The sequence below is a fragment of the Sceloporus occidentalis genome, unplaced genomic scaffold, assembly GCF_023333645.1.
Source record: "Sceloporus occidentalis isolate IW3139 unplaced genomic scaffold, rSceOcc1.0.p SCAF_4, whole genome shotgun sequence".
Classification (NCBI taxonomy): domain Eukaryota; kingdom Metazoa; phylum Chordata; class Lepidosauria; order Squamata; family Phrynosomatidae; genus Sceloporus; species Sceloporus occidentalis.
Window position 1 is genome coordinate 69739221 of NW_028316984.1, and position 144179 is coordinate 69883399.

The 144179-nt window shown below is 41.4% G+C and overlaps 2 protein-coding genes across 3 annotated transcripts; both read right to left on the bottom strand.

Moving 5' to 3' along the window:
• Positions 1-511: 511 nt before the first annotated feature.
• On the bottom strand, positions 512-89077 carry LOC149313970 (solute carrier family 15 member 2-like). Of its 2 annotated transcripts, XM_089523342.1 has the most exons (22): positions 88824-89077; positions 83571-83658; positions 82542-82683; positions 80909-81001; positions 77185-77284; positions 57405-57495; positions 53493-53570; positions 49261-49343; positions 43435-43521; positions 42158-42247; positions 38938-38982; positions 37045-37077; positions 34582-34670; positions 33650-33731; positions 33285-33410; positions 29705-29869; positions 24439-24485; positions 20545-20655; positions 18558-18654; positions 13211-13357; positions 9117-9221; positions 512-2126 (listed from the first exon to the last, which is right to left on the bottom strand). In XM_089523342.1, exons 1-22 carry the CDS (start codon positions 88926-88928, stop codon positions 1950-1952), a joined length of 2181 nt encoding a protein of 726 aa, XP_089379468.1. In that variant the 5' UTR covers positions 88929-89077; the 3' UTR covers positions 512-1949. The 2 variants fall into 2 exon arrangements, with proteins under 2 accessions (XP_089379468.1, XP_089379469.1); XM_089523343.1 differs by lacking the exon at positions 43435-43521.
• Positions 89078-109150: 20073 nt separating this feature from the next.
• On the bottom strand, positions 109151-121543 carry LOC149313971 (uncharacterized). Its single transcript, XM_089523048.1, has 7 exons — positions 121470-121543; positions 119524-119633; positions 117336-117389; positions 116605-116688; positions 115925-116018; positions 112469-112539; positions 109151-110679 (listed from the first exon to the last, which is right to left on the bottom strand). The coding sequence occupies exons 1-7, from the start codon at positions 121541-121543 to the stop codon at positions 109151-109153; spliced, it is 2016 nt and encodes a 671-aa protein (XP_089379174.1).
• Positions 121544-144179: the final 22636 nt, after the last annotated feature.

Below are 144179 nucleotides of genomic sequence, written 5' to 3' on the forward strand. Positions count from 1 at the left end.
TTATGAGAGCCAACATGAGAAAATTAAGTGAAATAGACAGATGTAAAATCACATGAAGTTTGCACTTCCTTATATGTAATGTTTGCTTTCTGGGGAATCTGTCATGTTTTATAGCAAGTCTGGGAAACTTTGAGAGTCCAGATGTCTTTGGATTACAACTCCTATGAACCTCAACCGGCCTAGTCAATTATCACGGATGGGAGATGTAGTCCAACACCATCTGGAGAATCAAGGCATTTATACTCTTGGAACTGCAACATGTGTCAGCATAGACTGTCTGATTCATGCTACAGTGAGACAATATGAAATCAAAGTACCCCTGAGATCAGTTTACTCACTAATGTTATATTGAGGATATAACAAATGTCTTGGACTAAGTGTGTAAACATCCTCTGAAGTCACTGTTCTAGACCAGCTGGAAAGTCTTCAGTCAGAGGTAACTGTAGTTGTGCATATATATATATATATATATATATATATATATATATGTATGTATGTATATTGCCTATACATTACTCATTACTCTTAGCCAGCAAAGCTAAGGGAGAGATTTCAGGAGGTGAAGTATAAAAACATTTAGGCCACAATTGCCCATCTATCTTCATTGCTTCTGTCCTAGTTGCTCATTATTCCTGTGGAACAATTTGCTTTGCAAAAAGATGGGTTCATTTTTACTCATGCAGAAACAGCATGAGGTATAGCCTCCCCAGAATTCTCTGAGCTCAGAGATCTGCAGGTAGGGCAGGGCTGAGCAATGTGAGGCTCTCCAGGTCTTGTAGAATTGCAACTCCCACCATCCCTCACCACTGCTTTTCTTGGCTAGAGCAAACAGGAAAGGCAATCCAACAAAATTTTGGTGACCACCTGTCCCTTACCTCTGAGAGCCCCCTGCTTTTGAAAAGTGAACCTATAAGCTTATCTAGTGTGTTTGACATCACAATTAGAAAGCACAGGGGATCTCTGAATGGGGTGATATTAAAACATTTAGCTTTTCTGTCTGGATTCTAAAATGATGTTCTCTAAGAAGGAGGGAGTTTTGTCCTTGTTTTGAATATTTGTCTCAGGCCACAAACCAGGGTGTGTGTGTTCATTTTCCTTGAACATGGCACAGAAACAATTTAGAGGAAATATTGGACTGTGTAAATATTGCTACAGAGGTACAAGTGGTAGCTGCCTAGTTTGAGAACTTTTGGGTAGTTTTTTTCTTCTTTCAAAATCAGTTTTGAGTTTCCATGAGGAAATTCTTTTCTGAAAGAGACAAATTCTGGACCCATGTGTGAAGAAAGTATGCAAGGTATCATCTACCCCTCTGGATTATGGCCTGTGTCTTTTGTCTGTCTGTAACAGTGTGGAGATATGGTAGAGATGGCCAGAATCACAGAAGTGGAAGTGAGCTCCAACATCATGGAAGAAAAATCAAAAATATATCCTAGACTCCAACAGGTTTTGCAACACTTGTTATAAATTCTCTCTCTTTTTTTAGTTTGTGGTTTTATTTATATTGAGTTAAATCCAATGTTAGTTCTATAGTGAACCCAATGAAATGAATGAGACTGATTTGTCACAGTGTAACCCATTCATTTCAACAGATTTACTCTAAGTAGGATTAACATTGGCTTTAGCTCATGCTCTTCAGTATTTTTTTCATTTCTTTAAAGCATTCTAAATAAATCTGCCATTGTTGACAAAACCTTAATATATGGTTACCTCTCACTTTACCCATGTCTGAGTACTGCAAACTTACTTTTTACAAAGACATTGCGTACATTGTTAATGCTGCCATCCTCAGGAACTTGTGCACTTTTTTATTCAGCTGACTTTCTGGGGGAAGGAGTTTACCCTCAATATGGTAGATTTTTCAGAATGCTAGTCTGAAAACAAAACCATTTTCTCAACATCTTCTCAAAACAAAAAGGCCAGAAAACCCCATTTCAGTGTCCACAGCCACCTTAAAGTTCGCTTTTCTTGATAACAAGGTCTATCATATTGTTACTGCTTGATAACTCTTCTTTCTCCTCTTTGGGAATGAGTTCTTCTGGGTCCACACTAGTGTAAAAAAATCCCATGATGGAGAAAATGATGAACACAATGAAGAGGAGAGCAGCAAAGAGGACAAACTCGACCCACTGGAAAAAGAAAAGTATGTTAGAAACATGTTTGTTTTTTTAATCCATTTACTTATAAGGCCCTTACTTCTTCTTATAGTGTAGAAAACTATGCTGTAAAAATATATAACCTCTGGATATTTGCTCCATATTCCAGGTGGATATATTTTATAGGTGTAGAAATTAGCAAGTCACCTGAAAGACACTCTGCCATAATATTCCAATATTCCATAGATCACTCTCAAAATGCCCCTGAAATGTGAATATGAAAGGCCTCCAAGAAATTATAGAGCCAAAATACTGCTATTTGAGGTATCTATTTGATAATGAACATCCAATACAGTCCCCCAAATGGGGGAGAGAAGGGAAGACATATTGTGTTATTAGGCAAAACCCAGGGAGATCAGGGCATCTTTATCCTGCAGAATAGTATTTTGAATCTATGGCTTCCTGCAGGCCTTTCCACACTCCCATTCTTGGTCTGATTTGAACCACCACAGTTTCCAGCTACAATATGCAACTGATGACCACATTTAATAATGGTGTGTGAAATATTTTGGCCCTATGGATGCTGGACCTGTGCATTATGAGGTGTGAAGTATAGCTTACACTTAGTTTCCAGTCAGTACCCCCTCTAAGTAGTATACACATCCTGGTCTGCTTTGGCTTCAGCATTAGAACTGCATCATGTACCTACAGCAAATTCTCTTGACCAAGAAGATGTTGCATCTTAGATCAAGAAACTCCAGATCTCTATTTTTCCAGTGTTGACTGCGTAAGAACACAGGTGGTGGCTTTAATTTGACAATTTTTTCTAGCACAAAGGTTCCATAGGGTTTAGGTCCTTTTGTCATATTTAATTAAAACAAATTTGTTGGTCATAATTATAGCATTAGTGCTTATGAATATGTTTCACTAGTAGTTGAGATAAAGATGCATTCCACTGATTCTTTGGCACTGATTCTCTGGTGTAGCTTTGTGCCTATTCATGTGATTGTTGAGCACATAGCAGCTATTTGGAGATTCTGCTTAAGCTGGTTTCCTAGGATGCTTAGCTAATTTGTAGTTGCTAGTCAGCCTGTTCTGTGTCTATTACCACTCACAGGATTCAACATTTGACCTGCCAAAAAAGATGCTGAGCACATTTTTAGGCACAGTCCTTTACAGTGCAGACATATGAATCTTCTAGCCTGGCTAACTAGGGTTTTCAAAGAATTTTCTTCTACTATGATCCCAATGGGTTGCTAGAAGCCATGTAGTGGTCAGTTCTGCAAGCCCTCTTCCCAGGGCCCTGGTAGACTCCAGTACAAAGGCTGCTACTGTGGCTCAAGGTGCTTAAAAAGGGATTGTTTAGGGATTGCTGCTGGGACAATATTTAGCTTTGTGTAATATGTATTTTTGTTGGGATGTGGAGTATATTATTGTATTTTTGTTTTTAGGTCCTGCTATGAATTGTGAGTGGACCATTTAAACCTAGTATAGAATTACTAATGTAAACAGTAAGTTCTGCTATAATACATGTTTTTACAGTATGGATTGGCAATAACACAATTATAGTCATCCCTCCATATTTGCGGCTTTGGCACTCACAGTTTTGATCATTCAAGAAGTCAAGGCCACCATGTGCACACACACGTGCACTCCTCCTCCTCTCCAACTCCTTCCTGCCACTCTATAACTGGGTGGAGGGGTTATTTGTGAAATTTATACATTCACGAGGGCCCTTCACCCCAACCCCTGCGAATACAGAGGGATGACTGTAGTTGATAGAGGAATACTATATGCATAACACAGACTTTTAATTGTCTATAGTGCAATTCCATCTTGAGCATTCAAAATCACCTTGGGCACAGAATTATCTGTACATCAGAAAGCACACAGAGGCTAGGGGATGAATGCACATGAACGTATTACTATACCCTGTAACATTTCACAGATGAAAACTGGAACACATATGGCCAAGCAGCATCAAAGTGTGGTCAAAACAGCAAAGGTTCTTAATGAGGAAGAATAGATAAGCTAGGACAGACTGTAGCAATTTGGTTTGGCCTATAGGGAAGGCCATGATTGTGCCCCTCATCTTCCGCCAGTGTGTCAACTGAGTGCATACTACTTTTGTATTTGAATTTCAGCTTGCAGTGATTGAAGTAAAATGAGGACAAAACAGAAAGAAGTAGGAGGAGAGAAAAACTGGCTTATTTTAAAAGCAGCTGAAAAAGCAGGATGATAGAGGGTTAATTGGGGCTGTCCCTGCCAAATCAGGACAGTTGAAGGGTATATGATACAGTCCCTGTGGGAGTAATTCTGTGGCACAGTGACACATACAAACTGGCCTTTACAGTCAGATGAATTTTGTTTACTTAGGGGCTGTGCAGACCACCCCTAAGGGGCAACCTGTAGCCACCTCCATTTTTGCCAGATCGGGGCCACGGCCACCACACACCATGGCTCTGATCTGGCCTTTGCAGGGCGCAAAAAGGAGCCCTATGCCCTGCAAAGGACGCAATAGCCATGGCACCATGGCTTTATGGTGTTCCTTCGGTGCTGCATCATGTAGATGCAGTGCCAGAAGAGCGCTGTGGTGCCGCACGCCATGTGGAGCGTCATGCGGCATCACACCACCCTAGAGGTGGAATTGGGATGTGCGTCATGTGGACGTCATGCTCTGACTCCACTCCGAGGGCAGCCTTAATGGCCAGTGTGCACAGCCCCTTAGTTCTCTTATTCATTTTTGTGCATTTTTCTGCAGACATTTTTCAGAAATAGTCATGTATTGTTATTGGTACATAATGTATCAGCACATAAGTTCAGCTAAATGCCCTGGCATTAATGGGTTATTTTTTTTAATTTTTATTTTCCCTATTAATTTGTGAGAGGGGGCACTAAATTGGAAGGGTCACTAATTGCATTCTATCCTGTTTGTTGCATCAGCTCTTCCACTTAATTAGTTAATTGCTCATTTGCTCGGTGGCCTCTTTCTCTATTATGGAGGTTAATCTGTTACTTTTGAGATGTATGCTTTCCCCTCTGTGCAAGTTACTTACAAAGGTACTTCAGCATTCATTAGTCAAAGAAAATATACATAAGAACCATCAGTAGTTAGGGTTCTCAATTATACTTTAGAGCATGGATGGGAACTTTTTGCTCTCCCTAGCTGTTTTGGACTACAAATCCCACTTTCCCTTACTATTCATCTAGATTGCCTTATGCCTTTTTCTAGTCATTTCAATTTAGCTGCAATATATTTGAAATGACTCAGTTTCTACTTTTTTATCTTCATTCCTGTTTAGAGATAATGTTCTGGAATACAGGTCTGTACCTGAAGACAATTTGGGGGTATTCTACATTTAATTCTGTTCCCAGGAATAAGTTTGTAACAACAATAGCAATAGTAAGAACAGTGAGCCCAACACGGCTTTCAGCATATTCTGAAAGCCATGCTGGAAGAAGCCTCAGCACGCCCCAGAAGGGGTAATGATGCGTGTGCCCATGGCACGCATGCTGCGCCGCACCGCACCGCAGACTTGAACCCCATTATTTTTAATGGGGCTTGAGCATAAGTGGGATCCCCCTTATGCAGGGTGTGTGTGTGTCAGGAACATATCTCTCGCATAAGGGAAAGGTCCACTGTACATTTTTGTACCACTTATCAGTGCACTTAAGCACTTCCTAGGCGGTTTACAATGTGTATGCTAATTGCCCCTAACAAACTGGGTACTCATTTTAGCAACCTTGGAAGGATGCCAGGCTGAGTCAGTCATGAGCCCCTGACTGGTACTGAACTCACAACCTTGTGGTTTATGAGTGAGTGGCTGCAGTACAGGCATTTAACTGTTGCACCACCAGTTCTAAGGCAAAGAGTTATGATTACAAGAATCAAAATGAGTGCTAGAAATCATAGCTCAGGGGAAAAATGGCCATTTTTTTTGGCAGCTCTGCTAAATTCTAAATGTAGCTAGGAGAATTTGGGTGGCTTTGGATAGGCTCAGCCAGGGAGTACACACCCCTTGATAACAGGGTGACTTGGAGATTTCTCATCCATAGGGTTGCCACAAGTCACCTTGGCAGTAATTGACAACCATAACAAAAAGAAAACTTTTCCATGGTCTCAAGCACAATTATATGACAAGGATGTACATAAATTTCATCTACTTTACACAGGTTCGAGGGGTGGGGTGGGGAGGTTAAACCACCATTTTTTTAAAAGGAGTTTTTTTGGTGGAAGCTGAGTGTTTTTTGGGTTTTTTAGGGGGGGGAGGTTTGGTTTAAACCAGTTTCCCCCCCCATTAATGCTCTAAATCAAAAAATTAAGAAGCAAAATGCAGTTCAGATGTTTATGGCCACTAGCTTAAATAATAATTGTTCTTTTCAAAGGGTTCTTTTAAAGCAAGTTGTTTTGGGTTGAACCTATGTAAATTGAAGGATTTGTGTCTAAAGGGGCATTTGTTGCACTATAAAATAAAGTGATTAAAAAGAAGTAACTGACTGGACACTGGTCTAACAATGAACAACTGCCAATAAACTGTTAATGTTAAAATTATAAATTCAAACAGGCATTGTTGTTCCAGTAAGAGTGCTGGAAAATAGTAATAATAGCCATAGTTAAAAAAGAAAAGAAAAGTAGAATCAATTTAAAAAGGAGGGTGGTGTTTTGGGTTTTTTGGGTTTTATTTTTTTTGAAGTTATTTGGTTAAACCAACCTAATTTAAACCAGCCAACCCTGACTATACATCTCACAATGATGAGAGAACCTTATTGCTGTAAAGCTGGTGGTTTCACAGTAATTAGAGCAATGTAAAAACAAAGCAAAACACAACAACCTTGAGATAAAATCAAGTTACAAGTTTGAGAAAGTCTGATAGTTTGATAAAGCAGAGTAAGGCAAGGAAACGGCTTGATGAAGGAGGTAGTATATGACAGGCCAAAGTGCAGGAGGCAACACAAAGTGGAAACTAACTTCTCAAAAGCTCAGGAAGAAAATAATTTGGTCTCCTCCTCAGAGAGGTATCATGGGTGGCTGCAGCATAACATTACACTCTACAAAGTAACTCTGGCTTTAACAGTGAAGTTGAATCAGTCTGTTTCTGGCCTGTGTCAGTTTCACATCATTTACAAATTTGTTTTGTTCCCCTGCATGCATCTTAATGCAGACAATGGACATTCACACTTCACATTTAAATTGTGTGCATACATACACATACCATTCATGGTTTGAAAATTTTACAAAAAAAATATAAATTTCAAGTATCAAACCTTGATTTTTCATTTTTTTTATAAGGGACACCATTTTGCCATGTCATTATATTTAATGGGACTTGAGCATACATGGATTTTGTTATAAACAGGGAATTTTGGAACCAAACCCCACTGTATGTTGCTTTCAACTGAGAAAATTTAAAGAAGTGAATTGTCCAAAGTGTAATTGGTTCTGTACTTTATATTAATTCAGGAAGTGTGGGCAGGTAAAGATCCTATTACTCAGGCAGGCTTTTGGCAACTGACTGGCTGCTGAGCATGTCTTTTAGCAGGTGAGTGCACTCCTCTTTAAAACTGAAATGCTTTTAAATGAATTTTAATTCAATTGGGTTTTGATATTCTACATTATATAACTGTATTTTTACTTTCTGGTTGTTGTTTTTTTTTTAAAAATCTATTTTAATATCTTGTTATGAAATGTCTTGAGCTCCAGTACTGGGTGAAAGGGGAGATAGAAAATAAATAAATAAATAAGGCCAATTCAATTTAAGGGGGTAAACTGAATGACATTTTGCAATGTCATTTGTGGACAGAGCCTGGCTGTTCCAAATGACCCTGGGATGATACCTAATAGATATGAGGTTAAGTTACAAGCAGAAGTTCCCATCAAGCCACACAGAAAATAGACTGATCCACAGTTTGTCTTTCTCTTTACCCTGAGAAGGGAGATAAAAAACTAAACCCCTGAAGCTTCAAACCATCTTTATACTACCCAGTTATAACACTATCATTCCACTTTAATTGCCATGGCAACTTCCAATGAAATCGTGGGACTGGCAGTTGAAGGAAGAGTTTTTAGTAATCTTGACCAGAGATCCCTTTTGGTGCCTTTAACTAAACTACAAAACCCCAAATTCTATAGGATTCAGCCATGACAATTAAATCGAATCATAGTGCTATAACTTTGTATGAAAGATTCCTGGTTAGATCCCGAGAACTAGAAATCCTGCTGCTATATCACTACCAGTTGATTTTCATGTACTTAAGGTATAAATGTTTAAATGATGTATAAAAATGAAATATAAAAGTATAAATAATGTATTTTATTTCCTCTCAGGGCATGTATAGCACTTGTCAGTAGCGAATTATTATGCCCGTGTTTTCATGTGCATAGTGGGGGAATAAAGATGAGAGAGGAATGAGAAAGAAATGCATGGGGTATAAATGTGACCTATGTATGTATTCTACTCTATGCATATGTATATACAGTTGCCCCTACACATTTGCGGCTTTGAGTTTTGTGGATTTGATCATTCACAGAGTTGATTAATATGTTCTGTCTTGGAATCTCTTGATCCTCCAGCATGACTCTGTAGTCAGTTTCTGCCAAAAGTCATGCTGGAAACCTAGATATTCCTAGTCATTTGTAGGCCCTCCAGCATAATTTCATAGTCAACGTCTGGCAGATCTTGACCAGAGAATTGCGCTGGAGGATCTAAAGATTCCTCAGGTTTTAAAAAAGTGTTTTTTTATTTGTGGTTTTTCCACTTTCATGGGGGTCCTGTGCTTCTAACCCCAGCAAATGAGGAGGGTCCACTGTATATATGCATATGTAGGTGTGTGTACACACACACACACACTATGTATATTACTCTATCAAACTCCACGCATTAAGCAAAGGGTTAATTCTCACGATGAAACTTACCCTGGCTGTTCTCTTGACAAGCATGGACACCTAAAGTAATAAAAGTAGAGCGGACTCTCCTGCACGTAACTACAGCATTAGAGCTGTGGGTAATAAAGTTTATTCCATACCTGGTCCAGAGGTGCAGCCTGAGCAACAATGAGCACAATAGCATTTCCAAAGGCCACTGTTAACAGCCAACCTGCCTGTAGCACCGACTTCATGCTAGCAGGAGACTGGGGGAAAATAAATAGAAGAAACCTGATAAGTACATTGACTTCCAAACATTTTTTATTATTACCATCCCCACTGAATGCCATGCTGGGACTGAGCACAATCATTATCCTACTTTGCGTGAAAGGATGTAAAATCTCCTCATAGCTCCAAGGGCTAGTCCATTCATGAATGCATATCACTTACTTGTTCATCTCTGTGCTTGATGACTTGCGCAGCCAAATGGGAGAAATAATTCCATTGAAAAACACATCATTCTGAGGTAATGCAGCATGATCTGGAGGTTCTGGAGGAGGTGATTGTTATCTAATGGCTCATTCACATAGGAATAACTTGATGCTTCAGACAACAAATGATTCTACAGCTGAATCATGGCAGAAAATGATAACCAGAAAGCAAGGAGAGCTTAAGAATGCTTTCACACTACACAATTATATCACTATGATTCCACTTTAACTGTCACAGCTACATTCCATGGAATCCTGGGACTGGCAGTTGAGGGAAGGAAGCTCTCCTGGTGTCTCTGATCAAACTATAAATCTCAGGACTCCACAAGATGCAAATATAGTACTAAAGTGGAACCATAGCAGTGTAGTTCAATAGTATGAAAAAAGGCCCCAGTACCTACTGTCAGCAGCATTCCTAGTAAGCGTGATTTCCCACATCCAGTTTATGTCTCCGTCACCCCGCAAGTTCCAAAACAATAGATTTCTGGAATCTGGGAGACAGGAGAAATTCCCTGTGGCCTATGACACTAGTTTGGTTATTGCCATACCCTGTTGGGTTTTTTCAATCTAGAGCTGAATCTCTGAGTGATGCTTTTTTAATGTTTTATGGATTCTTTGCCCTGTCTACAGCAGCATGGTTTGGCCCAGAGTTTCCTGCCTCTGGAGCTGTGCTGACTCTTCCCTGTTGCAAAGCCCTCCATTCTGACATTGGGTGGCTGATGACTTATGTGTCCCACTGAGCCACCTGTTGTCCATTGTTTCATTCTGAGGTCAGAACAAGGTGCCCAGAGATGGCCACATGGCTGGGCACCTTGTTCTGACCTCAGAGAAAATGACTAGTGGCAGCAGCAAATGCACTGGGCAGCTCAGCAGGACTGAATGCAGTCAGCTGCCCAGCATCAGGATGGACGGCTCGGGATTTTCTGGGAAGATCTGGTGCAAACAGAGAATTTTCAAAATCTGGATAAAGCTCAGTTCATGTGCTAAACAAGTCATCACCCAGTCTTCTTGTACTGGAACTGGACTTTGGGCTGCATGTCATCCAGTCTCCTTGCTGGAGGCTGTTGTATTTGGCCCATGCAGATAGGGCCTTAGTTTAATTTATTCCTGGTTTTAAAATATTTGCCTTATTGTTCTTTAAAAATATTATTATTATATTTTAAAAGTATAAAATAAGAGAAAAGGGGGGAAAGTTTAAAAAAGAGGGGAAAGGGAGAGCAATGCATGAGATATAAATGTGACCTAGTTATGTATATTGCTATAAGCTGGCCATATGTCCCAAAAACATTGAGTTGCAATCTATAGAATACAATACTACTGCTTTAACAAAAGATGTTGTCTGTCTTAGGCTGACTCAGAAAAGGCAGGGCATATATACTTCCGATAATTAAAATAAACATAGGCAGCTGCCTTATACCTGATCAAGCTATTTAGATTAGGAATGAGTAAAATGCATCAGTCAGATATTAGTCTACAATCCTCAGCATCCCTAATAAGCCTAGCTACTGGAATGCTGGGAACTGCAGTCCAAGAATATATGGAGTGCTACACAATCCCCACTTCTGATTTATATGATCTAGCCAAATTAGTTTTTTCTCTCTCCGATGTGCAGCATCTTGTCAGGGTATTATGCAGAGACTTTTCTCATGGCTGAGCGATGCTCCTCCCCATAAGATAGAAGAAGGAGTTGATCCATGGTTCTGTTGGCCCAATAAAAAGTCTGTTTCAGGGTACTATGGAAAACGTTTGAAAAAGAGCACATGGCCCAGGCTAAACCTGCTCCCAATTATATTTTCTCCCACATCAGTATATGCCTGCTATGTTTGTAAGTGTTAAGCCGTTATTCAGTGTTCCTTTTATACAACAGATCCATTTTTATAATTACATAATAAATTGTAGGGGATGTAAATTACTGTGTGATATTCAAAGTAAATAGTTTCATTTACTCCTGGAATGTTTGATACTGCCCCAGAGGTTAAGAGCTTCCATTGTATTTGGGCAGAGCATGTTTTTTATCCATTTGACCTAGTTCAGACTTAAAACTATTTTTTCCAATATACTTTAACTTCCATTCCTGTAACTGACAGCAGTGCCTATAAACTTTCATATAAAGATTTTCCCCACTATATGCTTTCCTGCACTGTGTGCTTTCAGATTAAATCACCTTTCATGTATGTGTCGGAGGATGATGATCTTAAGCCAAAACCTTGAAATATTGCACTTGGAAGAGAAATTTTTCTCTCCCCTCCATTAAAAAATGAAAAACAAAATAAAAACTATTGGACAGCAGTGTTTTTGCTTGGGTTCCTCTTATTAATCAATATTGCTGCAGAAGGTTCATCTTACTGTTTTATATAAGGAACAGGCAATATGCAGCCTATGGGCTAGATCTAGGAATCCATACCTGATTTTGAAGGTCCCAGACACCCCAAGAGCCTCCCTATACCCCCCAATAAATATTTTTCATTTTTTAAAAAGAGATAATTGTGTTCTGGAAACCTCTGTGAAGCATGATTCTCCTTTAAAACAAAGGACCTACATACTTACTATTGGACAACTACAGGCAACTGTTTTCAGGCTTTAGTGTGGCCCACAGCAATTCCTAAGGTGGGTGGGTGGAAATTGGAACTGACAGACTCAACCACTCCACTGTATATAGAGGACAGAAAGGATCATGAAAGAAGTGGGGACAACTGCATGGGCCTTAGGAAAATAGCAAGGATGGAGACATGTTGAAATCCCATGTGCAAGGAAGAGTGGGGCTAAAGGAGAACATAAGGAGGAAATAATCACTATTAAAAGTGGGGAGGAACATAGAATTGTTGAGGAGTAGCCAGTGATGATCCCAGCTATAGGCTTCATGTAATGGTGTGCTGGATACCATGTGAGGGATGAGCATGATATGGCCTCATCCCCTTTGTTATATAGCTTATGCTTCCTTCCTGCTGGAGAATCCTTGCTATCCTCTCCATAGAACATCCGGACTCATGATTCCAGGTAAGTGGTTAAGACTCTGACTTTGTTGATTGCAAGATTGGCAAGTTGGCAGTTCAAGGCCCAAGTGCTGCATGATGGGGTGAGCTCCCATCACTAGTCCCAGCTTCTGCCAACCTAGCAGTTCAAAAGCATGCAAATGCAAGTACATAAATAGGTACCACCTCAGTGGGAAGGTAACAGCGTTCTGTGCAGTCATGCTAGTCACATGATGACAGAGTTGTCTATGGACAACTCTGGCTGTATGACTTAGTAACGAAAATGAGCACCACCTCATAGTCAGTTATGACTAGATATCCATGTCAAGGGAAAACTTTTACTTTTACCTCCTTCCTGCAGGAAATCCTTTATTCTAGAGGAGAGTTCCTCCTATCATCACCAAAGAGCAGTATCAAGAACAAGACTCTTCATCAAATATATAAATTTAATTTAACTTATATTTGTTTTTGTTTGAATGAGCTTAAGGTCAAAAAGCTGCATTTAGGCTGTACAGCACTGGTTGCTTCCTGAAAATGATTGGCAGAATCATCAAAAGGCTGGACAGCTCTTCTGCACCATCCTTCCATAGGAAGGTGAGCATTTCAGTCCTTTGATCATTTCAGTTATGTATACACAGAGGGACAGAAAGAAAGACCATCAGGATAGGCACTGGACTGGCCATTTGCTCCATCTGCTTTCAGCTTTGGAAGATCTGGTGAAGAGCAAATTTCTCACTCACCAAGCCCAGACGTGTACATTTATTCTTCATGTGCAAGTTTTAAGTACCCTACCTGGGAGTAAGAGAAAGCAAGGCCTGTAATGGAGAACATCACTTCTCCAGCTGATATTAACAGGTATTGAGGGATCTGCCATGAAATATGGACATTGTTGGCTGCAATGTCTTCTGTCTTCCATGTCTGTAAGGTCTTTGAAGAAATCTGAGTTAGAAGAGAAAGAAGACATGTTCATTAAGTAAGGCAGATGTATATTGCATTCATGTTTCATCCAGTCAGAATAAATAGACAGACACACAAAATGTATGGATATGCCAAGGGCTACTTTATTAACTGTTTAATTCTGATCTGAATCAGGACTGCATAGTGTGGTATACACTGAAGCTAATCTAACTTTTCCCTGAACATGTTCCCCCACACTAGCCCCGAGCCCTAAAGGAAAATGCCAGTTCCTTTCATATTTCAGAGTTCAATTTCTGAACGGGGAAGAGCAGAGAAAACTCTTTCACAACACATACTTTAGGATGTGTTTGCAAACTATTGATCAAGATTTCACTTTCCCACATTAACCTGCTAAAAGTGACCAAATATTAATTATTGACAAATATTAATTAGTTTACAATTCAATACTAATTTAAATAAATAAACATTTCAATATAGCCTACTTAAATGATATTCAAGCCAACATCTCATTTTAAAGTACCACCCAAAGCCAATTTCCCCATAGTAACTTGGTGAATCAGTACAGAGTAAGCAAAACACCCCCACCCCCATGAAAGTCAAAGGAGAAGCAAACCTTCTTCCTGGCCACAAAAAGGCAACCAGTCAAAACCTGTACTAACTTCCAAGGTGGGTGAGTGAGTGGGGTGGAAAATTGAAAGACAGCAAAAGAAGCCCAGAGCAGGGATTATAACCTCTCATGCACCTTCCTCCTTCCATCTCGTGCATCAACACAAATCTTTGATTGTATTTTTTAATCTTGCCCTTCCTCTGGCAGGGCAAATTATATCCCCTCAAACGTTCACCTTCAAGACAACAGAAGGTAAGAGGCCTAGATAATCCAGTATTTGCAATAGGGAAGAAATGGGTTTTCTTCTGAAGACTGAATCGGTATTTTCCATGTGGACCTGCTAAGCAACTGTGAACTCTGCTGGTGGACTGAAATAAAGTCACATTAGAGACATCAGCAAACTCTGCTTTAACTGAGAAAGTGCTAGAATTGTTTATGAGATGCAGTTAATCACTATGCAGGGAAAAACGCAACATGGAAGCTTTTTCAGAAGGCTAAAAGGGGTGAGTAGTAATTGTTTGCATTACTCACTGGACTATAGGGAAATGTCACAAACACCTTCAAAAGAAGTTGAGAGGTGAGAAAAGATAGGGTATAGGAGATAATGATCCTAGTGATTTACAAACTGCAATTCATCCATACTTCCATGGTGCCATGTGCATCATTTAGTTTCTTTATGCATATGTCACAAAACACAATAGATCTGTAAACTAAACAAACCATGCAATGAATTACAATAGCCAGATTGGAGAAGATCAGTCACTCGGTCAATAGAAAGAAGAACAGGTACATACTGGAAAGAGATACTGCCAACAGATCTATCTGATTCCTGATTGTTCATACCATGGTAATCTAGCTTCTCCCTTATTCTGAATATAATATGCATTCCTGTATTGTCTGAATATAATACACACTGTGATGTTGCTGTAGTCCCCCAACCAACCCATTCTAGAACAAAGTTATTTGGAGGTAAAGACTGCTTCACATGCTGTTTTTCTATCTGATATGGGGAAACTTCAGCTTTTCTTATCTTGTTGGACTCCAAATCCATAATCCCTTGTCATTGCCATGCTGTCTGGAGGTGATAGAAATTAGATTCCAATATCTGCATGGCTAAAATATCACTTCTACTGGAGTATACTGAGTGTACACATTGCCTATAATGTGTGAGAAACCTATTGTCTTCTTTTGTAGACAAAGCTATGATTTGCAAGGCAATGGTCTCTGCAGCATTTATTTGTTTATTTGCTGAATCCATCCTGCCTTTCTTCCACAAAATGGGATTCAAGATAGCTAACAATAAAACTTTGAATAAACAATTCAAATACAGATTGAAACAGGAAAACTTAAACTAAAAATTGGGAAGAAAATCCTGATGGTAAGAGCTATTTGTTAATGGAGCCTTTGTTGGACTATTTTATAAAGAGAGTTTGGGTGGTTATCTGTCAGGTATGCTCTGTCACTGGATTCCTGCACTTGTAGAGGGTTGAACTAATAACTGACCCTTAGGATTTCTTCTAACTCTACTGTGACAGTTGAATTTTGCTTCTGCACTGGCAATGAGATGGCATTCTCCATCACAACACCAGGCAAGCTATACAGCACAAAATCCCGGTTTCTCGCATCTCTCATCTGCCACTTGGGCAGCCACCTTGCTGTGCCTAATGGTAGGACAACGCCCCATGTATATTCTTAGAGATCAGCTCCATCAATTTTGAATGGGACTGAGGGGCTATCCAGACCATCCCTTTGGGGTGGTCTGCAGCTGCCCCTTTACTGGCTGGATCAGTGCCATGGCAAACACATGCTGCAGCACCAATCCGGCCTTTTTGTGCACTTGAAGGGGTGCCATAGCTGCCACTGCATGGCGTGATAATGCCCCTTTTGGTATTGTGCTGTTTAGGCGCTGTGCCAGAGGTGCGTCATCATGGCGCACGCGGTATAGACTGTGCACGCCACAATGGCACCCTGCTGGCAGCAGTAGGCCTTGGAGTATGCAGACGCTCAGCCCTTCCCTTGTCCATAGGCTGGCGCTTTTCACTGGTCTGTACAGGGTCTGATTTGCCAGTAAGTAAGTACTTAGAACAAGAATCTAACGCTGCAAGGAAATGCATACTTTATTCAAAGAATTCATGGGACATGCCTCCAAATACACACACACCGTCACCACCACCATCACCACCAAGATGCCCAAGTCCTGGCAAGTAGAAGGAATGTCCATTTTGCTCCACAACTGCTACTGCCACCAAATAGTACAGTGATGTTTCATGATAGTTAAGTTCTGCACAGTGATTCCTTCCAGGCTCTTAGCAAATATTTATTGAAATATAGAGGCTTCATTTTATCACCAGATGCTCCAGTTTGCCAACCGTCTAGAATGAATTTTATCAATAATGAATTAATATCTGAATAAAGTGTAATAAAGCAGCAGAACTAATTTTCCTGCTACATAGAACAAAATGTCCAGATTGGCCAGGCTCAAATTTTGTCCTGAGAAGCTGGGCATAGTTTATAAAGCAGTTTGTACAGCAAAGCAAGAGAAAAGTATTACATATTCAGGAAAAAGGAAAGGGAAAAAAGAGGGGGTATCATTTTGTCAGACCCACAGGATTTATGGATGAAAATTTAATTTTTGGCAGGTGGCCTTTGTTCTTCTCCTCCTCTATTATCTGTTAAAGTCAGAATTGAGTTTTCCCCATAAAAAGACTCTGTTATCATATCTATCTGCCCATGAATCTATCCATTCATCTGTTCATCAGTCTGTTTACTTTTCACACATACTGATAGCTTTGCAACTCAACCTGATGCATATTTATTTAGAGACATCCTGTTGTGTTCAGTAGGGCTTGCTCCTGTGTATGCATAGGATTATAGACTGAACATGCCATACCTTAAATATTTCAGTGCTACAAAAAGGGAACCAAAACAAGCAAATGAGTGCAGAGGAAAAATAAAATGAAGTATGTTGCCATTTCTGTTAATTGCAGCACAAAGCCTGGGCACAATGTGACCAAAGCTGCATTCTTAAAGGATCAATCTTTTGGGGCTGTGCCAGGTCTGAGAAGACCTCCAGGCAAAGTGACTTCTGGACATCTCTGTCAAAGCTGCCCAGGAGCCTCCACTGCTGCAAACATACTGTCAGGGGCAGTGGAAGTGGTAGAACCACTGAGCTCAGCAGCAGGGATAGACAACACTGAGCAGTCAAATAATGGAAAACAGAAATGCCAGTTGTGATGATGGGCTTCTCCCATTATCTAGGCAACACAGCTGTGGGACAGTCTCCTTTCCAGGTAACCAAAGGTTTAAGGATGTGATAGTGTCAAGTTGCAATTATTCGGGTCAATGTCACTGGAGCATCATCAAAATCATGAGAGACAGTTGGCTGAGACACAAAGCTTCAAGAGGCTTCCCAGTCAAAATTACACAAAGCCTGAAATGACCACAAGGACAAAAGCGAACAAAAAGAGCCATGAAGCTAGGTGCCTGATGTACCCAGACCAGCTGGTTGAAACTAGGCCATGTGACCTAGAATCCTTGCTGCCCTCCCCATAGAACATCCAGACTCATGATTCCAGGTAAGTGGTTAAGATGCTGACTCTGTTGATTGAAAGATTGGCAGGTTGGCAGTTCGAGGCCTGAGTGCTGCATGATGGGGTGAGCTCCCATCACTAGTCCCAGCTTCTGCTAACCTAGCAGTTAGAAAGCATGCAAATGCAACTAGATAAATAGGCATCACTTGGGTGGGAAGGTAAATAGTGCTCTGTTCAATCATGCTGGCCGCATGATCACAGAGTGGTCTCTGACAACGCTGGCTCTTCGGGCTTAGTAACAGAAATAACACCACCCCCTGTGGTCGGACACAACTTGACAAGCATGTCAGTGGGGAATACCTTTACCTTCACCTTTGTGAGTAAAATAAGAAAATGTATACATATCTAGTCACATCAGAGGAATTATGTTAATGTTGGTGACCTTGGCTGAATATGATCTAGACTACTGGTTCTCAAGCTTTGGTCCTCCAAGCAACACCTACTGGACTACCATTGAAGGTACAGGAGGCCTCTCCAGTTTTCACTTGGGCCCAGATAAATTCGCTTAAGATACTGGCTACAGTTGGTTCACTTGGAATTTATCTTCAGAGCTTTGGAACGTTAAAAAAAGGGTGATTTTAAGAAACTGTGGTCAGTATTGCTCCCCCAAGTCAGGTTCTAATACAAGGCCTGCAACCAATGCATCTGTAGTCCAAAATAATTTCCATGGAGCTCAGTGGGGCCTACTCTCAAGTCAGCATCCCAGTGATGACAATGAGACAGTTAAGTTTGTGATGTAATTCTTTCTCATTGACTTAATAGGACTGAAAAGGGCTTAACTTTGGCTGGGTCATGGCCTGTGTTTATATCATTTTAAAGCAAAATGACTGTAATGTGTACATATTATCCTGTTGGTAGCCATCTTTTTATAATTGTAGCTTTTTTTTTTTTACTTTCAGTAAACAAAATTGTTTCGCTTCAGTGGCTGGCTATTGAACACAAGCACCTACACTGCATTTGTAAGAGCCACAATATCAGAACTGAAATTGAAACTTCATGATGCAAAAGTGAAAGGGCAACTTACATTTGTTATAACAACTGTGTAGGATGCTCCAAAATCAAGGAGGCCTAGCTCTAGGATGGATTCTTCGGCTCCCACTTGACATTTCACATTGTTGTATCTTTATATGAAAAAAGAATACAATAATTCCTGGTTAACCTTTTAGGGCTAAAGCACACAGAGTGCAGCTCTCTGCAGACTTCTTCAAGCTGATTAGGGGCGATGAGTAACTCATGCTTTCCAGCCCTGTTTCAAGGACAGTGTGTTACTAGCATTTTAAGTGCCAGTGCTGTCCTTTGAGGGGCAATCGTAGGACAACAGATCATCATTTATTTTGCACTATTCAGTAAACGGGCAGCATTATTGAATGTTTTGTTTGTCTCCCCCTGACATATATCTTCTCTTTTTGTAGCTCTGTATTTCTTTCAGATTAAATCATTTGTATTGGGCTGCCTCCCTTACAGAGCCTAATGGGAAATTTAAATCTGGTTTTAAAATATATTTATGTTATTTATTTAATACATTAGCAGGCTTTCAAGATGCCCCTGTTCGCGTGCATATACACAAGTCTATAAAAAGTACTCTGGCATTGCTTGGTTTAACTGATTGCAAAGGTACTGTATAGATTTAGAATATTAGTGGTTTAGTTTTACTAATGTTAGTCCAAAAGAACTGGGCAAAAATGAAATGTTTTGAGCTAACCCAGGAGTTAGCTTCCACTTCATGTTGAACTGCATGTCCTATCATTTGTGACTATTGGCCATGTCAGTTGGGACTTAGAAGAATTGTAGACCAACAACCTCTGCAAATGCTCCTTATTCCCCCATTTCCCCCCAATATACAAGAATAATAGGCAGCAAAATGAGTGCCTACACCTCTCTTAACAAAGGAAGAAAGTCAAAGGTTCAGTCTTGAGAGCCTCCAATTAAAAGTTCTCTGAGAGAAAACCAATAAAACACTGCTTTTGTGAAGGAATGGTGCTGCTGCAGTAAACAATGTTGAGCCATGAGGACCAGTGGGCAAATTCTTTACAAGACAGTTTCACCCATCCTTCATGCACTTGCTTCCAGTTCAATCTAAGTCATTGGTGCCCCTTAGCAAAAAGGGAATGGTTGTAATGAGAAGAGAAAGAGCTGGGGAAAGGGCAAGAAGCTATACTTGAACCATCTGCACCTTTTCCCTTTCTCTACCTGCATAGATCTTAATTTCAGATACAAGAAGGGGTAACACCTACTCTGCATTAATATTTTTTTGTGGGGTCAGGCACATAGAGGGAAATAGTGGTGAGGTACTCTGGTTGTTGCTCACTGGTATCCATCTGTTTCTTCTCCAATGAAAAAGGGATAGCACTAAGAACTTTCACCCCAATGAACACGATGACATCAAACTAGAAATATCTGAATATTTACTGTGGTTACGCATAGGATCACAGGATACTGTCTTACGCTTCAGTATATCATTTTTTTTTTAGCTAGCTAGTTTAGTGGCAGTGTCTTTCCAATATTTTGGGCAGAGGTCATTCACACCATTTTGCTTTTACCTAGAGATACCAAGCACTGAACATCAGTACCATCTGCTTCTCTGCTACTTGTCCTTCATCTCTATCAGAGGAGAAAAGTACAATTTAATCAACAGCACTGATTTTCTCTTCTGGAATATGTGGGAAAGAAGGGTTTGGGCTGCTTGTGTTTAGTCCCAGCATGCTTCTGCATAGTCAGTTATGGATGCTCCTTGTATTTTCTTCTGTTTGTGAAAACTCTACCTGGGTTCCAGTCTTTAAGGCAGTGGCAATCTGGCTTCTTGTGACAGAAGCTAACTATTGGCCTTCCTATCCTAGCCTATTCCCAGTAAACAGTATCTCCTTTTGCTGACTTAAACTGGAAGGGCTTTGAATAGGGGCATGTATGGACAAGCAAGCAAGGCCTAGGTTTCTTGGGAACAAAGGGATGTTGTCATAGAGAAAGGAAATGCAAGTGAGCTCAGAGCAGGGAAACTGGTCATAGAATCTCACCTTCCTCTCGTCAGGATGCTGTACCTTGAAACACCATAACTTTTGTTAATGCTGACAAAGTCCTCATTGCCAAGAGTGATGTTGACATCCAACTCCAGAGTATTAATGAATCTGGAAGGAAACTTGATTTCATCATGACAGAAAATGAATAAAGCAAAATAAAGCATCAAATATTTTACTGGAGGGATGTAATCTATTTAAAGAGGCCTCCATCTATCTTTTAATTGTAAAGGTGAGCTTGCTGGACAAAACACTACTAATTAATCATTCCTGTATCCATATACATTTAAACTCCTCAAAATGCAATCCTTCTTCTTTTAGGAAGAAGAAAATTATTGTTATGCATAACTCATCTAAGAAACTTAGTGAAATGAGATGACTGAGGGGAAAATATCTTGGAGGAAAAAGAGGAACTCATCTTCATGGTTCTATTTCAAAAACAGCTATTTCTGAATTGCCATGTTTGGGTGACCATTTTAGAAGGCAGATACTGCCATGCCCCCTGATTCTAGGACTGACTGACTGATTTATTTATGTTTTGTACCATTTATCCTTGAATAAGACAAAGCAGTGTACACAGTTGACATCCATTTGGTCCTTGCAACAACTTTGTGAGGTGGTTTTGGTTTAAGAGAGAGTAGGGACATAGCCAGGGGGGGGGGTTCTTGGGGTCCGGACCCCCCCTTCCATTAGAAAAATGAATGGTGCGTGCTGCTGCGCCGCCGCGCCCAAGCCCCCTTATAATGGTGGCACTTAGTCTGGACCCCCCCTTCCTAAAATCCTGGCTACGTCCCTGGAGAGAGCCACTCTCAAGCTTATCCAATGGTTTTGGTAGCCCATTGGGAACTAGAATGAGGCTCTCCAAAGCCCCACTCCAGACCTATTGCATCATACTAACAATTGAACCAACTCCTCCACAGAGGTGAGGACAACTTTATGACAGACTGTGTCACCATACTCACAGCTCTTGTATATGATGTGGCAACATCTCCAAGTAGTTCCCAGTTAGAAGCACACACAGAATATCATATAACAATAGCAAGTACATTTGTATACTACTTATCAGTGCACTTAAGCACTCTCTAAGTGGTTTACAATGTGTAAGCTAATTGCCCCCAACAAGCTGGGTACTCATTTTAGCGACCTTGGAAGAATGCAAACCTGAGTCAAGCCTGAGCCCCTGTCTGATACTGAACTCACAACCTTGTGGTTTATGAGTGAGCGACTGCAGTACAGGCATTTAACCACTGCACCACTGTAACATATAATTACAATAATTAGCCAATATTTTTAAAATGGAGCGGCAACTGTAGCCATGTGATGGGGAATGCCTGTATGTGTTTCAGGAAGTGTTTGAAGCTGGGTGCCTTTTCTGCCTCTCATGGAGAAGTGTTACTGAGACCAGGTGCCACTACTGAGAAGGCTTAACATTCATAATGTCATCTGATGATTACAGAACAGTCAGCAAGACCTCTGTTGAAGACCTCAGTTGTCAACTAGGCACATATAAGGAAAGGCAATCTGCTTGGTATCATGGCCCAAAGGTGCTTAGAGCATTGTATGTCAAGAACAAAATGTTGAAATTGCTCCGTAGCTGACAGGCGGCCAGTGCAGTTCTTTCATCATGGGTGTAATATGTTCACGGCTTTGTGGATATGCTTAGTTGCTATATCCTGCACCAGCTTCAGCTTCTGAACCAGGTGCAAAGTCAACCTTACACAGAGAACACCACAACAGTGACACTGTAATATAGTGGGCTTCATGTCCTTGTTGACACACCATCTTCCTATAGCTACCTTAGCAGTAGTAAGGTTCAGCCAGCGGGGCTCACTTGGAGCTGTCCAAGGTCCTGTTTCCATTTGCCCTCTGTGTGAGAGAGCTTTCGATTTGACTGCAGAAATATTAGGGTAAAGGCTGCAGAACTGAATCGTTACTTCTGACTATCAGGCACTGTTTTACTTTGTAGCACAGTGGAGACTCTGATCTTCTCAAGGTAGGTGGCAGATTTTAGCACAACAATTAGGATAGAAAAAATAATGGATTAATCATTACAATTGACCCACTCATTAATCACAGGCTTTTACATGAGCTGTAATTTCAGTTAGATTTACTCTACCAAAGCGGTTTCAGTAGAAGCAACATTTGTAATAAATACACTGTGTGCCTGTCTCCATTCAGGCAAGGTATTTAAGATGGCTTTCCAGATAAATTATCTGTGTTGTTATGCAAACAAAGGCGTGGGGAGGTGCTGTTTCCTTCATTAATACCCTCAGAATGATTGCCTGCACTTACATTGTTTCAGTTAATCAATTTAAAAGCATAACTGATGGCACAGACATAAGAATAACAAAGTTTATTCATCAATGCAGTGTCAAGCTTGTATCTCCTTCCATAGGAATGACAAGTAAGGAGATATTTTTGATAGAATATAGTTGTCATTTTTTAAAAAATCGACTCCTCAAATTCTTAACTCTGTCGGCAGTAAAACTGAGGATGTTGCCAAACATTCTGATTTTTTTCCCCTCAGAAAACTCTCTTCTAAGAAATTTTGATTCCGTTTTTGTTGAATGAAACTCAAGTGTTAGTTTATACCATGGATGAAAGAAGCAATGGGATGAGAAAGAAAATTGATAAGAGGCCCAAGCCACTGTTACTAAAAATATTCAATATTGAACAATATTAATTATGAATTCACAGTTGCACTCATGGGAGGCATGGGTGGAATTTGAAGTGATAAACATGGGAGGAAACACTTCAAGAAAACATTCTCCAGGGAGGACTGGGATTCTTCAACAGTACAGGCAGTCAAAAGAAAAAGTAAATGTTACAAAATTGGTCAGAAATTTGTCAGACATTTTGAGGCCATCCTAAGGATCCCCCTCCCCTTCTAGATCTTGGACCACTCTAAAAGCAAACAAACCTGGATGGTGCTTCCCTAATACATATGACTGTTTATATAAGACTGAACAGGAATGAAGCACACTGCTCTTCACTTTTTTGTGGCAATCAGGTTTGCTGTAGCTACATGAAAGCAGGACTCAAAATGAACTGCTAACCACAACTAGAGTAGAGCTATAGAAACAATTGGATTTGCTTGTCATTCAGAAATTGATTCAGTGGGTCTGCTTTCATTGGGACTACAAGAAATATGGAAAATCTGATAGGCAAGATACACACCCCTAGGAATATACCTAGGAGAGCAAACATATTGGTATCAAGTGTCCACCCTTGGAAATATACATACAGTCTGACCTCTGTATCTATAAGATCAGTAACCATGGTTTCAGATAACCATGCCTGGTGGGAAAAGGGTCTCTAGGCATCTGGAAGTCTTCCACAGCAATCCTTTTGTCAACTTCTGCTGGAAATATGGTGATCATTGTTAACGGCAGTTTCAACTTATTCATGGTAACCATGGGAATGGATCCCCCGCGGATATGAGTATCGGACTGTATATTGTTCTTTACCCTCTTCTTGTTAGCTACAGAAACTCTGGTGTTGACAGTCGTGCCTGACAACACAGTGCAATGGGCAGAGATGGAGGAATCTCTCACTTTTGTTTCCCCAATTTGAATTATCTGAATCCCCAGTTCTTCCCATCCCAGTTATGAAGACACTGATGAATTTTAGTAACCCTCCACCACACTCATACATAGTGGCCATTCCACGTCTTTGGTTTCTGCCTCAGCCATGACTCCTTCTCCATGCCTTTGTGCTACCTCACTGGCTGCCAATGGGAGAAACCAAAGCAAACATCGTTGCCAAACAATGCACAATCTACTCAAAACACAGAGGTTGTCCAAACTCTGGCTAAGTCTGGGTTAATAGTTTCTTGTCAAATCTTGGAATTACAAGTACAAAGAAACAGAAGAACCACCCAAAGCCTATTCACACCTCACAGCTGACATTCCTTCCGTCGGCTTTTGTTCCATGTCTTTAATCTAAAACCAAAGGAAAACAAAATCAATACATAATTTCGGCTTACATGAGGCTATCAAACAAGCAAAGAGTCTGCAAACAAAAACATGCATTCTGAATGTGAAACAATTGAACAAAGGGAGGTAGTGGCAAGGTGCTTTTTGTCGGTTACTGGTGAATGGCTTGAGCTGTGCTTGGGATATATTTTTAAAAATTCATATCTGACCATGCTGTCATTTATACAAGTGGTGAGTGGAGTAAGGTTCTCATCTCCCAGGCCTCCTGCTATCTCAGCTGCAATGGGACCCCTAGAGTAGTTGAAACATCTTTCTTTCACCTATCAGTTGCAAACAACAAATGCACATTTTCTGGACCTTCTGCAACCTTGATTTCCAGTAGGCATTTTATCATCATAGTCTAGCTGCTTGTGTTGTTTCAGAAATGGAATGTCAAAAAGAAGAGAGATGTTTGGCAAAGGCAGAAATGCTGAAGGTTGGTGGAGACAAAGATTGTAAGAGGGAATTTGGAGGAAACCTCACACAGGACTTAAGAACAAAAGGTGCTGTCACTTCTTGTTCTGAAGGGTGAGAAAATCTGGATTTCATAAGTGTCCAACAATTTTAAGTTTCAGGTCTCTTCTTGTTGCTATCATAGTATGCCTTCAAGTAATTTCTGACTAACAATAATCCTAAAGTGAACCTTTTTTTTTTTTTTTTTTTTTGCAAGATTTGTTCAGAGATGGTTTTGCCTTTGCCTTCCTCTGGGGCTGAAAGAGTGTGGATTTTCATGGCCAGGCAGGGATTCAGATTCTAGGGTCACTACACCTTGCTGGAAGATTCTACTCATTAATTATCAATAGTGGGCCCTTTAATAATCTCTATATTATTAAAGTGGATGTGCAGCATGGAAAATGTAATGACACAGAAACAAGGCTAGTCATCACCATCACCATCATCTTGGCATCCTACAGTAGGGCAGATCATTACATGTTTGCTTCCTGTAAGTATAATGCCTTTTCCTTTTTGAGTAAGAAACATTGCCCATCCCCCACATTACATTCTTTTCATTCCAAACCTATAAAAAGCCTTTGGAAGTTGTGCTGGCCATATATTGGTAAAAAGGCAATACCTTGTAAAACAAATAGTAGATAAACATGATTAATAATGAACAAATTGCTTGCAAAGCGTCGACAGCAGTATTCCCTTGATAACGAATTCAGGCTGATTAGCATCCCACTAGTGGATGCAGCCGGTTATCAGTGCTGCCGACTGACAGTGATAAATTTTTCATTGGTGGCTGTGATGCCATCAAATATACGGTGATGTTATTGAAACCATTCTCTTCCTGAATGCTACAGGAAAAATAAACAAGTCCTGAAAAAGCAATCATACTGTAAAAGAAAAAAAGGCTGTGATGTTTTAGAAGTGAGCAAAGGATGAAGACGAGAGGCATGACAAAGTGAGATGAGTGAATAATATAACATTATTTCATACAACCTGGTATTTAGAGATGGGTCTACACTGGTCAGAATACTCCAGGCTGCCCTTGGAGTCCTGAATTATCTCTAAATTCATCCCTTATCTGCTCTGTCTTATTGTGGGTTTTCAGCTCTTGCAGTGAACGACAGGCAGCTGCCTTCCCACACTGACCCCGTTTGTTGCTTGCTGAGATCAGAACATGGTGCCCATACATGCTATCGACATTGGGTACCCCACAATAGCAGTGCCAGACAGCTACCAGGGATCATGAGTGAAGGCAGCTACTGCCATTGCTGCAAACAGAGCTGAAAACTTGCAACCAAAGATGAGTTCTTAATATGTGGTTTATGGGAGGAAGCCTTAATCAGGTGCAAACATCATGAAGCCAGTCCATACTCAATTTGGGCTTTTGGCCCTGTGCTGTGTAAACAGGATGCAGCGAGTCTGGGGGGAATTTCAGGGGAATTTGTCCATATAGACAAAATCTAGGTGTGGGTCATGCAGGATTCAGAGCATGTAAAAAATGAAAGGGCAAATGTCTGCTTCATATACAGAAATGGGTCCAGAGCAGCAATAGTCATCTGGATGAAGTCCAAAGGCACAAACAGAGGAAATGAAGTATAGTTTACCACTGACTATAAACTCTTGGATGTTCGTCTAGGAATGGATGGGGCATAAAATGATTGAAGTCTTCAGTTTTGTGCTGTTGATAAGCAAGTCATACAAAACTCAGTTAAAACAAAGAATAACATATCGTCATAATAATCTATTACAGAACAGCTGGGCTGAAGCTTAAGGTCTTCAAGCATCATATACTGTAAAGTTGGGAACCTATGGCTCTCTACATATTGGATTACAGCACCTATCAGCCCCAGTAAAGATAACCAATGAAAGATGGTACAATCAGACCTCCGTATCCATGGATTCTACTTCCATGGATTCAACCATCCACAGCTTGAAAATGTTTTTTTTAAAAAAAATAAGTAATTTCAAAAAGCAAACCTTGATTTTGCCATTTTATGTAAGGGAGATCATTTGAGTACGCAATTGTATTTAATGGGACTTGAGCATCCATGGATTTTGGTATCCATGAGGATGGGGTTCCTGGAACCAAACCCCAGCAGATATGAGAGGCCCAAGCAAATTTACATCTTTTGACATCTGCTAGGCCACTAGCCCCCTGCCCTTTGATGATATAGGCCAATTTTTTTTTTTTTGGGGGGGGGGGTCAGATTTCTTGACCCAGCATCTCCAATGGGTAAAATAGGCATAGAGATTGCACCTTCTGTTTTGTGAGAACAGGAAAGAATAAAAATGGAAGATTTGCCCCAGCATTAATACTTTGGATCTCATCTTGCTGCTTCTGTGTAGCAGGAGAAGGGCTTGCTTAATCATCCTGTCTGTTCTGTCAGCTTAATGGCTGGTCTGTTCATTTGCAAAGAATCTTAGTTCAGCTGAAATAAAACTAGAAAAGTTACTTCATCTGCTGTCTGCGATGAAAATGGGGAGCACTTTTAATAAAAGAAATATGGGTTGTTGTCAGAATGACAACTCATTACAGAATTTGAAAAGCACTTTGCTGTATGTTACTATTCCGAGATGGCCAAATCTCTGTCTAAAAAAATTTAATAGCCTTTGGTATGGTAGTTTTGGAGATTTCTATTCTGAATTGCCGTGTTGTCATACTAAAGCAGCCTTCCCCAAACTGGCACCCTACAGATGTTTTGCTGTATAGCTCCTTTCATTAATACCTACAGATGGCCAGGGATGATGGGAGTTGTAATCCACAGCACTTGGAGAACACCAGCTGAGGGCAGCCTGTGCTAAAGCAAGCCACCATTTATTGTCTTATTCAAGCAGTTTTTCTTGTAACCAGGCTAAAACCAATTTTCAGAGTTTGATTTATGAGAAGGCCTTCAGGAGAAAATTTGTTCTCATCTTCTACTATTTTTCCTTTTCCAGGCTGGTCTGCCCAAGATATTTTGCTTCTTGAGACAGAAGATAAAACGGCAGCCCCCAGAGGACAAAATTCTGAATCTTCAGGGTATGCAGCCTCAACTAATGGTAAAGCCAGCACTGTTTCTATTAACTAATTATCAGGGTTCGATACCCCACTCAGCCATGAAAACCACTGGGTGACCTTGGGCAAGTCACATGCTCTCAGCCTCAGGGGAAGGCAATGGCAATCTACCTCTAAACAAATCTTGCCAAATAAATAAATAAATATCCCACGATAGGTTCACCTTAGGGTTACCATAAGTCAGAAATTACTTGAAGCCATACAACTCCAATGACAACAACAATCCCACCTTTCTCCTAGGACAGAACCCAAGACAGCACAGAACAAATTAAAACCAAGTATATAGCTTCAAAACTATTAGTAGAAAAGTTTTAAAAAACATTTTAAACATAGGCCTGTTACAGACAGGCCAAAATAAAGCTGCTTCGAGTCACTTTGGAGGTATGGTATTTCAATGATGCATGCGCCCTAAGAGTCCAAAAGCCACACCAAAGCCACGCGCCAGTTCTAAGGACTGGAGTGCAGCTTTGGTGCAGCTTTTGGACTCTTAGGACTCATGCATCATTGAAATACCATTCCTCCAAAGTGACTCGAAGCAGCTTTATTTTGGCCTGTCTGTAACAGGCCATAGTAAGATAAAAGCATAGCACACCCTATTAAAATCTCCTTCGGCCACAAGATCTTAAGATCACAGAAAGAGAACAAAAACAAAGTCAATCTAAACACAGACAGGTTTGGGTAGGAGAGAGCCTTCTAGGTGGCTTCTCCCATGTTATGGAACATGGGAAGGAATCCCACAATCTGGGAGCAGCCACTGAGAAGGCTCTCCCCCATGTCCACACCAAAACCTGCCTGTGATGAACTTTAAAGACCTTAAAGTTCAGGTAGTCTCATAGAGGGAGACCTGGTTTTCCCACAGCACCATTTGGCAGTTCCTGTTAGGCCCCAATGCAGTAAAGTCCCCCCGCCACCTGATATAGAATTGTATGCCCACCTTGGCTGGGAATTTAATCTGTTTACCTCTTATTGCTCATGCTGTGGCAATTGCTATATACAGTATATGTACTACAGTACACTTACACTTTTTAATCTGGAGGATATCCCTTTTTATCAAAATCAAAGAATGGTTTGGGATTTCAGGGAGTGTGGATAGAATTTCAGTATGCGATGAGGTAGATTTAGAGCAGTACTTCTCAAATAGTGGGGCGGGCCCCCCAGGGGGGGCGCAAGGCTCCGTAAAGGGGGGCACGAGGCTCAGGATACAGTGTTATGCAGAGGTGTACTTATAACAATTTTATAGACAAATGATACTATTTACAGTCGTGCGGGGGGCGCGAAATGTTTTCTTCTTCCTAGGGGGGGGCATGACAGAAAATAATTGAGAAGCACTGATTTAGAGGGTAAAAAATCTACAATTGGAGAAGCTGAACAGGCAGGACCAGCTAACTTATGTCATCAAATATCTCCCAGATTGTCATTCAACGTGGTTACCCCTGGATGTCTCCCAGATTGTTGCCATTAATTCTATATTGGTAATTTACTTTTCTCTTTGACATTCTTGTGCAGGATACTGTAGGTTAGCCTTCTCCAACAGCCAGTGTGGCCAATGATCTTATGTTATAGTCTAATATATCTCGAGGGCACCCATGTTTTGGGAGGAGAAGCAGCTCTTGGATGGTCTCAAATAATATGATTTTGCCCTTTAATTAACTGAACTTTAATTAACTTTGATTTCCACACTTACGAAACGGCTTGCTAAGCTTCCTTCCATCTTGTAGACAATTAAACTGTTCACAGTCTTTTCCTGGATAATATGATTAAATGTGGAAGATGATCCTTGGAACTGGATTTGAAAATGGAGGTTTTGTTGTTTACTGCTCAGAATTAATCGGGAGTATTCATCAGGGTCCTAAGCAAAAGGAAAGGGGGAAAATATGTTTAAATAAGAACAACAATATTCTGCTTCTGTAATGAAGAAATAAATATCTAACAGTTTATTCATTTGGGGTGTTCCACTGCTGTTTAATAAATTGTGACTTTACTCCTGGCATCTGTGGATTCATAACATGTCCCAGAAATTTGATGAAGTTTGCTAGAAAAGAAAGAAATAATGAAGTAGCCTAAAGTTTTTATTTATTGTTGTATTTATAAAGCTACTCTAATAATGAAAATGATCTGAGTGGCTCACAAACAAATGTAAAACTGAAAGGTAGTATAAAACAATAAAAACCATTACAATGAAAAACACACAATTAAAAATTCAGAATTTTAAACCAAGAGGCTCAGGCTGATAACCATTAATTATTTAAAAGAATTATAACAGCATTTATATAACACTGGGGCGTTCAAAGCAATTAGTATGTGTTATCTCAGTAATCCAGTGCTCAACATTTCCACTGAAAAGATCAATACTTTAAACCCCCAGATTGCAAAGTATTTTCTAGAAAACAATTGTGACAGGAATGGGTAATCCCTGTCCCAGATACACCGGAACAGGAACAGACAATAGAAATCAAAAGAAGCTATTAAAGGGGCAATTCATCAATTAAACTCCATCTCCATTTGAGAGAAAGCCATAAAAGAGCAGAAACTACAAGGAAGGAAATTTTAATTAAAAGTACGGTTTCCCTTAAAAGTTTCAGGAGAAGCTAGTACTGTACTGTCCACACATTGTAGGAATTTTTCACACAGCAAAAAACCCTGGCTTAACTTTCCTGGTTTGAATCTTCTTCCGGGATGCAGCCGGGTATCATCAAACCAAAGGACACAAAATTATAAAAAATAATAAACAACTCGGCATCAGGCACATGTACAAAGGTTCATTTGTTTACATTTTACAAAATTCATCACGGATGCCACTAACCAAGTGCAGCCTGGCTGCAGCCCAGCTCCTAAGTGCCCTTTTTCAAAGCTGGAAAGCTCTTGGCTTTAAAAAAATGGCTGCCAAAGCGAGCCTGGGAGACAGGGTGTAGCTGGGTTGCACTCAGCCAGTGAATTTGGAGTTCCATTGGTGTGATAATACCCAGCTGCATCCTGGAAGAGGATTCAAACCGGGAAAGGTAAGCTGGGGTTTTTTTGCTGTGTGAAAAACTCCTTAGAGTCAAACAATATCATCATAGAGCACCATAGAATCACATTCCCTGCTTATGAGGGAACTGTGTTTGCACCAGTGGGGTTAGGGTATGGGCAAAAACTTACATCCAAAGCCCTCTTCATTCTAAAACCCAAGTGCTACCTGGCTGCACTACAGAGTAGGTAAACCAATGGACCATGGATGGGAACAAGGTACCAGAAGGAACAGTCTCCTTTGCCTCCTAGATACAGTCTTAGGCTTTGCATGCTGTTTTAACATTTTCACCTTCTGGTTTCCCCACCCAACCTCTCTTTATGCCCATATGTCTCCAGATGTAGACAGGCCTTGGCCATTGATTTGGCAAAGTGAAGAAGGAACTTTGTGACTCATCTGTGAGCACTGGGTTTTTACTTTTCTCACAGCAAGTTAATATTGTCATCATTTCTTGATCTGCTTCTCTTATTTGATATTGCACGTTTTTGCAAATGCAAAAACAATTAACCCAGCGTGCGCCATCCCTCCAAATTAGGCTCCCCATAATAAATCCAGGAGTTTGGCTTCAAACCACCAGTTTAGCTTGACAAGTGGCAGGCTTCCTCCCAAGTCATAGGAATGAGCATGACTCACTGGGTGGCCCACCATGGGTGGACCATTTTGAGCGTATCCAAGAGCTCTCAGCATTTGGGCTGGGAGAGAAAACTGGCCAGCACCCAGGCTGCTGGATGTTGTAATCCTGAACTGATGGTCATCTTCATCATGATCATGAAGAGGATGATGATCACAATTGCACCTTTTTGCCCAGGACACAAGGTGACTTACAAAAGTTTAAACAAAATCAGCTAAAATGTTTATGTTATGCAAATGTTAAACATATAATGAAATTATCAAAAAATAAAAACAAATAAAAAACAAAGCATTAAAGATAAGAACAGCAAACAGAAACACACATAACACATCACATGAAAGTCCTTTCCTCTGAGCAGTCAAGCCAAGGCCTGCCAAAACAAATACATTTTCGTGTGCCTGCACAGAGAAAAGAGGGCATGAGTTTAACCTCTCTAAGAAGGGAGTTCCAGCATGTGGGGCAACTACCAAGAAGACTGTCTCCCATGTCCCCACTAGATGTATTTGTAAGGGTGGTGGGACAGACAGTGAGGGCTCTCCGGAAGATCTTAAGACACAGGCAGGCTCATATAATGGCATGTGGTCCCTCAGATAACCTTGAGATAGCCTATGTCAAATTTGCTAAGCTGGAGCCAATAAAGATAGAGCTAGTGTTTAACCCATTTCTGTTTCTATACTTTGTTCACCTGACTTCTCACCACCCCAACTAGCACTGCTGGTATAATACAATCAAGATTACCAAAAATGGAATGCAACACATGTTTATGATGTCAGTTGGGATCTCAATAACAACAACAACAATAATAATGGCAATTCCAGACATGGGATGGAAACTGTTTTGGCTTGGAGTCGACATTCACAATGAAAATACCCATTTCACACCTCCTGTCAGGAAAAGCAAAGCAATCCAGCAACCAAGCAGGGAGTCAAAGACTAGGGGATGTAAGCTGTCAAACTGCATGCCCTTCTAAAATGGATATCAGCAGCATATCATATGAAATATGATTACTGTGGGGGGGGGGGGAAGGAGGATTCACCTTTTCAAGCAAGGTTTATAATTAATTGCCACATTCTTGATATTCTTTTTGTGAGGTTCTTTTTATTTTATTTCTCCAAGCATGTTCTTTTCAGGTCTAAATTGAAATGCCACTTGAGCCTGAACAACAGGAAATATAGATCGCATAAAGAGCCACTTTTTTTTTTGCATGTTTTCATCCCAGAAGAAATCTCCCACCCCCCATTATAAATAAATATAGTCCACCATCTGTGGCTTTTCTGTTGAAATTCACAGGGGGTGAGGGGGTTGCTGTCAAAGGCACAGTACCCTGTAGGTATGCACCACTGCTCCATATGGCACAACAGACACAGGGGAAAAAAGGTCAGATCTTCTTGTTCCTCTGATTATATGAGGGAGCACATGTTACTCTTGTCACACAGAAGCTTTAGCAACAATGCCTGAAAATGGACAAAAGCAGCCATGCAGGAAGTACATAGCCCAATAGAGAATGAACAAATGTGCTTTACAACAGCTGTTATGGTTATTTTGGAGAGTCACCTATTGACTTAAATGGGAGCAGTTTTCTGTGGCCATAAATAAAACCGGAAGGAAATATCTAAAGAAACTCACCTGAAAAGGTTTGATTGGATGCCGAAACAGGTCATAATCTTGGATTGCCACTTCAATATCATCGTCTGCCAAATTCAGGACCTGAATGTAACTTTCTTTTGGAATTGGTACTGGCATAGCATTTTCCTAATTAAAACAAGGAATATGCCAACAAACACGATCATAATGATTTAATTAACTGCAGCTATTATTGATCCAGCCTGCCCCAGACCAGTTCCCAACAACATACAGATTTATTTTTGTAGCAATAGCAGAGCCTGCAATATTGATGTCTTTTGAAACATGTATTTGGCACCCAGTAGCATGAAACAAATCCAGCAAAGTATGTTATCTCAACCTCTTCCATGCAGCTAATCAGCGCTTACCTCTATCTTGAGTTCTACAATAGCAGCAGCTGCAAATGCCACGGCTGCAAGGATCATCCCAGTTGCCATCTTTTTAATAGGCCTGAGAGTAAATAAATTACAAACGTAATTCCAAGACAATGTAATTTAAAATGAATCACACCCGTTCTTACAAGTTGAATATCACTGCATATTAAGCCATATGAACAGGTATCATTTCAGTTACAAACTGCTAAATCCAACAGTCCTTTAACTTAAAGCCTCCATGTGATGTTATTATGAGGATATAACCAAAGCCCTTTCAAAGTGATATGCCTTTTTAAACAAAAAAAAGATTCAATGCTTGCAAGTTTCATATTATCTTCCTCTTGGCTCTTTTAAGAGGGAATATTGTTTGGCATTTAGTTAATGTGTGAGGTGGAGGAAAGGACCACTGATGATCTATCTCCAACTCCCTTCTGGGGAGACAGAAAAATTGCCTCAGGGTTATTAAACTACAAGAGCTGAAGGGATGTAAAAAATAAATTGCACATTTTCCAAAGCTCCTATCATGACTGATATTTTCAATTAGGATGCCTGTTCGTGAATATCCTAAATGAGGTGAAAAGAAGGTTAGGAGTTTTTCAATTGGTGAATTCACCCTACCCTTGACGAAAAATACTCAGGGGAGTTGAAATACTGGGGCCTTCCCAACAAAGTTGGTAGAGACTGGAAACTACAGACACATGCAGGCCCCTTAAGAAAATATATGAGAGGTACAAGACAATATTCCTCATGTTTTTTACTGCCTGAGAGCTTAAAAGAGACTCAAACTACCAAAGTTTGAATTGATATTTATTAAGACTTATATATTTTAGGCCGACAAGAGTGTGCATGTTTCTGCCTAAATTTGCATTCTCTTTTAAAAACTTGATCTGCATTTTTGTGCAAGGTTTTGTTGTTCAGATACTTACGTGAAATTAAATTTGCACAGATTTATCAGGGGATACAGCCCAAAGTCAAACACTGGGATGAAGACAAGGATCAAGAGAGGATTTAAGAACTGTAAGGCCAAAGAAGTCATGAGATTAGCAATTAATGATCATTAAAGCTTTGCTTCTAAACAGTTAGCAGGGAATAAGGCTGTTGAGGACAGAAGCCACTTTAGGATAGAAAGGCAATTGCACTGTGCATTCAATCAGAACTGCTAGTGATAAACAAAAAGGAAGGACACCGGTGAATGCTTGCTTTTAAAACCCTTGAGGTACTTCATGCTTGAAGAGTTTGTCTTGCTTTTGGATATATGTTGGAGACATACATTCATTTAATCACAAATGACTAATTGAACCATGGGACTCATTCAATGCAACTTTTATTTCCTATGGAACTAAAGCCATAAGTAATGAATGGTACAAATGGGTCAGCACTTATTATCCCCATCGGTAGGTATTTGTCACTCATTTGGGTTTGGGAAGGCTGCAGTTGATGGGGGGGGGGCATTAATCCAGGGATTCTGGGGCAGGGAGGATGCACCCCCCCCCCAGATGGGAAATGGTGACTTTTATGTGTGTAGAAGTCACCATTTCCCCATTCCATCTCCCAATGGTCCAGAATGATGTAATCTCCAGACTGTTCTGAAAAACAAAATGCCAGTTACCACGAGACAGCCATCATTGCTGCCAGTAGATGAAGCAGCAGCAGTAAACAACAAACAAATGGGGAAGAAAATGCATGAGAAATGAAGATGCATGGCCTTTGACTGATAGGCTATCTGAATAAAACAACAAATGTAATTTAGGCCCGGGACAGATGGTCCTGAAGCGGCGTGCGACCAGCAATACTAGGGTTAGGGACTGTGCACCAACCCATGTGGAAGGGGCACCGCCATCTTGTACGTATAGGATACGTACTAGGGTTAGGGGGGTGCGGAAGCACCGCCCCTTTCTAACCCTAGTACGTATCCTATACGTACTATATGGCGGTTTGTATCCCGCCTAGGCTTGCCATATCCCGCCTGGGGGCGGGACTTTCCCGGTTTGGGGTGGGTCCACACGGTCCCGCCCCGGTTTGGCCCCGCCCCCGGGACACCCCCCTCCCAGCGAGGGCCTGGAGGCTTTGGAAGCCTTGGAAGTGGCTCCGCGATCGCGGAGCGCTCCTCCAAGGCCTCTGGGGCCTGGGAGAAGCTCTCCCCAGGCCCCTTTGGAGGCCCTGGAAGAGGCTCCGCGATCGCGGAGCGCTCCTCCAAGGCCTCTGGGGCCTGGGAGAAGCTCTCCCCAGGCCCCTTTGGAGGCCCTGGAAGAGGCTCCGCGATCGCGGAGCGCTCCTCCAAGGCCTCTGGGGTCTGGGAGAAGCTCTCCCCAGGCCCCTTTGGAGGCCCTGGAAGAGGCTCCGCGATCGCGGAGCGCTCCTCCAAGGCCTCTGGGGCCTGGGAGAAGCTCTCCCCAGGCCCCTTTGGAGGCCTTGGAAGCGGCTCCGCGGTCGGAGCTCCGGCTGTGGGGTCCTCCAAGGCCTCTGCGAGGCCGAGGAGGAGGCCGCTTGCCACCGCGGCGATGGCCATGATGACAAGCGGCCCCCACGCTCCTTCCCGGCCTGGGAGCAGCCCCAGGCTTCCTCCCAAGCCGGGAAGGAGAAGGAGGACAAGGTTCAAAAATGTGGGACCTTTTTTTTTTTTTAATTTCCTGGCCAGGAAATTTAAAAAAAAAAAAGGTCCTACATTTTTGAACCTTGTCCTACATTTGTCCCGGTTTGGAGGTCCTCAGCTATGGCAACCCTAATCCCGCCTATATCTGTAGGTCATGCTGATGATCAGTGGGGCATATTTGCAGGTCACTATGTATATGGTTGCAGTCTAAAAAATCTGCTTCTGCCAATCAATGGGTATAGAGTGTTGATGTACTGAAGGTAAAAATGTTCAAATGTTCAAACGCTGTTCTGGTGGATTGTGGGAGTTTGAAGATAGTGTGGTGTGACAGTAAGAGTTTTTGTATAGTAGTGACTAGCTCGTGTTTATTTGGAACAAAGTAATAAAGCCCTCTAAGGAGTGAACTGCTGGAGAGTGATTCTTTGATTTAGCAGCTGTTTCTCCAGGCATTGTTCCAGCAAGCTGAAAGCCTGTTTTGGAGTTTTGCTCTGTTCCTGTGTTGGAGAGATAACCGGCATCTTCATCCATTTGGCACTGGACTGGAATCACGGCCAAGGTTCATCACCCAAATATCAACATAGAGATGGCCATGAAACCCACTGGTGATCTTGGGCAAGTCACAGGCTCTCAGCCTCAGGGGAAGGCAATGGCAAATCTCCTCTGAACAAATCCTGCCAAGAAAACCCTATGATAGGGTTGCCTTAGGGTTGCCATAAACCGGAAACGTTTTGAGGACACACAGCACAGCAACAGAGACAGAACAGAAAGAGGTACAAGCTGGTAGTCATTGGCCTACCTGCATTTGGTCAGGCTGAAGGACAAATCCTCCCTGAAATACAGTGACATTGAAACCAGTTAGCAAACAAATGAAGCAACTGTGGCAGAACTGACATCAGTGAAGCAGACAGCAAACACATTGGCTGCAGGTTGGGGGTGGGGAAAAATTATGAACAGCTGAAGTAACTTCCCAGTGGTTCAGTGTTTCTTTTTTAAATGCTTGAATCCATATACTGTCCATATAGACAGAAAAGGAGCAACGTTTGAAAAGCAAGCCATCTGCAGAACATAACAACAAAATCTGTAGCAGGAAATGTTATCATATTCCTAGTCCCTACTCTCCTTGGATAGCAGCACCACTGGGAACACACGCAGAGAAAGAAAGTTTGTTTAAAAACTAGACTGTATTCACGTATAAATCATGTAATGTATAATGAGCCTTTATCTAATGTTTCAATAATGTTCTACTGGAAAGGTGCCCTCAGTCCTGTTCTGGCCAATATTCTGATCATCTCAGAGATGGAATTAATCTGAGGTGGGTTTATTGTGTACACTCAGTATAGGTTAGTGAATGGAAAATTGCCTTCTGGCAGAAGGACTTGAATGAGATCTTTATGCTCTTTCCAGAGCCAATTAAGTTTCTTATCACCATTCTGTTTTGTTACACATTCTCCTTCTCCTCTCGCTCGAAAGCTGTTATGGGGCAAATAATAACACAACAGGATTCGGAGCTGTTCCATGTATTCCCTCATGTAAAGAAACATCCATTCATGCATGGGTCCTCCACAAACAGATAATACCACAGTTCCAACACAGTTTTTTGAGTATCAGGGAAGACAGTGAAGTATTGAAAAGGGAATATTGGATCTGGCTTTGATTTCAAACTATTACTTGGCTACGAAACTCACTGGGTGGCCTTGGACAAGTTGTCCTCTCTCAGACTAATGCACCTTGTGGAAATGTTGGGAGTATGGCAAGAATTGCGCCTCCATGAGGAAAGGGAAGGATACAAGTAAATATGAACCTAATACTGAATCAGATGTTTGGTCAATCTCTCCTTCCCTGAAAGTGGTTTTACAACTTATGCCTTTTCCATCTCTGTTAACCTGAAGCTCATTTTTAAGAGGTACTGTCAAGCACCAAGCCTGGTGCCTTACACATGAAAAGCAGATGTACTTTAAAAAACCCAAAAAACCTAGTGCCATTACTAATGCTATTAGAACTTGGAAATGTTACCTTTTGGAGTATAGTTCCCAGAATGCTCCAATCAACATGGCTGTGCTGGTTGGAGGATTCTGGGAGTTGTAGTCTACAACATAACTTTGCCAAGCTTTGCAGCTCCTAATACTGGTGCTACTTTTACTACTGTGGCTGCATCTACTGTACACTGCAGAAATAGTCCGGCTTGACACCACTTTACTTGCCATGGCTCAATGCCATGGAATTCTGGGGATTGTAGTTTTGTGAGACATTTGGTCTTCTCTGTCAGAGAGCTCTGATGCCACAACAAAAAACAATTCCCAGAATTCCATAGTATTGAGCTACGGTAGTTAAAATGGTGTGAAACTGGATTATTTCTACAGTGTGGCTGCAGCATGTTATTACTATAAAGCAGGACTGAAGGCCAAGTGGAAAGTTATTAGGAACTCTTGGAACCTCACTGAGCCAATACATATTAGATGTTTGGGGATGCTCTCAGTTTCTGTCCATTTTTATATTTTATTGCTCTCACCTCCTGCAATTATGCTTCACAGGCATTATGACTGTAATTATTGTCTCTTTAAAGATTTACTTATTTTTAAATCAATAGAAGGGTGACCTCTTATTACACTGCAAACCCATCTTTTAAACCATTTACTTCAATTTTCAAAAGAAGACATATCACTATCATTAATAAACCACATCTACTTACAAAAGCAGCATTCATTTTAGTGGCTTGTACTGTCCACCTAGAACCCTAAGGGGAAGAGAACAGATAATAATGAAGCCCAAAGTCTACCATATAGGAGAGATACATGGATCATATAAGGATTGTCTGAAAAAATGGATAATTCTGTGTTATGTCCCCCAAAAACATAAAAAGAAGGATAAATTGTGGATAAGTGCATAGGAGAATGTATTTTATTACTTTTCAAACAGATAGTCATATTAATTTGTTTCAGCTTCAGAAGGAAGGTATAAGGAAAGAACTGAGCAACTGATCAGTCTTATAGATAGTGCTATATTACATTCCTCCATTCTCTTTTTAGATTTTATTAATGATTAAAACAATAATCGTGAAAATCGCCACACATTCACTTTATTTTTTATTTTTTTTAATTGTAAGTAATATTTTACTGAATTAATTTGTAAGACAATACACTTTTTGTGATAACAAGTAAAAATTATATGTATGTGTGTCTATCTATCTATCTATCTGCTTTTTGTATTAATGAATCACAAAGGAGTAAGATAACTGAGGAGGGATGAGAAAGATTTTGTTAAGTTACTCCTTTTGTCTGTTGATTCAATTCATACCACAAAATTTACTGTTTTCTTCCATAATATTGTATATTTTAAATGCATTTCTGTCAAAAACTAGTCAACATTGATAAAAGCTATTAAAATTATGAAACTGCTTATATACTAACTGTTAGAATTCTGAACATGAACATGCACACTAAACTTATTTCTTTACACATAAACAATAACTGCAACCAACTAGAAGCCTATGCACGCTTTCCTTATCTCTTACCAGACACAGAACTTTGCCAACTCTTTCCTTAAAACCTACCCTTAATGGGAAAGAATTAGCAATCTGTGATGTATAATACACTTAATTCATTTATGCAATGCTATGCAGAGCTTAGACCATTCCTCTTGAAAAGTAACTCATTTCCTCCAACATTTCACAGATGAATGAATACTGGAATACATGTGGCAAAGAGATATCAGAGTGTGGTCACGATAGCAACAGTTATTAATAAGGAAAAACACACAAGTTACGAAAGGCTGCAGCAGTTTGCTTCTGTTTGATCCTAAAGGTAAAGGTAGTCCCTTGACATGAATGTCTAGTCATAACTGACATCTCTGTTACTAAGCCAAAAAGCCAGCATTGTGGCCAGCATGATTGCACCAAATGCTGTTACCTTCCCACCGAAGGGATACCTATTTATCTACTTGCATTTGCATGCTTTTGAACTGCTAGGTTGGCAGAAGCTGTGTCTAGTGATGGAGGCTCACCTCATCATGCAGGCTCAGGCTTCCAACTGCCAACTTTCCAACCTTATGATTGTGAGAATTAGTGTCTTAACCACTAAGCCACTGCATCCCTCTGTCTAATCTTACCTATTATTATATTCACATTTGTTTAGCTTTACTGTTTGGAGTCCCCGCCCCCATCCTGTTTTCTAGTTGGCATTTTGCTTGTTTCGACATCCTCCTTTGTGTTTTGTGTTGGGGTTAAAGCCCCGTCGTCCATCACCATTAGCTATTTTAGCAAGGGTCGTTGGGAGCTGCAGTAGTCCAACAACCTCTGGGGAGCTACACATTGGCTTAAATCTTGTTGTGAGTCCTGCCTAGAGTACACCTATTCAAACTTTTGATTTACAAAAGTGTTGGCTCACCATTCAGTAACTGAGTCAATGGGGTCTAATCAACAGGATGATCATATGAGCCATTTTCTCTCCTGCCTTAACATGGATGGGAATTGTGTAGCCCTCCACAAGTTGTCAGACTGCAGCTCCTATCAGCCCTCATATAGTTAATGATGAAGACTGCAGGAAGCTGCAGTTCCACAACATCTGGAGAACTGCATGATTCCCATTCCTTCTTAAGTAAAGCAGGAACAAAATATGTTCATTACATCATTCAACTTGGATAGCCACAAAATGATAACATAAATTTTCTGTGGTTCACCAATTCAGCCCTTAATCTTGATGGTATTGACTAAAATATGGCCTTAGACAGCTTCTACAATGCAAAATTAATAATTTGATACTGCTTTAAACTGTCATGGTTCGATGCTATGGAATTCTGGGATTTGTAGCTTGTGAGATATTTAGCCTTCTCTGTCAGAGTGCTCTGGTGCTACGACATACTACAAATCCCAGGACTTTATAGTACAGTGATGGCAAACCTTTTTAGGTCACCGTGCCAAGGGTGGAGATTCTGCCCTCCGGGGGCGGGGGCCCGTGCCAGAGGCGGGGCTTCCACCCTCCGAGGGCGGGACTTTCCCCGTGCCCTTTCCCAGCCTTCAGCTGTCTCTGAGAGACACCTGGAAGTCGGGGAAAATTGGGGGAGGAGTGACAGGCGCACGCCTGCTCCTCCTGCCCTTTCCTTGGCCTCCAGCTGTCTCTCAGAGAAAGCTGGGGACCAGTAAGGGCCTGTGGGGGGCAGGAGCAAAGGGTCCGCAGGCCCTGTTCCTGTCCCCGGGGCTTCCCCAGGCCGGAGGTGTCCTCCGAAGGACACCTCCGGCCTGGCGAAGCCCCGCGGGCAGGAGGAAGAGGAAGCCAGCTTCTCCCCCCCACCCTTTCCACGGGCCATTTCTCCTTCCCTCCTCGCCTTCCCAAACCCATGGCAGTGCAGCCGTGGGTCTGGGAGGGCGAGCGGGGGAAGGAGAAGCCGAGGAGGAGGAGGAGGCTGGGCACACGTCCCAGCCCCCTTCTCTTTGGCCCTTTCCTCCACGTGAAAGGGCTCCATGGAGCCCTTTCACGCGGAGGAATGGGAAGACAGCTGGGAGGAGGAGACAGATGCACGCACGCCTCTGTCTCCTCCTCCCAGGCGCCATTTTCTGGCTTCCCGCTCTCTCAGAGAGACAGCAGGAGGCCCAAAAACGGCAGGGAGGAGGCGGAACGGGCACACGTGTGCCCATTCCTCCTTCTCCGTCGCCCCGTGCCTGGCGAAATGGCATCGAGTGCCACCCGTGGCACGCGTGCCATAGGTTCGCCATCACGGTTATAGTATGATGCCATCACAGCTAAAAGCGGTGTCAAATGTCATTAATTCTGCAATGTGGTAGCAACTTGACACTTTCTTCACCTCTCTCACTTTCCTCACTTAAGAGGAAAGTGACTCTCTCTGAGTCTAATCCAAATCCCAAAATCAGAGCTGTAATGTGCAACAAAACCATACTTGGTGCTGGGACAAATTACCTGCTGATCAAAGAGAGCCCAGAACATTGGCAATGGGATAAAGAGGAAGAGGACACGAGTCACCATTTTAACCTCAGTGATCAGCTGCTTCTGAGAAGAGGAATGCAGAAGCAAAAGTTAGAAGGAGCAGGAATAAATAACAGGAAATACTAGCAGGCAATAATCTTAGACAAACATCAGGGTCAGCATAGGAACTGTGTTTTTCATAAGGTTGATTTTCATGCTTTAACACATGGGTGGGAATCAAACTCTGTTCCAAATGTTGTTTGGCTGCATTTCCCAGCATTCTCACCTTAATGGTAGCTAGTGCTACGTGGAAGTGTGCATGATTCTTACCTCACATGATTCCCACCCAGTTCTATATTCCATGCATTCAGATACTACCCAATTCTTGTACTATTGTTTTTAGATTTTATTGTCTGTAATTTTAATGGATAGAATTGTTTAATCCTTTTTTTAAGGGGGGTGGAAATTGCATATATTGTTCTATTTTTTAAAGGTTGCAAGCCACTTTGATTGTGGTAGCAAAAAGCGGGATATAAATAAAAGTTTTATTATTTATTATTCATATATATATATATATATATATATATATATATCAGAGCATTAAAATGCAAAGACACACTTCCCTAGCCCCAGCCCTCCATTGCTTACTTGACACATGGCCCTGCTATGCTAAATTTATTTGACTGGGAAGGACTGAGATAGGGAAATTGCTGTCCTGATATAAATAAATGAAGTAATCTCCATTCCATCAAACTTCTTGGGCCACTTGGTGCCAAAGAAATCAATCACCTGGATTTCTATTGTGGCTATCATCAGTTCTTTTTGACGTTACAGTACTTCCACAGGGAAATCCATGCTGATAACTCTACTCACAGGAAAGCCATAACAATGTGTAAAAATATTCAGGGGTAGCCATGCTGGCCATAGAGCAAAGTACAATAACATTCAAAATCCACAAAATAGTGATACTGTTATTGAACCAACAAAAATGCACAAAATACATGATGCAAGCTTTCAAAGTTTCACTGGCTTCTTCGTCAGGCAAAGGTGTTAAAAATCATACTGGTGGGTGGGTGGGGGGATAGTGTTAGAATAACAGGCCTACATTTTGTCAGGATGTTGTTCAGATGAAGATGCCAGTGGAGCTTTGAAAGCTTGCATCATGTATTTTGTGCATTTTTGTTGGACAGCGAAGGTATAATTATTTTGTGGATTTTGGATGTTATTATACTAAGGTGTAGAAATATTTCAGATACAACTATTTTACTTACTGAATATTTTTCTGAAGCCCAGTCTAACCAGTGCTCCCTTTTAGGAATGTGTCGGGAGCGATTTTTGATCCGGTTTGTTAATGCAAACTAGATGGTAAGAGAAGCAGAAGAGAGTTGTGTGGGTTGTATGGTTTATCCAATATGGTTGACTTGCATTAGTCTACTAAAGAATTGGACCAGCATCCATATTAATCTCAGCACCAGGAAGATCTAGAGTGAATTTACACTATGCAGTTATAGCTGTTTAATAGCAATAGCAAAAGCAAGTACATTTCTATGCTGCTTCTCAGTGCACTTAAGCACTCCCTAAGTGGTATACAATGTGTAAGCCAATTGCCCCAACAAGCTGCATACTCATTTTAATGACTTACAAAAGAATGCAAGGCTGAGTCAAACTGGAGCCCTGCCTGGGATCGAATTCACAACTTGGTGGCTGTGAATGGCTGCAGTACCCGCATTTAACCACTGCATCACCAGGGCTCCTTCAATACCACTTTTATTGTTATTGCGTCATGCTATGGAACACTGGAATTTGTAGTTTGCTATGAGGTGGGAAAAGTATCTGTCATTCCTTTCCTGGCCCAAAAAAGAAAAATGATCTCCCGACACTCAAGAAACTGAGTTGGAAAGAATAATATAGTGGTGAGAATTTTATCACACTTTCATCTGGTATTGGCACATCTCGTAGCTTTTCAGGAAATTATTCTGCACCCATGGATTCTTTGCATGACAGTTGTGAAATTTGGTGTACAAACGACATATGGTTATCTGGTAGCAATGTTTTCTGTACAAAAAGCCATGATTCTTACTCAAACAATCCTTGTGCATTTCTGTGCAGAATAATTTTCTGAAACATTTCAGAATGTGAGGTCACCAGGCAGGAACTGTGCAGAAATAATTGTTTTCTCTACATAGGGGAGAAACCTGCAGAAATTATTCATCCTCACTTGCAAGGACAAAAGAGTCAAATATTTACATCCCAGCTTTGGGGAGGTACTTGGCATTCGATCCTTGCCCATCATGGCCCAGGGAGGTGATGCAGTAAAAATATTATTACAATCTATAATCAACGCATCCTTCAGAAAAATTGGAACATGCAGTGGTTAAACCGCTCTTGTAAAAAACCCTCCCTAGATCCCCTGGTAATAAATAACTATAAGCTGCTCTCCCTTTTACCATTCTTGGGCAAAGTGATCGAGAGGGCAGTCGCCTTCTAACTCCAAGCTGTCTTGGAAGAAGCCAATTGTCTGGATCCATTTCAAACCGGTTTCAGGGCAGGATACGGAGTTGAGACGGCCATGGTCACCTTAGCCAATGACCTTCATCTGGGCATCAGTGGGGGAAGTGTGACCCTGTTGGTGCTCTTGGACATCTCAGCGGCCTTCTATACCATTGACCATGGTATCCTTCTGGAACGCCTGAGGGAGCTGGGAATTGGGGACATTGCACTCCAGTGGTTCCAGTCCTACCTCTCGGGCAGATTCCAGATGGTGAGGCTGGAGGATAGCTGCTCCTCTAAGAGAGAGCTGACATCTGGTGTCCCTCAGGGCACCCTTCTGTCTCCCATGCTGTTTAACATTTACATGAAGCCGCTGGGTGAGATCATCCAGAGACATGGGGCGCAGTGTTATCAGTATGCTGATGACACCCAAATATGGTTCTCTATGTCTCTGACTGCTGCAGTGACTAAGGATGGCATCTCTCCTCTGAATTCCTGTCGTGGGTCGGTAATGGGCTGGATGAGGGAAAACAAACTCAGGCTGAATCCAGAGAAAACGGAGGTACTTGCGATAGGAACTCCAAGTCCAGGGAGGGAAATTTGTCAGCCAATCCTGGATGGGGTCACACTTCCCTAAAGGACAAAGTTCGCAGTTTGGGAATACTTCTGGACTCATCCCTACAGCTATCATCTCAAGTAGATGCAATGGCCAGGAGTGCCTGGTATCAGCTTCAGCTGATACGCCAACTGCGCCCCTGTCTGGACCGAAAGGACCTTGAAACAGTAGTACACGCACTGGTAACCTCTCGCTTAGATTTCTGCAATGCGCTCTACATGGGGCTACCCTTGTGCCAAGTTCAGAAGCTTCAGTTGGTTCAAAATATGGCAGCCAGGTTGGTCACCCTTTCATCTAGGTCTGACCACATAACACCTGTCCTAAAATCTCTTCACTGGCTGCCGATCAGCTTCCGGGCACCGTACAAGTTGTTGGTTATTACCTTTAAAGCCCCACATGGCTTGAGCCCGAGTTATTTGCAGGAATGCCTCTCCCTACACAATCCACCCCACACTCTCAGAACATCTGAGAAGAACTTATTAGAATACCAAAAAACTATATTAACAACGATCTCCCAAAGAGCTTTTAGTGTTGCCGCTCCAAAACTATGGAATAGCCTACTGGAAGAGATCCATCTAATCACCACCCTCTATGCCTTCAAGAAGGCAGTTAAGACGGATCTCTTCCAGCAGGCTTACCCATCCGACCCTGTAAAGGAAATTTGTTATGTTAATGCTCCACTCCTTGATTATAATTCCTGTACAACCTTATTGCTGTTGCTATTATGGTATCATGATATAGTTAATCTTTATTTGCAATTATTATTGTTGTTAATATTTTATTGATTGCATTTTACTGGATGTAATCCCGCTTTGATCTGCAGGGAGAGGTGGGAAAAATAAATAAATAAATAAATAAATAAATTATTATTATTATTATTATTATTCACTCATCCAGAGACCCACTCCCTAAACCTCCAGCATTGCAGAAACATAACACTTTAGTTGAATATTAGAAATACAGTTCAGGCATCCAAAGAAAAGGAGCAGGCAGAGATACCAAGGTGAACACAGCAAATATAAGACTTATAGGTGTAAATGATTTTCAGTGTCTCACTCCCTGCAAAGCAAGAAATTTGGGGAATAAAGGAAAATTTCATTAGGAGGCAGTATTCCTGTTTGGAGGAGAAATGCCTTCATTTTGCCCACCACTTTGCAGCTGCACCATTGAATGCAGAAACGGTCTTGAGTCTAGCATGCTGTCAGTGGCGAACCATACGCTAAGGAAAAGAACATAATGCATGTGCTAGTCCTCTACATCTGGCCTCTTTTGGACATCCATGTAGCTGTGCTGCCTTAGGGCAACTGACAACAGGATCCTGAGCATGTCTACTCAAGAGTAATTCCCACGCAGTCAGTAAACCAGATTCCTGTGTAAGAGGACTGCAGCCTGAGGGGCCTGCCCCCTATCTATTAAGTTCTCTCAATCCATTTTTTGAAAAGCCATCTTGAGCTAGTGGCTAGCACTACATCTTCTGTTAATGAATTCCCTAAGATAATTACACGTTAATGACTGTGCAAGAAAGCACTTCTTTTTGTCTGTAATGAATATAGTACCAATCAATTTTACCGGGTGACCCTGAATTTTAATATGCTGGTTGGGGGAGGAAAATATCATCTCTCCCTCTGCACAATTCATAACTTTGTAACTGTCCAACATACAGCATCACTAAGTCATCCCCCCCCCCCTTCCCCTGAATTTAAAAAGCCTTAAAGGGTATACTGGCTAAATTGTCACAATGACCTCAATGCTGGTGTAAAATAAGATTAAACAGGGTGATGAACGGGTAGGAGCCAAGTGGGAATTACGAAGCCAATAAAATTGTTCGGGCTCAAAGTTCTCTAGTTTAGTTCAAGTGAGCACTTGCGCTTGTTTGAAAGAACAAATGGTATATCCATACTGCAGAATTAAAGCAATTTGATACTGCTTTAACTATCATGACTGTAACCTACAGAATCTTGGGATTTGTAGTTTGATGAGGAACCAGAGTTCTCTGACAGACCAGGCTGAATACCTCACCAAACTACAAATGATTTTACGTGTAATATGGTACTTTCCCTGTGAGTAACAAGGGACCATTACTGCTGAAATGTCATGATCTAAACTGCTATTACCTCCCAGCCGACATAATCAGTAACATTTACTTCTTAGTTTAAAACAGGGATGGGCAGAATCTGTGAGTCTGTGGGCCAGTTTTCTTGCCCCTAGTACTCTCTGGAGGACATAGAGATGGCCACAAATGATTTTTGAAAATGGAGGAACACCTGCAAAGAGATTGGAAGTTCATGATCAATTTTGAAGTTCATTACTGGCTGGAGGTCCACTACTGGGTATTTTAAAATGTTAAACACTGGAGCCCTCTCCAAAACCTATTTTAAAAAGTGAATCACTGCTCCTGGTGGCTTCTAGAAGAGGGAATTCACCCTTTTTGCCAGACAAAAAAGGTAGTTTGGGGGGAGTCTGGCAGGTCAGGGTCAAAAACAGCCTTGGAGGACCCTATACAACTTCAAGGCCACACGTTGCCTACCCCTGCTTTAAACATTGCAGACAACATTTTCAGTCATTCTGGAACTCCCCTCCCCCCAAAAAATATATAAAGGGTTTTTAGAGTAACTAAAATTTAATAGGCTGCATTAACAATTAGACCAAAAAAAAAAAAAAAAAAAAAAAACCACCAACAACCCCAAACCAGAAACAAACAAATAAAAAACCAACCCTAAATAGGTTAACGAGCAATACTAATAAAAAAAAAAATTAAAGCCTCAAACAATGGGTAACAAATAGAGAGAGAATGTTTCAAGCTTAGCATCTAGAGCGCCACTTTCTCAATTGCTTGATCCAGCTGGACCTATCTGGCAGTGGTGATGGCAAGCAGCAGCAGCAGCAACAGGCCAAAAATGCACTGTGCGACTGTGGGCTGCCATTTTGATTGCCCAAAATTTCCTCAAAAATGATGCTATGCTGGAAGCATTGCATGAAATGAAAACAGTAGATAGATACAACTGGCAGATGCTACTCAAAGGCTGCCAGACCTCTCCTCCCCTTTTAAAGGAAAACCAGAACAGATGTCGGCAAGGCTGTGAAATGGCCCTCACAGCTGTCTAACTATGTCAGGTACACAAAGCCTGTCTCTGCCACACTGGGTTCATGACTGGCTTGAGATGAGGCAGTTTCTTGCACACATGCATGCTAAAGAGTACTGAAACATTTCACAGCTTTATCAGATAAATTAATCAATCCAAAAGCTTTTAATCGACTAAAACAGTGCCCCCAATTTAAACAGGCAGGGTGTGTATGTGTGTAGAACTATGGAGAGCAGTAAAGTGTTACTGGATTTTTCAAAGTGTTTGCTATAACAGACAACATCTACAATCCATCTCACCCATCTCCCTCGAGATGCATTCATTGCCCTTAACAATAAACACTAAATAAATGTTAACACAAGTTCTTATAAAAACTGTGAATGGCAAGCAGAGTTTGAAAAGATGCATCCTCCTGTTCTCCCTTAAACAATAAATATGTGTTCTCTGTACATTTTCTAAAAACAAAGATTATGGCTTCAAACATAATGTGTTTTTTATACGTAAATTTATGCAAACAGATCCTTTGCCTAAGGTTGCAACCCTATATGTACTTAGCTGGAGTTAAATGCAGTTGAACTAACTGTGTGTATCTCTGTGTATTTTATTGTATTTTACTATTGTATTTTAATATTTTAGATTATTCGAATAGTTATAAATACTTTATTCTGTAACTGTTTGTAAAGTGTCATGTACATAGATGGCGCTATATAAATAGACAATAATAATAAATGATATTGAGACTGATTTTTGAGTAAACATATAGGATAGTGGAGTAAGATGTATATTACCGACTGATATTAATATTTCATAATCCCTAGTATTAGCACACACAGTCATGCATGTCTATATGGAAATTTTTCAAAATCTTAGAACCATACATGAAAAGGATATCTAAGGAAGACACTTACCCAAATGCACCTCCAAACATCAAGTAAGACATTTCCTTGTGGTGGTGTCTTTTTGTACATTCCATTCCCAGCAATAAACACAACTATGAAAGAATTGTACAGTTAAGTGTATAAATAAGGGTTTATAGCCCTTGGCATTCCATTGGCATAGAGGAGATGGCCTTTTTGTGCAAGACAGTGGTTTTTTTCAGGTACCCCTTAAAAAGATGGTTCTGAGGTTCAGGCAGTACGTTATTACAAGGGATCTGCAGTAGCAACAAGAACAACAAATCCATTTTTGCTTGATTTCTTTAAAAGGAACCATAGCATTTTGCTAGTGTATTTCCCCCCGAATGCTTCTGTGATGATACTTTTCAAAGAGAAACTTTCAAAACAAATACAAAGAAACAACGTGGTAGACATCAAGCTTCTGGGCAAGTCATTTTAAGGAAGGACAGGTACTATGATTCCTGTAACATTATCTCCTGGCTACAAGACCTTATCATAGAATAAGTGATAACAAAGCATTATATGGCAGCTAAGATCATGAGTCTATAGAATGAAGCCTTTTTCAGATGCCATTGGCCCATCTAGCTCTATACTGTCAACACTGACAGGCAGTGGTTCTGCAGAGCTTCAGACATGACACTTCCCATGCCCGCCTGGAGTTGCCTCAGATGTGCTTTAGATGTTTGTATCAGCTTGCACAGAACAAGACTTTTCTTATACAAACATAAGATATCTGAATCAGCTTATAGAAAGGAAGGTTTTTCTCTGCTTGACTTGGAAAAATTGCTTTTTTGAAAAACACTTCTCCAAATTCCCAGCCACCATAGCCACTGGCTACCCTGTCTGAGCTGTAGTCCAAAAAAGTAACTTTCCCAAGTTAGTTTTCTGGAACAATTGTCTGTGACAACCTCTTATCCAAGATACCCATAAAATGTAGCTTAGTGCCTTAAAAAAAAAAGACAAGACAAATTGTGTAGAAGACATTAGATCTCTCAAGAGTGATTAATGATAGAAACCCTAGCCCTGAGGTGTTATAGATCTGAACGCCAAAAACAAAACAAAAACCAGATGCTAATAATAAACAAATGGAGAAGGCTTTTGCCTCTGCGCTTTGCTTTGCAGAGCTAGTGTGGTATACTGGTTTGAGTGCTGGATTATGACTCTGGAAACCAGGGTTCAAATCACCATTCAGCCATGGAACTTCACTGGGTGAGCTTGGGCAAGTCATATTTTTTCAGCCTCAGAGGAAGGCAAAGGCAAACCCCCTCTGAATAAATCTTGCCAAGAAAACCCTCAGATAAGCTCACTTTAGGGTTGCCATAAATCGGAAATGACTTGAAGGCACACAACATCAACAACTTGTTTTGAGGTTTCTTGTTGGCTGTTCACAGTTCATTGCTGACTTTATCACTAAGCAGACTGGGGTGACCATCTGAGGCATCCCAAATTAACAATGCTGGCTGGGTACTATGCCCATTAATTTGCCACCAGGTGTCATTTGCTCTTCTTCCCCAAGCAATCAACCGCCTTAGGCCTCTCTCACTGTTTTAAATAGAATTCTGCTCTAGTTGGACACTTGGATCTGATGCAATAAGGCCTGCAGCTCACCCAAGAGAAGTGGCAATGCAGACATGGCTTGAAAAGGAAGTTATTTTTCCCCTCTGTTTTCCCCTCTGTTTTCCCCTCCTCAGCTATTCCTGGGTTCACCCAGGGTTTATGTGGCTATGATTCACCTGTCTCTCTTTGGCCACAGACTTAGCAGAGGTGAGTCACAGAAGAGAAAACTGCATTTCCTGGCAGCAGTGGCTGCAGGATGGTACTCAGGAGACAGGATCAACATCTTGGATAGATCTTTTAAAGTTCAGACTGAAATTTTGCATGGATTCAACATCCTACTGATATGGAAGCTACCAACCAACTGTCTGCTTTCCTACAGCTTCAAGTAGACCAACAGGCACTTCTCCTCCCTCTTTCTCTCTTATCTATATGGGAGACTATTACACATAGAAAGTCAGTGTGATGTAGTAGTTTGAGTGCTGGACTACAATTCTGAAGATCAGGGCTCAACTCTCTGCTCAACCATGAAAACCCACTGGATGACCTTGGATGAATCCCATACTCTCCATCCTGGAAAACCCTGTGATAGGTTTACCTTAGGGTTGCTATGAGTCGGAAACAACTTGAAGGCACACATCAACTACACATAGAAGTCTTCAACTAGCTTTATTTGCTTAAAATCTCCTCAAACACAAACCAAAATTAAAGGATCAAATAGGCCTATTATTGCCATGGCCTCTAAGGAGGTGATGTCTTCAATTGCTCCTCCTAGTTCCTGTCCCAAACTGAGCATGTTCCCTTCTGTTCTCCCCACATGGCCTGCCAGCACTGAGGAGTGGCAGAATGGAACATTGTCCCTCCTGAGCATCCAATACCCATCACTGTTTGGTAGATTACATGCAGTTTTATAGCACTGAGTGACATTCCCAAGCTGGGGCTTGTGTACTGGTTGTTTAGGCCATCAATGTTCACAGCACCTCCTCTCTCTTATCATGATACACTGGCATCCAGTAAATGTGTGTATATCAAGAGATCCCACTTTAAACCATTGCCAGGCTATCTCTCCAGTCAGTGATGGGCTGCTAAGAGGAGTTAAGGAAGTAACGTACTGGCAGGATTGAGTGGCATCTCAGCCTACACACATGTACTGGCTGGTGTGACCATATTAACTACACTCAGTAAATAGTAAATCAACTCTGTGTGAACAAAGAACTTCACTGGTTGTGCAAGGTTCTGCAGGCCCCCATCATTTGCCCCACCATGCTGACACAGGGTCCAGTTTGGGATACAGCGAGGGTCCTGTGTGAACCTGTTCACTTGTGCACAAATGCACTGGGCTCCAAATGCAGGTATTATCTGAGGTCAGATTGGTGGCTACAATGATAGGGGGTATTTCAATAGTTATGTCCTCACTGAGCCCTAACTTTCTGGAGTCTGCTTTCCTTTAAGCATCAACAGCTAGTTAGTTCTTTTTATTTCAGTGACTTCTGGGGCTGGGTAGCTCAAATTTTATGGAAAGGTAATGCACTGGTTTGTTTCTGTGCCACATTTTTGTATCAACTAGGTGAGGTTTTTTTTAAAATCAATTGATTTATGTGGTTTTAATACTTTATTGTGGCATTTGCTGTTTACTGGCCAGAGGTCCTTTCTTAGACCAGGATAAACATGCCAAAATAATTAATGAAATGCCAAATCAAGTCTGGATAAGCATGCAGATTGTGCCTGTCAACCAAGATTGGGGTGGGTGGGTGAAGGCTGAGATGAATGTGCTGCTTGCAAGTGAATGTGCCAAGAGATGGTGGGGAAAGCAGTTTCTTTAAACATGGGGAAAGAAAGGCTGTAGTCTGGGGGCAAAGCACATGTTCAGCAGCTAAAAGGTCCAGTTTCAGTCCTGGACTTTGGTTGGGGTTCAGAAAGATCTCTAACTGAAACCCTGGAGAGCTGCTGAAAGTCAATATAGACCAGGGATGGGCATCTGTGGCAAGTCTGGGGGGGGGGGGAACCTGGTGCCCTCCAGGGGCCACATAGGCTTCTAAAAAATATGAAAAAACCCAAAGTGCCTGTTGGTCTACTTGAAGCTGTAGGTCTGCTTGAGGCTGTAGATCTCAAAACTTGTGCTCTCTCTCTCTCTCTCTCTCTCTCTCTCTCTCTCTCGTATACACACACACACACACACATATATAAGTTTTTGGAGGCACTGCAGGAGCACTCTGTCAGAAAGTTCTAAATGCTCCTCCCTAAACTGCACATTCCATGATTCCATAAGATATAATGATGGTGGACAAGGTGGAATCATGGTGCTATAATTCTCTAATATGAAAGGGCCTCAGGTCTCAGAACTGATTGGGAACCACATTCCCTGACTGGAAACCTTATCTGCTAACCTCATATGCATGGAGGCAACTTCAGGCTTCACTGGTAAGGAAAACACACTTTGAATATGCTAGGAAATAGTTATGCTTTCATTATTAGTTGAAAGATTCAGAGCCACCAGATTCAAACAGGTTCTGTAGACCCATGTTAGAGATCAGTCCCGTCAATTATAGGAATCTTGTACAGAGGCATTAAACCTGAGAGTGGCTCATGATTTTTGCTGTGGCTGCTACGGTTTGTTTCCTATCCTTCAAGTAATGTAAAGGGGTTGATGGTACTATCATCAGTGCTTTGTTATTTCACATAATACTTACTGAGAGCTATGACCATTAGAGCGGCAGGAACACCGAAAGCCAGAGCATAACAGTCTCCTCCAAAGCACTCCACATCCCCTATGGTAATGAAAAACAGGAGTCCATTTCATCAAGTTTCAGTTCTGAATTTCATACTTTCCCTCCACTGCTCTAAAATAAAGAGGAAGGATTCACATAATTTCTAGTTGCAAGCTGTGTACATGCTCATTTCACAGTGCTGAATCTATGTATTGAATCAGTTGCGTGAATGACTTGAGACATAATGCAAATCTAGAAAAAAGCATGCCGGGCTCCATCCGCTTTCTAAGATTTTTCAAGATGTCTTATTCTGAGGATGTGCTGAACCATTCACCTTGCCTTAGTGCAAATCCATGGTAGTCCAACTTTTTCATATTTCACCCTTAAACAAATACAAGTGGTGGTCTGTGTTTCATTGATAACAACAGTGGTTTGAGGGTCCTGGCTGTTGGGTCTCTGGTGAACCAATGTTATAGTTACATCACAACATACTGTTTAACATTATTGTGATTATTTATCACTATGCTAGACTACAATTTAAAAATACTAGCCTGGTTACATGAATCAATCCTTTGTGTCAGGACTACCAGTCTGGAAGTGGAATAGGCAGTCTCTAGGGGTCCTTTCACCCTACAGAATTATTGCACAATGATTCCACTTTAAGTGCCACTGCAATATCAGATGGAGTCCTGGGGTTTCTAGTTTGGTCAGAATCACCAGAAGACCTCTCTGGTTGAAGATTCTAAAGGCTCCTCCCTAAACTACCAATCCCAAAATTCCATAGGACAGAACCACGGCAGATAAAGTAGAATCATAGCACTAAATTTGCATAGAGTGAAAGGGCTGCCTATGGGCAGTGAAGTAACATCTAAGAGCAGCAAAAAGTTAATTAGACTACTGAGTGAGTCTAGAACAGTGATTCCCAAACTTTGGTCATCTAGGTTCTTCAGCTTCAACTTCCAGAAGCCCCAGCCAGCTTGGCCAACAGTCAGGAATTCTGGGAGCTGAAGTCCAAAACATTTGGAGGACCAAAGTTTGGGAAATAATGGGTGGCAATTATTGCTGGTGTAAGGTCCAATTTTCACTCCAGTCGATCTGCGTTAGGCTACTGGGCCTTGTAAATGGGCTGATAATTCAACCCTGGAGGGACTGGAAGTTACCCCCAGTTTGAATTTCCAGAGTTTTCTGATGATTTCAGGGTTTGGGGGGCATTAGAAGGCAGGCTCCAGGAGCAGCAAACAGAGCATTTCCCCCTGATTGGTGTGGTGATCTGGGGGAAATTTCAAATGTGTGGATTTGAGGTGCTGGGCCAAGCCTTTGGCCCACAGAAAGTCCCTGGGGGCTGAATGTAGCCCACAGATTACACTTTCCCCATCCCCATTTATAAGAATAATTGAAATTTCATAGGTTCTTGCTGCTGCTGACTTGGAAATAGCAAAGCTGCACTGTAGTGGTGGTGCTAAAATGCAGCCAGAAAACTTTCCTGTTTTCCTTTGGCCTCTACAAAATAAAGTGCATGAGCTCTTCTGTAAGATTCCCTGTTCTGAATCTTCCTTGTGCTAAGGAGAATCTTTACTAAGTGACACTCAAACAACAATTGTTAAAATGCAATCAAGTTCTGTAAGTACTGAAGCAATAAACGGAGAAAGGGATTAGGTGTACAAGGTTGTTTATACAGCTGAAGATAACAAAATCTGGAACAAAGCAATTAAATGCTTGAACTAGTGCCTTCAGCATTCTGGCCTTCATAAAACAAAATATTGCATTTCCCCCCAAGAATGTTACTGTTTATAGTAACACATGACCAACACCAATTTTGCATTGGGTAACTGTATGGTGAGTGTGTGTGTATGAGGGGTGGTAGAGAAACAGTTGACTGGCATCCTGTTAGTGACATATATCACTATGGTGGAGGAACTCAGCACTCTATTCTGCTATGATGCCCTCCTTAAACCACCTATCTGTTTTTTGGCTGGGTGCCATTCAGTGCCCAGGAAAGGACAAAGGGATGCCAAGGAACAGATAGACAGATAGGAAGATGTCTTTGGCTGCCTTTAAATCATCTCCCCCTCCTCTCTTGGCCACTGAATTGCCTGGGAGGAGTGCTCACCCTCCAAAATAGGCAGGTCAATCATGCAGAGAGAGAAGAAAAACATGAAGCAGCACCTGGCAGAACTTAATGATCCACTGGTGTGATGCAAGATTTCAGCCAGTTGTGTTTGCATCTACAAATATTTGTAACCCTAGGCTTGTATTGGTAGGGTCAGAACAAAGACAGTAAGCAGCCTCTAGTTGTTTAGATACATGCCTTCCTCCAGACACCAGCACATATGTGTGTGCATGTATGTGTTGTGCAAACAGCAAGTAGGCCTAGAAGTGTGTGCACAGGAAATGAACTCCAGCAGGTATTCCACACTGCATGAGCAAATGAAAACAAAATTCTTACACAGCTGAATATTCCACAGAATAAACATTTCTAATAAAATGTTGCTGAGGATTACAACTTCATCTGAAGTTCACAATATTGCCTTTGTACGTGTGTCTGATGCTGAGTTGTTTATTATTTTTCTTTCAGATGCATTAGAAGTAATTTGACCATCTAGGAAGCGTTCTGCTCCATGCCCATATTATTTCTGATTTGTGGTAGGAGTGGGGGAGTTTGCCCAATTTAGACAGCAACAGCTACTTACCAGACTTGATGCTGATAAATAGCTTTGCACTCTGTCTTGTACTTTGAAGCATGTATAGCAAACAAGAAAGTGTGTGTTCCCAGCCATAACAATTAAATAGATTTTTCCCTAAAAATGTGCACATCATTCTTTTTTAAAAAACACACAAACAACTCTTGATTATGAAAAAAGAACACACAGAGACAGAAAGGTCTTGGCTTTCAGAGAACTTTGTGGCATGTGAAATGTAAGCTCTAGTTTTGCTTCTCTGTTCTATCTAGGCTAAACTAGAGCTTAGTTTCAGGACATAGGATACCTTTGGTTCAGCTAACCACATCTGGACTTGGGCACTGTATTCGTAATGAATACATTTTCTAATATACAGACTTGGACAGTCTTGCTCAGTTAAAGCCAGTGAATATTATTATTATTATTATTATTATTATTATTATTATTATTATTATCCCACCTCTGTGTGCAATTTACATAAGGCTCTTTCACCAAGTGTTGCTGATCAAGCTGCATTCAACTTCCTGTTTAGCTTCATGGAAAAATCACAGAACACTCTTGCTCACCTTTGGCTGCATCACAGTTTCAGAGACTCCATAATGCTTGTGAGCTGACTCTAATGAAATTGCAGGTGTTTTCAACACATTACCAGGCTGTACCTCCTACTACATAAAAGGTTCAAAACACATAAGGCATATGCAAGCAGAAGAAGGTATTTGGCCAAATGTAGACATATTGGAAGATAGAACATGGGTGACTGAAATGGATCCTTGGCAGGGGAGTAAAACCTCAGACTCAACTGGCTTTACTAAACTGCTGTGCACATCTACTACAATGTTCCTGAGAGCCAGCACAGTGTAAAAAAGAAAGTAATATTCTGGTGTTGTTTTCCTGGATACATTCCAGAATACATAATCCTGAATCCAATTGCTATTTTCAACTAGAGTGGGTCCACAACAGCAACAGCAAGTTGACTTTTATGTGAGTTCCTTCCAATGATTCAGTGGCTGGACTCTGGTTGGACTAGCAAACGGATTTAGGTCATAATGCCCTCTGCTCTCACAGCAAAATCCACAAGGCATAATTACAATGGTTTGGTAAAGTCACTCTAAAAGGATCTAATGGTTTCTTTTCATTCAAACGTGGAAGTCAGGGGACCAAGGCTGTGGCATTCTCAATGGTTCATCTAATACAGTAACTCTAAATCAATACTGACCTCTCAGCACAGGAGTAATGAAAGTGGAGATCAAACTTCCTGCATTAATAGACAGATAGAAGACAGAGAAGAACTTGCTCCTTTCCTGGGCCTAAAATGAAGCAATATCACATTAATATCACATTTTAAAAAAAAACATATCTTTGAAACACAGCACTGGATTTGTATAAGGGATTCTATTCAAATCCTATTCCATTATGTATTATATGTTCATATTGACATAAAATAGAAGAGAAGGTTAAAATTAAAGAAGGATGTAGTGTCTTTCTGTTTTCCCTTATGTATGTACACACATACATAACTAGAAAGAAAAGTGCTCTTCTTTTTGCCTGGTGAAGGGAGGAAGGATGTGTAAAGAGAGTACTATTTACTTATTCAGAACAGGCATTTGAATTGCGTCCCAATATAGTTTTACACAGTCCAACTTGGCACTGTGTGACAACTCATCATGTCTAGACAATATTCTTCAAAAGCATAAATATAAAAAGAAACATATACTTTTAAAAAGCCACACAGTGTCAGCTCACATAAGGAATACTATGGAAGACACTGGTATTTGGGAAGATAAAATTAGGAGGATAGAAATTACACTTCAGCCTTAAGTTGTTTCCCCTGGTGGGGTTAGCCAATTTATTTCGGTAAGGGCTAAAAATATCCTTGCTGGACAAATTAGACAGGCAGCTTGTTTTTTGTTTATGATGCTGACCAGGAAGAAAGAGAAAAAATTGATTGTTGTTGTGTGCCTTCAAGTCATTTCAGACATGGAGACTCTAAGGCCATAATGGTGTTTTCTTGGCAGAATTTGTTCAGAGTGGGTCTGCCCTTGCCTTCCCTGAGGCTGAGAGAATGTGACTTCCTTAAGGTCATCCCATGGGTTTCCACAGCAGAGCAGGTGGTCCAACCCTAGTCTTCCTCTATCCTAGTCCTACACTCAAACAGCTACATCATGCTGGTTGCAGAAAGATGGCTATTGCTATGCATTATTTCAAGAGTGGGAAGAATGCATTTGTTGAAGGGTGAGTCCCAGCAACACCAGCCAATATAGTCTATTGTGAGGAATTCTGGGAGCTGTAGTTTGATAAATCCTAGAAACCCACACAATTCCAACTCTTGCATTATACTGCACTGATATAAATGTTGCAATGTGGGCTTTTCCTGTTAAGAGTTCAAGATAACCAGTCTTGTCTTCATCCAAAACATCTCTCCCTCTCTATTTATGCTTTCCCTCTTCCTCTTGATCTATTTGTTTTTGTCCATTTGGAGTTTTCTCCCTAAAAATGTATGCGTGAAGAAAATAAGTTTTCGCAGAAGAAAATGAAACCTTCAGTGAATAAGTCCACATGGTTTGTGTGTGTGTATTTGTGTGCAGAAACCTCTTGAATTGCAAACAGTCTTTGAAAACTACACGGCTTCAAAGGCTTTCTCACCACAGGGGGGAAAAAAGCTAAAATTACATATTGCTTCCTTTGAAAATGAAATTAGAAATGATTTACATCCCTATGTGGACAGTACCATTTTATCCAAACCAAGATTCACACATGAAGAATGACTTGGCTGATACAGGCTGTTAACAAATGCTTGGGACCAAAAGTGTTTTGAATTTTGGATTGTTTTATTTATTTTTGAATACTTATATTTCTATATACATACACAATGATATTTTGAAGATGGGACCAAGTCTAAACATAAAATTCATTTATGTTTCATATACAACTTACACAGATAGTCTGAAGGTAATTTTATATATTTTTAATAATTTTGTGCCAGAAACAAAGTCTGTGTACACTGTTCTATCAGAAGCAAAGGTATCACTATCTCACACACCAATGAAAAAAGTTTTGATTTTTAAAATATTTTGGATTTCAGAATTCCAGGCAAGCAAGACTCAAGCCATAATATGCATCAAATATGGGGGACATCTTGGAGTCCCAATCTAGCTTTCTAGGATTGCCTTAATGGTCACCTCCCTTCCTCCAATATCAGCATTTAGTGCTTCCCAGCTTTTGTACAGTTTTCCTTCATGACATAAGAATGAAATGCCTTTCTCTGAAGGCTTGGTTACTACTGGTAAGCATATACTGTATGGGCTCGAATATGCTGGTATTTTTGCTCCTATCCTTTTGCCTTTTGCATGGAATACAACCAGAAACACACACACCTCTCTGATACTGAATTCAACCCTCAGGCTAAAAGTTGTCCATCAGGCTTGATATTTAGGATTCCATGGGCAGCTGTCTTCCAATTCTTGACTGTGTTCAGGATCATAAATAAACGTCAAGATGGTATGGATGCAAAGGATTTACAGAGAAAAAGAGATAACATAATGATAAAAAATCTAGATTTTGATGAGGAAGCCTGGGAGCATTCACTGAGTCACTGGCCAAATTACACAGCACACAGACATGTGCCTCAGGTTGGCATGCCAGGCTCTTGGGCATCCACTGTTTTGGAATGTCTTTGGGCATTCCAAAACAAGTTGGAAAAGCCATTCAACATTTTCTGGCTGCTCCTTTTCATTAACTGAGGTAGAACTCAAAACTGAATTAACCACAAATATACCCTTTTGGTTTTCACATCCACCCAAGCCCTAAAAATGTCAGAAAACCTCTCTCTTTCCCCTCTGCTGCAGTTTCAGGGCATTCTGTTGAGACATCTTCTGAGTCTCTTAAATGCAGACATCTTAAGGTTGGTCCCTCCCTTCCCCCAAATGTTATAATGTTGCAACTCATCCAACTTGAACCTTAACAATATTGGCTCCTCTACAAATTTTAAGAGTCTGCCTTTTTATGTTCCGTGGGTATATATAATTAATTAGAAGGGACAGAACTGCTATACAACAACATAACAATTCCCCAAATGGATCCTTTAAATCAGTGAGCCTTTTACCCTTGGGATGCTGGAGAATTACTACTTTCCCACTTACTATACTACGTAGTTGGCTAAACTTTACCCAGCTTCTAGATGTGCCTCTCAATGCCTATTTGGACCATCATCTGGCCTATATTTCAAGATTTCATTTTTGGACACAATTCAAAGTGTTGCTTGTGACCTAGAAAGGTCTATACAGTTCAGGCTCAGGTTATCTTATCCCATGCCATCTACCTAACATTTTGAGATGTTTGGGGAAGGCCCTTCTTTGTCCAGCCTTCTCCCAGGAACAGGCAAAGCCTCTGGGGACTGGCTGTTCATGTGAAAAGAGCTTTTATTAATGTCTTGTCTGTATTTGTTGTTTTTTAATGGGCATGCTTTTAAATTGCTTTTAATTCTACTGATAGTTTAATTATGCTTTAACTCTCGTACAATGTGAAAAATTATTTATATCTATTTTAAGTTTGCTAAGTCACCTTCAGTGCGAGGGCTGGGGGAAAGGCCGGGCACAAATAAATAGAAGAAGAAGAGGAAGAGCAGAAGCAGAAGTGAGGAAGGCAGGCAGGCATGGTGAAGGTGTGAAGTGAGGCAAAGGAGAAGAAAGAAAAAGAAAAGAAGGGAAAGTGAGAGGTATAATGGCAGAATGCAAGGAGCAAGAGAAGGTGGCATGAGGTGAAAGAAGACACAAAAGGGACGTACAAATGGCAGAGTGCAAAGCAAAAAAAAGGGAACATGGTGAAGGTGCACAGTAAAGCAAAGAAGAAAGAAAGGTGCAACTGCAGAACATGGGAGGGAGGCAATGTGAAGGCATAAGGTATGCCAAGAGAGAAGAAAGGAGAGAACTGAAGGTCAGAGATGCACTGGGAGACATCAGGGAGCAGGAGGGGAAGGCAAAGAGGCAAGACTTTTGTCCGAGGGAAAAAAATGTGGTTTGTACGTTTTTCCTTATTTTCTTGTGCCTTTCACCTTCTCAGGGTTTCCTGCAATATTTCTATTGATTTGCATCCTTCTGCCTTCAGTTTAAAATGCTGCATTTTTTATTACAGTGATCTGATGGGAATAGAATTAGAAGTGCCTGTGTATGATAAAATGCTGTTGCTGTTGTTCTTATTGGCAAAACCACCACCACCACCACAACATAACAGGAATGTACAAAACTACTTTACAGGGTCCCTGCCTTGTTTTTAAGCCCCACAGCAACTTTATTAAAATAGGTTAGCTGAGAGTTAGCAATGGCTCAGGGACACATGACAAATTCCATGAACAACCAAGGATTTGAACTTGAGTCTTTCCATTTCAAGTCCAGCACTTTATCAGTTCTCTATATTGTTTCTCTTAGAGTAGTTACACACAAATGATACTGAGGCTGAAATGTAGTGGTAGGAAAAATGCAACTATTATTGTGCTGAATTTGCATAGCTTGAATGCAAATTAATAATATGCATAATTATAACATACAAATTAAGGCCTGAATATAAAGACTTGGAATATGGCAGCTCAGCCATTGAGTTTCATATTGGCCAGGTAGGCTAAAACTAATAGGACCTGGAATTCAGATGGAGAACGATGAATCCCCAGTGCTGTTTTAAATGCAGGGTTGAGGAGAGGGATGGTGGGAGAGCTCTGGTGGAGGTAAATCCTCTGGGGCCTGAATCTCAGAGGGCTCAGGCGTCTTGGGACCCAGACAATGAAAACATGAACAATACATTGCAAAACCCTTTGCGGTAGCAGAAGAAAGGAGAGAGTCGCTATAATGTCTGTTGCTAACTTTAAGGAGGGGAAGCCCAATCATGCATCTTGCCTCAAGGTCTGTGCCAACAGTGGTTGTATTTTAAATGGATTGTGGTGCCTATGATCATAAGCAAATCAGGCTAATGAAAGGACGGAATGGAATACTATTAAAAGTGAATTCTGGCAATAGTAAACGTTTAAAGATATTTTTGCACACAGCATTTTTGGAGGCCAGGAAGCAATGAATCTAGTCCTTTCAAATCTCAAAGCACTGTTGTTTCTCTGCCTAATACTATCTTCACTACTGATGGGTAGAATCTGTAGCAACAGAATATCAAGGGACTTACATAGCCAGAATGAAGCATGCCTGGCTTCTCTGAAAGGCTATGTAGTGCACCTTTAATGCATCCAGAGATAGTACATGAATAAATGTAATGTGAGCCTCACTTGAGACAATCTGCAGCTTAAATAAGCAAATATTATTGTGCCATTAGGGAAAATAGAAAGAGTGACAGTCTCAGTGATTTACATAGTAAATTGAGATATCAAAAAAAGCCAAGATATAATTGCTAATTCTTCTGCTTCCAGATGGGAACTAGGCCTTACACATATGAAGATGGACAGAGCGGGAAAATTCATTGCTGCAGCATAAAGAAATGCACAATGCCTAACAGGCAAATAAATGAAAAGCCAGCTGTAATTTTAAAACAGTTTTGTTCTATTACAGCATGTTGATTTGATACAACTCTTTTTTTACAACAATTCTATTGGTTGCCAGACTGTTTCTGGGCATGATTCAGAGTGTTGGTTATGACCAATAAAGCTCTGTACAGCTTAAGTCCAGGCTCTCTGACCATGGCTTCCATGTATAAGCCTGCCTAGGCCCTGAAATCCATAGGAGAGGCACTTCTGTTGGGCACATCCCACCACCTTCCCAGGCACATCTGCTGGAGATGCAAGACAGGGCCTTCTTGGTAGCTGTTCCTTGGCTCTGGCACTTCAGCCTGGGGAGGCTATATGGCCCCCCACTGCACAAAAGGATTTTTTAAAAAATGCCAACAGGTTTTTGAGAACAAAGTGTTTTTCAAAAAAAGGTTGTTAACAGGGAGCAGTATAGTTTTTAATTGTATTTTAAGTTCCTTTTAAATGTTTGAATAGGATAAATTGTTTTTAATTTTATTGACAGTTAATCTTTTGTATGTTTGAAATTGTATTCTGTTTGTTTAATCTGCAAACTGCCTTGTGTCCTGTTCTGCGCGAGGTCGAAGTGGGTTACAAAACAGATATGATGATGATGATGATGATGATGATGATGATGATGATGATGAAGAGAACTACATGTGTAAGGCTGTATCCACACTGCATAAATAATCCAGTTTCACACTACTTTAACTGCCATGGCTCCATGGTATGAAATAATAAATAATAAATAATATATTTTTATTTATATTCCACCTCTTCCCGTAGGAGCAAGTCAGCTTACAATCACAGTAAAATACAATACAATAATAAAACCTAATACACAAATAAAATACAATACATCTCTAATAAATTTGTACACTATAAGTATATCCACCCTGCCCTCCCTCCTCACATATAGAACATAAATTCTAAATATAACAATGATAAAATATAAAATAAATCATTAAAACCATTTGTTAAAACATCCACGATAAGAAGATAGGGAGAATCTGGAATTTGTACTTTGTTGTGGCACCAGAGCTCTCTGACAGATAAAGCTAAGGACCATTTCACACACACTTTTGCCCCTGATCTGGGCACAAGAAGGGACACACGTGGCCCAATGAAAATGCTGAAAAGCTTCCACCTTTCAAAATTCACATGCCTGAGCCCTGATCGGGGATGGCTTAGCGCCGGGCAATGACATGGGGCCACCTTGAGGACATATGCGGCATGTGATAAAATGCATTTTCACTCAGCCATGTGCATCCCCTGCCCGTGCCCAGATCAAGGACAAAAGTGTGTGCGATAAGATCCTAAATGTCTCACAAAACTACAAACCCCAGAATTTTATAACATGAAGCCATGGCAGTTAAAGTGGTGTCAAACTGGATTTTTTCTGCAGTGTGGATGAAGCCTAAGGAGCATTTAGAAATGAGATGTATTGAGTTGCTATGCTCAATTCCTTCATTAAAAGAAAACCATCTTCAATCAAGCAGTCAATCAGCAATGTGCTTTCTCTCACCATGATCTGAATCAGAAAAGATTCTACACACATTAATCTTGATCTCTCTATCAATGACAAATGAAGTACCAATCAATGGATCAATCAGTCAGAGAATGGGCTATCAGGAATAGGGAATATGAGGCCCATGAGCCAGACCCAGCTTGCAAGTGCTCCTAGCCTTTGAGTTTCTTCCATACACCCCAATTCCCCTCTCTCCAGCACTGCACTTATCTCCAATTATTGATTTAGAGATAAGAGCTGCTGAGGAGCATAGCTGCTACAGTACTGGGATACCAATACTAATATAATCATGCACTAATTAATACATACAAGGTGAAGCAAATTGAAGGAATTGTACTACTGTCCTATTTCTTAGAAACTTTACTTTTATTAAAGACTCCCATTACAGATGAATACCAACCCTGGACAAAGACATGCCTTAAAAGAAAAGCCTACTGAGATGTACTAACAGGCAATATATAATTCTTGAACAGGACCTGTGGACAGTTAACCTTATGGATAGCATAACCATGCAGGATTAAATGAAACTATCATATCTATAAACTAACAGTGAAAAATCATATAGAAGGAGCACTTTGAAAGGAAATCAATACAGCACCATCAAGTTGCATACGCACCAGTGAATCCATACAGAAATCAATTGTCTCACATTAGCTCATAGTAAGTAAAGATTGCTTTATATTGAGGAGAGAGTTGGAAAGAAAAACTGAAATTTCAAGGAGACTGGAAACTGAGGTCATGCTGTAGGAAATATTAAAAACTACCCTGATTTGGGGGCAGATGTGAGTTATCTCTTCCACCCCTTGTTTTAAGGGTGGGAGGTTGATGGTGGTATTAATTTATGTCCCACATGCTAATTGATCAAAGCTTAGAGGCTACTAGTTACTAACAACTATACAGTTACTTGTTTTTAGCCCCTTTCTCTAATAACTAAAATGCAATTGCATTACATTGTGACAATAACATGACAAGGACTTATGCTATTTCTTTTCTGGAATAACTAGCTTTTTAATTTGGATTTACAAATTACAAAAAAAATAACTTTTTAATTTATTTGGATGTGGAGGTGGATTAAATGGTGGCGGAGGGAGATCACATGCAGTTGCTTTTGAAAAATGGGAAAATAAAGAATTGCTTATTAAAACTTTTAAAAATATAAAGTGATCACTAACTATTGGGATCTGGTATTAGGTATGTGTATGTCCCTTTAGGTCACTTACTGACTTACAATGATACAGTGAATTTCATAGGGTTTTCTTAGGCAAGGAATACTCAAGAGGTGGTTTTGCCAGTTTCTTCCTCTGAAATATAACCTACAGCATCTGGTATTCATTGGCAGTCTCCCATCCAAAAACTAACCAGAGCTCATCCTGCTCTAGTTCTTCTTTTATTGCTATCTGCCAAGGGAAATGAGGTTCAGTGTTTAAAAGTCTTCAGTCTACCACATTAGCTATTCAAAATTCAAAAAAGCAAACCTTGATTCTACCATGTTATATAAGGGATACCATTTTACTATGGCATTGCATTTAATGGGACGTAAGCATCCATGGATTTTGGTATCCACGGTGGGTCCTGGAAACAAAGCCCAGCAGATACCAAGGGCTCACTGTATATAATATACACTTTTGTGGACTACAATCCACTTCATCGGATGCATCAAGTGAAGCCTCTTCTGTCTAGCTGTCTGTCTCTCTCTTTCTAGATGCATCTGATGAAATGGACTGTAGTCTCCAAAAGTTTACAGTATAAATTTCTTTTTCTCAGTCTCAAAGGGGCTGCACAATTCTTTCAATTTCCTGGTGAAATAAGCTTCTTTTCTGTGAATAATATTTCAGAAGTACAACAATACGTTATTAACAATCATCACATGATTGCCTCTTCTGGTCCCATATGATCCTGTTCCCATCTTTAAGATCTTTCTTAAGAACATTTTCATTTTTTATTAATTGAAACTCTTTTGTATTGATGATGATTTTGTATTCTAACTAGCTCCCCCTGGAATCCACGTGGTTAACATAATATGAATATTTTAAAATAGCAGAAGAAAGAATATAATGGTAATAGGCTTTCCCCTTTCAACATTCTCAAGAGAAATAGAAAATAGTCACTCTAGCAGTGCAAGCCTAATTGCTAGAGTTAGAGTGGAAAGGGGTAGGATGGATAGAGGTACCCTCATGCTGACAGAGGAAAACTTTACTGCAGAATTGGGGAGATGTGCCACCATTTGGCAACCCTGTTTATACCATAAAAGGTCCTGGAGATGAGAGCAGTCAGATCCAAGGTTCACAAATTCCCCTAAGAGGCTGTAGAATTTGCTCTCCCAAGTAAATCAGCCTTATAGTTTATTTAACTCTCTCACACACATTCTTTCTCTCACTTCCTCTCCATCTCTCTCTCTCTCTTTTTCCAGAAGAAATTAACAAAAAGAATTTAAAAATGTTTTTGCTTCTGCCTTCTTCAGTTTCCAATTTCCAAAGATAAAATTAATCTTTGATAAAACTCATCATATAGAAAGGTAGATATAGATATATGCCTTACAAGTGGCAGGGTGTGTGTGTGTGTGTGTGTGTGTGTGTCTCTGTGTGTGTGTTACCTGCCACTTGCAAGGCTTTGCCAGCTTATTCTGGTCAGGGTTGATGGGAAGACATTTCCAGACTTTTTACAATATAACCTCAAGGAAAATAAGCATCTTCAAACAAGCCCAAGAATCCCAACTGGCTTGATAATACAGAAATCTGCTTTGGGAATAGCTAAGTGTCAGACGGCTAGCAGTACATAATTAAAAACAGATAACACAGAACCAATATTAAATCCCACTGCTTCCATCAGTCGGCTTGGTTGGAGCCTCCAAAGGAGAGCTGCAGAAAAAGATCTAACAGATATTGCTCAGATTTGGACTTTGGTGATTAGAAACATAAGCAGCCATTGGTGGCTTAAAATCCAACTGGGTTTTCAGGCCCCTGTAGGCTGGATGCTGAGGCTCCAGGAGTGGATGCTGGGAATCATGGTTGCCCACATCTATATGACTAGAACCTGGGTAAGAGGGTGAGACTAATGGACAGTTTCTATAAAAGGTAAAGTAAACCACCAGTAGCACCATGAGTTCCTTCACTTAAGAAGCTAATGAATCATGGCTTAAAAACATTTCACAGATTGGTTCAGTTTAATAATAATAATATATTTATATTCTGCTTTTCCACAGGGAATCAAAGCGGATCACAACAGTAAAATGGCACAGCATACAATTAAAATTACAATGAAAAAGAAAGATCCCAAAACCCAAGCCCTTCCCACAATCATAAAAGCATAAGTCCAAGACATAAAATAGGATTAAACAGTAGATAGTATAAAACATGCCAATACAAGGATAATGAAATAAAATAAAATAAAATAAAATAAAATAAAATAAAAACTTGTGGGTGACTTGTGCAGGAAAAGTTATCCTATAGGAGAGAGGGGGCAGGGATGGTGATATCGGTATCAATGTCAATATCAATGTTAGGAGCAGTAGAAATAACAACCACAGTAATAGTAGTAACAGGGGGAGACAGGTCAAGGAGGCTGATCTGGGAAAGCCTGCCGGAAGAAATCCGTCTTGATTGCCTTTTTAAAGGCTTCCAAGATGGTAAGATGATGGATGTCGTCCGGTAGGACATTCCAGAGCCTGGGAGCGGCAGATGAAAAGGTCCTTTGGGTGACCACAGACAACCTAGTCTTCTTAGGTTCTAGCAGATTCTTCCCAGAGGACCGAAGTGTGCGTGGTGGATTATAAGGAAGCAGGCACTCCAGCATGTAGTTTAATTTTGTTCTATATATTTCCCTTTCTTCTTCTTTGTGCTTGTGTCTGTAAAATTAGTAAACCAGAAGCCAAGCCTATCTGAACAAAATAACATTTAATATATTTACTGTGAGCACTAAAGTTTTGGAATGTACTAATTATAGTCCTATCTCTGACAGCAGTTAATTTTTGTCGCTAAATAACAGGATAAGTATGGGCTTTCACAAAAAACAGTGCCTTAGCCACAGTTCCCTCTCAAGATAATTACATGCTTTAACTATAAATTATGCTACATACGTTAGATGACACTCTGCTCCCCAAACTGGCACCATCAGTGTTCCAGTTGACCTATCATCCACAGTTGGGTATAGAAAGTGTATGGTGGGGTACAGAACGCCAGAAAGAGGCGGCCAGGAGCTGCTTCTCTTTTCCGCGGAGCTGCACTGCAGCAACCAAATTGTGCGGTGCAGCTACACGGAAAACAAAGGAGTGCTGCTGCAAACTTCTGGCGGCGGCGCAAGCACGTCGCTGCTGCGCAGGTCCATCTGGATGGCACACAGCAGTGACATCACAGCTGTGCACGCCATGTATACGGCACCGTGCATCGATGACATCCTGGTGATGTCTGGAAACGGTGCCCCAAGGCAACCCTAGCATGTCGCCAGGACATGCTAAAGGGCCCGTCTGGACCAGGCCTATGTAATCAAGAAGTTCAGGAGTTCAGGTCTTGTTTGCTTGTTGTCACTGCTTACAACCTTAAAGCTATGTAAATAGTTTTTCTTCAGAATGCAAGAGTGTAATGGACCACTACTAAGTCCTAAAAGGGATAAAATCATAGAATCATAGGAGATTATCGTATTGCTTTTTTTTCACGATCTGGGCTGAGACAGGGCTCGGAAATCACACAACTCTGTGCCCAGATCGTTACCATCCCATCCCTGATCGGAATGGCTCCTGTGATGGAAAAGAAGCATTTTTAGCCAGAGAAAGGAGAAGGGTGGAATGGTAATGGTCTGGGCATGGAGCTATATGGTAGCACACATTCCCAACCTGGTCTCAGCCCATGCCTCTCTTTAAAAATGCCCAAAGAAGGAAACCACTACATTCCAAGGCAGCATATTCCATTGTCAAATAGCTCTTACAATCAGGAAGTTCTTTCTAATGTTTAGGTGGAATCTCTTTTCCTGTAGTTTCAATCCACTGCTCCATGTCCTTGTCTCTGGAGCAGCAGAAAACAAGCTTGCTTCATCCTCAATAGGACATCTCTTCAAATATTTAAACATGACTATTATGCCACCCCTTAACCTTCTCTTCTCCAGGCTAAATAGATCCAGCACCTTAAAGCATTCTTCATAGGGCATGATTTCCAGACTTTTCATCATTTTGGTCACCCTTCTCTGGGCACGCTCCAGTTGGTCCACATTCTTTTTTAATTGTGGTGCCCAGAACTAAACACAATAATCCAGATGAGGTCTGACCAAAGCAGAATAGAGTGGATACTATTACTTCCCTCAGTCTAGGCACTATACTCCTGTTGATGCATGCTAGAATTCCATTGGCTTTCTTAGCTGCTGCTTCACATTGCTGACAAATGTTCAGCCTGTGGTCCACTAAGGCTCCTAGATCCCTTTTGCATGTACTGCCACTAAGCCATCTATGCATTTCCTTTTTACTGTCCAAGTGTAGTATCCTACATTTCTCCGTGCAGATTTCAATTCCCTACTTGCAATGGGTGGTGATTCTGAAGGCGTCACAGGGATCTCTCTTTCACTTCTCTCATCCTGGAGAGCAATGAACTGGAAACAGTGCACACAGTTTTGACATGAAAATTGATATGATATGTTTGGAGAAGACATGATGTGACATAGAAGTGTTAAAATAGCTCAAGAATACAGTATAATGTAAAAGCACAATATTTGTAGATGTAAGTTGGAAGGAAAAATATCTCAGACTGAATGTGTGGTAGATTGCTCAAATATGCCCCCAAAGGACTGGAAAGTGACTGCCAAAGACTGTGGAGGAGGATTCCAAATAACTAGAATGGCAATATTCAACATGATTTCCATTTTGTGTAAATTTGGAGTGTGAGTGGGTTGCAACTGCTTTCAGTTGCCTCTGTTGAGCTGCGTAGGCTAAGAAGGCAGTGGAAGATGGTCTGCAAATATTTTCATTATGACTCCACGCCCTTTGAATGGTCTGCTCAGGGTAATCAGAAGCATATAAATGAATAGATTTAACATTATAAGCAAGGGTGAAACCTTGTCTTGTTAAGTATGCTGACATTGCAGTTATAGTGGCTACACTTTAGTACACACAGTGAATTCTTCTTACATTATACAAGTTATTTGGTAAAGTTAGAACAGCTGTACAACTTATGATTCCTAAGTGACACATAGGTGTTACACAGGTTATTTTCCATGGGAAACCTAAAGTGTTGACTTTTGAAAAATTGCATGTACTTATATATAATATGCATCTTTGCAAAATCAAAGTTCATTAATTTGGGACTCACCCTAATCCCACTAAGGTTATGTGTTGCATGTGAGGTGTGTCATACATAACCTCATGCCTTAAATGTTTGGGCATTTGATACAAACCACACACAGAGAGACTAGTGTCACACTGATGTTGCCAACAGGAATTACAACTAGAATCCTGTAGGTGGCCTATTGTGGCATTTAAAGATGTTATAGAAGGAGGTAACATGCATCTCCTTGCATAACTTCATTACACCCCAGTATGTACGGGTAGCATGCACTCAGATGCAGCTCCATCCCTCCTCCAGCCACTGGTTGACTGCCATCCTGGGCCCAGGAGGTATCTGTTCTTGTGCACCTAGAGGGAGAAGAAGAAGTCATTGTGCCTAGACCACCAGAAGAGCTACATTATTATTGGCAGAGAATTATGCTTCTCAGACATAATGGATATGTTAGCCCTTAATTATGTATAAGGATGTATAATATGTCTCAATTACATGTCTATATAAAGCCCTACCAGTGTTGCCAGAGAATGCATATCCCAACTTGCTGTAAGGTATTTATGAATTTAAAACACAAGCAATAGCCAGAAGACAGAAGGAACCTTGATTCTCAAGACTGAAATCCACTTAACTTGACAGAAGAAAGCACAAAATGTGGCACACAGCACACATCAGAAACTAAGCCCCAAATGGGCCTGGAAACTAACTGAGATCTTAGGCAGGCCATCATATTGAGAGTTCTATCAAGTTCTAGTTTAAGAACTGGGCTACAAGGAAAATAGCCCCACACCAGCAAACACTTATCTTCATAGCACAAGATGCAAGTAGTTAATTTGATCCTAGTTATAAAAGCTTCCAGTTCACCTTGCTCAGCAGGCTAAACAACATGATTCTTGTTTCTGGTCTTTGTGATAGCCTACTTCTGTCCCTATTCTAGTTTCCTAATCCTCAAATGTGTTGGATTTCTATTCTCTTGCTGGATGAGGATGGAAGACCAATATAATTAGGATTAGGAAAGGCTGTATCCTGAAAAGTATCACACACACATACACACATTGCATCTGAAACATATACATCTCTGCATGATAGCAGATGCACACATTGATTCATTGATCGATCGATCGATCATTTGATTGATTCATTGATTGCAGAATAGGAAAAAAGACATAAAACATGAGTGCACTGGTATACATGCTGCTACATAATCTTGACACTTGAGAATAAGACCACAGAATTTCTTAAACCACGTTGCTTGGGTTGAGGCTGTATGATAATGATCTTTAGAGGAATAGGGGAAAAAAGCTGTTTATTTCATTTGGAGTTTGAAATTTTTGGTAGAGTCATTCAGACTTCTTCTAGCTATGTTAACCATTATCCTTCAACAAGGAACAGAAATCTGCCTAACCCAGGAAGGTAATGTTTAACCCTGCAGACAAAAGAGCAGTGATTAATTTAGAGGAAATGTGTAAATCATTTTGAAAACATGTGCTGCATGTGGTCTCGTTATTAAAATCACGTCCTAATTATCTGTTAATTAAAACATGATTGCAAAATGCTACTAATTATTATTATTCATAAATGGTACACATGTGGGAATTACAGAACCACCAAGAGCTGCTTCTGTATGATAACTGATAGGAGGTCCCTAATTTCTCTATTAATATTTCTCTCTTTTTTAAAAGGAAGACTTGTCTGGAGGGTTGGAGAGAGTCTCACTGAATTACATGACTTAGGTAAGATGAATTTTGTTGGCAATCAGCTTAACAAAAATCTTGGTGTACTTTCAGTCTATTCTTTTGCATACATTGATATTGTTTTCCAGACATGGATGAAGATCCAAAATTCAAGGCAAAGATCTTGGGTCATATCAACAGCCAAAGTATTGCCCTCTTGGTTGTTAATAAAGAAGTATTGTGGTTTTGAAAGGATTTCCAATATCCTGAAGGCACACTATTGTGTGTTTCCATCTGATTATTTTCATATCTAAATCAAATAAAAATGATTTTATTATCAAATGGAAGATCTTACAGAAGAACTGCAATGTGCTAAAACCTTAAAATGCTAGTTATATACTAGGTCACATTCCTCACTCTTTGATTTCTGGGTGATTTTTTAAAAAGACATGCACACACCTTTATGCTAATAAGCTATCTTCCTGTGTATAGTAGGGAGAGATTCCTATGCTTTGGGCATGAGGTAACAACACAGATGTAACTCTTTCCTTAGCTCATTCTTGCACACAAGAACAGAAAATTGCAATAGTTTTCTCCACAGTGCACAAAATTACAATATTTTTTATAAATGTTTTTCTTATACATTGAGATTTTACTCCAAACATTTTATTTGCACACACACACGCACACATTTTTTTTTTGCAGATAAGTAAGTATTTTTGGTTTAAAACATGATTTTCTGTGCAGCCCTCCCCTGCATGTTTAAGTACAAACATTTCTGCACAAAATCACAAAATTTGAAAATATCTTACAGTTCTCAGCCCCTTCTTAAGCAAGATATCCTGGTATGCCTTGTGATAGCAATAAAAAAATTGCAAGGGTTTTTTACCGCTCCAGGAAACATAACAGGGACAAGAAGTAAGATTGGGGAAAGGGGATGAAGGAAGAGCAATTATGGAATGAAGTTTCATGTAATGGAGGCTTCCAATGGCCAGCTTTGTATATGATTGTTTTTTGTGGGGTTTTTGGGCTATGAGGCCATGTTCTAGAAGAGTTTATTCCTGATGTTTCACCAGAAGCTGTGACTGGTATCTTCAGCAAAGATATCAGCCACAACTACTGGTGGAACGTCAGGAATAAACTCTTCTAGAACATGGTCTCATATCCCAAAAACCCACAAAAAAATATGGATGCTGGCCATGAAAGCCAGCTTCACTTTGTGCATTATTTTTATTTGAAACTTCATTAATGTTCCAATCACTCCCTTTAAAAGCAGACTCAAGTAGCAAGTGTTGACTGAAATGCAGTCAAACTGAAGTCAGTAAGAAGCAAAAAATAATGTATCAGCATGCTCAGCTCAAGGTCTGCAAATTCCATTTAAAAAAAACTCGGGGGACCAAATCTCCCCTCTTAGCCATGGCATGTTGAATGGCAACTGGAAAAGAAAAATGGTGTGACCTGAATTTCTCCTGTAAAGAGTATGAATATTGCAATCTTTTAATGTGTATTTCACTTGCCATCTGTGCTTTTAAGGCTGGTTTTCTCCCAATAGTCTGTTTGGGCCAAAACCACTGTTAATATATACACACAGAAGATATGTCCATAGGTGCAGGGGTCTAGCACAACCAACAAGGTCACAGTCCCTCTTGTCAAGTTCCCTGCGTAGGTCATCCACCAAGGTGACCAAGGCTGTCTCTGTTCCATAGTCAAATCTGAAACCAGATTGAAATGGATCTTGGTAATCTGTTTTATTTAGAAACTCCTGGATTTGGGAAACCACCACATGTTCCAATACACTGCCCAAAAATGGAAGGCTGGCTCCACTGCATAAGAGGGAATGCTCAGGAGTAATTGTGTCCACTGCCCTGGCCATTTCCCAGTTTCAAAGGTTGGTCAGCACTTTGACAGAATTGCCTGTTGAGGTGACAGGAAACTCCCCAAGAGCCATCAGGAATCCATATGTATCCATCAAACCCCTGGGGCAAACTATCCTAATCAGTCCCCCATCCCTGAAGAGGTTTTTCTCAGTCCCAATGAGTTTAAACCTTACCAGATTATGATCTGTCCATGACAATGGAATTGCAGCAAGTTCCTCCACCCCAAGATCACTATCACCCCATCCAGCACAGAAAACAAGGTTCAGAGAGTGTCCAGCAACATATATAGGGCCAGATATAGCTTGGGACAGACCCATGGTTGTCATGGAGGTCATGAAATCCTGAGCCACTCCTAACAGGGCAGTTTCAGCATGGATGTTGAAGACCACCAATACTAATAGCCATGCGAACTCCAACACCAACCCTAAGGCCACCCTGGCTAACTTAGAAAGGGAGGCTGTTGAGCAGCAGGGTGGGCGATACACCAACAGAATTCCTATTCTGTCCCGGCTAACCACCTTTAGGTATACACACTCAAAACCAATAGACTGTGTGGTCAGGGGGATGGAATCACTATACACCACTGCAGTTCCACCTCCTCACCCTGGTTGAGACAATCCTGGTTGGCAACGCTGAAAGCAATTAATGCCACTCCCCCCAGCCTCATCCAACCAGATTTCTGTAATACAGGCCAGATTGGCACGCTCATCCAGAATCAGATCCTAAATGGCACTTGTTTTTCCATTAACTGATCTTGCATTCGGCAGCAGCATTTTTAACCCAGGGGAACTGTCACCAAGGCTATCCATTTGAGCTGGGAGACATAATGACATAATGACTACAGGTGATTTACATAACTTCAAAGCAGAGGATGAAGACATCAAAATAGTTAAAGATTTTCCATACCTTGGTTAAATAAATAATTAGAGTCGAGACTACAGCCCAGAAATCAAAAGAAGACTAAGACTTGGAAGGGCAGCTATGAAGGAACTAGACAAGATCATGATGTGTCAAGTTAAGTAATTGAATACTAAAGTTAGGATGTACTATGCCATCACACTTCCCATTGCTATGTATGGCTGGGAAAGCTGGAGAGTGAAGAAAGCTGACAAGAAGAAAATTAACTCATTTGAAATATGGTTCTGGAGAAGAGCTCTCTGGATGCTATGGACTGCTAAAAAGACAAATAAATGAGTTCTGGAGCAAATCAGGTCTGAACTCTCCCTGGAAACCAAGATGACTAAACTGAGGCTGTTGTACTTTGACCATATCATGAGAAGACACTAGAAAAGATTATAACACTTGGTAAAGTGGAGGACAGTAGGAAAAGAGGATGACTGCATTCCAGGTAGATACACTCAATCAAGGAACAGGGAAAGAGGGAGACTGTACTACAGGTGGATGGCCTCAATCAAGGAAGTCACAATGCCATGGTTGCAAGATCTGAACAGGTCTTTTGATGACAGGGTGACTTGGAGGCCTCTGATTTATGGAGTCTCCATAAGTTGAAGCTGACTTGACAAAAAACAAAATTTTAGAACAAAAACAATATTTGAGAACTGTCCAATGACATCTCCCAGTGATTCCACCCCAGCTTTTATTATACATCAAGGAATATTTAGTCCCAGAATGCCAATGCTGTTTTTTTCCTTTGAAGCTATAACTCTCTGGGAAGCCTCAGTTGTTACTGTGTAGTGACAGAAAGAATTATAGGTCTGTACATGGGGAGAAGCTACCTTTTTGTACCACAGTTCCCTAAGTTTGAATATTATTTCCAAGTTCCAAGTGTCCTAACAGAACACTTGCTTTGGTCCCAGGTTCTATCTCTTGTATTTTGAACTGGAAATCAGTAGATGATGAGGAAGTCCCTATTCCACCTAAGAGCAGAGAGAGCTCCCAGTCGTCATAGATCATAGTGGGCTAGACAGTCTGGCCTGGTATTAGGCAGCTTCTTGTGTTCTCCAGGTATGGAAAGACATTTTTTGCTGCAGTTTGTAACTTTCAAAGCCATCATTTATACAGGTAATTGATAAATAAGGAGAATGTGTGTTTGTAATATTAAACTGAATTGCAGTATGGCTAATAAGCTAGAGGTGGTTCTGTGTTCAGCTTGAAGCAGTTATTCATACTTTTGTTCTAGATTGTTCCTCAATTTAATAAAACTATTATTCATTGAATACACATTGGTCTGGTCTCTGTCTGTGACATTGTGTAAGAAGTCTAACCTCACACTTTGGAGGAACAGCTTGCCATGGCATAGTTGTCAGCCTCAGAAGCCTTCAGCTTCTACAGATCCTGAGGCTCAAAGGAAAGATTGGTTTGTTTCTATATATTTACAAAAATGCATAAGAAGACTGGAAAGGTTCAGGCTAGTTCTCTCATCTATGTATGGGGAAAGGTGCTGACCATATTTTCAAATCCTTTACCTTTACCCACAGAACAGAACAACCACATGAAAGAAATCAATCCATCCCTCTGGATCCATCAGCAGATTTACCCACTGTAATCCAGCCAAAGAGAAACATACCCAAAGACAGCCAAGTAATTACTCAGTAGGGTCAAGGTTGTCAAGAAACCAAATTGCTTTGAAGACTATCATTAACAGGATATATTCTCTTGTAAAAAGGTTAAAAGTGGCTGGAAGGGGAGCTGTGATGAAGACTTTAATTGCAGCATTTCTGACATTATGTCCTGCATGAAGCAGTTGCAGATCAAGTCTACCTTATCCAAAATGCCTGGGACCAGAAGTATTTTGGTTTTGGATTTTTTTGGATTTCAGAATACCTGCATTTGCATATACATACAATAAAGGCATATCTTGGAGATGGGACCCAAGTCTAAACACAAAATTTATTTATGTTTCATACACAATTCATACACTTAGCCAGAAGGTAATTTTATACAATATTTTAAAATAATTTTGGGTATGAAACAAAGTTTGTGAGGCTGGTGTAATTTTCTGTCCAACAACATCTGGAGGACTACATTATTGCCACCTCTGATATAGGGACTTTGTTGTTGATCCTTTTCTACCACAGATGGGTAAACAATACATCCTCATGTAATTGGTTTGACATTTAAACTACACAAAAATCTCTGAAAATATACCAGAATATATTCAGAAGTGATACAGAGAAAAGAAACCAAAAAAAAAAAAAATCTTACATGCTCCTCTTCAAACTGGTCTCCACCGAATGCTGCCACACAGGGTTTGATACCTCCCGTTCCAAGAGCAATCAGGGTCAGGCCCGTCATAGAGAGAACCCTTCAAACAGGAATGAAAACCTTAGCACCAGAGAAGGACTGGGAGTTAAGGAAAAAGCAGAGCCCCACAATGACATTGCACATCACAGTACCCTCAAGCATGTCCATGATGCGGGCCATTTGCAGTTAGTACTGGTTCTGTGATAATCATTTTCTTGTTGCAAGACAACACATGGCTGCTACAGGAGGTAGCCGAGTACAATAATATTCACTGGAGGCTAGTTTGCACGAGCACATTACAGTTCCCAACCAATTGTCCTGCAGTGAGGGAGAAAAGCTTCAGTAGGTGGCTCCAGCCTGGGGAAGTTTGAATTTTGGCAATTCCCTTCAAAAGAGGTCATCAGAAGCCTAAGGTTTGCTGGGTGTGTGTGAGCATCAAGATACCATGATAGAAGACTACTGCTGTGTGTTATGGAAAAGACCAACACTGTACAGTGTCAAGCCCCACACAATTTCTCTGCAATTTTGTAGGTACCGCTATCATGCTGTGGATCCATCAAAATTCCCCAAGGCAGTCCTAGCGGTAGCTGACAAATGCAGGAGTAGGTCAGAAGCACTAGGACAGTCTGTCCTTAGCAGGAGACCCAGTGTTACATATCCACCCACCTATCCTCCTCCCAAGGAAACACCACCATTCCATTCTCCTGCTGGCAACAGGACTGATTTCTTCCTTACTGATTTAGGTGGTACTGTAATGGGCCAAGACCTGATCCAGACCCTGACTTCTCTTCTGGTACAATAATACTAGCACTACTTGAGATAATGTAGTGATAGTATAAGAGAGCCAGAATGGTGTAGAAGTTGAGCGTTGGACTGGGTGACTTTGGGTGAGTCACACACATTCTCAGCCCAGAAAACCCCATGATAGTGTTGCTTTAGGGTTGCCATAAGTCAAAAACAACTTGAAGGCAAACAACAACAACAACAACAGTGATAGTGTTCTTTCTATCCAGGGAAAAATAATCCAATTTTAATTTTAATCCAAGAAAAGAAGGCCTCGGGTGTTCAAAATCTGGAAAATGTAGCTGTATTCATATGCTTAGTGTGCTACTCCAGGAAATTCTGTTACTAGGAAGTTTTTCCCTTGCCACTAGCATCAAGTATGAATGAAGCCTCAGGCGACATCCAGAAAAATCCCATTATACATTCTGGAATGAGAATATGGAATGTGCTGCCAAAAGAAGGCTGCTTATGAGCTTCTTTAATGAGATTTAGGTAGCGTTGCAAATCTTATTTATTTAGGCAAGCTTTTGAGAGCTGAGCTGTTCAAAGTGATTAACTGGGGTTGTCTTTTAAATGGCATTTGGATTCATGTAGTTGCTGCTTTATTTGTATTTTTATTATTTGGGCTTATTTATTTATTACATCTTTAAACCACTGCAAACCAAAAGTTTTCTGGACAGTGCATTGTTAAATGAAACAACGTGACATCCAACAACATCACTGCATAAAATACATTTCTAGTTTAGTCATGGTGGCTTCATATGTTTACTACAATAATGTGGACAAGAGGGATATTATTTTTTTTAAAAATTAAGTCTAGGATACAGACACTGGCAGCACTCCTGAAAGTCAAAGGAGTCATACAGTGATATGTGATGCTGCTATAGTTGAAAAAGAAATGGGAAAATTTGCCAGTGCAGTTTCTATGGCATTTCGAAGAATCTCCCTGGCATCTTCATCCTGCCCCAGCTCCACAACTTACAACTTTCTTTTTTTCCTGTCATGGAAATTTGTATCTATTTTTGTGAATTTTTTTAAAATTTCCTCTTGTACATTTTTTAAAATAATGTAGATATTTTAACATGTTTTCTCAAACTGACATAACCCATTGACCACCTTTCAAGTTATAAGTAAGAGAGAACTGGTTTCTATAACTATGTTGCATAAAAAAGTCCTAGAACTCACTGAGTTTATTAAGCTCCCACCCAGTTTCTTTGCCTCTGTGGCAAATGCCACTGGGGGGGGGGGGGGGGGCTCAGAACAACCTGGATCTCAAAGGAAGTTATTTTTTCTGTTGCTAATGGACTTGACATGTTATTGCCTGGATTTTATGGCTTTTTGCTTCTCAGTTCCCATATGGCCAAAGAGGAGAGTGGCCTCTGCCTGCACTGATATCCCTTTCAGGTCATCTTTTGACAACAAAAGCAACATCTTAAGACAAAATGTTGACCTGTGACTCTATCATCATTTTTTCTTTTTCTCTTCCAGTATGATTTGTACCACCTTTACCTGATGAAGAAGCCAGTGGAGCTTCAAAAGCTTGCATGACATATTTTGTACTTTTTAGTTGTCCCAATAAAAGTTTTGCTGTTTTGTGGATTTTGGAATTTGTTGTCTTTTGCTACATGGCCAGCACAGATATCCCTGAATATGTCCTCAGATGGTGTGAAGGGAGGGGTTGGGCAAGGTGGGTTGGTACCACCAATCACACTTGAAGGAATGCTGTGAGGGAGAAAGGATACAAAACTGAGGCTTGTCTCTGACGTAAATCAGATAGAGGAAGGCTGTACTAGAGAAAAGGCAGTCAGCCGGAGGGGAAGAACTGAATAGGTTTGGGGGAGCTGTGAATGATTAAATTTTTCAAGTTTTAATGTATGATCTAATTGTGTATTAATAAACTTCTACTTGTTTATTCTTTTGTACACTTGTGTCTGGCTATTCCTGTTAGGTTTTGATAGAATGTCTGGTCATACTTACTGTAGTGAGTCCACTGAACAACACATCCACTGGTTAATTTCGGGATCACCTTGAGGCCCAAGAACCTGATCCAGGGAGGGATATGGAGGGACAAATAGGGAAAGGAGATTGACAGGAGTCCATGGTTTGGAACTGCAGGGCCCCCCTGGATAGAGGATTCATCAGATTTTTCCCAGATCACCTTGTATATATGTGCATTTAATACATTGCATTAAATTAGGATAGGCAACCTATAGAACTCCAGGTCTTGTTGAACAGAAGCTTCCATCACATCTGATTTCTGGTCATGATGCTTAAGACTGATGGGAAGTAGAATCCAACAACATCTCGAGAGCCACATTTTCCACTGACAAAAATCAGAGGTGAAGGAATTTGATACCATCAGCTCTGAAACCATAATGACAAGGCTGCTGCAATATTTTAGAATGTACTAAAGTATCCTTGCTGGTATACACCTTTCACTTCTGACATTACAAAACACAAAGATTTCTTAAAACAGTGCTTTAGTTTTAGAGGAGTGTGGGTTCAAGCTTTCTTCTCAGGGCTAAACCAAGTCAGCTATGTATGGCAGCTATCCATGGGTTTGGGTTTATGGTCTGGCTCTGGAGAGAGGTTCACCAGCAAGCAGTGCTGTTGATTCTGAAATGAAATCGAGACTATGCTGGAATGAGGTTTGATGCATTGTACCCCAAGAGAGAGACTCAAGACTGGTGAATTTTCTAATGCACATCTCTGGCAGCTTTCAAGACTACAGTGTCCAGACATGGTTGGGAGAAAACACCATTGTGCCAAGAGAACAAAAGGCCTGAAAGAGAGCCACACAGTGCTTCTTGCAAAGTACATCTGAGAAATCCACACATTAATGGAAGTTTTAATTAATAATAATGTTATCGAAACACAGCAGGCCCATTCCTTCATTACTTACACATGAACAACCTGGTTTCCCAAATTCGGTATTGCCCCGACTGACTTGATCACGTGGCCAATAACGTAAACAATGGAGAGATAAATGATTGTTCTGTGGTAGAAGAGAGAAAAAGTGGCAAAACACTATCAGCCAACGGCAGTGTCCTGATTTATAATCTGAAAACAGAATGTGTGTCTGTGTTTCCTGATAGGGAAAGGGACAAGCATTTTTCTCTTATCTGGCTTTCCACCAGAACCATAACTCCCTTTTCCTCACCATTCTTCAAAGTATTGGAGAAAAGCTATGGGTGAATAAGTGCTGATGTACACAGCTGGTGCAACTGCAGCTGGTTGTATTTTGTTCCTCTTGTGGGGACCCCCATGGGTCATCCATATTTCTTCTAACCAAAAAAGAAAAGAAAAGAAAAGGTGCTCCACACAAAGCACTGATCATGAGCAATATGCAGAAGCAGTGCTTGGTTGCTTGTGTTCTCTATTAACATGTGTGGGTGCAAACCAGAGAAATGTAGGTTAATTTAAAATCCCTTGAAGACAATAATATTGAAGCATGTGAACAAACAGAAACTGTGCAGTTGGGCATCACAGATTTCCATGATGCTACCAGCCAAACTATACCATTTTAAAAAAATTATTTCTTTCATTTTGTGAAAATATTTATATTCTGTTCTATATCCAGTCAGGGCTGCATATAACATTAATGTAAACAATTTTTAAAAAAATTAAAATTTTAAAACGTTAAAAAATATTTTATAGTTGAGAACATGTTAAACTATCTAACAAATTAAAATAAGTTAAAACCAAGTGTGTGTACACACTGGATAAAATCCTTAGACCCCACCAAGGCTTTAAACAAACCAGACAGACTAGACATGTTAGGGTTGGTGTTCACATGTTGTCCCATTCATTTAAGTGGTGTGTCAGATGTGTCCTCTGTAGGGTCAGCAGATTTTCCTTATGATAAGGGATGCCTACTATTTGAGGGTTTTTTGTGGTGCCTTGTCCTCCTTTGCAGTGATGACATCTGGTCATTCTGTGAGTGGAAGGGCAATCCAGCCCATAAACAGCAGGTTTCACCTCAGTTGAGAGGGAAGAAATGAGGGTGAGCTCTCAAATGGAGTGCACCAGCCTTTTGTTTCCCTCAGCGGCCCAGAGCAACCAGATCCTCATCATCTGAAGCACATCCTCCTCTCTTTCCTCTGGTAGCTTCCCTCAGCTTGATAGCTGCCAAGCATGGGAAGTTTCTGGACAGAATGCAAGGCAAGAGAATAGTCCTCTGCACCCTGTGACCACCACAAATTAAGAGACCTACCTACAAGAATCTAAGCCAACGTTTTTAAAAAACATAAACTGTTTTTATCCATGATGCACATGTCTTAGGGTTGCTCTAGTTAAAATTGTTTTAACTGCTTTTAAAATGTCTGGTTTTTATTGATAAACAATTTAATGTATTTTTAATATTTTAAATTATTATTATTTATTGTTTTAAATTTATTTTATTTTAAGCCATCCGGAGATCTTTGAATATAGGGCATGATATCAATATTTTAGATAAATAAATACATGTCAAAATTGATTACAGGGGGAGGAGGAGCCAAAGTCCATATGCTTGAAATAATTCATTTCATTCTTACTTGTATTTTCCCAGCCATGAGTCAGCCATGAACGCCCCAAGGACTGGTGTAAAGTAGCATAAACTTGAGAAGGCATGGTAGACTGAAGTGGAAGTATTCTCATCCCAGTGGAGAAAGTAGAGGAAGTACAAAGTCAGAACAGCTGAAGGAGAAAACACAAGAAAAATAAGATAATGGGTTTCATCCACAGTATATGAGGGCAAGACTTAGTGTATGACAATAGCTGTTGGGAGGTTGCAGATAGCTTACCACCTCGATGCTTTGGGCTTTTATCATCAGCACATTAGAAATAAATGGGGTTCTGCTTTTACTGGTTTGAAAATATAGTGCTGAATGAGTTGCCCTTTTGGAATTGTTGGCTATTATGCTATTGATAAAAGCATACAGCCTGCAACAGGGGAAAAGATGTCAACCTAGGATACTGGACTGTAGTCTTTCTTCCTTCTTTGCTTCTCTCCCCTGTTCTCCCAGTCATTCTGTATGGAGTGCTGAAAGAGTTCTAGATCTGCTTCTCTTCCTGTTCCCCCTTCCAAGGGAAATAACAGGGGGAACTGAGGTGCTGTGTTTGCAAGCCTTCTGTCTATATGTGTATCTGAGGGTGCATCCACACGGTAGAAATAATGCCATCTGACACCATGTTAAGTTCTTTTGCTCCATGCTATGGAATCCTGGGATTTATCATTTTCCAAGGTCTTTAGTCTTCTCTGCCAGAGAATGCTGATGCCTCACAAAACTACAAATCCCAGGATTCTGTAGGATGTAATCATGGCAGTTAAAATAGTGTCAAATTGCATTATTTCCACAGTGCAGATGTTCTCAAAGACAGGTGAGCTATTTTTAATGCCGTGACTCAAGATCTGTAGGCAAGGAATCGGGCATGGAGTAATTTCAAGTAATTCCTACCATTAATTCCCCCTCCCCACTCTCACCTCTGATGCCCTCAGTCTGTCACAATACAAAACAAATTGCAAAGGGAGCCAAATATTCTGTAGAAAAACCAAGGAGGAATCTTGAAAGATACACACACACCTTTCATGCCATAGTAGGAGAAGCGTTCACAAAATTCATTCACCACAATGAAGGCGATGCTGAGAGGGTAATTGGTACCACATACTTTCTAAAGAAGCAGAGCAGAAAGAGGCAGTGTCACTTTTTTAAAGCATTCTTGGATCATGTGTACAGTTGGCATTATGACACACACAGAACCATAAGTCCCAGAAACAAAGATACATACCTCTATTGCAAAATGGAAGAGACAGCTATCCCTGGAGAAGGCATTCAAGGAGAACCGAAAGCTTACAATAAATAAAGACTTATCTCAATTACTGATGATCAACTCAGTGAACTGATGTCAAATGCACTCTGTGTGTGTGTGTGTGTGTTTTCCTTCTGGATACCATTTTCTACCTACAGCAGAAATAAGTGTGAGTGGAATTGTACACCACACAACAGTTTTGAAACAGTAAGTGTCAGTGAGCATCCATGGTAATGTATTAAAGAAGAGCTGAGGATTTGTCTCATGAGGAGATGCATGACTCCCTTAGTAAAAAGTGAGGGGAAACTATTGTTAAAATTAAAAAGGGAGGGGGGAACGTTATGTGTCCTTCAGAGGGGATCTACCAGATGAGGGTGAACATCAGTAGATTTCTATAAAATTCTTTTTGTTTTACTGACTTAGCAGTTCCCATCAAGAACCAAATCTCAACATGTGTGCACCTCAGCCATCTACTAGTTGACAGAGAGTGCCGTGAAAGCAGGAGAGGAAAAAATTGAAACGGAAAAGGAACATAATCATGTCAGTGTGGGTAGGATCGCCAGATAACAAATACAAAAAGCCCAAAAGCAAACTGATAGTAATGTTGCTTTCAGAGCCAAGCCCTTACTTTTGTCCTCAATTTTTGTAAGGCTTCACTATACAACAAGGAAACAATGCTAGCTGGCACTTTTGCCAGAATGCTGTTGCATCATTTTTGTGCTGTTATCCCAGGATATAAAGGAGAAGCATAACCTACTGAGAACCACAAACATATGTTAAATAGCAAAAACAATACATTCAGTGTTGCTGACATGAGTCTGACAGCAAGTAGCTGTTTAGGTGCACATCAGGCACCACTCTGCAAAGCTGAAGGCTGTAATTATGCAGCACAACTTTGAAACCAGTAATTAGTGTTGCATTTCTTTAATGTATACTTTAATGATCCTTGGCAGGAAAACATTCCTGAAGATGCACTGATTCACCCATTACAGCAGGGTCGGCAAATTCAGGCGGCCAGGGGGCCAAATGTTCAATTTCCACATCAATTGTGACTTTTGTAGAAACTTTGCAAAAACACATATATTTTCATGGGCATTTCTCCTAATATGCACATTTTTGTATTTCAGGTTTTCCTAATATACATATTTTAGAAATATATTTTCCTATTAAAATGCATTTGTGTATGCTTTTTGGAGTGGAAACATGTATCAAAAATGTAGGAAAGTGTGGATGTTAAAGTACTAATTGTCTTTTCTTTTGTATACTGAATTGGGAAGTCCAAATTAGGGAAGTTCACATTCAGGTGTAAACAAAATGAATATTTTTCCCATGACAATTGTCTATACTGTCCCTAATGTTTAAATTAACATCCACTGGGAGAGGCTAAAACCAGGTGCAATGGCCCCAATTCCTCATACACATGTTCGTAGAACATGGGCAAATAACACTTTATGTTCTTTTATCAAGAACATTCAAATATGTGGCATGGGCTACAATGTTGTTAAACACTTAGATGAATCTATAGTGGACCTTCCCTGTTTGTTGGGGTTAGGAACACAGGACTCCCATGAAAGTTGAAAAAACATAAATTAAAAAAACACATAGGCCTGGAAAGTCTGATGCTTGTAGGTGATACACACTTCTAATAACCCGCAATGTGCGCTTTAAACTGTGAGTGTGTTGTGTGCCTTCAAGTCATTTCCGACTTCTGGCAACCCTAAAATGAACCTATCACAGGGTTTTCTTGGCAAGTTTCTTTAGAGGGGGCTTGTCATTGCCATCCTTGGAGGCTGAGAGAGTGTGACTGGCCCAAGGTCACCCAGTGGGTTTTCATGAGCAAGTGGGGATTTGAACTCTGTTCTCCAGAGTCATAATCCAATGCTCAAACCACTACACTAAACAGGTTTTCATGGTTTAAATCAGCTCTTCATTATCTCTGTTTATTAATTGATAATAGTAACTACTCAAGGTCCTGATGAGTCAATGGTATTATCTTCTTCATTTTCTCTCTACATGTAGTGGGGAAGAAAGACTGCGTCTTCCCATTTTATCCATCTGGCATACCTGGGCTTTGATATGATATCTGTATACGGTGCAGTGAATGGGCTAAGTAAACATGCAAAAAATCCAGGAATGTGGGCACAAAGTATATAGATGATGTCAAAAATGTATGAAGGAATTCAAACACTTCTCAAGTGTAAATGCATTAGATTTTAACCATTACAAACAATTATGTTCTTTCCAAATGAGAACAATTTTTCAAATGTCACCCACACATGTAGACATGTAATGGGACAGGTATGCGAGATGGATGCTATGGGAAGTTGTAATTTCACTTCTTTACTACATATTGTATAAGAAAAAGTTTGGAAGGGGAAAAAGGACCACCCAGTCACGTCCAAGACAAAAATGATATGCAAGGAAAACAAAACTTTAAAAGCCTTGTTACAGTGTTGCCATTTTTAGTCCATAGTCTCCTTCAAAAGGCCATGGATATGGGAAACAGTACATAAATTTTACGAGTCATTTTTTGAGATAATTCTACCATGGACCTATGAAATTGCACAGACGGCAAAGCTAATGTATTCCCTCATTAGGTCAGGAATCTGGACAAATGACAACCTTGCATAGAGTGAAACGGTTTCATCTGATCAAGTTTTAAACAAGAGAGTTTTTCTGGGTGATAATTTTTTTCTTGTACTCCTTGTGTTTTCTCACTTGTTGCACAGGGCATCATCTCTCGGGGTAAAGCATGACTTGTAGGATTATTTTTCTTGCCATAATGTTCAAGCCATAACGTTTTCTCTCTAAGAATGGAAAGTTCTTTCCCCAGCCCCAACAAATAGCTCCTTGCCATATCCCAAGGGAAGTGTGGAACTTGATAAAGGACACCTGTTTGCACAGTACTGCAGATGATGACAAACAGAGCTAGAACCACTCCTTGTCTGCATAATAATTTGCTTAGAATCCTGTGCCTTCTGGGTTTGTTTTTTTAAAAAAAGAGAGATTTTGTTCAAAAAGGGATTTTTAAAAAATAAGGTATTAATTTACTATTTAATAGTTACTAAAATTGTTGTCAATGCTATTAAAAGTTAGCTTGGAAGCTTGTTGTTGTTTGCCTTCAAGTCATTTCTGACTAATGACAATCCTAAAGCAAGATTTAGGATCATGGGGTTTTCTTGGCAAGATTAGTTCAGAGGACGTTTGCCATTGCCTTCTCCTGAGGCTGAGAGTATGTGATATGTCCAAGGTCACCCAGTGGGTTTTATGGCCAAGATGGGGATCAGACCCTGGTCTCCAGAGTCGTAGTCCAACACTCAAAGCACGCTGGCTCATAGTGTGCAAGCTAAGCGATTTCAAACACTCATTAAGCCCACAGATATTTTAGATGAAAGCAACAGGCTGATCCATGGACTGAGGGTATGTGTGCCTTCAAATCACCTGTTGATTTATGGTGGCCCCATGAACGTCATAGAGTTTTCTTAGGGAAGCAATGCTCAGAGATGATTTTGCCAGTTCTTTCCTCTGAAATACAGCCTACAGCACCTGGTATTTTTGGTGGTCTTCCATCCATTTACTAAACAGGGCTGATCCATTTTAGCACATAGTAACCAGACTCTCTCCTTTTCCAAGACCTGTTCTACGTTTCAACATTCTGTACAGGAAGAATTTCAAAATACCCTCCACTTTGAGCATGACTAAGAAGCATGAATTAATATTTATATTAGTGGGGTTTTTTTAATTTTGTTTTTATTTCGTAATGACTTACATTTTTCTTGAATGTCCTACATTTTGCAGTGCCTTGTCCCCCTTTGCAGTTATGACATCTGATCATCCTGGCTTAGCATCCAAGATCAAATGGGATCTGATAAAAAGCAATGAATGCCAGCAGAGTATTCCCTGCACCTTGCCTCTTTTTGAACCATTTGTCTTGTACAATTGTATTTATTCATCTATTTTATCTTGCTCTTTGAGGGACACATAATTCCCTATCTGGAGCTTGACACCCTTGATTTCCTTTCTTTGCAAGTAGTGAATTCTCTATCACAGTAGGTCTTCCAGGCCATAGCATAGTGAGGGGACCACATCAATAGCAGGTTTGGGGTATTGTGAAAGTACAGCAGACTTCAGCAATTAATTGGTTAGTATTATATTTTTACTGCCAGGGAGGGGAAGAATTGTTTCTAAAATGTTGTGCCTACATACTAAAATATCTTGGCTGGCTTCAGGTATTATATGACTTTGGCCAGATCTACATTTTTTTCACTTTTGGAGCAACCTGTAAATGAACCTCCTATCAATATAATGGATAAAATAATAAGTATGTTATATATTGTAATAGTAAGTCACCTTCTTGGTGATAGACCAGAGCTGGCACCAATGTAACTCAAAATATTGCAACCCAAAGTTTGTTTTAGCAACCTGCCGCAGGGCTGGGTAGAAGATAGATCAGGATGTCCAGCTGGAATTCTAGGAGATTTGGAGTAGCTCACCAAGATTTCTGACTTCCAATAATTTGACCATAGAAATAATTCCTTCACCCATCACCCCCAAGAAATTAGGCTGCTGAAACAAAGCAAGACAAGAGGGAACTGGGAATGGATCATGGCATAAGTTTGCATTTAAAAATGTATTGCTTTGTAGCTGAATTTGGAAGTGTTTCAAATACACCAAGAAAAGGTGAATGCTAGCTGCATCCACCCCCAGTATCTACTGTTCCTCCTTTCTTCAAAAAGAAAACATTCTTGGAAGTGAATTTTCCAGACAGAAGACAAGAACTACCATGGCAACTCCCAAAGAAAGCTTTGGTTCAAATTTTTCCCCTTCTCTTGCCTGAGCTGCCTTTTTAGTCGATCAAACGGATGAGTGAGACAGCAGTTCATTCTGAACTTGTAATGCTAATACTAACCCTAGGCAAGGGACGGAGTTTGTCTGAGGCCAAAACACAACAGGGAGAGAGAGAACAGCCATGGCATTTGAGAATTTTTCCAGGGAAGTTAAAAAGAAGCAAAACACCAAATACTTACCGAGGATTTTTTCACAGGAGGGCAAATTCCTCTGGGAGGATTATCTCCTGCAGAAACAGAAGTGAATAGAGTTTCCTTAGATTCTCTTTTCTGTAAGAGGTCCATCCTGCTCTTTTTTTCCTTTTTCTTTTTTCCCTTTTGGTTAAGTTGCCTCACATAACTCTTTGCTGTCGTGGTGAGTTGTCTGGGAAGACTTCCAACCGTGTGGCTTGGAGTTTAGTTTAGATTTTAAGTTAACCCTGATTGTGCACGTTTCTGCCACACTGAGGCAGGGAGGACACTGTTACTAGGAAGGAGGAGAGCAATATTAAATTGGACACAGCAGTCCTTCAGACAGGAAGGTCAGAGCCAGGGCTGTCCTCCCCACTGATTGTAATCTGGGCTGCCCAGTTTCTACTCCTGTGGCACACTTCAGGTACTCCAAAAAAGTACTCAAAAGGTTGAGTCAAACAAAATGCACACAGAATGATAATCCCTGTTCCAAATGTTATAATTAGGGGCAAGGCTGGTGGCTGAGGGCCATCTCTGCTATAATAGTAGGTTTATTCAGCAGGAACCACAGGCATCCATTCCTGCGTACTTGAAACTAGCTGCCTTGAGCAAAACGATGCACTGAGGGCACAAAGCAAATGAGCTCCATGTGGTTTGCTGCTGCTCCTTCACTATTTACGTGCTTGCCCATAAAGAGCTCTTGTATTTCACTAATAAACTGTTTTCCAGTAATCCTGTCAAAGAAAGTGCACGACACAATCATGACAAATGCACACATGCAGTAAATAATTATGACGTTCCCCACGTTTCTCAAAGCCTTTTTGAATGAATAGGTGGTGATCAGTATACTCACCTAAGCCAATGCTTCTTAAGCTATCTGATGTGGGGGATCAGCAGGATGATTTCCTCAGTGTGCCCTAGACCAGCCTATATCTGTGCTCATTGACTCCTACTGTGTCTTTCTTTTCTGGAAAGTAACTGACAGACAATAGGTAGCCAAGCGGTGCCAGTCCATGGATTGCCACTTTGACCATCACTACTAGTACAGGTTTAAATGAGTCTTCTCATATATTCCTCAGCAGAGATAAGCATAGGGGTTTGTTTCATGTTCGGTTTTGTTTTGTTTTTTTGTTTTTTTGCATCTTGCTTGTGTTTTGTGGTATGCTTTAGACAGAGCTGTTTATTGTAGCTTGTCATGCTGCGAGTGCGTCGCTACCATAGGCAAGTCTACGCTTACCACAGGTGGGCCACAGGTTTTCCGGAATCACAGCAACTCTGGGCTTATCTACACTATTATTACGGACATTGAGGCAAATTGTGGCAAATCTAGCTAAAGTGGCCACATGTTTCCTCATTCCAAGATTGCCTCATTGCAGAATGGCAGCCCACAAGCCAGTTTCCTTAAATCATTGTCAGCCACACATCCATGGCTGCTCCATTTTATTTACTTTTTTCTCTGTCCACCTAGCATGCAAACAGATGCATTTTCACTTTTTTTGTCATACTCCCATTGCGTGGTCTGGTACAGACATGAACCCTGACAACGTGTTTTTTCCTGCTAAGTTAATCGGAAGTCCACAGATACAAGTATAAATAGCAGCCAAACAGATATACTGATATTCTGCTATGTACACAAATGCAGCACCCTTTAAAAATAGTGAATGAGCCACTCAAACTTCTCACCTCTTGAGAATTGTTACTTCCTGGCAGAAAGAATCATGTGACTGGCGTTCCCTGTCTATCCCACCTACCCGACACAAGAGGGAAAAATCATAACAATGTAACACAAAGAAGAGAAATATTTGGGCTTTTCTCTTCCTAGTTTGGTCTTGATGTATGACATCTGTGCCAGAATGTTCTCCGTATATTTGTTGCTACCTGGTTCTAGTCAAATAATATTAACTCTAGCCATCACAGCTACCTCTAGCCATGGAGAGGTGGCATCCAGCAGTAGCTAAGCATACAGTCTGACAGCCAAGAAGTCCTTAGTCCAGATTGGAGAATCATCGAGAAATTCATTACTTGGCCTTAAGTGATCCTTGTCTTTCGAGCCTCAGCTCACTTGTCAGGCTTGTGGTAAAGGTCTCTGGAAATGGTGGACATGAACTCTCTTTAATGTAAAACATAAAATGTTGATTCTCATTCTGGCCATGGAATCAGTGAGAATAGCAAAATGAAGGTGTACTGGCAGCATTTAGATATCTTCCTTTACTGTCACCTGCTTTATGGGTAGCATCTTCTTTCCTCCAGGTGTGAATTCCCTGCCTTCCCTCCACTTTGTTACCACGTCCCCCTGCAGTGACTATGGCCTATCAAACAGTTGTTTGGTGCAGGCTTCTCTGCAAAAGAGTGGACTGGGTCTTCTGAAATGCTTTTGGTCTATTGTTGGCACTGCCAACTTGCAGGATATAGAAGTCAGAGAGAAAGGAAGGTGATGTGGTAAAGGGTGGGTCATTCCTGAAATTTTTGCCCAGACAATATGAGAGTGTTTCAGTCCCCCCATCTCTTCTCTTTTACAAGTTAAAAAGTTTAATCATTTGATCCGTCCTTTATGAACAACATATTTAAACTAGAAATACCTTATGGTGTTTTTTTCTGTTTCAATACAACCTGCTATCATGTAGTAATTGGGTCTATCTGTTCTTCACACTGATATGTTTTGGCCAATGCACAACAAGTTTTGTGGCTTGAAGCTCTCACCAAATGGTGCATTCCTGCTCCCAGTTGCAATCAAAGGTTTTCATAATGTATATAAGGACAAGAAGGTCCTACTGCATATGCAAAGAAGGCATAACAAAAAAAATTCTTCCTTTTCAAATGATTTCTGCCTCTTGTCCAACCACCTAGAATCTGGACAAACAGGTTATAAGCAGGAGCCAACTGTCATTAAAGTTCAAAGACTTTTATTTATTATCACTCACTTCTAAGATTAATTTGCCTGTTATGTTCCTCATCAGTATACAAAGAGGAAACATTATTTCAACTTCTGTGCTCAGTTTTCTGGGGACATCCACTACTAAACATCCTTCTTGTGACCAATGCCTTAACAGCTTCTAGTTGTAGGTTTAGTTTTGTTTTTGTTTTGATAACGTTATCATTCTGTGTATCCCATTGTATATTTTTTTAAAAATCACATAGAAAATGGGCACACATCATTCCTGCCCTGTTAGCCAGTTCAAAAAGGCTTTGGCAAAGAGCTTCACCTCCTTTCCCCCCTTGAATCACTGAATGCCTTGTTAAAAGCCAATGCCCCCAAAGTGGCATAAGAAGGCAAAGACCTCCCACTAGTGCAGAGCTTGGAAAGTAACTTTTTAAAAATAATTTGTCCCATTAATTGTTGAGATGTTTGAAAAGTAATCCATTATCATTACTTGTTAGATTGCTGAAAAGGCAACTTAGTGCATTGTTTACTTGATTTATTACTCATTCGTTAATTGCTAACTTGGGGGGAGGGTTGGTTGGTTGGTTCGCAAGAGAAGAAAAGAATGGCATAAAATCTGAAAGGTTCCTGTTCAAATGCCTCTAAAAATGACCTAAAAAGTCCTTTAAGTTAAGTTTAAAAGGCTTTAAAAATTATACCAATATAGTGTCATTACTATTTGTTATATTACTTTTGAAATGTAAGTATGCAAAGGGACCTTGTAGCATCTTTGAAACTAATTGTGTGAAACCTGTAGCATGAACTTTCGTAAACTTGGTCTACTTCCACAGATACATGGAAAAATGTAGACCAAGGGGCTGTGCAGACAACCCTGAAGGAGTGGCCTCTAGCCTCTCCTTTTATAGCCAGATCAGAGCTAGGGCAACCACACCCCGTGGCCCCAATCTGGCCTTTCCAGAGCACAAAAAGGAGCTGCATAAAGCTGGAAAGGGCACAATAGCCAAGGCACCACTGCTTAACGGTACTTCTTTGGTGCTACATTGTGCGGATGCAGCACCAGAGATGCGCCGTGACACCACGTGCCATGCAGTGCAGTGTGTGATCAAAAGAGTATTGTGAATATAGTATATCTTGATTTGTGTAAGGCTTTTGACAAAGTTCCCCATGATATTATTGCAGGTCACCTGTTGAACTGAGAGCTAGACTGTGTTACAGTTAGGCTGATGTGTAATTGTTGATGGACCAAATTGAGAAGGTACTCGCAAATGGTTGCTCTTAATCTGAGAGAAAAGTAATTAGTGGGATACCTCAGGATTCTGTCCTAGCTCTGATGTTGTTTAACATCTTTATAAATGACATAGACAATGGAACAGAAGACACACTTACCAAATTTGCAATGACACCAGATTGAGAGGGAGGGTAGGATATGATCAGAATTCAAAATTACCTCAACAGATTTGTGAAGTGGGCCAAAGCTAGCAAAATGAATTTCAATGTAAAGTCGAAGGCTTTCATGGCCGACATCCATAGTTTTTTTGTGGGTTTTTCAGGCTATGTGGAACATGGCCACATGGCCCGAAAAACCCACAAAAAATAAAAAATGAATTTCAACAGGGATAAATGAGCAGGAACACCTTTGTTTGGTCTGGATTAACTTTCCTTTGGTTCATCCCCATCCAGTCTGTTATTGACAGCAGACATTGATTTAGTAGCAAAATATCTTCCTTGGTCATACTGGTGACACCAAAGCTGTGGGCAACATCTCCCAGTAGTTTTATGTGTATGTTAAACTGCATGGAGGATCTCATAGATCAATGGCTAGGGTATCAAATGGGCAGCCTCCAACACAGTCTCCTCAATTCCAGGAAAGACTGCAACCACTGTAAAACAGTATCTCCAATCCCATTCTAGAGAGGCAGCCCAGAAGGATACTATGGTCAATTGTCTCAATAATTGCAGAAAAATCCTATAGAATCAACAAGGGCATAACCCTCATGCCCAGTTTTATCCATAGGCCATGCATCATGGCTACCAAAACTGTCTTTCCCTCTGGAGCCAGACTGAACTAGATCAAGGTAATCCATTTCATATAGGTACTCCTGGAGCTTGGAGAACACCACATGCTCCATAACTCTGTCTCAAAAAAGGATATTGGAGACTAGCTTGTAATTATCTAAAGTCCCAGGAAGGTTTTTTCTTCAATAAAGGCCTTGCTATAGCCTCTTTTGGACAAGATGGAACAATGCCTTGTTGCAATTTCCCAATTCCTGCCTTTACCTATTCAGTCAGTCCTCCCAAGTGCATTTATGAGCCAAAAAGGGCAGCTGTCCAATATGTGGTGTGTATCATATCTTCAAGAATCCTGTCCACATCCTTGGGCTACACAAAACTGAAATATATCCAATACAGAGGACAATAAGGGGCCAATGCTACCTTCACTGGATCTGTATTAATTATAGCATCCAAGAATGAATTTGAGTGATTTTATCTGCAAAGTGTCAGGCACGTTATTAACAGTGGACAAACAGTCTTTAAGCTGGACTTGTCTGGACATCCCTTCAAGCACAACACACTTGCAGCCAGAAGACTGTCCTTTATGAACTTGTCTACACCAGCAAAAATAATATGGATGCAATTTAGAGTATTCTGCCCCAAGCTGCCTCAAACTGACCCTGATAGTGCTGTGACTGCTTGTAATATACTGCACTGAAACTGAAATGATGTCCACAATTTCCCATGCCCAGTTTCTTTTCCTCCTTCTCCTTGGGGCCACCACAACTGCCTTCCCAGCCAGACACCTCCCCAGCAGGGACTCACTGGTGAAGTCACTTGCTTTGACCTCAGAACAAGGTGCCCAGCCATGCTATCAATGATGAGGTTGTAGCCCAATCAACCCTTCCCCCATCATTGATCTCATGGCTGAGCACCTCATTCTGATCTCAGAGGAAGTGACCTCTTTTGGGAAGTGGCACTCTGTTGGGAAGTCAGCAGCAGCCCTGAAGCAGAAAAAAACTTCATACTTTTATTTTTCAATGTGGCTGGTCTCAGCTGGAGAGTGGGTGGTGGCCCTGGTGCTAAACAAGTAGCACTGGGCATTTGCCATACACCTATCTATTCCTCTGCCGTCCCAATGCAGATGGACATCTGTTTTAAAAATCTGGTGAAATGTGAGTTCAGAGGGGAAGGGAAGGGAGGTAAGGGAGGGAGACATAGGTAAAGGGAGGGTAAAGGGAGGGGGGAAAGAAAAAAAGGAATTGAAGGTAATATGTAATGTAATGCAATGTAGTAGAGAAAGAAGTAAAGATATGGCAGGGTAAAAGTAATAGAAGGGTGGGGTAATATTGAAATTTATGTAAATACACGATACGCTTTACCTTGAGCATATAACTGTAACTGTATGTGTTATTGAATATAAAAAATTTTTTAAAAATCTGGTTTTTCCTGGAAGCTGCGGAATGCGAAGTGAATTTTTAAAAATTACATGAAAGCCTAAAAGAAGCAGTTTTGCTATCAAAATGGTCATACATCATCTGTTCCAACAGGATTGGAATTGAGGTCGGTACGGGTTCTTTCCCTGGTACAGACAAGCCCTATGACAACCCTTCCAATAGACTATTTTCCTCTGTGATGCAGGACACACAGCTGCCCTGCATCTAAGTCAATGAAATTTAATCAGTTCATGGAACTGACATTTTATATCCTAGTTCATCCTCTTATTTGCCGATATAGGGCTTTACATATTTATACACACACCCACAAAATCAGTGGGAGAGCACAGTGAAAAGATAGAAAAGGCAATACATTCAGATCCACTATTGCTCTATTGAAGTCAGTATTCACTAAGCAAAGCTTGCTTAGGCTGAAGCTCCATGTGTACATTGAAGTGCGCAAGGTGTGCATAATCACACAGTTGCTTCAATCTGGAGTCATTTGGGCTGCAAGGGAAATATGCTAAAATAATCACTGACCTCGTAACGTCTCTTTTTCTCTTTGTGAACCGTTCTTCTCCTCAACCATTTCTGCCATTTCTTTCGCACCCTGCCAATCCAGCTGTGTGCTGACAGAGGAAGATTTTTTCCCCTGACTGCTCTTGACTATCTCTGTTCCAAGTTGTGTTAATATTTTACTTTCCTGTATTGGTCCCTTTAGTCACCTATAAAATACATGCCAATTCCCTCACCACTAGCAGCCCCCTCTTCCCCTAAAGGTTTTATAACTGCAACATTAACTGAGGTTACTTATTCTCAGCTTTGGCCAAATGTTTTTAAAAAGAAAAACCACCACCATGCTCTGCACAGACAGGCCACATTTGTGTTTAAATGTAGCCCATTGATTTTTTTTTTTTTTTTGGGGGGGGGGAACATGCTTTTGAGATAGAACTTCAGAAATCACCATTAGTTACAGCAGTGCCATTTTTTAAAAAGGGGGATTGTGTGTCTGGGTTCATAATTGCTTAAACAGGATGTTCGCCGCAGATTAATTAGGCCCAACTCGTTGCCTGGCATAAATTGTCACGACTGCCTTGGCTTGGATGAAATTAGGCCATTTTACACCAGCTGCAAAATAGATCTCGAGTGGGCCCATGTGACAGTTCTTAACTGTGGAAGATGAGACAAGCTTCTTTTCAATCCAAACAGGCCAGCTTTTATTCCTGCTTCTGCTTAACAGATAAGGTTGTCATTGTTCATAATTGTCATCGGCAATTCATTTTCCAGGATCATTGTCCAAACTAAACAGAAAACATGTTTCATAATATTTGTAATATAAACTAACTATTATTTAAGGATCATTTTCTATCTAAAGGTTTGCTAAGGACAGTCCATGGCAAAGATAAAGAACTGGAGGACAGGAGGAGGCCTAAAAGCTGCCCATCAGCAACGAGCATCTGAGTATTAGACAGAATGAGGACACTTGGTCACAGTTCTTCCCACTATAGCAAGATGTGCTTCAGTTTAAATTACAGTCATTCCATCCACATTTGCAGGTTTGACTTTTGTGGATTTGATTATTGATAGGTTATTTGCTGACGCCTCCGCTGCTGCCCTATGCCATTTCTAATGGGGAATGCAAGCCTCATGAGACTGAATGACTACAGATGTGTGAGAAGGCTTGTAAGTCCATTTTAAAAATGGTGTAGGGTAGCAATGAAAGCAGCCACAAGCCCCACCAGTCACTGGCTTCAAATAAGCTTTATAGAAAGGAAATAGAAGGTTGGGTTTTCTAAGCTGCTTTCTCTTTAATGCAGGGGTGCCCAAGATGTTTCTTTGTCACTGTGTGTGTTGTGTGCCTTCAAGTTATTCCTGACTTATGGTGACCCTAAGGCCACAGGGTTGTTGTTGTTGTTATTTTTTGGCAAGTTTCTTCAGAAGGGGGTTGCCATTGCTTTCCTCTGAGGCTGAAATACTGTGACTTGCCCAATATCACTCAGTGGGGTTTTTCATGGCTGAGCAGGGATTCAAACCCTGCTCTCCAGAGTCCAACACTTTACCTTCCTCTACAGCCAAGAGACTGGGGATTCAAACTGGTCCTCAAAAGTCCTAGTCCAACAATCAAACCACTACATCACTCTGGCTATTGAAAGGGGAAAGCTGCATCCTTTCCATCATCCTTTGTGCTTATTTCAGCTCCAGTGTCTTCTAAATTATTACCTGCAGAATGTTATACTTAAGAATCTAGTCCTTGAATTTGTCCCCCCTCACCCCACCCCACATTTTCTCCCTTTCTTTTGTGTCTTTTAAATTGTAAGCCTGGGGAGAGGATTTGACTTATTACTGATGTTTGTAAACCATTCTGAGAGTCTTCTTCAGCCAAAGGGCACATTAAAAATGCTTTCAGAAATCAATAATAACAAACAATAGCTCAGGAAGCAAAGAGAAAAGCAGCAATTAAAGAGTTCCCCCCCCTTTTTTTTTTTTAAGGAACAGGGATTGACTAATTAAGGACCAGTTCAGGTATGCTGTGGCCATGCTAACTGTCAAAAACTAATAACATGGACCAAAATGGCCCTGAAAGGATAGGGGTAGATAAAACAGGTGGGGGAAAGCTTCACTGTAATGCAGAGTGGAGCAACTTGAATCCTTCCAAAGGTTGCTCAGTTGCAACTCCCATCATCCTTGACTATTGGCCATGCTGGCTAGGGGTGATGGAAATGGCAGTCCAGCTACAGACTGCCCACCCCTGCTATACAAGAACCTTTTCCAGCAAACACAAAATGAGGATCTTGCCTATGAAGGGAAGCAGGAGTTCATGGGGCATGTACATAGTGTGCTGGAAACCATTTTACAGAACTGCCCTTCTAATCCCACTTCTTGGTGATTATAGAAGTGCATTTATTTCACATCATTAAAAGATGTGCTTTTTATTCTCCTACAGAACCAACTGCATTAACTTCACATTCTTTCTGGTTAATGAACTAGGTCTTTCACCCTGGAAGAAAGGTGTTACTGATAGAGATGCCACTGGGAGGTGATTCATGGCAAAAAATGTGAGGACTTTCTACTAGATATATTGAAGAGAGTGACTGCAAAACAATTAATGGCTCAAAGTCACAGAACTTTTTCACACAGGAGGCAAGTGTCATTAAAATGGGATTAAGTCATGCTAATAGCATGATCAGAGGGAAGATTATCACACTCTTGCATCATTGGGTAATAATGGACGTTTCCATTATTACCCAATGATGTGTTCACTACTGTTTACGCACAGGACACGAATGGGAGAAGCGTGTGGGGGTGTGATAATCTTCTCCCTGATCATGCTATTAGCATGATTTAATCACGTTTTAATGACGCTTGCCTCTTCCATGTGAAAAAGTCCTCTTTCCACCCCTGGGTGAAAGCTGGCTAAGGCTGGATCCATGGCGCTTGTCTTTAAGATACTATCTTAAAATGGAAAGTGGGGGAGACAGCAGTCATTCAAACTAAGCTCAGGCAGGGATGTAGCCAAGGGGGGGGGGGTTCTTGGGTTCCGGACCCCCCCCCCTTCCATTAGAAAAATGAATGGTGTGTGCTGCTGCGCCGCCGCACCCAAGCCCCATTATAATGGTGGCATTTAGTCTGGACCCCCCCCCCTTCCTAAAATCCTAGCTACGTCCCTGGCTCAGGTAGTATGTAGCAATATCCCATCTCTGCAGGACTGCTGAGAAGAAAAACTAAGCATGAAATGGTTGAAACATTATCTGTGAAAATATAACATTCAGCTGTTACCCAACTCTGTTGTTTGGAGCTGTAAGAAACAAATCAGAAATGGTCTAAGTTATTGTTTTGCAGCATCCAGATCTGTTTCTTTGCTGGCTGCCCTGCTTGCCTTTCTCTATGGCAGATCTAGCTGCTGACACAACGGTATGAAAAACTACATTACGGTTGGAAGGATGTGCCCTCCCTCTGTGAAATATCCTCAAAATTACCCTGAGTTTTTTTGGGAATTTAATGGAATTTATATTAATTCTGGTTCTGGTCACATTGTCGTAGCTTTGTTTAGGCCTTTGGAACAATAGTCAGGCTCCAGCAGGCATCTTCACTGAAAAGGTCAAAGTCTTCAGAAGAAGGGAAAAAAACATTTCATAAAACCAAGTACCCTTCAGAGGCTAAATACCAGAGGCACCAGATCTTGTCTGATCTTGGAAGTAGAGTCAGCCCTGGTAAGTACTTGGATGGGGAGACTACCAACAAATACGAGGGGCTGTAGGCTATATTTCAGAGAATGGAATTGGCAAAACCACTTTTGAGTTTTCCTTGCCTAAGAAACCCCTATGAAATTTATGGGGTTGCCGTAAGTCAACAGGCGACCTAAAGGCACATACACACAAGCCATCCTTCCTGAGGTACCCAGAGATTGGCAACCAGAATGGCTGCCTCAGATGTACAAACTCATTTGTGTATAACAATAAGAGAAAATAGTTTTTCGTGGGTTTTTCGGGCTATGAGACTATGTTCTAGAAGTGTTTATTCCTGAGTTTATTCTAGAACATGGTGAAAAACCCACAAAAAACTATAGATGCCAGCCCTACAAATCTTCAACTTCACAACAAGAGAAATGTTTATTTTGGTAATACTGTACACATAACCAGGCTGGACTAAATTAGCTTCTGCTTGTAAACTTTCAAATGGACAGATACGGGGTTGTTATTAACTGATATCACCACTACCATTGCCATAATTACAATGGTTATAAAGTACTTCTTTGCTAGCAATCTTGCCCTAAAAATCCTATTGTTAGTCACTAGAGCAGATCCATTGACTCAGTGGAATTTACCTATGTGTTGACTCACCATTCAACAACTGGTCAAATGGGTCTACTCTACTCAGGACAGGACACTAGCCCATGTGTGTGTACCCCCTACCTCTCCAACCATAACTTCAAAAGACGTACATACACACCCCATGTGATTTAAAAATCAGGCTCACATTCTGATCTTAAAATGAAAGATCAATTGGGAATGTTCAGACCATTGTTCTTTGAATATTGCTTGAAAGTTCACGTATAATAGCAGCATGTGTTTCCAACGTCTCGATTTGTTTTCTTTTTTATTTGCTTTCTGATTTAGTAACGCTACACACACAATTTAAGCCATTTCAGAGTGCAAGTCATTTTAAAATAAAATCACAACTTGGCACGATCGATAAAGGATTGCACAAAGAACACTTACTGTGAAAGTCATTGACATCATCATCCATGAAGATTTTCTGGATGAAAACAAAAGGAGGACTGAAATGTTAGGAAAAGAAAAATTAACAAATGTTGTAATCTGGAACATGTAGAAGGGAATAATAAACCCTGCTGAACAGAGAGTCTTGCTTCTGAATAAACCTAGATATATTTGCATGGCACAACTGCAATCCTATTCAGGCTTCCCAGGAGTAGGTCCCACTGAATGCAATGGGACTTACTTTTAAATAGACCTGCTCAGGTGTGCACTGTAAGGGGCCTACTAGAAAATGAAATTGAAATATATTTTTTCTGCAAATTCAGGTCTATGACTCTTGAAATGGATGGAGTAGACAGTATTATATAGTCATAGCTCTCATTTATGGTTGGATCAAGATTTTTTTGTTTTACTTATTAAAATATTTCTATCCAGCCCTGTCTCTTGAGATCTCAAGGCAACATCCAATAAAATCAATCTGACAAATGTAAATATCTGAATCCATCTGTCTTTCTGTTTATATGTTTCTCTCCTTGCCTCAATCACATAATTACTAAGACCCTGAACCATACGTAAGTAAGTAAGTAAGTAAAATTTTATTTGTATACCGCCTTTCTAAGACCAAGGTGGTTTCCAACATTCCACATAACAATAACAATATGACAATATGTCAATATAAACAGTATAAAATCACAAAAACATAACATTAAAAACCTTATACAATAAAAACAATAAAAACCACCACTCATGCCAGCTGACATGCTGACGAAGGGGGCGAGGAGAGAATACTTCAGGGGTCAGAGAGTCAGGGGTAAGCCTGCTCAAATAGGAATGTTTTTAACCCCTTCCTAAACTGAGTAAGGGAGGCGGCCGAGCGGAGCTCAAAGGGCAGCGCGTTCCAGAGGCTGGGGGCCGAGATGGAAAAGGCCCTCCTAGTAGTAGCAACTAATCTGGCCTCTGGAACCCTTAGCAATTGCTGCCCGGTTGATCTGAGTGTGCGGGGCGGATTGTACGGAGAGAGGCGGTCCTCTAAGTACCCTGGGCCCAAGCCATTTAGGGCTTTATAGGTAACAACCAACACCTTGTATTGCGCCTGGAAGCGAATAGGCAGCCAGTGTAGGTCTTTAAGGACTGGTGTTATATGACTGGCCCTGGCTGTACCAGTGACCAGTCGTGCTGCCATATTCTGCACTAATTGCAGCTTCCGGGTATGATACAAGGGCTGCCCCATGTAGAGCGCATTGCAGAAATCCAAACGAGAGGTTACCAGAGCATGTACTACAGTTTCAAGGTCCCTCCGGCCCAGGTAGGGAAGCAGCTGGCGTATCAGCCGAAGCTGATAACAGGTGCTCCTGACTATCGCACTCACCTGAGATGTAAGGTGAAGCGACAAGTCAAGGAGCATCCCCCAAACTGCGTATCGAGTCCTTCACAGGCAGCGTGATCCCGTTTAGGACAGGTGGAACCACCGCCGTTCCCGGACCAGGGGAACCTATCCCGAGTACTTCCGTTTTCTCTGGATTCAGGCTGAGTCTGTTTTCCCTCATCCAGCCCATTACTGACTCCAGACAGGCCACGAGAGGAGAGATGCCATCCCCGGTCACTGCATCAGTTGGAGACATAGAGAAAACTATTTGGGTATCATCAGTGTACTGATAACCCCGCGCCCCATGTCTCTGGATGATCTCTCCCAGCGGTTTCATGTAAATGTTAAAAAGCATGGGAGACAGGATGGCTCCTTGGGGGACCCCAGATGTAAGGGCCCTCCTATCGAAGCACATGTCCCCCAGCTGCACCATCTGGAACCTCCCAGAGAGGTACGATCGGAACCACTGGAGCGCAGTGCCCCCGATTCCCAACTCTCCCAGGCGCTCCAGAAGGATACCATGGTCTATGGTATCGAAAGCCGCTGAGATGTCTAAGAGCACTAACAGGGACACGCTCCCCCTGTCCATGCCCAGACGGAGATCATCGACCAAGGTGACCATAGCAGTCTCAACCCCGTAACCCGCCCAAAAGCTGGTTTGAAATGGGTCTAGATAATCCGTTTCATCCAAGATCGATTGAAGCTGGATCACAACCGCCCTCTCGATCACCTTCCCTAAAAATGGCAGTAGCGAAACTGGCCGATAATTGTTATGCATCAGGGGGTCAAGGGAGGGCTTTTTGAGCAGAGGTTTTACCGTGGCCAATTTTAAGCTCGATGGAAATTGCCCATCCCTCAGAGATGTATTAATAATCCGGTGTAACATTAAAGTTACTGCCGGTCCCCCCTGAGCCGCTAGCCATGAGGGACAGGGATCGAGGGAGCAGGTTGTCTTCCTAACACTTCTAAGGATCTTGTCCACATCCTCGGTACTCACAGACTCAAAATGATCCAGTATAACCGAGTCCACAGAGGCTCTGGACACCTCTATTCTGGTTTTTGCTCTAACGCTGGCATCGAGACCTTCCCTTATCCGAGAGGTTTTATCCGCGAAGAAGTTGTTAAATTGGTCACAGCAGGCCTTAGTTGGTTCAAGGATCGGGTTCGGGGCAGGAGGGAGCTGAGTTAGTTCCCTCACCACCCTGAACAGTTCTGCTGGATGCGACTCCACGGACGCGATACGTGCGCCAAAGAACAATTCCTTTGCCGCATCTATCGCCTCTCCATAGTCGTCGAAAAGACGGTCTAGGAGAGCCTTGTCGGGTAAGCGCTGGTGTTTCCACCAGACACGCTCTAACCGGCGCAGCACCCGCTTCCTTGCCCGGAGATCTTCCGTATACCAGGGTTTCTTTTTGGAACCAGGCCTGAGAGGACGCTTGGGAGCGATGCTGTGTATAGCCCTGGAGAGATCAGTGTCCCAGATGTTAGTCAACAGAATCGCCATCATTTCCAACCATATACCCCTCTAGGGCTTCCTGGAACCTTTTGGGTTCCATCAGCCTTCGAGGGTGGACCATTCGAATAGGTCCGCCACCCCCGGGAGGGATCTGGGTAGATGCCTTGATTTTTGCTTCTACCAGAAAATGATCCATCCATGACAGGGGGGAAATATTAGATATTTCCACCCACAGAATTTCCATGTCTGAACAAAAAACCATATCAAGTGTATTACCCGCAGAATGCGTAGGCCCCAGGACCAGTTGTGACAGCCCCATGGATGTCATGGTATCCATGAATTCCCGAGCCGCACCGGATGGAATATAGTTGGCCGCGAGGGAGATGTTGAAGTCCCCCAGGACCAAAAGCCTGGGGGACTCCAGCATCAGCTCCGAGACCAGCTGTGTCAGCTCGTTAAGGGAGTCAGTTAGCGCACGGGGTGGCCGATAGACCAACAGAATCCCTAGACTGTCCCTGGCCTTCAGGGTCAAGTAAATACACTGGATATAGGAGGTTTGACGGACATGGTTTCTGGTCAGAGACAAGGTGTTCTTATACACCAAGGCAACACCCCCCCCCCCCGCCCACCTAACCTGTTCTGGTCCTTCACTGAGTACCCGGCAGATAGGGCCTGAGCCCACACAGCTTCCCCTTCAGGCCCTAACCAGGTCTCAGTAATGCAAGCCAGGTCACAATTGTTGTCCTCGAGCAGGTCGTGGATGATGTGGGTCTTATTTTTGATGGACCTGGCATTGCACAGGAGCAAAGACAGGGTTTGTGGTATGGTTGGAATGACCCTCAGATCTCTTTGGTTAGGAGAGGGATGGGAAGGAGAGATAGATATTAAGCATCGATCTCGCCTTCCCCTGGAACGCTGATCCACTCTCCTACCGCCATACCTCCCCCTGCCCCACACTACTCCAATAGGAGCCCCGCCTGGACCAGGTAAATTACCCTCTGCCTCCCCACCCAAAACATTCCCCACATTCATAACCTCCTCCTCCCCCTACAGTACAGTACAGCCTCAGGTGGAGTGTTGGCTTCTGGCTGCAGCAGGCGTACCTTCCAACATTTCACAGATGAAAATTGGGACACGTGTGGCTGAGCCACATCAGACTGTGTTGAGATGGATGTGTCCAGGCAACAAGAGGCAAAGGGTATTAATGAGGAAAAACACACAAAACTGGTATTTTAAGCAGAGAAACCATGGAATTTATATACTGTGTCTAGGAGAGGCAAGCCCCGGCCTGCTCCTCTCCATTCACAATTTGAACTCAGTTTGCAATAACTGAAATGAGCTGAGAACAAAGCAGGGAGGAGAGAAAAACTGGGACATTTCAAAAGCAGCTGAGAAAGTGGGATGGCAGAGGATTAATTGGGACAGTTGGAGGTTGTGCTTCAACATGTCGAAGACTATGCACAACCGATTTTTACTGAGGCTTCTTCACAGGAAACTTTAACCCCATTATATGGATGGGCAAGCAGCACAGGCTTACTATCTAGTAATTATATAATCTCTCATGCCCTTCAGCCCATTTTCTTTCTTTAGATTCTGAGCAAACCTACCCTCCCACATGTAAACATAACATAGATGGGATATTGTGCCATGTGCAGCTCCCCCTCATATTCTGATTGCTTGGAAAGGCCAAGAACATTAGCCTGCCATTTTTCTTAAACCATCAAACTTTACTATGTGGAGTAAATAAATTTTAATGTGAATGCTGTAGGTGAGACCATAAACCCCAAGGTTCTCTCAGCTCTGTGCAGATGGCCTTTTGCCCACAGCCCATTTCTGTAGACAATCATTCTTCTACTAACATGCCTGGCTATTGCTTCCTTACTTCACAGGTGATTATATTTTTAGTGACCAGCACAGTAGTTCTTATACATCTGATGCAAAGGAAATTGAGAAATGTGCATGTACTGCATAGTAATCCTGCACGTATTTTGAGTATAAAGTCTTTGACTGGAAGATCAAACTATATTTTATTAAATAATTGTAGCCTTCCTCTAGTTGCCCTTTCACACAACACAATTACGGCACAATGATGCCACTTGAACTGTCATGGGAACATCATATAAGATCCTGGGATTGGTAGTTTAGGAAGGAGAGCTGTATTCTCAGACTTAGACTCCTCAGCCAGGGGGCTCCTCTGTTGCTTCTGACCGAACTACAAGCCTCAGGATTCCACATGATGCACATAAGTGGAGTCATTATCCCATAATTGTGTGGTGTGAAAGAATTTAAGGGCTGCAACAATCACTAGACTGAGGCGGCATCTACACTGCAGAATTAGTGCAGTTTGACACTGCTTTAACTACCATGGTTCAATGCTATAGAATTCTGAAATTTGTAGTTTAGTGAGACATTTAGCCTTCTCTATCAGAGAGCTCAGGTGCCACAACAAACAACACATCCCAGGTTTCCATAGGATGGAGCCATGAAAGTTAAAGTGGTGTCAAACTGCATTAATTCTGCAGTGTAGCACACGCCTAAGCCAATACTTTCTCTTGGCATTCACAAATCTCAGCTGAACTACACAAACTGTAATGAAACGTAGAATTCAAAGATACAGCCATGTTAGTCTGTAGAATCAGTATGTAGACAGATCTTGTAGCACCTTTGAGAAGCAGACTGAAGTCTATGAAAGCTCATGTTGTCAACTTCTTTCTTTCATTTAGTCTCAAAGGTCCTACAAGCAATCTCTATACAATGAAAAGATTAATATTTTGCAAAACCACATTTTCTCACTGACAAACTCTTCAGTGAAGTATTTCTCCACAAGATAAATGTTTCTCACAAGAAGACATCTGGATACCCTTTAACAAGTGAGTCACAAATACCCATTTACTGCTCATGTTACAAAAAGCATAAAACAAGTCTTAACTTCATTGTTGACAGCTTAAAATGAAATTTGTTGCTTCTTCAGAAACTGAATTTTGCCCATCAAATAATTTCATGCCTGGTGGCACAGTTATTAAGCCACCAGTGCCATGCTGGTTCTCTAATACGGACCTTTGAAGAGTGATGTGTTAATCATTTAGTGGGGATAAACAAGCCATGAAAGTTGCTTGGGAACTACCTCAAAATAAATTGCAGAACACAATAATATTCTGCAATGTTCTCTGGTCATCAAAAGACTGGAATTAACATTTCAAGGATTTGTTGCATGTCAAATTTAATATAATATGACACTGGAGTAATGTCAATGCAAATTGAGAGAAAGTATCAGTAAAATTACCACCTCTGTAAGAATTTCCCACTGTATAGCTTGAGTCCTGGCTCTCAGTGTCTGTATACTCTGAAAGTTGACTGCCTGGGTTTTGAGTTCTTTGAAGGAGGTCCCTCTCTCAGCTTGCTATCTTCATAGAGACCACTAGTGGAGATGCAAGAGAAGGCCTACTTGGTGGCTGTTCCAAGGCTACAGAATTCCCCATCAAGGGATAATAGGTTGCCTCTTCCCAGTTATCCTTTTGTTAGCATTATTATTGCTAGTAGTAGTATTCAGGCATAGGTTTGGTAACTAACTGATTCCTGAGAAATGGGTTCTTAACATATTTGTGCTGTATTTCTTCATTAATGAGTTTGTAACATTTGTCTTGGGGTGCATTTACACTATAGATACCACTTTAACTACAATGGCACCATCATACAGACTCCCGGGAGTTGTAGTTTTTGAGGCACCAGCACTCTTTGGCAGAGAAGGCTAAAGAAGGCTTGAAAACTATAAATCCCAGGATTCCATAGGATGGAGCTGCAGCCTTTGAAGTGGTTTCAAAATGCATTATTTATGCACCCTGACTTCAATAGACTTAGGACTTGGGGTTTTAACAGGCTAAATACATCTTTGGCCATTACATATTACACAATATTGTGTCTGTCTTGCTGCTGCTGTGCATTATATTTGTTACTGTTACTCACTTTTTCACTGATAGGCAAAACCTGTGAATAGGCTCTCAGTCTCGCTGCTATTTCATTCCTGCCTTTGTGAAATAGGTCCCTTCCACTGCAGTTCTGCTTCTCAAACAGGCACGACATGTAAGAGTGCAAGATTCTGTTCTTCTCCCCCTCCCTTTAGCAGCAATTGCAATGACCAACACTTGAAGCCAACTGCTGTGTGCACAGTCATACAGCAGCTGGCTTCAGGAGGCAACTGGTGGCTGCGATTGCTTGTGCAGGGCTGCTGTGTGAATGTGCACATAGCAAACCTGCATTTTGAGAGGGGGAAGAAAGTGGTCACAATTACAACCACCTTCTGATATGCTTCCATTCTTAAACTAGTGTGATTATAGTGGGACAGCAGGCTAGTGTGATAAAGTCCTTAATGTGTATCAACATAATCTTTTTGTTTGGTTTGATTTGTACCTGATATTATGTTTTCATCTCTACCTATTTTCATCTTGTTATGAACTACTTTGAGTCTCATTCCTGATATATAAGTCTCTCTCCCTCTCTCATAGATAGATAGATAGATAGATAGATAGATAGATAGATAGATAGAGATATATGAGAATGAGAGAATATATACCAGGATTGGGACTCAAAATAGTTCATACCACGATGAAAACAGGTAGAGATGAAAACAGATAATATCAGGTATAAATGAAGCCAAACAAAAAGGATATGCTTTTATCACACTAGCCTGCTGTCCCACCATATATGAGATATTTCCCTACCTAGAGTGTGTGAGTGCCATGAGGTAAAGGTTGTGTATGTTTGTTTACCTTTAAGTAATCTGTTGACCTATGGCTCCCCCCTGAATTTCATAGGGTTTTCTTAGACAAGAAATACTCAGAAGTGATTTGCCATTGCCTTCCTCTGAAATACAGCCCACAGCACTTGTATTCATTGGCAGTCTCCCATCCAAGTACTAACCAGGGCTGATCATGCTTAGCTTCCAAGATTAGATGGGATCAGATGCCTTCATGGTAATTAGGCCTGTTGTTAAATTAGAATATATAATGTTTTTAAAAAGGAGACGTTCTGCTGAAATTCTTGGTTCTTATGCTCATCATTACTAACCCAAATGATGCTGATTTCAACAAGCCTCTGCTCAGTATGGCAACGTCTGGATCCAATCCATCACGCTTTAAATAATTTATTTGTATGTTTGGGTCACAAGCTGTACACACTAGAATCAGGAATAAAAATAACAGATAGCTCTTTCTTCCCTGACTAATTTTTAATTCTAGCTCTCCAAGGGACTACTGTGAGGCTGCAGGAAGAAGTATAAGACATCTCATCCATAACCCACCACCAAACTGTCTGTTCATTGAAAAGAAAGTGCTGCAAAGGGACAGTCAAAAGTGAATCCAGAAGTTGATCCAGCTCATTACTTTGCTGGTTTGCATCCAAATAGAAAATGCTGTGTAGCAAACTGGAGCAGGGGTGGGTAGGTGTAAATTAAAAAAAAAAAAAAAAGGGGGGGGGGGATTCCAGAATTGTTGTTTCTACATATGATCAGTAAAGAAGTATGAAAAGGGATATATTATGGGGTGTACCCATGGAGGGCAAAATGAAAGCATTGGCCCTGGTATTAGAATTCTGCATTCTAATAGAATTTTCCTTCAGTCCCCAAATTTCTACCACTATAGAAATGTAAAACTTCAGTTGAGCATTTAGAAATATTGTTTAGGCATCCAAAGAAAAGGGGCAGACAAAATGAGCAAGACAATGCAAACAAAGCAAATGAAACCAGTGTCATTCAGTAATATACACAAACTAGAAGAGATGGTAAAAAGTTACATTACTATCTTTATTGAGAAAATACTCCTGCTACCAACTGAATATGGCCTCTTGGAACTCTCCTTTTTTTTTCTGAGTCTAGCAAATAATGGGATGCCTCTCATTGCTACCTGATGGGAAATGGATAAATGGGAGCAATCACAGCCCATGAGCCAGACACTGAGCTGACTTGCCTGAAAGCTAGCTTGATCCTTCCTATAAGTCAATGAGTCACATTTGGGATGTGATTCATTCCCAGTTTCTGGCCTTGAATATTTGGAAGCTGTGCACTGGGTTGAGGCGTTTTCATCAATCTCCCTCGCCGTTGGCCGTTTATGTCCAGGAACTGACTACTTTCAGAGACAGGCTGATGTTTTTCATTCGGGGTTTCTGGGGTGACTTGATGTGTCCTTCTTCTAAGCAATCTTTTTTTGGTGTGAAGAGGAATTTCACTCACCTGAATGGTTGGAAGAGGGCCCTTTTTCTTACTTTTTGAAGGACTTTTACAATGTGCAGGGGTCTCCTTCAGCTCAGACAGTACCTCCCCACCTCCATTCGATGGGTCATTACCTTCAGACTCTCTATGATGATCATTGAGCATCCTATTTTTCCGGGCCTGGGATCTGCTTCTGCTGGTGTAGGACCTGTTTCTCCCAGCCTGAGACTTGCTCCTCCTGCTGTGCAGCCTTCTTGTCCGATTCTGCAATTCTTTGCTTTTCAATGGCTGCCTGCTAGCACTACAGAAAGTCATTGGTCTTTGAAGATCTGGCTTAGTGTCAGTGGAAGAATTAAATAGCGTCCCATTTAATTCTGTTCTCTTCTCTGGTTCAGAATCTAAAGTGGACCCACCTTTCTCACATTTGAGTTCCAGTTTTTCATCTTTCGTTCCCAGGAGCTTTTCACCTTTTACAACATAGGGATAATTTCCCCCAGCCCTTGGCTCACCATGTTTTTCAACATGGAGCTCTCTGCTCCCAACCTGAGAGCTGCATTCAGAAGCTGTCTTGTGTTTCATGGGAAATACATGACACCTGGGGTCTATTTTCAGGGGGTCAGGGGATCCCTGAGCTGGCTTCTCTAGTCCATGAGCCACCTTGTCTCGCCTGGACTGTCCCTCTTCTGGCTTAGGTTGTCTTTTTTTTGTTCTGCTGTGCCCTTCTTCTTGCTCAACATGCCCCTCTCCTGGCTTAGGATACCCAGGGTTACTCCTATCTGCCAAAGGAGGCCCCTCTTCTGGCCTGTGCTGTCTCTTGTTGGTCTTCAAATGGCCTTCATGCACCCCACAACTTCTCTCGCCTGGCTTGGGAAACACAAAATACTCTTTATCTGTTCTGGGGCTTTCCTCATCTGGCTGGCATTGTCCCTTATTTGTCCTAGAATGCGCCTCTTTTAGATCACATTTTCCCTCTCCAGGCATGGGAAATCCAGGAATCTTTCCCCCACTCTTGGGACAACTGCTCTTATCTGCCTTGTGCTGTTGCTCTCTCCCCTTGGAGGTATTTGCCTGGGAATGCCTGCCATGAGCTCCAGAGTAACCTTTCTCTTCCTGAGGGTGTCTTCCTTCAGCCCAGTCCCGGCACTCTTCTGCCCAGTCTCGCCATTTGTTTGCCCAGCGCCGCCATTCATCTGCCCACCGACGCCTCTCACAAGTCCAAAAACTCCACTTATTTGGACAATAGTGTCCCTTGTCTGGCCTGTAATCCCATTCATTTCCTGTTCCTCTATTGATTTCTCTATCATAAACTGGTATGCCTGCAATAAACAAAGTAAACTGGTTACCCAAAGCACTGTTCCAGCAATAGAACCCTAGAAATATCTCAAAGAACAGCACTCATGCTGAATTCATGGCCGTTGTGACTGGCCCTAACTTGCTTTTTTCAGTACTATAAAAAGCTCAGTGTTAAGGACATGAATTGAATGCTCCTCCAGATATTCTTTAATTGCAACTTCTAGCAGTCCTAGGTAGCCTTAGGTAGCATGATAAGGAATGTTGGGAGTTGTAGTCCAACAACATCTGGTGGGCCACACAATTTCCAGTGCTGCTCTAAATTGTTCATCAAGTTTTAGTTACTGTCACATAATTTGGGAAATGTTGCTACTATATAAAGTAATCTTTATGGTTATGTTGCTACTATATAAAGAGATCTGGAGAACATGCTTGCTTGCTTGCTTGCTTGCTCATTTATTTATTTATTTATTTGTTTGTTTATTTATTTTAATTTATATCCCACCTTTGTCCCAAGATGGGATTCAAGGCAGCTTGTATTTATTGTGTGCCTCCAAATCATTTTTGACTTATGGCAACCCTAAGATGAAGATCTGGCTTAGTCATGGAGTTTTCTTGGCAAATTTCTTCAGAGTGGTTTTGCAATTGCCATCCTCTAAGGCTGAGAGAATGTGACATGCCCAAGGTCAGCCAGTGGGTTTTTATGCTTAAGCAGGGAACTGAAACCCTGATCTCCAAAGTCATAGTCCAACACTCAAACCACTACACTACACTGACTCTCCAAGGCAGCTTACAATCATTTAAAAGATTAAACGAAAACATTGATTTGCAAAAGTTAAAAAAGAATTAAACAATACTTTTTAAAAGATTAAAAATAGTTTTAAAACACTTCAGTTGTACTTAAAACATAATTTCCAGTAAAAGATTAAAAATACAACACACCACTTTACATGCAGACTACTGCTCCATTACTAAAATTCAAATGCCTGCTTGAATAAAAATGTCTTTCAATAGCAGAAAGAAAGTAGAAAGGGGGCCAACAATTTCCCATGGATGGGAGTCCCACAGCGTCAGAGCAACCACAGATAAGGTCCTCACCAAACACACCTGCAAAAGTGATGGGACTGAAAGAAATCCCCCTCCTGTATAGAACCAGAATTCTTGGATAGTCACTAAATAAAAGGATAAACATTCTGTCATCGATTTATCCTATCTGGTATATGACTCTGAAGATCAGGCTTCGATATCCTGCTCAGGGTGACCATGGCTGAATTACACATTGTCCGTCATAGAAAATCAAGTGATGTGGCCTTAGTGTTGCCGTAAGTCAGAAACCTCTTCACACTTGATCTTACTCAAAAGGCCGAGGAGCAATCAGAAACCTCTTGAAGGCAAACAACAACAACCAATTTACACTTAGGGTATACTGACAACAAATATTACAAAAGCCACTCAATGAGAGGCAGGAAAAATTAGTGTCTAGCTTATGTTTGCTATGCTAGCTATTGGAGATACATATATCTTCAAGATATATTAGGGTTGTTTGCTTGCTTAACATTTATTTGCTGAGTTGGCCTACCTGTAATTCAGAAAACAGCAAACATCCTTATTGTTTTTGCCTGGTGAGCCATGCAGGGGCTGATCATTCTATTTATGAAACAAAAGTTACTGAGCCAGAATTTTGTGGGGAGGTGTATCAGTTTTCAACAGAATTCAGTACTTTCTGAAAATCAGGTTCCCCTGAGGTGCTCAATGAAAAGCAAGCAAAACATTTAACACTGGTCATGAGGTATAATCCTACCCAATCCAATTTACCATTCACATGGATAGATACTGTCTTCCCGTCCTCTTCAACTTCCAAGTACTTGCTCTCATTCTCAAGATGTCTGAAGGAGGAAAGTGTAATGAAAGGGGGAACAAATAGTCAGTTATTTGATCTATTATTGTTCTGGTATATTCATTCCCAGGAAGAGATGCTCCTGGAATTTTTGCCTCAGGTATATATATTAAAAAGTGTGTTGGTGGTGGTGGTGGTGGTGGGGGGGGTAACCTTGGTTATTGTGCTTAGTGATGGGCAGGCATTGCCTTTTACTGTTCTGCCCCAGACAGTAATGTGTGTCAAGTAGTCCCTGCCAGTCAAACAAGGGGGAAATGCTTTAGGAGGACAAGAATCCATATTTATGCACATTATACTTTATTGATTCATAACCTCATCTCTACCCCACATTTTTAAAGCCCCTTGGTTGTGCCATGCACCAAAAGAACCAGCTGAGATCAGAAAGTGTACTGGGAGGGACAACCCACTACTTATAGTCATGAATGTGTTACAAATGACCAGTGCTTTTATTAGTTCTGGCATACAGAGTGTTGACATGGATCCAGTTATTGGGCAATCTGACTGCTGGACAATTCTTTTCCCAGTCCACATGCTGTCTAATTTTGAAAGTGGTTGGGTTTGGGGGTTCCTCCCACCATCTGAGAAGATCATATGGGTCTTTTCAACCACCTTGGGAAATGGCAGACCTGCCAGCCCCTGAGATAGGTTATAGCCTTGAGGCCTAGCACATAGTTCTTTATGGGGACCTCATCTTTGCAGGGAAGAGGGTACCCAATATTTGCTCAATGACTGAAGAGGATCCAGTCCAACGCCCACCTCAATGTAGGTGTAAAAGGGAAAAAAAGTTTTGAATTATATCTGGGAGAACCTTACTAAGCCCCATATGTGTATGGAGACCTTAAGCCTCAAACTGTTTTTTGATCAGTGTTGCCTTCCTATTTACATGTGATTGCCTCACACAATCATATAACAGCTGGTGGCCTGGCCCAGATGTCAGTGAAGAGTGAATCCATTTTGGGGTTTAATCTCACTTTTAAAGAAATTATCCAAGGTTCTGAACTATGGCACAAAAAATTAGGTTCAGTAAGTTGGACAGCTCCTGGCTAAACGTGGAATGGCCCCACTAACATCAGAGCTGCTGGCTACCACTTTAAGGCACCTTCTTGAATTCTGTAAGGCAATCATCCCTTCCCCCCCTCCCCCCCCCCCTCTCTCTCTCTCTCTCTCTCACACACACACACACACACCTATTTCACAGTTTTCATGTAAAGACTTCCTGGCTACAATCTGTGATGCGCACACCCCCTCTGACACACCATACAACTAACAGTCACAAACCCATGTCTTCTTTTATATATTCTATAATGAAAAGAACATTTCTCCAAGGCAGAGATTCTTCCTTCTCATTCAGCAACTGATAAGTTACTTCTTTATAGAGGGATATCCCAGGCACTCACCTGCAAAGCTACATTCCACAGACATTTAATTAATATGTTGCTACTTGCATTTTGCTATCAAAAACAATAGCAAACTGCCCTGGTGGCGCAGTAGCTAAATGCCAGTACTGCAACCATAAGGTTGTGCATTTGATCTCAGGGCTCCAAAGTTGACTCAGCCTTCCATCCTTACATAAGTCAGTAACATGAGTACCCAGCTTGCTGGGGGCAATTGGCTTACAGACTGTAAACTGCTTAGAGAGTGCTGAGTTCACTGATAAGTGGTATAGAAATGTTAATGCTATTGCTACTGCTATACTCCCTCAGATGTCCTTATTACTCTCCCAAACTTACAAGCGTCACGTACACGGGGCACTCTAAAGGCCTATCAAAAAGACTGCCTTTCTCTCTTCCTACTTAATGACACGCACTCAGAAACACACTAAGCAACCTTAAGAAAGGTGTGTTTTTTTCACCCCAGATCCACTGGAGGGGGAGATTAGAACATGGTGCAGTTTCACATTCGCTGCCAGCTATGTTGATCACACTAGCTCCATCTGGGTATCAGGAGCACTGAAATAAACCCATAGCAATCACTCACAAATTAAAACTGTGCCAGATTCATACAACCACAGTTTTACAGTACCATTTAATTATGCCAGAAATCTAAGGCTGTTATTTTTGACCCTACCAGCATGTGTTGACTATCCTTGTAATAGCACTTAAAAATTAATGGGTATCCATCCATGAAAGCTAGTTCCATAAAATATGTAACTGTGAATGAAGCAAAATTTGAACCAATACACCTCAAACACATTCATCTATACAGCATTCTCTTCTACAGTCCACAGTTTAAAAGATAAAATATAGTCCTCCCATTTGCTATCAGACTACTAGAGTGTAGTTTTACTGGAGGAAATTATTTGTATAAGAATGCCATATTTGTGGAGCATTGCTGTATAATGTCCAAGTCTTGAGATCCTTGGGAGGACTTTCTCATGGTCCTGCCATTGTCATAGGCCCATCTGGTGGGTACTCATGATATGTCCTTCTAGGCTGTGGAATTCCCTCCCATGGTTGACTGGGCTGGCCACCTCTCTGATCTCTTTCCACTCAGAAGATAAAGGCCTTTGCATTAAAACAGGTACAGTCGGCCCTTCTTATACACTGATTTTTTATACACGGATTTAAGCATACACGGTTTGAAAATGTTCCAAAAAAGTATAAATTTACCTTGATGTTCCATTTTTTATTAGGGACACCATTTTGCTATGTCATTATACTTAATGGGACTTGAGCATACACGGATTTTGTTATACACGGGGGATCTTGGAACCAAACCCCAGCGTATAACAAGGATCCACTGTATCTGGAGATGAACTAGGTGTGCAGAAAAGTTTTTTATATATGAATGTGTGCGTATGAGACCATAACTAACTATTGCACATTTTCCTCCAAGGATCTTTGTGGGAATTAAGAAAACAGCAAAGATCTTTGCTTGCAAGATAGTTTTACCTTGCTTGTTATGTCTTTTAAATAATTTTCTGGGCATTTTAACAGTATAGCTAAGAGCTAGAAGGGTCCACAAGGGTCATCTAGTCTAATTGTTGGGGCATGTGTGATTTTTAAAAAAACTTTATCATATCTGATTTTTAACTTTATTGTAAGATGCCTTGGAGCACCAGTCAGGAGAAAGGTGGGATATTAAGTCAAACAATCTTGTATGCAATGCCCCATGAGGTGCCACCTGGCACTTCTGGGCATGCCGGGAGAAGACAAACAGTTTGTGAGCAGAGATTCAAAGCTTAGGTTAAGGGTGAATAACAAGTGCCCCGTCCAATATTTTGGACTTACACTTCTAGAACCCCAGCCAAAATTAACAATGGACAGTGATAGGATATTGTGAGAGATGTAGTCCAAAGCATCTGGAGAGGTGAAGGTTTCCAATCTCGGTTTAAGGAAAAGATTGGTAGAAAGACATTCACTTTCTTCTCTTACCTTTTAGTTGTGATTTTTTTGCCATTAATGATGGCCGTCATGATAGAAAAGTGGTGAAACCTTTTAGGAGCACTGAAGAAGGACACAGAAAAATCTGAAATAAAGATTGGCACATGCTTGTTGATTAAGTGCTTTCAAGCCATTTGTTCTGCCAGACCCCCATCTCTTCACTCTCCAAGACAAAATGAACAAACTCATTCCATTTCCTCTCTTTCCAGCTGTTCCAGGCAATTATCACAGCAAAGCATGTTGTGGACCTTAAAAAGACCTCTGGAACTATTGAGCCCAGTTCCCAAGGATCGAGGCATCTTCACATCTGTTGCTGACCCTGCAATTCAGCTATTTTTTTTTACCACCAGCTGCTGGGAGAGCAAGGGGAGGAATAGTTGCTTTTGCTCATATATAAGACTGCCAACACATCCTTCAGTACAAATAGACAGTGCTTCTGCATTATCCTCCTTATCCCTTTCAGCTTTGTTTCATACCTATGCATGTTCTTCACTTTGTTAAATTCCTTAAAATCTGACCATGTAAACACATTAATTTTCTGTGGCAGATAGATGTCTACCCATACATAGGTAAGGTAGCTGCCAACATTAGATTAGCACTCCAGATTTGTGGTATGGGAAACCAACAGAGTCCATAGCAGAATCAAATTCCAGATATGGTTTAGAGATTACCTGAAGAGGAACGTTTTCCTGTGAAAAATATTTTGATGCCATCTTGATCAAATACTGACAGGTGTTTCTCAGCTTCGGCTTTTTCTAAGGAGAGATAAAAATAGACTGTTATGACTGTTTTGTGCACTAAAAAGTCTGTGTAAATAAAATAATTGTTTAAAAAGCAATCATGAGACCATTACTAGTGATTGCACATTCTCCTCCAAGGATCTTTGTGGGAATTAAGAAAACAGCAGAGATCTTTGCTTGGAGGATAGAAAAGCTAGCTCCTTCCATTTATACATTCTAGGCTTGTCTTCATTCACCATGTCTGTGAAACAGTAGCAAAAGATGCCCGCTTTGTCCTCTGTCAAAAATTTGACTATGCCATTCTCTTACTTTAAATTCTAACATCTGTGTTTTAGAAAACTAGGCTTCCCTAGTTCTACTATAGCTACTTATTTATTCCAAACTACTTCTCTCTTTATTAGGATGGAGCCCCCAAGGAACCCCTCTGAACAATCTGCACATACATATTTATTACTTTGCAAATGGCAGTACACCACTTTGGGCAGTGGAAGGAACACATTCTGGTTCTCTCTAAATATATAGAAAGAAACAAGACCTTACTGAATCTCTTAGGGTATGATTACTACATTGTCATCCAACCCACCAAACCCCTAGTGAAGTTACTAGGCATGATCAAGTAGTTGAATGGATGCAGGCCTTTGTCATTCCTCCAGAGAACTCACTTGCTTCTTTGAAAGCGTCCTTGCTGCTTCCGTCATAGTGGTCACGCGTATTTTCTGGAACAGAAGGCAAAACTGATGGAAATTTGGAGCACTCCTTATTTTTTTGAATGATTCTACTTTTAATGTTGTTGTCCCACATTACAACCAGGAGACTGGCCTGTGAATCAGGATGTCTTGGACAACCATAAATTCACCCTCTGTTCCAGGAGTGGGAATAATGTATACCCCCCGATCCCACCAAGGTGTTGTTCAACTGCAAATCCCATCAGTCCTAACCATTACTTCTACTGGCTATGGCTACTGAGAGTTGCAGTCCTACAACAGCAATATTGTCTACCCCTGAACTATTCTCTGAACCCTAAGTATGTCCTCTACTCAGTCTCCCACACCTTATCTGTAATATGGGTCTTGGGCGTAATTATTCACAAGCTATGCAACTTTTAACAGCCTGCATTGTATGAGAAAAGTGTAATAAGGACACATTCTAAACACAGTAACAACAAAGTCGCCTTATTGGTGTAAGAAATGGTGTTACAGTTAACAAATACTTTTGAAAGGCATTTGTAGGCAGGAATTTTTCAAGTTTAATGCTATTGTTTTATCAATGTTACAATCTCTCCATCCCCCCAAAAAATGTAAAAGAAGAAGTAACAGAAAAGTAACAAGGTATACAACAAGGAATGCAACAGGTTACTTCTTAAACACCATAACAAGCAATGGAAACACATCACTTTGCAAATACCAATAATGGGAAAGGGTTGCTTTTTAAAAGTGAATTTCCAAGCTGGGGATTTGGCATATGTTGCAAAGCAACTGTTAAAAATGGATTTCAATAAAGAATATAAGATTTGTGTATTTCAATTTGGCAATGAAAAAACACAGAGCGCATTGTTATTCTGCAACTTGTTAATAGGAAGACGGAATATTTAAACACAGAATGGTGGTAGCGCCATATTTTTTGCAAAGTTTAACTCCAGTCAGAGTAATCCCAGAGATTCAGGGATCCAGACACATGTGTCAGCTAGATCTAGATCTGTAGTAGTCAGCTCTTGGTATGCATGGGGAATCCGTTCCTGACACCACTGCGGATACCAAAATCCACAGATGCTCAAGCCTGCATTGTTCCCAATAATGGCACATGCACGGATGCTTGGATCTGCAGATGGCAAATCTGAGGGCTGACTGTACCGTCAAAGGATGAACTTTCCCTCCTCTACCAAAAATAAGCCCAAACGGTGTATCAAATCCATGTTAGTGATTATAAATAGATTATGTTCTGTCTAGAGGGAAACAGTGGGAATCCATCTTCAGCATATGCATGTGCACTGAAAAGAGAGGCAGAAATTAAAAAGTAAATTTGAAGGAGATGATTCCACCCTGGTGGTGCAGTGGTTAAATGCCTGTACTGCAGCCACTCACTCATAAACCACAAGATTGTGAGTTCAGCACCAGCCAGGGGCTCAGGGTCAACTCAAATAAGTACCCAGCATGTTGGGGACAATTATCTTACACATTATAAACCATTTAGGGAGTGCTTAAGTGCACTGATAAGCAGTATAGAAATGTACTTGCTATTGCTATTGCTATGTGGCCCTGTTACAAGCCTCCCCAACCTAGTGTCCCCATAAACTTTAAGCTTCAAATCCCATCAAGGCCTAGCCAGCATACCCAGTGGTGAGGAGTGATGGACGTTGTCATCCAAAGCATCTAGAAAGAAATGATTTAGGAAAATCCATTTTGTTTGATATTATTTTTATTTAATTTAAATTGACTAATTTAAAACATTTTATGATGTCTATTACCAGATTCAATTCCTTAGTGGTTTAATCTGTTTTAATAATGGGCCCAAACAGACAGGTCAAAATAAAGCTGCTTTGGGTCACTTTGGAAGTATACTATTTAAATGACACATGCATCTTAAGAGGCCAGAAGCTGTACCAAAGCTGCGCTGTAATCCTTAGGACTGGAGCATGGCTTTGGCATGGCTTCTGGACTCTTAGGACGCATGCATCATTTAAACAGCATACTTCCAAAATGACCCGAAGCAGCTTTATTTTGGCCTGTCTGTTTGGGCCCAATGTTTTGTACTGTAAATTAATCAATCAAAAATAAGCAAGTGTGATCCTGTGGGATATCCCTTTGCAGCAAGGGAAAAATGGCATGGCTAGAGAGAAATTGCATTCCTTACTGTCTGAAAGGATTTTGTAGGCTTCCACGATCTCTTTGAACTTCTGTTCAGCTTCCTTCCTATTTTCTGGATTTTTATCTGGGTGCCATCTGAGAACTTTACTCCGGTACCTGTATAGTTCCACAAGATGTAACAGACCTGAATGGAAATCTATACATGGTAGAATTAAGTTACCATCTCCATAACCATTATTCTATATAATGTCTCATTTTTCATGTGATTCATAACTAAGGTCCAAAACACACTGCAGAAATAATCCAGTTTGAGACCACTTTAACTGCCCTGGCTCAATGCTAGGGAATTCTGGAACTATAGTTTTGAGAGACATTTAGTCTTTTCTGTCAGAGAGCTCTGGTACCATAATACACTACAGTTCCCAGGATTCCATAGCACTGGCCACAGAATCATAGAATCATAGAGTTGGAAGATACCACAAGGGCCATCCAGTCCAACCCCCTGCCATGCAGGAACTCTCAATCAAAGCATCCCTGACAGATGGCCATCCAACCTCTGTTTAAAAGCCTCCAAAGAAGGAGACCCCACCACTTTCCAAGGATTGTGTTCCACTGTCAAACAGCCCTTACTGTCAGGAAGTTCTTACTAATGTTCATCTAGAACCGCTTTTCCTGTAGCTTGTATCCATTGTTCTGGGTCCAATTCTCTGGAGCAGCAAAAAACAAGCTTGCTCCCTCCTCAATATGACATCCCTTCAAATATTTAAACAGGGCTATCATATCACCTCTTAACCTTCTTTTCTCCAGGCTAAACATACCCAGCTCCCTAAATCTCTCCTCATAAGGCATGGTTTCCAGATCCTTCACCATTATGGTGGCTTTCCTCTGGACACACTCCAGCTTCTCAACATCCTTTTTGAATTGTGGTGCTCAGAACTGGACACAGCATTCTAGATGAGGCCTGACCAAGGCAGAATAAAGTAGCCCAACTACTTCCCTTGATCTAGAAACTATACTTCAATCGTGGATTATTTCTGCAGTGTGTTTTGGATCAAAATTGCAATAGCAATGGACTGCAGTCCACTAATCCTGTCTCAGGGCTAAACTGTACATTTGAAGAAAAAAATGTTACTGTTTTGGATGACAGCTCTTCAAATCCCCCTGTCAACAGGCTCATTGGGAATTGGTTTCCAAAAAAGTAACTTTCCCAAGCTCTGCTGCACACTGTATTAAAGACATAATGTGCAATTTAAGATCATTCTCACTTATGCAATGGGACCTAATAGCATCTTTTAAACTAACTTTTTGAATTAACATTTGAAAGAAAGAAGCTGGTAGCATGTACATTTGTAGACTTCAGTCTACTTTCCCAGTTAGTGTCAAAGCTGCTACAAGATCCCTTTGCATACTGATTTTCCAGACTAACATGGCTCTTTGAATTCTCACTTTTATTCTTGTGTAAATGCACATAGGCCCAATCCAGACTAGTACAGTCCTCCCCTCCCCCCGTTCTTGTAGTCTTTGGATCCATGTCCCTCACTTATGCGCAAGGGACAAACAGAGGGAGAATGAATGGGGCACGTGCTCGAGGTGCGCCCCTGCACGCCCCACACCTCCATACCTATATTTAAGCCAATGGGTCTTGAATATAGGTGAAACTCCATTTTCATGAGAGGGTCCAGAACAGATCCCCCACGAAAAAGGAGGGGTGACTATACCATCGCACACAGGTAAAGCAGGTTTAAACCTTCATGCCCTAGCCAGTTTTTGTATAGACCATCACCCTCTCTAAAAAGAGAGAGAGAGAGAGACTCCATTGGAGCCATCGTACTGCCACAGTTGTTGCTGAAGTCAAGAATAAACAAATGACCAAGTTATCAGGATTAACCCAGTTACTTCGTAGCAGATCCTACTGGTTAATATTACAGAAGCAAAAGTGAGTAAAAGTTGTATGCCTGGGTGGGATTTGACCTGAAAAAACATTTCTCTTACGCTCTTTTGATATCATTCATAGAGGCACTTTGTGGAACATCCAAGATTTTGTAGTAATCCACCATGATGCCCATCCATCCAGTGCACAGACTGTCAAAGAAGAAACCAGAGAAGGAGCCAAACCTGAAAATAAATTGGAATCCTCATATGTTAAGTTATATTGAGGTAAATAGAGACATGAGAACCAATGTGGCATAGTGGTTTGAGTGTTGGACTACAACTTTGGAGGCCAGGGTTTGATTCCCAGCCGAGCCATGAAATCCCCTGGGTAACCTTGGGCAAATCGCGCTCAGCCTCAGGGGAAGGCAATGAGAAATCTTATTGAAATTCTCTGAAATCTTGCCAAGAATATCCCATGATAGGTTTGCCTTAGGGTCACCATAAGTCGGTTGGGTTGAATATCCTTCTAAAGCAAGGTTGGCAAGTTTGGTCAAGACCAGCTAAGAAGTGCTCTAAGGGTATTTAAGGAGCCCTGGTGGCGCAGTGGTTAAATGCCTGTACTGCAGCCATTCACTCAAAACCACAAGGTTGCGAGTTCAAGACCAGCAAAAGGGCCCAAGCTCGACTCAGGCTTGCATCCTTCCGAGGTCGCTAAAATGAGTACCCAGACTGTTGGGGGCAAATTAGCTTACTTGCTAATTAACTTACTTGCTTTTCACCGCTATGATCTTTGGAATAGCGGTATATAAATAAAACAAATTATTATTATTATTATTATTATTATTTAGGGAAGACATTAAAGATGCCTTCAGCCCATCTGACCCAGTCTGCAGTGTCTCCCGTGTTCCTTGATTCGTGTTTCAACACTGCATTTGGTGGTCCCTATGTAGACTTGTCCACAGCCGCACAGTATTCAAACACGAATCAAGGAACACAAGAGACACTGCAGACTGTCAGCCAGAAAAATCAGCAGTGGCAGAACATGTTGTAAAATGCTGTTTGAAAACACTGAAATTCTGGACCATCGCAACAACTGAATGCACAGAGAAGCCATTGAAATTCATAAACACCTGGACAATTTCAATAGAAAAGAAGAAAATCTTAAAGTAAACAAAGTTTGGCTACCAGTCCTGAAAAACACCAAAACCAGGACCCAGCAAATGTAAATGAAAACCACTCAGGATGAGGGGGATTCCCAGAAGACAATTAAAGACAATTAATTAAATAGACACCCTGTAGGCCTTGCCATTCAACAACAGATCAATACACAGATTAACATGAAAATCACTTCCCCTCAATCAATAATATATATATACCCCACTCTCTTCCACGGCAGCATTCTCTGAAGATGCCAGCCACAGCTGCTGGCGAAACGTCAGGAATAAACTCTTCTATAACATGGCCTCATAGCCAGAAAAAGCCACAAAAAACTATGGTCATCTCTAGCTTTCTGGTTATATCCATGAAACATCCGGTCCTGGTACAGTCCTGGCCTGGCAACCGTATTCATTTATGCAAGGCCTTTGAGCCTGAAGGATAACCAGGAAACCTCCTCCTCCTCCACAGCAGTTACCTCTGGAGAATTAGGCCACCTGGCTGTAGAAAATGCTTGAGAATGAACACAAAGCATCCACCTGCCTTTGAGAAGTGAGGGTAAGGGGAATTGGATGGGGCTACCCTCTGTTCTTCTGCAGTGGTGCAGCTCCTTCAAATCCCTCATGCCATGCCCCTCTTTTCAATGATCTCCTTTTTTATTATTCTCCATCTCTTTGCTATTCTAGTCACCCAGAGAGGCCGTTTCACAATCCAATTGATTCAAAGGCCAGCTCTTGTTTGTTCACTCAGGATTAAATTGTAAGAAAAAGAAGTGTGTCTTATGAACATATATTGTAATTACACTTCTTAAAAATGCCCACTATAATGTTATTGACATGCTCCTGCGCGCAGCCGCGCCAACCTCCCCACCTCCCTGCAGCCTCCTCCCTCCTTCCTGGCCTCTGCGGAGGCCAGGAAGGAGGCGAGGCCCCGGCGATCACCGGCAGCCTCGCACCTTCCTCCTCGGCCTCTGCGATCGCCCGAGGCCTGGCCCTTCCTCCTCGGCCTCTGCGGAGGCCGGGGAAGGAAGGGAGGCCCCGGCGATGGCCCGAGGCCTGGCCCTTCCTCCGCGGCCTCTGATCGCGGCGAGGCCCGGGGCCCAGGCGGGGAGGGAAAGCCTCCTTAAGAGGAGGCTTTCCCTCGCCGCTTGGCCTCCGCTCCCTTCCACGGGAAAATGTAGGACAAAAATTTCAAATGTAGGACACATTTCCTGTGTCCTACATTTGAAAATTTTGTCCTACATTTTTCCTGTTTTGGAGGTCCGGAGTTATGGCAACCCTACTCTACTGCTGCTTTCCATTCAGACCAAAACAGACTTCAGCTAATGAGTCATGGTTATGACAACTAAAATATAGCCAGATCCTGTGTACATTTACTTTCAAGGAAACCCTACTGGGATAACCCACAGCAAACCTAACATTAAAGTAAGTACCGTATATACTCGACTATAAGTCAAAAAATTTGTGCCCCAAAATGAACTCCAAAATCCTGGGTAGACTTATGGAAGGGTCAATGAGTTAATGCTAATAAATTTTGTGAAAGAAGTGCCCACCTTCCTCTGTAGCCTTGTAACGGCTCCCTGTTTGAAGCCCCGGCACCGGCTCTCCTCTCCTCCTCTCTCCCTCTGTGTGTGTGTGTCTGTTTCCCAGGCTCTCAGCCTTCCTGCGGAGTCAGATCTAACAAGCTGCTGCTGAGAGAAGGAACACAAAGAAAGTATGCCCTGGCTTGTACCCCGTTTTGCCTGGAAGTCCTGGGGGTGAGAAGGAGAGAGAGAGAAAGCCCTGCCCTCTATTTCTGAAAGCCATGAGTCTTGGGAGTTCTGGGGGTGAGAAGGAGAAAGCCCTGCCCTCTATTTCTGAAAGCCATGAGTCTTGGGAGTTCTGGGGGTGAGAAGGAGAAAGCCCTGTCCTCTATTTCTGAAAGCTATGAGTCTTGGGGGTGAAAAGCAGAGCGAGAGAAAGCCCTGTCCTCTATTTCTGAAACCATGAGTCTTGGGGGTAAGAAGGAGAGAGAGAGAGAGAAAGCCTTTCCTCTATTTCTGAAACCATGAGTCTTGGGGGTGAAAAGCAGAGAGAGAGAAAGCCCTGTCCTCTATTTCTGAAAGCCATGAGTCTTGGGGGTGAAAAGCAGAGAGAGAGAAAGCCCTGTCCTCTATTTCTGAAAGCCATGAGTCTTGGGGGTGAAAAGCAGAGAGAGAGAAAGCCCTGTCCTCTATTTCTGAAAGCCATGAGTCTTGGGGGTGAAAAGCAGAGAGAGAGAGAGAAAGCCCTGTCCTCTATTTCTTCAAGCCCTGAACCTTGGAGTCCTGGGGTGACAAGCAGAGAGACAGTGGGGTCTGCCCACCTTTTTGCAAGCCATGTGCCTTGGAGATGCTTTTGGTAAGGGGAAGTGTGTGTGTGCGTGCGTGCGTGCGCGTGCGTGCGTGCACACTGAGGTTTGTTTCCCCTTTTCCATGCTGAGACTGATGCTTGGGAGAGGTCCAGAGAGTGAGATATAGGGAGGGAAGTGGTGCTTTGTCCCCCCCCCCCCTTTAGATCTTTTGTAACATCCTCCAGTGTTTGCCCCTCGACTTATTCACGGGTCATATCAAAATCCATGATTTTGGATCCAAAAACTGCCCTCAACCTATACATGAGGTCGACTTATACATGAGTATATACGGTATACTTGAATTAATTAAATAGCCCTGGTGGCACAATGGTTAAATGCCTGTACTGCAGCCACTCACTCACAAACTATAAGGTTGCGAGATCAATACTAGCAAAAGGTCTCAAGTTCGACTCAGGCTTGCATCCTTTCAAGTTAAACCACTTAGGGAGTGCTTAAGTGCACTGATAAATGATATAGAAAAGTACTTGCTATTGCTATTGCTATTACTTGAATTAATCATAATCTACCAGCACTGTTTACTTTTATTCAATTTATTTAGAATCTAGTCTTCCTGCCTGAATACTGTCTATGTAACAAAACTGTAGACCTAATTGCCTGTCCTTCTATCAATCATTAAGGAAGACTTATGCTTACTTCACCGAATTTCCTTTTGCTCACATAACAGATTTCTCTCTCTTCCCTCCCTCAATGTTAGAAAAAAGATCCAGAATATAACATTTTATGTTTCCATTTTAAAGCTTTTTTCACAAACCTCCATTATCATAGCTCAGTGCGTAGCCATTCTGTTGACATGGTGTGAGATGTTCCTGTTTGTGGACATTTTTCTTGTTCCCTTAACCATCTGACTTTTTCTTTTCTTTCAGTAATTTTTTTTTTTTTTGTATTTTATATGACACTTACTTTTTCTTTTCCTCCTTGATGGCTGGTCCTTGGAGCAGTTATTACCCTGTTATATCACTGTAGCCAATTCTTAAGTAATTCTCTTGAAGTTGAATTCATTCTTCTGCTTGCCTAACGAGTGATAAAAATTTACACCTATTGTAAAACTGTGAATAAAATGCTGATTGCAGAAAGTAAAGACAATCATGGACTCTTAACATTAACTAGCTCAATTGCACTGCATGACTATTTAAGAGAAAATGTGTCTTATTATCATCCTAAGAGTGGCGATTTCAGCTTCTTGTTAAGACAATGGCTGTTAAAAAAGTAAACGCATTTTATTACACCAGTACAGATAGATGGAATACAACTGTGGCCTTTACCTTGTTGCCAAAAGTGATAAATCTATTAATTATAAAACCAAATGGTTCCTCCGAGAGATGTGGGCACAATTCTCTTGCTACAAAGCAAAACAAAATAAGGTTTTAAAAAGATAAATCAGCCATCCTGAGTGGGAGAGAAGGGAGCATAAGTCAGGGAGGCAGCAGGGCGTATTGTTCTCCAACAGTCCCTGGAATGAAACCTTCTGAGAAGTTGAGCCTGAGTTCCACATGCAAAACAAGGACAGTGATGTCACACACATGTAATGGAACCAAGGCCCTTAAATCAGGGAGACTCTTTCTTTAAAGAATGGCAAGTCATTGCTAGGAGAAAATTATGTAAATCATTCGCAAACTGTCAGTTTTGTGGAACCACATATTCAGTGACAGATGCAGATCTGAAGACTATTTGCTCACCTCAGTGCAAATATTAAGCAGTTCAAGTAGATGTAAATACAGCAATCTGCAAGGTGGAAGTGTCATGTTATGGTGATTTGATTGTATGCTACCCTGAAGTCCTTGGTTGTTGCTGTTGCTGTGCGCCTCCAAGTTGTTTCTGACTTATGCCAAACCTATGGGTGGGTTTTGTTGGTATGGTTTCTTTTGAGTGGGATTGGCGTTTCCTTTCCTGAGGCAGAGAGAGTATGGCCCACTAGGTTTCTACAGTCACCCACTAGGTTTCTACAGCTGAGTGGGGATTCAAACCTTGTTCTCCCAGAGTCCTATTCCCATATTCAAACCACTACACCACAATGGCTCTCCCTTGGATATAGATATTTAAATCAATAAGTGTCAGGCCATTGCTTACAGTCTGAAGCTGTTGCTAAGTTCTGTGCAATGAAACAAATACACATCAGGGCACCCCAGATGAAATAAGGTGCCTGTGGAATGTGGCTGCAAGGCATTGTCTGGGGCATATTTAAACAGCCACTCCTCCATTAGTTCCCTTCTTTTAAAAGTACCCTCCCTCACTATTAGATCTTAATATAGTATGCAAACAACATGAAGGTTTTGTTCCCTCCTCTTTCCCCTGCCTGATTCTGGTAATGTATTCTGGTAATATGTTGAATGTTTGCACAGGTGGTCATGCTTTTTGGTTGCCCTAATAAAAGTATTCCTAACATATGGACTTGGGGCTTATCTTATGGTCAGCATCTTTCCATTGTGATAGAATCTGTACTGTGACAAGATAGCAAAGAGTGAAGGGAACTTAATATCACACTTTCCCCTCACCCCTGGGCCATCACTGCTCCAGGGCTTGCAGACACCCTCCTACTGCAACAACAAATCAGGAGGACATGAGGACAGAGGCCAGCCTCTGCATCTAAATGTCTGAGTCATGCATATACCTAACATCTGTATCATTAATTTATACAGAGGGATTCATGATCATACCTGCTGGGAGAAAAAAACCAACCTCCACACACTGATCAGTTCTTCTAGATTGAGCTTAGGCATCTATGGCTTGTACATGTATCTATTCATAAGGCCTGATCAACATGCAGAACAGGGGTGAGCAATATGTGACTTTCCAGAGGTTCTGGACCAACTCCTATTATGTGTCACTACTAGTTATGCTGGGTAGAACTGTTAGGAATTGTAGTCCAACAGCATCTGCAGAGCCACATGTTCCTCATCTCGAATGGGGGTGGTGGTGGTTAGGAACAGGGAGGGCAGATGCCAGTTAATTTATGTTGGTAGTCCCTATATCTGAATTACCAATGCAGGGCTTTGGTTGCTGGGCTGACATTTTTAGTGGTGAGTGTTTGAATTCTTTTTAAAACTCTGGGAAAGTGTGCTTGTTGCTGAGGGGGTGCAGCTTCTCTGAGTCACATCTGTGAGTCACTATGGGGTGGAGCTAGCAGACTCGCTCTATATAACTCCTCCCAGAGCCCTTTCAGACCAGTTCCTGGCACAGAGAGGAGAAGGAGCTGGGCAGTCATATTGAGTGGTGAGTGTTTGAATTTTTTAAAACTCTGGGAGAGTGTGCTTGTTGCTGAGGGGGTGGAGCTTCTGTGAGTCACTAGGGGGTGAAGCTAGCAGACTAGCAGAATTTTTTTGATCCAAAGAAATCTACAGCAGAGTCAGCAGGTGAGAAACAAACCTTGAGTCAGAACCTTGCCTTTAAGTACAAGCTAGCAGCCGGGACATTCCTATAAAGTTATATTCCCAGTAGATTGAGCTTGCTGCCAGAGACTGGTGAAAAGGCAAGGTCACCAGGGGCCTCAACGTTGGTGTTTACCAGAGGATTTTTTGAGAAGGAAGCCAACAGTCCTGTTTCAGTGATTACTAAAGACTTCCCAATATGGATACTGAGGGAACTACTGCAGTCACATGCGACACTTGTGGGATGTTTGTGTTCTTGCCTACAGAATTGGAGAACTTCACATGCACCAAGTGCAAGTTGGTAGCACTCTTGGAGGAGAAAGTACAGCAGCTGGAGTCCAGAGCAGCTACACTTCAGCATATTAGGGAGCAAGAGAATTTCCTGGACAGAACAGAACTAACGATCTTGGACGAGTATCACACAGAGGAAGTTACTGGGGTGGAGGAGGTCACTTCACATACACAGGAGGCAGACAGCTGGAGGAATGTCACACAGAGAAGTAGGCTAAGAAGGGATTGTTTGGGGAGCTTGCAGCTAGAGAATCGATTCAAAGCTCTTTCCCTTATCAAGGAGGACAAGGAAGAGCAGCCTGGACAGACTTCAGGGACAGAGCAGGGGAGTCTGAGAGTTCCACCAGAGGGAACAGTTGCTGCTAAGCCTCGGAGCAGGCGTATGGTCGTAGTGGGGGACTCCTTGCTGAGGTGTACAGAAGCACTGATTTGTAGGCCTGACAAGATTTCTCAAGAGGTGTGTTGTCTCCCCGGGGCAAAGATCCATGATGTGACAAAGAGGCTGACAAGACTGGTCAAGCATACTGACCAGTACCCCTTCCTTTTGGTCCATGTGGGAACCAATGATACTGCAAGACACAGCCTTCAGAACATCAGAAAGGATTATGAGGCTCTTAGTAGGAAGCTGAAAGAAATGGATGCACAAGTTGTCATCTTGCTCTTCTGCCAGTTTAAGGGCACGGTCCAGGAAGGGATAGGAAAATAGTGGATGTGAACAACTGGTTCCGCAGATGGTACCGCCGAGAACGATTTGGATTCTTCAATCATGGGCTGCGGTTCCATGAGGAGGGACTTCTTGCAACAGAGGGGTTGCATCTCACGCCAGTTGGAAGAAATGTTTTTGCCAAAAAGAATTTGATCAGGAGAGCTTTAAACTGAGTTTCGTGGGGGAGGGAGTGAGGCCTGTGAGGGAGTGAACAGGCAGGCCCAGCTTCATCAGGGCTAGCCTGAAGAAAGAGAGTCCTCCCTCCATGATAACTGTCATCCTTTGGCCTGTGAGGGAATGAACAGGCAGGCCCAGCTCCATAAGGGCTATCCTGAAGAAGAAGTGCCCTCCCTCCAGTCCATCTGCCTTGATCCAGGCCTCAGAGGGAGAGAATAACCACTGGACCTCATCCCTTTTCCCACCACCATTCCCTTCTCCTTTTGTCGTGTCTTTTAGATTGTAAGCCTGAGGGCAGGGAACCGTCTAATTAAAAATAATAATTGTAAGCCGCTCTGATAGCCTTTAATATTAAGGAAGGCAAAAGGGCTGGAGAAAATAGTCAAACTGACATAGAAGAAACAAGACAAATAGTGCAAGGACACAACAGTGGGAAGCAAAAAAATTTGCACAGACAGCAAGTAAAGGGGACCCATGGTCTGTGATGTCTCTACACTAATGCACAGAGCATGGGAAATAAGCAAGATGAACTCGAACTCCTAGTACAACAAAGCAAATATGATATAATAGGCCTCACTGAAACCTAGTGGGATGAGTCTCATAAGTGGAATGTAGAAATAGAGGGGTATAATAACCTTTTAAAGAGAAATAGGCCAAACAGGAAAGGAGGAGGAATAGCACTATATGTCAGAAATATTTATACCAGTGAAGAGATCCAGGACATCAATACTGGCAGCCAGGTGGAGAGCATCTGGATAAAAATTAAAGGGGAGGGAAACAACAAGAATGTTATGGTGGGGGTCTACTACAGATCCCCCCCCCAGTCCGATGAAGGAATTAGATGATATCTTTCTAGAACAGATGACCACACACTCAGAAAGGAGAGATGTAGTAGAGATGGGTGACTTCAACTATCCTGATATTTGCTGGAAGTCAAACTCAGCCAAATCCTCAAGGTCTAGCAAATTCCTCACTTGCCTCAAAGATAATTTCATTGTCCAAAAGGTGGAAGAGGCAACAAGGGGGTCAGCTATTTTAGATCTGATCCTAACCAACAAGAATGATTTGGTTAATGGGGATCAAGTGGTGGGATCCTTAGGTGGAAGTGACCATGTTCTCCTGGAGTTTGTTATACAATGGAAAGGAGAAGCCAGGCATAGTCAAACACACATTCTAGACTTTAGGAGAGCGGATTTCAGTAAACTTAGAGAAGTATTGAGGATGATCCTGTGGTCAGAAATACTAAAAGAGAAGAGAGTTCAGGACAGATGGGAGTTTCTCAAAAGGGAGATACTTAAGGCACAGTTTCAAACAGTTCCAGTGAGAAAGAAAAATGGGAGGTGTCTCAAGAAACCAGGATGGATGACTAAGGAACTTTCAACTGAGCTAAGTTTTAAATGGAACACATATAACAAATGGAAAAACAGGGAAATCACCAAAGAGGAATTCAAACGAATAGCGAGCATGTGTAGGGGTAAAGTCAGAAAAGCTAAAGCTCAGAATAAACTCAGGCTTGCTAGAGAGGTTAGGAACAACAAAAAGGGCTTTTTTGGATATGTCTGCAGCAAAAGGAAGAAGAAGGAAACAGTAGGGCCACTGCATGGAGAAGATGGCAAAATGCTAACAGGGGACAGAGAAAAGGCAGAATTACTCAACACCTTCTTTGCCTCAGTCTTCTCAGAAAAGGCAAAGGGTGCTCAACCTGAGGATAATGGAGCAGACGACAGAAAAGAGGAATTTCAGCACAGAATAAGTAAAGAGATAATACAGGAATATCTTGTTAATCTAAATGAATATAAATCTCGAGGACCAGAAGAACTACATCTGAGGGTATTAAAAAAACTGGCAAATTTAATATCAGAGGCAGTGGCAATAATCTTTGAAAACTCCTGGAGAACACGAGAACTCCCAGCAGACTGGAGGAGACTGGAGGAGGGCAAACGTTGTCCCCATCTTCAAAAAGGGGAAAAAAGAGGATCCCAACAATTATCGTCCAGTTAGTCTGACATCAGTACCAGCAAAGATTCTAGAGCAGATCATTAAACAGAGAGTTTGTGAACATCTAGATGGCAATTCCATAATCACAGAAAGTCAACATGGGCTTCAGAGAAAGAAGTCATGCCAGACAAATCTAATCTATTTCTTTGATAAAATTACCAGCTTGGTTGATGAAGGGAATGCTGTGGATATAATATATCTTGATTTCAGTAAGGCCTTTGACAAGGTTACCCATGACATTCTTGCAAACAAGCTTGTAAAATGTGGGTTAGACAAGGTAACTGTTACATGGATTTGTAATCGATTGACTGGCCGAACCCAAAGGGTGCTCAACAATGGCTCCTTTTCATCCTGAAGAGGAGTGACCAGTGGGGTCCCACACGGCTCTGTCCTGGGCCCAGTGCTATTCAACATCTTTATCAATGACTTGGATGACAGAATTGGGAGCATACTTATCAAATTTGCAGATGACACCAAATTAGGAGGAATAGCTAATACTCCAGAGGACAGGATCAAAATTCAAAATGACCTCAATAGACTAGAAAGCTGGGCCAAAGCTAACAAAATGAAATTCAACACAGAGAAATGTAAGGTACTGCACTTAGGGGCGGAAAAATAAAATGCACAGATATAGGATGGGGGACACTTGGCTGAATGAGACTACATGTGAAAGGGATGTAGGAGTCCAAGTAGACTATAAGTTGAACATGAGTCAACAGTGCGATGCGACAGCTAAGAAGGCCAATGCAATTTTAGGTTGCATCAATAAAAGTATAGTGTCTAGATCAAGAGAAGTAATAGTGCGACTATATTCTGCTTTGGCCAGGCCCCACCTGGAATATTGTGTCCAGTTCTGGGCACCACAATTCAAAAAGGACATTGAGAAACTGGAGTGTGTCCAAAGGAGGGCAACTAAATTGGTGAAGCGTCTGGAAATCATGTCCTATGAGGAACAACTTAGGGAGCTGGGGATGTTTAGCCTGGAGAAGAGAAGGTTAAGAGTTGATATGATAGCCCTGTTTAAATATTTGAAGGAATGTCATATTGAGGAGGGAGCAAGCTTGTTTTCTGCTGCTCCAGAGAACAGGAACCAGAGCAATGGATGCAAGCTCCAGGAAAAGAGATTCCACCTCAACATTAGGAGGAACTTCCTGACAGTAAGGGCTGTTTGACAGTGGAACACACTCCCTCTGAGTGTGGTGGAGTCTCCTTCTTTGGAGGTCTTTAAACAGAGGCGGGATGGCCATCTGTCGGGGATGCTTTGATTGAGATTTCCTGCATGGCAGGGGGTTGGACTGGATGGCCCTTGTGGTCTCTTCCAACTCTATGATTCTATGATTTCTATGAAAAGGGACCTTGGGACCCATTCATAGTGCACAATTATTATGCTATTATTCCACTAACTGTCATGTTTCTGTCCTATAGGATCCTGGGCTTTGTAGTCTGCCGAAAGGCACCAAAGGAGCTTTATGGCTGAGAACGCTAAAGGTCCCTCCTTAAACTGCCAATCATAGGATTCTATAGGATGTCACCATGGCCATTAAAGTGGAATAACAGCACTACAATTCTGGGTCCCTGATGTATTTTCCCATTGGTGAGAAAAGCAGTAGGTAGCCGCAGGATATAAACAGGGCAGTAGAGGATAGGGAGGCTTGGAGATGTCTCATCCACAGGGTTGCTATGAGTTGGGGGTCTACTTGAGGGCAGTTAACAACACCAGCAGCAACAACAGCAAAGGAGCAGAGGAGAAATGCTTCCAGGTTTGCCTTGTCCCAAAGAAGGGATATATATGTATTGCTTGGACAAAATGTGTTAGCTTGTTTGCTGTGCACAAGGCAACTGAAATGCTGCACTTTATTTCCTGTCCTGCCAGTGGGATTTCTCCCAGCAGCAGTAAAGTAGGGTGTTGTTATTGGTGATGAGATCTGGTAATCTGCTATTTTAGCAGTACATTCTCACAATCAAAACCTGGTGGAGGCTAATAAATTGAGCAAAGTGCAAGAGAAAGATTTAAAAATTACCAGAGGCAAGAGCAACTGATTTATGATGAAGAGATCAAAAGAGATAAATATTGCTCAAAGGGATTATTAGATCAGGAGAAAGTAGCAGCCCACACATATTGAGATATAAATTTCTCAGGAGGGGGCAGAATTATCTGGCAAAATGGAAGAGCATAAACAAAACACAAGAGGTGGAATGAAAGGAGGAGAAGGACCTGGCTGCTTTAAAATCACCACAGCCACGTCAGGCATAATTCACTATCATTCTAATCTGCTCTGTGGTAGAAATGAATCTGTCTCGGAAATGTCAGACTTAATGCAGCTTGCTGCCCTTTGTCAGTGTGCATAGAGATACAGTGCATTGTTTGAACAAGGAGCTCATAATAATCATTGTATCAGTGTATATGCCCCGTAGCTACACCCCAGATTGAGGCGAATAAGCCCTAGATACAGAAGAGAAGAATTTGCCTTTATAGTGCACCCTTCACATTCACAGAGGTTAGGGGCACAGGCCCCCTTGAAAGTGGGAAAACTATAAATTAAAAAAAAAATTATCATTTTAGCCTGAGAGATCACCTGTCTAGGAATCTCTAGGTCCTCTGGAGCAACTCTGTGGTCAATATCTGCCAGAAACTGTCCACAGAACCATGCTGGAGAACCTACAAATATCTAGAGAAGTGTTTCATTTAGGAATCTCTAGGTCCTCCAGTATGACTCTCAGCCTCAGCAGAGTCAGGCCGGGGGATCTAGAGATTCATAGAGAGAACATATTAATCTAATCCATGAATAATCAAGTCCCGAAAAGCCAAAACTGCAAATGTGGAGGGCCAACCATAGTGCAGACGAAGTCATTTCCCCCCAAGGCTCCTAAGCCCGAGCAAGCCCTGGAGTTCATCCAACAGCTGCTTCTTGGTTGGGGTGGGGGTTCATTCCAAAGCACGTCTTGATTAGAAATCTTTGACTTTCCAGACGTTTGGGACTACAGATCTTATAACTCCTTACCAATAGCCATGATGGGGGGAGGTGGTTCTGGATTTGATGTCTAACATATCTGAAGGGCCAAAAGTGCCCCATGTGTTGTGTTGTCATCCAATGATTCCAGCCTGGAAACTATGTTTGTGCTACAACCCCCCTGATGCCATCAAAGGAAATGCTTATGATATCAAGCATGTTCCCATCCCCCCTTTAAAAAAAAGTTGGTATAGCTATCTAGAGGACCAAGCTATTGTTGTTATGTGCCTTCATGTCAACTCTCATGGAGTTTTCTTGGCACGATTAATTCTGAGTGGGTTTGCCATTGCTTTCCTGTAATACTGAGAGAAGATGACTTGCTCAAGGTCACCTGGTGGGTTTCCATGGCTGAGCAAAGATGTTGAACCCTGGTCTCCCAGAACACTACACTGAATACCACCCTGAACCAACAGATTTTTGCCGAAGCAACATCTAAACCTTGCTTGCATGCCCACCTTTAACCCAGAGATGAGCAACCTCTACTGATCCAGGAGTCCATTTTCTGCCCTATTACTGGCTGTGCAGGATTTCAGAAAATGGAGGGAAATGAAACAGAAATGGCTGAAAAACCACTTCTGCATTTGAGATACGAGTATTGCTTTGACATTAAGCAGTGCAAAGGGACCTAGTGACATTTTTAAAAATTTGAGCTACCATTACTGGAAAGGGAATTCATGCTTTTCTCTCAGAAAAAGGGACATGCCTGTGAAAGGCTGGCGCTGCAATGAATGACTTGCAATGAGGAAGGGCACCCTTTGCCTCACAGTGATCTAGCCTAAACCTCCACATGGTGCTGTACAGGGTCCTGCTTGGTCCCACCAGGGCACCTGCTCATTGGACTCTTGCCAATTGGAGTCTGACTCAGGTTTATGCCCCAGTCCAGCTAGTCACATCACCCAGAACCAGATAAGCCTGTCTAGCCCACTCACCTCTCCCTGCCCCCTAAAAGCATTTGTTGTTGCTGTGTGTCTCCAAGTCATTTTTGACTTATAGCAACACTAAAACAAACCTATCAGAGAGCTTTCTTGGCAAGTTTCTTCAGCGGGGGTTGCCATTGCCATCCTCTGAGGCAGAAAGAGTGTGATTTGCCCAAGGTCGCCCAGTGGGTTTTCATGCTTGAGTGGGGAATCAAACCCTGATCTTCAAATTCCTAGTCCAGCACCTAGTCCTATTCAACCTCTCTGGTTCTCAGTCCTTCAAAGCAAAATAAAAAACAATTCCATTTGTGTTTTGCAAAGGGGAAGAAATGTACATTTAACTGAACGAACATACTTTTTTAAAACCCAATGGTTGCCATAAGTCCTCAGGTAACTTGAAGACACGCACACATACACAACTGGACAGACTCCTGAATCTTCATTAATTTGCTGACAAATATGTCTGCCATATTAGTTACAAAGGTGGAAGACTGATGGGCTCAAAGCTGAGGAAAGGGCCCAAAGTGAATTCTGATTTGTATTTTGTACCTGAACCCATCCTAAAGTACTCTGCTTATCTCTTACAGAGGTTTGATTATTTGGGGCCATCCTATCCCACCCCCCTATCTTCCTGCTGTTCAAAAATCCACCCTTTCAGTGTGTGTTAGAAATCTGGAAACTCGAGGAATGATTTTCCCATGTGCAAATGTGGTGCCCTAGGGAATTCTAGAAGATTTTTGGGGGAGAGGGTCCCTTGGATCAAAGATGGTGAACATGTGGTTCTCCATATACTTTTGAACTGTACCTCCCAGCATTCTTCATCATTAGCTTATGCTCCCTGGGACTTGTAGTCTAACAATATCTGGAGAACCACACATTTGTTGTTTGTTGTTGTGTGCCTTCAAGTCACTCCTGACCTAAAGCAAACCTGTCATGAGGTTTTTATTGGCAAGATTTATTCAGAGGAGGTTTGTGATTGTCCTCCCCTGAGGCTGAGAGCATGTGACTTGTCTAAGGTTACCCGGTAGATTTCATGGCCCACCTCTATTGCAGATCACCTAAAATATAAACGCTATTGTGTTGCATTAATTACTTGAAAAATGAATTAATTCATTAATTACCTGAACAGCCCAGTCTTGAAACTGGCAAAATGAGATGAGGACCACTACAACTGAAAGGCAGACTGCAAACTTGCAAAAGGACAATATTACCTTCATCTGCTCAGGACATCCATGATAGCAATAGCCTGGGACTTAGGCAAGCTTTATAAGCCTGTTCCTCCCCACTTCCTATGTGGCTCACTTGAAGTCCTCATTCATACAGGAGGAATGAGAGAGGGGCACATGACTGAACAAGGGAAGTAAGTAAGTGGGAGCAATCCAAAAGAAACAACAGGTGCTTTCTCTCTCCTTCTCCCAGCCTTTAAAGTTTAATGCCTAATGCCCAGATTTCAAGTGGCAAATCCTAGATGAGGGGCACAACCAAGGCTGGCACACACTGCATCCCTCAGAATCTGTCACCTAAGGAAAGATAGGCCTTGACGTCATGGGTGTGTTGGTGGGTGTGTTGGTTAATGTATAAGAACAGTGTCGTTGCTGAGGACAGTATCATTGTAGAGAAACCAAAGTCTTGTTTGGAATCTCTGGAAGCAATGCAGAAGGGGTGATCCAGTTTTGGAGTCCTATTCTGTAGTATCTGCTCAGCTTTCTTCAGTTGCTCAGCAGCAGAGAATGCCTGCCTCATGCCTCATTTGACTGCTGATATGGGAACAGCCAAGAGAGGGTCAGTGCCACTGGATCAGTTCTGACAGTTCTTCTCATCCATTCAGGCAAGCGTAAGACAGCAAACCCACATGCTCTTTCTCTCCTTGTTGCTCCTGGAGGTACTTTTGCACCAGTAGGAAATCAAGCAGCTATGCTTCTTAACCTCCTTTCTTTCTGGCCCACACGTATGAGTCACCTCCAGCAGAGCTATTAAGTTATTACACTGCATTTTTATAGGAACATCATTCCCATTTTCAGAGAGAAGATAAGCTTTCAATTAACTGCAGATTTAAACAGGCTTTAGTGGGAGGGAAGCCAGCCTCATTTCTCACACAAGCCGGGGCGGTGGGGTTAGACAGGGAGGATTTCGTCTTTTTCTCTCTTCATTATGATGAAAAGAAACATCTCAATTCATTATTATGAACAACTTTGAGTAGATCAAGGGGGCTAACCTCCAACCTGGCTTTTTTGGTAACTGGTTTTTAGCCTCTTACAACTGCACAGGAGAGCAGTGGGGGGGGTCACAGCTTTGGGGAATGCCCAACCAAGTCTAACACAAGGGTATGGGAATACTGAAGATATTCCAACGCAGCTGGTGGAAAAGTTAAGTATATAATGGAAGGGCATTGTGCAGATTTTAATTACAGATTTTCTGCAGAAATCCATGAAAACCGTGATTAAACTTCTAATTGCTTTTTAAAAAAACGAATAAGCAGTCAATACGATAAACAGCAGCTTGTGTCTTTCCCTCCTCCTTCTGAGGAGATTGTGGGCATGTAATAACAGCTAAATATGATTACTGACCACCAGGTTTCTTGCTGTCCCACCAGCATGGCTTCTATCAGAAAAGTGCCAAGTTCTGGTTAACATGTCAGCCTTCACCCAGAGAGTTCTGAGTTCAAATCTTCACCCAGTCACAAAGCCTTTCAGCCAGTTGCTCTCTTCCAGCCAAGCTTATTACATAAGATTGATCTGAAGATAAAACAGAATAACCCCTGACATTCTTCAGGAAAAAAAACCTGGGATATAAATGTAATCAATACATTCTAAAGTCCTTAGATCCATTCTATGCCTGGCGGATTACACTATCAAAGCCCTACAGAGTTTAAGTACAATGAAAAGTGGCCAAAAAAGGGGAGGGGAGGCAAAGTGCTGATAAAACAAAATTAGACTGTTCAGCATAAAAGGTTTGAAATGCAAGTAGAATTCAAATTACAGCATTATTTCATTTCTAGAATATAATGCAACCATTTTTACCCCCAAAAGGGAGGAAGCCCTGGTAGAGAGGAAGATAGTAATGTCTCTGAAGATTTCAGCATGAACATGAATGGAAAGTGTCGTTTATAGCAAACTGACCCATAGGAAATTAAAACCATGTACACCAACTCATGTGACCAATTTCTTACTTATCTGTGGATTGAGGAAGCAGCTCCTTCAGAGGACATACACATGTGGAGTCATGCAACTGCATGAACAAACACTGGATCAGGGCCCTCTCATCCTGCCACTTCAGTTTTTAAACATCACGCTCTCCGGAGAGTCAAATAGATGTCAAGTTGACCCAAAGAATCAACTTCCACAAAGACTTTCTTCATAAGAGGGAGATCTCACGGAAGTTTATTTTTGTCCCAACCAGATAAGGGATTCTGAGAGTTTCTGAATGTTTTCAAAAAGATAGGTATGTTAGTCTATTTCAACATAAAAGGGGGATAGAAAAGAAAAAAGGGGTGGATGGAAGAAACAAAATCTGTTAATACCTTAAAGACTAACTGATTGATTCTAGCATGAACTTTGATAGATATCTATCCATCCATGAAAGCTCAAGTTAAAATAAAACAGTTTCAAAGCTGCAGCTAGATTTCCCCTTTTTTCTTTTCCCTTCTTTTTTTTCTAAGTGTGCTAGCCCAAAAAAAGGAAAAAAGGAAATTTTCAAATGTTTAATAAAGGGATAGCTTAAAGTTACTTCACTTTCAGAAATAAGCATGTGAATCAATGCTTAAATTCAAAGTATGTGGGATAGTAGCTGAACTATTACACCCTTCAGTGTGGATGGGTTAAGGCCAGATAAGTATTTCTGGTTGTTATGTAGAACATCATTCCTTGTTTAGCAGAGAAGATGGCCAGGAAACAGTAAGCAGAAAAGGAGCTCTGCAGATAAGGGAAAGGAAGGAAATGTCTCTGATATTGTGCTGGATATGCCCAAAGGTATTACAGTTTGGCCCATGGTGTTTGAAGGGCAACAAGGGAAAGGGGGGGGGGGGGGATCAGAGAATACAGCATTCCAGGCAGATGCCTAGGACCCCTCAGCCCGTTGACACTACATGCTTGATATGCATGGGGAAATTGGAATAAGTATATATGCCATTTAAAATACAAAGGGAAATAAACATTATTAGAAGAATTCAACCTAGAGAGGGGAAGATAAGTTTGACATGCTACTATGTCTTGAACCCTCTTGTTGGTCCCAACTCGAATTTGTTGGGCTTTCAAATTTTCCTCAACATATGGTAACCCTTATCGTATTATTTTCTTGGCAAGATTTATTCAGAGGATGTTTGCCCTTGCTAAGATTGAGAGAGAGTGACTTGTTCAAGGTTACCCAGTGTGTCTCTATGGCTGAGCAGGGATTCAAATCCTAGTCCAACAGTCAGACCATTACACCACCCTGGCTTTCTCCCAACTAGAGGAGATCCAATGAATCGGTGGGGTTTACCTGCATGTTGACTCCCCATTCAAGAACTGATTCAATGGATCCCTTCTAGTTGGGACTAATCAATTAGACTGACATCTGTTTCTTGGGGGAGATAGGACGAGAAGGAAGTCAATCCTGCTGAGAAGCAGGTCAGACACAAGACAAAGAGGGGGACACCCACGTATCCCTATTTGTCTCCGTCTCTGCCACAGTTCTCCTTGCATGCAAGTAGTGGGCAGATTGTTGCATTCCACTTCCAAAAAAACAGGTTCCAAAACTCTAACAACCCTGGAGTTGATGAACTGAATTCTCTCCCATTGGTTTCAACAGAACAGAAATTTTAAATGACAAGGGAGGAAAAAACCCTGGTGAACCACTCTCCACATTCTCTCCTCCATTATTTATGATTGCTCTGTAAATTGCAAGAAGCAGTGTTTCCAGATACTTTTAAAAAGAGGGGGGGGGCTTTCTGGTTGTTCTGCTGTTCTTATCTTTTCTTTTTCTTTTTTGGGCAGATATTGTATATATTTAAAAAGTGAATCTAGCTGTGAATCCCTTATCCCCTAATCTCTTCCAAATCCAATCTGAAATTTGAAATAGTGACCCCCATGCCACAGTGGGGATCTTTTTCATACCTCAAAAACAAACATCCCTCCACTGATCTCAGAAGGAGAAATGGTCAAACCTCACCAAAGAACTTCCTAGTGCTTAATTTTTATTTCCCAAGGCTTAACACTCATGTAAACCTGCTGCCACCTACAGGACATATTGCAATAATTACAAATACAGTGCCTGACTTGATAACACAAGTTGAGTCTCCCTTAAACGGAAATCCAAAATGTCCCCAAATCAAAAATTATCCACATGGTTGACTGAGATAGTGACGCATTTGCTTCTTGATGGTTCGAGGTAACTAAACTTGGTTTCATGCACAAAAATATTTAAAATATTGTGTATAAAATTACTTCAGGCTATGTGTATAAGGAGTCTACAAAAAAAATTATTTTTGTTTTTACACTTGGGTCCCAGCTCTTAACATATTTCATTATGTATATCCAAATATTCCAAAATAAAAAAAATCCAAATTCTAAAACACTTCTGGTCAAATGATAGGAATGATAGCTATCTCCACCCCATAAGAATTTTATAAAATGTCAAATCCAGTAGTAGCAAAATGATATAAAATACTAATTCTAACACATATAACATAATGCCAATCCCAAATAGGGTTGCCAGGTCAGATCCTGAGATCTAAGGGAAAAAACCTGACTGAAAAGAGTCCAGGCACTCAGACCTGGGAACTCTAATTCCCAAAGACTTTAACACAGTAGTACACTTAGAAGTTTATCACATGGGGGAAATCCTGTGCAAAAACAGGATTTAAAAACTGGAGGAAACCCACAAAAGCTGATTGATTTTCACACACATCACTGTTAAACTGGTGTTAACCTGAACAGAAAGTAGACAAAAGCCACTCCTTTTTACTTAAGGAACAGCTTTTGTTTACTTTCCATCTACTTTCCGTTCGGGTTAACACCACTTTAACAAAGACGTAGTGTGAGAATCAACCCCCTTTTGCAATGAGGAGAGAGATGTCTCAGCCAGAGCATCCTCACATCCCTCCTATTATGGCTCCACATACATGCACATACCTCTGGCATTAAATGGTCTTATTTATTTATTTGTTTGTTTGTTTGTTTGAAGGGATTTGTATCCCACCTTTCTCCCAAAATGGGATTCACATATAGAGGTGGGTAGGGAAAGAGGGGCTTTATTATAATTTGGAGGAGGACTTTGTTTGGGCTTTATAGGCCTTCATAGCTCTCGGCCTTCACAACCAAACATTACCAAAACTTACTAAAATTATATTGTTTACATATAGGCAGAACTATAGATACAGTTGGCCCTCCATATCCATGGATTCTTTATCCATGGGTTCAAGCATCCATGGCTTATAAATATATATTTTTAAAAAATACATAGATTCCAAACAGCCAACCTTGATTTTGCCATTGTATATAAAGGACATCATTTTACTATGTCACTGCATTTAATGGGATTTGAGCATCCACAGATTTCAGCATCCACAGGGGTTCCTGCAACAAAATTCCAGCGGATCCAAGAGCCCACTGTACATAAAATATGTACACACATAAGGTATCTTATACAATACATGAGATACCTACATGGTATGGCTGTAGCTATGCAAAAATTACAAAGTGGGGTACAACAAGGGTGGAAATCATATGACTCTCCAGATATTGCACTGCAATTCCCAGCATTCTTTACCATTGGGTAGGTTAAAGGAGCTGAGAGCTATAATCCAACATCTGGGTTGCATGAGTCCCATCCCTGTGCTCCATGACTGTTTTGTTTTTATTTTACTGATTTTTAAAAACCGCTTTTTATCATTTTAACTGTATGTTTTCAATAGGTTTAAAATGTTGGGAGTTTAATTCCATTTTAATACTTATCTTTTATATGTTTTAATTATATTGTAATGTAGTGTGTAAGCTGCTTTGAGTCCAAGTTTTAGGGAAAAGGTGGCATGTAGATTATGATGATCATGATGATACCAACAATAGCAGCATCTGGCTTACTAAAATAAAGCTAGGATATAAATACCGTAAAGGTACCAAATCCTGTCTGATCTTGGAAGCTAATCAGGGTCAGTCCTGGTTAGTACTTGTGAATGAATATCAGGTCTATGTTTCAGGAGAAGAAACTGGCAAAACTGCCTCTGAGTATTCCTTCCCTAATAAAACCCTATGAAATTAATGCTGTTGCCATAAATCGGCAGGTGATTTGAAGGTACAGTACATACACATACATATTAATAATAATAATAATAATAAAATTTTATTTATATACCGCCTTTCCAGAGATCAAGGCAGTTTCACAACACAACACATATAACAATAAAAACCATTAAAAACATCATAAAAACAAATCATACAGTAAACAGTCTCACGCTAGCTCAACAATGCTGCTGAGAGGAGAGAGGAAGGGAGTACATCAGGGGTCATCAGGGGTCAGGGTATGCCTGCTGGAATAGGTGTGTTTTTAACCCCTTTTTCAATTGTTCCAGCGAGGCGGCCAAGCGGAGCTCAACGGGAAGCGAGTTCCAGAGCTTGGGGGCCGAGGTAGAAAAGGCTCTCTGCGTGGTGGTGACATATCTAGCCTCTGGAACCCTTAGCAATTGCTTCCTGGCAGACCTGAGTGTGCAGGGCAGATTGTATGGAGAGAGGCGGTCCTCCAAGTACCCTGGGCCCAAGCCATTTAGTGCTTTATAGGTAATAACCAACACCTTGTATTGCGCCCGGAAGCGAATAGGCAGCCAGTGAAGGTCTTTAAGGACCGGTGTTATATGACTGGTCCTGGAAGTACCAGTGACCAGTCTTGCCACCATATTCTGCACCAATTGCAGCTTCCGGGTATGGTACAAGGGTTGTCCCATGTAGAGCGCATTGCACAAATCCAACCGAGAGGTTACCAGAGCATGTACTACCATTTCAAGGTCCCCCCGGCCCAGGTAGGGTCGCAACTGGCGTATCAGCCTAAGCTGATAACAGGTGCTCCTGACCGTCGCATCCACCTGAGATGTAAGGTGGAGTGACGAGTCAAGGAGCACCCCCAGACTGCGTACTTTGTCCTTCACGGGAAGTGTGACCCTGTTCAGAACAGGTGGAACCACCGCCATCCCCGGGCCAGGGGAGCCTGTCACGAGTACTTCCGTTTTCTCTGGATTCAGGCTGAGTCTGTTTTCCCTCATCCAGCCCATTACCGACTCCAGACAGGCAACGAGAGGAGAGATGCCATCCTTGGTCACTGAATCAGTCGGAGACATAGAGAAGACTATTTGGGTGTCATCAGTGTACTGATAACCCCGCGCCCCATGTCTCCGGATGATCTCTCCCAGCGGTTTCATGTAAATGTTAAAAAGCATGGGGGACAGAATGGCTCCTTGAGGGACCCCAGATGTAAGGGCCCTCTTGTGGGAGCACACGTCTCCCAGCTGTACCATCTGGAACCTCCCAGAGAGGTAGGATCAGAACCACTGGAGCGCAGTGCCCCCGATTCCCAACTCCCTCAGGCGCTCCAGAAGGATACCATGGTCAATGGTATCGAAAGCCGCTGAGATGTCCAAGAGCACTAACAGGGACACACTACCCCTGTCCATGCCCAGACGGAGATCATCGACCAAGGAGACCATGGCGGTCTCAACCCCGTAACCCGCCCGAAAGCCGGTTTGAAATGGGTCTAGATAATCCGTTTCATCCAAGATTGATTGAAGCTGGATTGCAACTGCCCTCTCAATCACCTTCCCCAAAAATGGCAATAGCGATACTGGCCGATAATTATTA

Excerpts from the sequence above, each read along its gene's own strand:
- LOC149313970 (XM_089523342.1), bottom strand. The coding sequence starts at position 88,928 with ATGGACCTCTTACAGAAAAGAGAATCTAAGGAAACTCTATTCACTTCT. Across the intron at positions 77,285-80,908 it reads GGAAACCAGGTTGTTCATGT|GGTTCTCTCTATGACGGGCC; the intron begins GTAAGTAATGAA and ends TCCTGTTTGAAG. Across the intron at positions 37,078-38,937 it reads CTAAAATGAATGCTGCTTTT|GGAGGATTTGTCCTTCAGCC; the intron begins GTAAGTAGATGT and ends ACTGTATTTCAG.
- LOC149313971 (XM_089523048.1), bottom strand. The coding sequence starts at position 121,543 with ATGGGCATCATGGTGGATTACTACAAAATCTTGGATGTTCCACAAAGT. Across the intron at positions 119,634-121,469 it reads ATGAATGATATCAAAAGAGC|GTACCGGAGTAAAGTTCTCA; the intron begins GTAAGAGAAATG and ends GGAACTATACAG. Across the intron at positions 116,689-117,335 it reads GGACGCTTTCAAAGAAGCAA|AAAAAGCCGAAGCTGAGAAA; the intron begins GTGAGTTCTCTG and ends ATCTCTCCTTAG.